The sequence below is a fragment of the Ictidomys tridecemlineatus genome, chromosome 7, assembly GCF_052094955.1.
Source record: "Ictidomys tridecemlineatus isolate mIctTri1 chromosome 7, mIctTri1.hap1, whole genome shotgun sequence".
In the NCBI taxonomy this organism is placed as follows: Eukaryota; Metazoa; Chordata; class Mammalia; order Rodentia; family Sciuridae; genus Ictidomys; species Ictidomys tridecemlineatus.
Genome location: NC_135483.1, coordinates 169,881,235 through 170,007,156, shown reverse-complemented (window position 1 = coordinate 170,007,156; position 125,922 = coordinate 169,881,235). Strand labels below are relative to the sequence as shown.

The following is a 125,922-nucleotide window of genomic DNA, read 5'->3' as shown; positions in this document are numbered from 1 at the left end:
AACAAAAATATCTTTGTTTTAGATGGAAACATTACCAAGAAATGTTTCCAAAACAGAAATGCTTTAAAAAAAAATTGTGTATGGCCACAATAATAGTGTGGCATTGCAAATTTTTAGACCATGTACACATCCCACTACTACCTCCTTACTTCTGGGGTATTGCCATGTTGCCCAGACTGGAGTGCAGTGGCTACTCACAGGCATAAGCCCACTAGTGCCCAGCACATGCTAATCTACTAGTGTCCCTGTTCCTAGGAGGTTACCAAATTGATGCTGAACCTAGTAAGGACACCCAATTGGCTTTGGTATAGCACACTACATCCTTGAACTTCTGGGCTTAAGCGACCCTCAACTTCCCCAGTAGCCACCACACCCAGATCCTTGGAATTTTACTTTCCAGGAATTCTTGGTATTATTTTTAAAGTCTGCCTGTGTTGGAAAAAAAACACCTTTAACATTAGGGAAGATTTTTATCATCACAACTACCCTCCAAAAAAACCCACCAAATTTACCTAACCATGTCATCAGTTGTGTTTTTTTTTGTTTTTAAAGCCCATGTGATTCTGTCAGTAAACATTTGCCAACAAAATCATGGCTTTATTGTGTAAAGACAAATTCTACTATATTAAACATGCATACATCTTTTGCTTTAAATCCTCACAATCTATGAATGAAAACTTTTAAGGATATAGATGGTATTTTTCTTAATAACTTCACTGTAACAGCCATAATATGGTGGTCAATTTTTATAAAACTAAAATCATTAATATAGAAGGTAGATTGATTAGATTCTGATAGTAAACATATTAAGGTAAGACAGCCCACACCTGTACTAGCTAATCTCAGCAACTGGGAAGGTTGGGGCAGGAGGATAGAAAGTTCCAGGCCAGACTCAGCAATTTAGCAAAACCTTGTCTTAAAAATAAAAAATGGCTAGCATGGTAGAGCACACCTGGGTTCAATATCCAGTTTAAAAACAAAAACTGGGGCTGGGACTGTGGCTCAGTGGTAGAGTGCTTGCCTAGCATGGGCAGAACCTGGGTTCGGTCCTCAGCACCACATAAAAATAAAGGCATTGTGTTGTGTCCATCTACACCTAAAAAAATAAATATTTAAAAAAATAAAAACAAAAACTGAGGCAAGTGTAGTCCTATTTCAACTAAAGACCAAACAGCTACTTATGAAATCAAGGCATGATAGAATAAATTAGCTAGTGCTTTACACCAACTAATACATTTTCAGGATCTGGAAGAAATTTTTTCTTAATAACGATGCATTTCTTTTTGACAATAGGTATTGAACCCAGGAGTGCTTTACCACTGAGCTACATACATCCCCAGTTCATTTACTATTATTATTGTTATTTAAATTTTAGGACAGGATCTTGCTAAATTGCCCATGCTGGCTTAGAACTTCAGCCTCCGGAGTTGCTGGGATTATAGGTGTGGTGTATGCTACTGCACCTGGCTCACGGTGCATTTCACTGACAAATATTAACCTTTTTGCATTCTTTAAAACAATTGATAGGTTTAGGCACTACACTTCAGAAAGGTGAAATAAGCTACTAGTTAACTAATGAATGAAAGAGGGCTCCAGTAGCAGGTGACTAAAATTGTTTTTGGCAAAGCACAGTGGTCAGGAACCTAGGATTTCTAGACCCATGGCATTTTAGTAGGCACCTTGGAAACTACAGGGCAGAACCTAGAATTTTATTGAGCCAAGAAATTTCACACTCTGACAAATTAGACAACTATCCTGTCTTAAAAAAAATAAAAGGAAAAAAACAGCATAAAACTTTTTGGAGCTCCTGTGGGAATTAAATGAGAATACATACATAAAGGTATCTAGCAGGGTTGGAATTGTAGCTCAGTTGAAGTAGAGCGCTCACTTAGCACAGAGCTTGATCCTCAGCACCACATAAAAATAAATAAATAAAATTAAGGTATCGTGTCTATCTACAATTAAAACTACTTTTTAAAAAAAGTATCTAGCAAAGTTACCAATGTGAGTCAGCAGGGTGGTGACAGGCAGGTATTTGACTAATTCAAGCTACTAAGGAGGTTGAAGTGGGAGGATCACTTGAGCCCAGGGGTTGGCAACAGAGCAAGACCCCTTTTCAAAAGTTAGCCAAATCTGAGTAGTGAGAATTTTGCTGGAGGAAAAAAAAGTGCTCCTAAATTATGACAGCATTTTTTTTTAAGCACTTTTGCTTCTAAGAATTGAGGGTGCCTGAAATGAGTTAACAACGGAAACAAGTGACCAATATTGCAAATTCAGTGGGATTCTTCTTAGTTGGGCAGCAATCCCCCAAATTTTGACTAGTTGGCTAGGATGATGAAAAAATAATTTATACCCATGTACAAGTCAACCTTTATAAAGAGAAAGCACTGAAATCCTGTGATTATACAAGTACAGTATTAGCCTGATAGACATCATGCAAGCACATGTCTCTTGGGTGACAAAAGGGATTGCATAAAAAGATACAGCCAGCTTAAGGCAAACAAACACATCTGAATTTCTTGAAACACTGAAAACATCATCTATAAAGTTATATCATATATAAGGAAAAACAAGCTTTTAGCAAACATGGTTTTCAAGTTCACTAGAGGTCTAAGTAAAGGGAAATAGTTTCCTTGCAATGACCACTGTGTTTATCTCCAAATGTTAAAAACAAATAAGTAAAGCAAAGTTCACAACTGAGGCTTCAAAGATGTTAAGAACCAGTTAAGTTGGCAGTGACTCTGGAGGCAGAGGCAGGAGGACCTAAAGTTCCAAACCAGTCTCAGCAATTTAGCACGGCCCTGTCTCAAAATAAAAAATAAAAAGGGCTGGGGATGTGGCTCAGTGGTAAAGCACCCTGGTTTCAATCCCCGGTACAATAAACAACTAACTAAATAAATAAACCACTTAATTTTTTTTCCCTATTAAAGAGGGAGGCAAAAACCACAAAAATAATTCGGAATATTCAGGTATTATATTCAAATTTAGATGATAAAGATGGGATTCAGCAAGGCAGAGTGAATACCTGATATGTGCATTAACTGAACTCACCTTAAAGTTATAACAATTTCTGAATTCGGGAGCTCAAAAAATACACATTTTTATATGGAGTCATAAGTTACTTACTACTGATCCAAGGCACTAATACTACAAATTCATTCCCATGAGGTTAGCCAACATGTGTTAGAAAAAATATCTTTTAGTACAAAACTCCATTCCTCATTCCTTGTAGAACATACATAAAGACAGTCTGGTCATTTTCTACCTTTCTTCTCTCTCTCCACAAAAATGGAAAAAATCTCCAGTAAGAGTTCTCTTGGAACAGATGCAAATAGGCAATGCCCTTCTATCACTTTTGCACTACCTCAATATTGTTTATTTTTGATCCTATTTACCTACCATGCTTTGTTCATTAAAAAAAAAAAAAAAACAACTTCATGACATTCCTTGTAATGTATGAAAACTCATTCATACAGACCGGCAACACAGTGAAAGTTCTGAACTAACATTTCAACTTTAACAAAAATAAACAGATTTCTCAATTCTGTGATACAGGATGCAGACAGCAACACATGTAATACAAAGACCTAAACTTTAGGGACTCTAGATAGATAAAAACTAAATGACCACCTATCATTCTTAATAATTTTCCTTAAGAAACCTAAAGCTGTGTTTAAAAATCTATTTCCAGGTTTACAGTATTCTTCCTTCATGGGCAGACCACAACAGAATTAGGATTATTTCCAGAAACATGGTCAGTTATACACTGGGGTTGGATTTAAACCTCCAGTGATGTCTGCTTTTATTTGCACTGTGAAAAATAAATATTATGCCTTTCAGGACAGTCAATAGGTTTTATTTACATTGCTTTGCGAGGAGGAGACAAAAGACATCTCTTTACAATTGTCTTACAGCAATCTCAGTTTAGAATACGTGACACAGACATATGTGTATGTATATATATGAAAACACAAACATTTATATATAGAGTAACAAAAATAAATAGACAAAATAACTATGAAGCCTCTGGAAGTACAGATTTATAAACCGTCCACCAGACACAGAACTTAAACCTGTAATGGACAAAAATCATTACTGACTTAAAAAAAAATACGACTTTCACTAACATGGAAAAAAATTAAGATAGAAAAGAGAAAACAATAATCACCGGAAAACCTGTGGTTGTAAAGATTTCTTCCCATCAGAAGATGCAGAAACATTTTCCCCCCTGGAGCAAATGCACGTTTCTCATGAACCCTCAATTTCTTCCCTGCTTTCTCCCCCAGGCGCTGGTGTCGACGGCCGGTGTGGACTTTTTTCCAGAGGTGAGAAGTAGAAATGTGTACTTTATCGGGGAGCGAGTGCACTTTTCCCCCTGGCCCCCCTTTGCTCTGCCTCCAAGATGGTAGGAAAGTTGTCGTTTCGGAGGGCAGAGGAGCCACTCTGGTGTTATGTCCTCGCAGTGCCTGTAGTGGTGCTGTAGGAGGCTGCTGCCTCTTCTTGTGCAGCCCCGGCAGCCCTGCCTTCTTGGCTGGAGAGTATATTCAGGGATTTCCCCTTAATAATCACCGACCCTGGGAGCACTTTTTACTTTCCAAAATAAAAATATGATCCTCACCCCTCTTGCTTGACAGGGAAAGGCTCTCACTGAAGCCCAGGGGGGAGCAGTAGCAGCGGCAGCCGAGCTTCCTAGTCCATTGCCAGCGCCTCTCACTCTGATCTGTCAGCCCAGCCGAGGGAAAAGGGGGGAAGGAGGAAAAAAAAAAAAAAAAAAAAAAAAAAAGCAGCTGAAAGGTAAGCAGAGGCGGCCCCAGGCCCGGCCCACATCCCCGGGCTCCCGTAGGGCGGCGGGCTGGGCCGCGCAGGCAGGGCGGGCGGCGAGCGCGCTTACGTGAGGCCGGGGATTTGCCGGCCCACGCCAGGCCCGGGGCGGAGAATGAAAGGGTGAGTGGGGCCGGCGCTGGGGTGGCGGGGGCCGGGGGCCTACGGGCCTCAGGGGCGCCCGCCGGCGGCGACCGAAGGCTGGCGGACGGGCGGGCGGGGGTCTGGCCGGGGCGGGAGCCGGCCGGGTGGCGAGGCCTGTGAGGGCCGGGGTGGGGGTGTGCGGCGGGAGGGGGGGGAGCCGGGTAGGCCTCGGGCCGGCGGGCCCCGCGGCAGCCGCGCCCTGCCCCCGCACCCCGGGCCTGCACGCGCCCCCTCGGGTCCCCCGGGGCCTCCAGGCGGGACGGCGGCGCTGCGGGGCGAAATCCGGCGCCGGTCCCGAGGCTCGCCCGCGGGGCGGCAGGCCCGGACTGACGGGACAGGGGCGTCAGGGGCGTCAAGGCCTAGGAGTGGAGAATGGGCGCCGGCCCCCCTTCCCCCTGGGTGTCTCACAGACGCCCCCCGGATTCCGGTAACAGTTGAATTTATTTATCCCCCTCCTTCGCGCTCCGGGCGGCAGGCCGGGGCGGGGCGGGCGGCCTGGCGGGCGTGGGGTGGGGTGGAGGGGCGGTGAGAAGTCAGGTGCAGCCGCGGCCCGGAAAGTTTCCTTTTAGGCCCGAATTGGGGTCTGCCCTCTCTTCGGGGAGCCCTGGACCTACCGCCCGGGACCCCCGGGGGCGTGGGGAGAGCACTCGGCTATTTTGAAACTCTTTGCCAGTTCCTGTCCATTGAAGGTACTCCGCCCCTGCACCCCTGGCCCGCGCCCCACCCCACTCCCAGCGAGCCCCGTCGGGCTGCAAACTCCAGCCTGTTCCCCAAGAGCCCTTAGGCTGGGGGAAAGGCCTTCTCTTCCGGTTTGGAAAAGTTTTCAAGGGATTTTTCTTAGCGTTATTAGTTAGTGACCGTGTTTTTTTAGGGGTGGGAAGGGAGGGAGATTCAGGTGGTGTTTCTTCTGGACAGTCTCTGCCCATCTCCGTATTTAGCCCTTACCCCCCGAACTGGGTTTATTATCAGGTTTACCACCCTTTTCCTTCGTCCCGGACTCCTTTGGGTCCAAAATCCCCTTTTCTGGTCAGCTGCGGCAGAGGGAAATGTGGGGAGCAGCGAGACAGGCAGCGTGAGGGGCAGGACCAGGCAGGATTTCTGGAGCAGCCCCCAGATGCAGGAGCAGCCCTCCTATTTGGTCACTGTCGGGTAAACCAACCCCGGAATAGAACTAAGGGTCCCTGGTTCTCAGGACTCTTGGAAGCTTTCAAGACTGCGGGGAGGAGGGGGAGGTGGGCAGGGCAGCTCCTGAAACAAGGTCTTCCTACAGTTTAAGATCCGTAGTTTATTGATTCTGATAACTGATTGATTTATGCACTATTCTTACATGGCACTCTGGAATCAGAGAAATGCAAGTTTTAAGGAAAACTTGTTACTGCCACATCTTAGAAGGGTCTGTGGAAGAGCCCTCTGGAGTTTTTATTGTTGTTATTTTTTGTTTTTGTTTTTTGTTTAAACGGATTCAATTTAGTCGTCGTGAGTTTCTGAGAGGTTTTTATTTTTTGTTTTTTGAATGTAGTAAACTGAAGTTTCCAATTCTAGATTTCCCACTTTTCAGGGATAGGAAGTTTCCTGTGGCTACTCTTAACCTCCTTCTGGTTGTTCTTTAGAGTTGATGTTGAAATGTTAATGGTTCCTGACACCCTCCTCCCCAGCCCCCAATGTGGGCACGTTTGGAAACGTTATTTTTCCTTTCTGTTTGTCCCCCCCTCCCCCCACCTTTTTTTTTTTTTTTTTTTGTGAGCTTGGGGCAGTGTGTTTTTTGTGTGTGTCTTGCTTGGCAGCAGGTTGGAGATTGCTAGCAGAGGTATTCCACGTTCTGACCACTCAAGCCCTACCAACAGTAAAAAGTAATTTGGAGAGCAATGGATATAACCCATGACTTGCTCAGAGCTGACTTCTGTCAGGCACCTGAGACTCCTTGTGATTCTTACAAGTCTGTCTTTTCCTTTTGTCTGCCTGAAGTAAAACTCATTCTCCACAATGATAGATAACCAACCATTTAGCATTGTGCTTAAGAAAGTCTTGATACTGAAGACTGTATAGGTTTCATACCAAAATGTAAATTAGATTTAATGGTTGTTTTAACTCTGTTGATCAGTTGAAATTTCTTATTAACTTGGACATTTTCATATAAATGTGTTCCAAAAATCATTACGTTTATTATAGTTTGACTTTACTTTTAAAGCATACTGGTGGGGGGAAAAATCCTTCTGTGAAGGAACATTTTTAAAGTTTGAAAGAAATTCTCTTGTTGCCTCACAATTTGATGTTTTTTCATATTCCTAAGCTTTCAAAAACTGTTTGTACAAATACCAAAACTTTGGTACTTTTTCCCACTTGTCCCAAATGCATATTAATTCCCTAATCTAATCACCTCATGGGCTACTTTATTCCTGTAGGAATGGTAGGTTTGACATTTTTAAAAGTTACATTTTATTTGAAATTAATACAGACTTTCAGGGCAAATATTGGATTAGCTTTAAATTGCAAAGGGAATATACCTTTTCACTGGTAAATGTTTTGTTTTAAAAATTGGTGTTTAATTTATATGTATGAAGTAATCAAATTTTCTTTCCTCAGATTTTATAAACCCATTGTCTATTCCATCCCAGATGTTTTTTTCCCCAGCTAATTATGTTTGCTGCTATTTTTAGAAGAATGAAGATTTTAGTTTAGATGGATTTTAAAAGTTCTGAGTACTCAAAACTTAAAATGTCATTTCAGAAAATTGCTGATCCATTCATTTTTACCTGAGATGATCTCCCAGGGCCAGCAGCTCTCACTACCCAGGTTTGGACCAGTGGTTATAGATAACAAAAGGCTATTTATATCTGAATACAGCTAAAGAGCAATATTCCCAGACATGAACCCCCCCAACCCCCATACCTGGTAACTTGTAAAAAGGTAGGATAATAGAGGAGGCTGTCTTGGAAACTAGAATTATCTCCAGAACAGATACTCCTGTGTAAATACAATGGAGTCACATTGAAGTCCACTTAACTTATGCTAATACAGTTGTGTTTGGCAAATAGTCTCCTTCCCACTATATAAGGTGTGAGTTTGTCACAGAGGCCCTGACTATAAAAGTTGATTTTAGACAATGCTCTGGATCTTTTGAGAATCTTGGTTTAAAAAAAAAAAAAAAAAGTTAAAATTTTAGGTTTTTTTTCCCTTTCCTTGCACTTAAGGTGATAAGACTACTTTTTTTTTGGGGGGGGGAGGTGCTGGGGATCAAACCCAGGGCCTTGTGCATACAAGGCAAGCACTCTACCAACTGAGCTAATATGCCCAGCCTGACTACTTGGTTTTTATTCCTTCAAAAAATATGATCTGTTGTTGTTTTGGTACCAGGGACTGAACCCAGGAGTGCACTACCACTCAGCCATATCCCTAGCCCATTTTATTTTTGAGATGGGGCCTCACTAAGTTGCTGAGGTTGGCTTTGAACTTTTGATCCTCTTGTCACTGGGATTACAGGTGTGTGCCACCGCGCCCAGCTTGTGATTTGTTTTTAAGATTGGTTTTGGGGGAAATTTTATTGTATCATGGCATCTTGTAGTCTGACATGTTTGAACTGGGCTTTTGGGTTCTGATCCCAGGTCTTTCACTTGGCAGGTTACATAGTCTTTGGTTTCTTTATCTGAAAATGGAAATAAATTTATTTGACTTAAGCAGTAAGTGAAATAGCCATGTGCTTGGCCCCAGAGTAGTTACTGATGGAAGATTGATCTCCCTAGCCCACTTTACCTTTCTGGTAGCACCATCTAAATACTATTTATTTTATTTGTTTACTTATTTTCTGTAATTAAAAATAATACATTCTTATTCTGTGTTTGGAGAATTACTATTCATCCCACTCAGGGGATAACCATTGTTGTTGTTATTTTTGAGTACTGGGATCACACTCAGGGACGTGTGTGGGCAAGTGCTCTTACCACTGAGCTACATCCGCAGCCCATCTACTGTTAACATTTTAAGTGTGTTTTCTTTGAGTATATGCATGTATATACATCCACGTAAGCATAGGCTGTTAAACGTAACAGTAATTGTGAGGTTTTGTGTTGGTTAGAAGATTGGACTCTAGAGTCACATTGGTCTTGAATCCTAGCTGTGTGAAATTGGGTAATTAAAATTACTATCTCAGTTTCTTCATCCATGAAAGGGGGCAATATAGTGTTTACTTCATAGGGTTGCTGTAAAAAATGAGGATTTACACATCAGTCCTTTAAAGTAGTTCCTAGTGGATAAACTTCATGTAATATTTTCCTCTAAAGATTTTTTATATTCTTGTGTGAATTAGAGTTTTGACTCAATATATGTTAATAATACTAATAAGTATTTGACTACAGAAAGAATATTATAGTTAATTTCTTGGGCCAAGTACATATTCTTGTGCCAGTAAAAAATTGTGCAGTATACACATGGACAGTTCCAGCAGCTTGCAGTCAGCCTAGCCTCTGCTACCCAATTCTTTCTAGTTGGCAAATGTAAAGGAGTGATAAATGTACCCACTGGCAAAGGAGGAGGTAGGTTTGTTTGATTCTTGGCCTCCTGGAAGATTTGAAGTGACCTGCATGGCCTTGAAGGCCTGAGTACTGTTTGGGGCCTTGGTGGGCTCACTTTAAAGAGTGTTGCCTGAAGAGATGACAGGAACTGGTGAAGTCACTGCTGGTTCATTCATCTACCAGATTAGCTTCCTTGTGGTAGCTCTGCCCTTGAGGAGTTTTTAGTCTACTCTGGAAGAAAACTAAGCCAGTATTGAGGAAACCTATTTTTCTCCTCTGGCCTGGGGGCAGGCCTTAAAGTGAGGGCTTTGCAGAGATTTCTTTTCCAAGGGAATGGGAGGAGTTAGGTATTCAAGGAGGTAGGACCTGCTGGTATGAATAAATGCCTAGGGACAAAGGAGCATTCTGTGTTGCAAATTGTGGTTCTGTGTGGCCCTGGAGTAGGGGGAGTGGGGGAGTAAACGGTGAGAGGAGGGGTCAGCCTGGCCAGGACTTCAGGAGTTTGTATGTTACACAAAGAAGTTCAGATTTCTTATAAATTTATAAAGCTAACCCCAAAGGCCTTTGACCAAAGAAGTGATTTACAATCTGGAGGACTCAGGTTGTATAAAGAGTGGCATAGAGGAGAGCATGATTGGAATTAGAACAGTGAGGCAGCTACTGAGAAAAGAGTGAAGCTGGCCAGAATTAAGGTGGCAGAGAGATGGAGAGGAGGTAGCAGAGGCAGGTGCAGAAGGTAAGTGGGTTCCAGAGGTTGGCCACATGTGAACGTGGGCATCATCTTCATAGATGCTGAAAAGGTAAAAGCAGATCAGAAATAGATTGATGTGGTCACTGGTTCTTAAGGAAAGGAAAATGCACTTGGACAGTTTTGTACATTTGGTTGGAAATCTGGGTAGTAACCTCTAGTCTTGGTAGATATGGAGTCAAATGATAATAAAAGCCTATAGGGATGTTTTCTTTGATTTAGACTTTTTATGTTTATGTGTGACTTAATTACTGCAATTTCATTGATGAGGAAGTGGATTTATAAAATTGCTGGGTAACTGTTATCCCTCTTGTATGCATACAAGTTTCAGTGAGCTGCTGACATGAAAATATTGGAAGATTTTATGGAAAAGTTTTAAGTTTTTAATCTTGAAAATTTGGAAGATCTGAAAACATTAGGTCTAATTTTTTTTTTTTTTTTAATTGCAACAACTTGTTGGAACTGGCTTGAGTCAGTGCCTTTGGATGAGCAAACTTCTGTGAAGGCTGTTCCTGGCCCACTCCTGTGGCCCCTGTAGGCATTTCTTCTTGCACCCCTTTAAGATGAGATCAGAAGAACCTTGGGGAACATTGGCCTATAAGTGTGGGGCCCAGAGAAAGGAAGCCACTGACTGAGCAGTCAGGAAGGAGAGATTTTTCAAGAAAGAGAAAGTGGCCAACAGTGTCATGCTGTAGAGAGGTCACATAAGCCAGAGATGGAAAAGTGTATGTGGAATTTAGTAACAAAGAGGCCATTCGGTTCAGATTCTTAGAACAAAAGAACTTTGAAGAGTATAGCTACAACTTAGTTTTTCTTCTTTCTTGTCCCTCTTGTGGGGTTTCTGCAACAATAGTGACTATGACAATAGTAGAACTCAGAAAACATTTGTTGTAAAGGATTATTGACGAGAGCTAATACATGTTTAACCAAATCAAACCCTGCTCATTCTGCTAGTATTTCCCATCACAAAATTATTAGTATGTAAAGACTCTATAGAGGGGCTGTGGTTGTGATTCAGAGGAAGAGCACTCGCCTAGTATGTGTGAGGCACTGGGTTCAATCCTCAGCACCACATAAAAATAAAATGAAGATATTGTGTCTACCTAAAACTAAAGTAAATAAATAAATATTAAAAAGACTCTATAGAGAATATTTTTAATTTTTTGCAGTAGTGAGAATTGAACCAGGACCTGTCCATGCTAGGCAATCTTTCTGTCACTGAGCTACATTCTTAGCCCTTATTATTTTTATTTTTTAATTTTGAGACATAGAAAATATTTTTATATTAGATTTCTAATATGGAATATAGGAAAGAACTCTTGGTGGATTCTGTAAGTCTAGCCCAAATACGGTGGGAGGGCCTGAATTAGTGGAGAATTATACACTACTATTCAGAAAACCACTAGCAGCTGGAGAGGGCATTTTAGTCCTGCAGATTCTAGATTAAAATGATAATACTAATAAGTTTCTACTTACTGCTTCTAATAGTAGTTAACACTAAGTGATTACTATGTACTGGGTACCATGCTAAGCACAGTTTGTGAAGTACCTAATTTAATTCTGAGCAACTGAATGAGGTATATACAATTATAATCTTCCTTTTCAGATGAGAGAATTTACCAGATTTGAGCCCCATCACTGATTCCTACCAGAGCCAATGAGTGATCTCTACTGCTGCATAAACTATCCTTACCTTTCTAATAAATCAGGTAAAGGCTATTGAAATTATTTTAATTTTAAATTCATAATGCAAGCTTATATGTACAATGCAAGAACAGTCTTTGGCACATAGACATCTGGCAAACATTTATTTTTAAGTAATTCTAATTTAAACTTTAATTATACTGATTATTGCTTTAAGTTTTGGGCAGTAGGCAGTTTTCTCACTGATTTCTTTTTTCCTCTTTTAGTCACATGAGCTGGTAGGTTTTCATCATTCCTCAGTCAAATTTTACTCCTTTTCACATTGACATGAGAATGTTCGTTTTTTTTTGTTTGTTTGTTTGTTTTTTTTTTTAAATATAGTTGTCTGTTTAGCTACAGTTACATTTTGTGTTCTGTCAAGTTGAATTGAAACTCAATTTAAAAAGTCTTAACATGAAGGAAAAACCTTAAGACTTTTAAGTATGAGACTCTAAATGTGATTTTAACAATAGCTACTCCTTTGGGGATAAGTAAATAGCCTTTCCATCTTCATTAAATATTTTGGGAAGTTAACATCTCAGGATTTTGATTCATGTTAGTTTGAAAAAAATCGTAAGATATGTTTTTAGGTTAATGCTCCTTAAAAGGTGGTAGAATATAAAATTATAGGTGGCAACTAGAGATAAATGCTGTGGCAGTGAAATGAACATGCTTCTGAAACAGGAGACTCAAAAGAACAATAATGACACACAGGGAGTCCGCATGGCGGTGACCCAGCAGTAGTCCCAAAGAGAATAATGTTCACGTTTTGTCAAATTGTTTTGTGGTTGTTATTGGAAGACTGAAAAAGCCATTGGCTGCTTGTGCTGAAAGCTTATCTTCCTCTCTCCCTGCTAATATCTTTTTCTCTGTATCTGCAAGAAGAAAGAAACTATGAAAATGAACTGTTTTATTTTACAATTAAACTCAATATATAGTATCAAGAAGGATTTTTTGGAGAAAGATTCTTCATCTTAACATATTTACTGTTTCTGAATTCTAGTGTACGTGGATGTATTTGCTGTGGAATATTCTTTCTGAGACCTGAATCTCATCTATTTTCAGTAATAGTCATTTCTGCATTTTGGTAATAGATGAATGTATATGTTGCTGTTGCTTTAAAGTTCTTACTTACCTGCATTTTCTTTTTAAGGGAACATAGGTCTTTTAAATTCTAAGCTAGTTGTCTCCACAGCTGAAGGTGATAGCTGCTAAAGCTGTTAATAAATTTTGTCTGGTTAAGATTTTCTTCCTATTTTAAGTGATTATCATCATGTGTTAAAAGTTAAAGCTGTTTTATCCCTCTTTTTATTTTTTGTTTTTTGCAGTGTTGGAGATCCAACCAGTCTCCCACAGCTAGGCAAGCACTCTACCACTGAGCCCAGAAAATGTGATAGTATTTAAATCTTAGGACCTATACATGTTTGATTATGTGGACCTTATTTATTTTTTGTTTCCTTTGTTTATTATAGTGAGTATCAAGGAGTGAGGTGATTGTGAACTCCAGCTGTGCAGGCTGGACAGTTGACTATTCAAAAGGAAGATACAAAGAATGCTATAAAATGGCCATTTTATCGGACATCAAAAGAAATGAGGAAAAATTAATCACAGCTACATGTAAAAATTAAGGAGAAATTGTTTATAAGATGTTGAAATTAAATATATATATTTTTAAGTTTTTTTTTTTTTTTATTTGGTACTGAGGATTGAACTCAGAGGCACTCAACCCCTGAGCCACATCCCCAGCCCTATTTTGTATTTTATTTAGAGATAGGGTCTCACTGAGTTGCTTAGCGCCTTGCTTTTGCTGAGGCTGGCTTTAAATTCTCCTGTCTCATCCTCCCAGAGCCACTGGGATTACAAGTATGCGCTGCGGTGTCCAGCTTTAAATATGTTTATGAGTGGCATAGAAGTATAGGTAAACTAGGCACAGTGACACTTGCCTGTAATTCCAGTGACTCTGGAGGCTGAGGCAGGAGGATCCCAACTTTTAAGGCCAATCTGGGCAACTTAGCAAGACCCTGTCTCAAAATAAAAAGGGCTGGGGATATAGCTCAGTTGCACAGCATTCTGAGTTTAATTTCCAGTACCAAGAAAAAAAAGGAAGGTTGGGGTGATTAGTGAAAACTTTCACATTTTGTGGGTAAATACTAAAAGAGGGCAGTTGAATGGACTAATGAATTCTTAGAGTTGGAAAGGAGTTGAATAGGTAGACTTTTAATGAGTTTTTACATTTTCAACATTACTTTTTGAATAAATATTGAGTAGCAAATTATATGACATCTATTTGATGAAACATGTTACTTCATACACATTCTGCAATATTAAAAACATTTTATAACTTTTAGTGTATACTGACTTTGTCATGATATCTGACTGGCTCCTAGAAATAATTCTGTAGACAAAAGTACCAATTTAGTAGAGGTTTTTTGATTTTTGTTTTTGGTTCTGGGCATTGAACCCAGGTGTGCTTCATCACAGAGCCACATCCCCAGCCCTTTGTATTATTTATTCACTTATTTTTTACTTTTTTAAAAAAATGTATGAGTTCTAATCAGTTATACATGACAGTAGAAAGGCTTTTCCATTCGTTTTATTTTGAGATAGGATCTTGCTAAGTTGCTAAGGCTACCTCCCAACTTGTGATCCTCCTGCCTCAGCCTCCTGAGTCACTGGAACTACAGGCAGGCACCATTGCTTCTGGCTCAATTTACTGGTTTTTAAGAATTATTTAATGATAAGTGGGTGAATGTTGTGAACTTTGAATACATAATCTGGAATTAAGAATTACTTTTACAAAATCTCTTCATTCAGCATGTACTTATTGAACATCTACTAACTTCTGGGTACCAGGGTAGACCGAGGAATATAATGATGCACAGAAAACTGTTGGTTTTTTTAGGAGTTTATTTTCTAGGACAGAAGTCAACAGGCAAAGTAGGACTTGATGAATGTAGAAACGGGGAAATAGACCTCAGAAGAACATGTAACTAACTCATGTTTCTGGTTGAGCTTTGTGGGGTCTGTCTTCTTAAGGATTATACCAGGGTTGACCATAGGAGGGAGCACTAAGTAGAAGATAAAGAGGGAAGAGGACCATTTATATGGGCAGATGGAACATTCTGTTTATAAGCTTGGTGAGAGTAGAGGAACCTGAGGTGTCTAGAGCTCTGAATAAAGGTTCCCCAATTATCTGCTCCCTTTCTTTCTTTTTTTTTCTTGTAAAAAATGTGTTCTTTTTAGGTATACATGACAGTAGAATGTATTTTGATGTATTATTCATATATGAAGTATACCTTCTTGTGGTTTTACACGATGTGGAGTTTCATTGGTTGTGTAGTCCTATATGAACATAGAAGTTATGTTCGATTCATTCTATTCTATTTTCTTTTCCTATCCTCCCTCCCTTCCCTTTCGGCCTTTAGTCTTTTGGGATTGTCTTATTTCATGTAGCATGATAGTCTCCACTTCCATCCATTTACTGGCAAATGGCATAATTTCATTCTTTTTTATGGCTGAGTAATATTCTGTTGTGTATACATACCACATTTTCTTTATCTGTTGTTGAAGGGCACTAACTATTGGAATTGAGCTGCTATAAACATTGATATGGCCATATATATATATTTTATTTTATTTTATTTTATTTATTTATTTTTTTGCTGGCTTTAAGTCTTCGGGTATGTGCCGAGGAGTGTAGCAACTGGGTCAAGTTTTCCAAGGACTTTCTTTCACTCCCTTTCTTTTTAATGTCTCATTTTATAGATTATGATTTTCTAAGGACAAAAAGTATGTCTTGCATTATGGCATTCACAACTATTGAGAAAATGAAAAACTTTTCCTAAGTGTTTAATAAGTAAATACTTTTCGCCTTTAAAGGGAAAATGACACGAATTTAGCAAGTTCTTTAATTTAAAAAAGAATTCAGAATTATGAGAAAGTTTGTAAGGTTTATGATTTTGATTTTATTATGTTATGTTTTACAATGTAGATACATCTGGTTAATGATGGTACAGTACTTACATCTCTTTTTCCTCTCTAAACCAACCACAAAATAATAGAAATAGAATTAGAGAAAAGAAACTCAAATCTGGAATAACTACCATAAGCTCATAATCAGAATATGTGAAAATTAGATGTCCTTAGGTACAGAGAAAATTAAGACAAGATACTAAGAAAGAATGATTTCCTCTTTAGAATCAGATTGGTGAGGGGAGCAGCTTTCTCCCAAGTAGGTGACACACCCTGAGGGCAATAACTTCTTCCTTGGAATGACAAAGTAGGGCATGTATTGGGCTCCCCAAGTGGCCCAGGAGGTGGGGCAGAATTATAAACTGCAGTCCTACCATTTTTGCAAGTTCAAAATGGATGGAGCATAAAGGCACAAACCCAGAATGCCAGGGTTTCGAGAGGCTAAGGCAGGAGAACTGCAAGTTCCAAGCCAGCACAGGCAATTTAGCAAGACCTTCTCTCAAAAAAAGGGGTGGGGATATAGCTCAGAGGTAGTGTCCCTGGGTTCAATCCCTAGTAATGCTCCTCCCTGTTCCCCCAAAAAAATTGAGGCAGAAATTGTTAGCAAGGAAACTCAACAGCTGCTCATGTTTATCAACTAAAAAGGAATCAAGACTAAAGAATCATCCCTTCCAAATCTATGGCAAGTGGGTACTTATGGGCTTGGGAAAGTAGTCCAGCAAGGAGTTAGAACCTCCAGAGAACAGTGATAAAAATTTTCAAAAAACCAGGGGCTGGGGACGCAACTCAGTGGTAAGAACCTGCTTGGCATGCTTGACTTGCTTGGCCTTCAGTTCCATCCCCAGGACTGGGGGGGAAATTTTTTCAAAAACAGCAGAGTAGGTGAAAATTGTGATCAAGTAGTTCCAGTGGGAGGAGATGGGGTGGAGTAGTGGTGAGGTATGGCTCCTCTGAAATTAGAATTTAAAGATGAGATTTTAAAGTTCAAGAAAAATAATAACAACTGAAAGAGATAAGAGTGAGCAGATGAAACCAGTGTACAGAATAAAGAGAAAAGCATGGTCATTTATACAAATGAATGTTAACTTTGAAAGCAATAGATAATGGAGGCAAGCTTGAGAAATTTAAGAAATCAAAAAAGAAAAAATTAAAGACTTTAGAGACAATGATAGATAAGGAATATAGTACATCTAGCATACCAATAATTGATACCATGTCAACACAATAAATGAAGGAGGCTGGGCATACACTCCTATAAACGTGGCTATTCAAAAGGTTGAGGCAGAATTGTTGAGTTCATCACCAGGCTGGGTAATTTAGTGAGATGCTGTCTTTAAAATAAAAAGTGAAAAGGGATGTGGAAGTAGCTCAGTGTTATAAGTGTTTTGCTAAGCCACATCCCTAGCCCTTTTTATTTTGAGACAGGATCTCACTAAGTGCCCATGGTCTCACTAAATTGCTGAGGTTGGCCTTGAACTTGTGATCCACCTGCCTCAGCCTCCTGAGCTGCTAGGATTACACATGTGCACCACAGTACCTTGTTCAATTAAAATATTTTTAACAATAATTTTCAGCAATAATGCTGATACATACAGTTATCTTTCTGAAATCAAGAAATGACTTCTAATGGAGAAACTATAAATCTTCCAAGAAAACAGCTATATGGTGGAATATGTAATGAATTAAAATTTACAAACAGTACAAAGAAATATAATGAATTGAGATGAAATATCTGTCATATAAGTAAACTGAAGCAAAAGTCAAATCTAATAAAAGAGTATTTAATAGTTGATAAAGCCAGGTGTGGTCCCAGCAAGGCTAGGAGGTCCCAGATTCAAGGCTAGCCCAGGGAATTTAGTGAGATCCTGTCTCAAACTAAAAAAATAGAAAGAGCTGTGGACTGGGATATAGTTTAGTGGTAGAGTGTACTGGGTTCAATCTCCAGTACACCCCCCCACCCCCGCCCCGCAAATAGCTAGGAATAAGGCTGAGGGTGTAGCTCAGTGGTAGAGCATATGTCTAGCATGCATGAGATCCAGGGTTTGATCCCTAGCACTGTAAAAAATAAACAACAGCAACAAAACAGTAAATCATACTTTAGTGAGTATTTTCAGCCTGTGGCTCTGTGATGTCTGTCACATCTGCTCAGCTTATGATAGCCCCCAAAGCAGACATGGACAGTATTTAAGTGAATGAGCATGGCTGTATTCAGTAAAATTTTATTTACAAAAACAGGTAGTGTTTCAAATTTGCCCTCTAAACCATAGGTTTTCTGACTTACCATCTTAAACAGTGAATGAGAAAAGTTGAGAGCAAAGAATGTGCAGAGATTTAACTAGGCAAGCCACATTGAACTCAACACAAAGAGAATTGATTGAGTTACTTTTGTTTTTCTTTTTGCAGACCTAGGATTGAACCCAGGACCTTTATGCATGCCAGGCTCTATCACTGAAGTATATCCCCAGCCCTGCTATTTCTTCCCTCCCTCCCTTCCTCTTTTTTCCCTTTCCCCCCATTCCTTTCTTGGATGTTAAATATACTCTACTCCAATCCTTCCGTTCCTTATTTTTTTGTACTGGAGATTGAACTCAGAGGCACTTTACCATTGAGCCACATCCCCACCCCTTTTAATTTTTTACTAAGTTGTTTTGGGCCTTGCTGAGTCTGGCTTTGGCATCTTCCTGCCTCTGCCTCCAGAGTCGCTGGGATTACAGGTGTGCACCACCATACCCAGCTCACCATTAAAATTTTTAAGACAAAAAGATAAGGAAAAATAGAAGTTAGATTATAGTAGGGCATTTTTGATTCAACTCTTCCAGTCCTTGATAGAACAAGAATAGAGAATAGGTTATGACATAGGATATGACACATGAGGTTAATAACATCATAAATGGTGTAACAAACAACATACCATGAAAACAATTATTTTTTTTCATACACCCTTTAGGCCTCCAAAGAAAATTTAGTTAATATAAGAAGCAAAGATATATGTAGATTATAATCCTATTTCTTTTCTAGAATTTAAACAGAAAAGTACAAAAATTTTCCATTTGAAAAAAAAAAACCTCTTTTTTTAAGAAGAATATTTTTAGTTGTAGATGGACACACCACCTTTATTTTATTTATTTAGTTTTTTTATGTGGTGCTGGGGATCAAACCCAGTGCCTCATGCATGCTAAGCAAGCATTCTACCACTGAGCCACAACCCCAGCCCTGAAAAAGACTAACTCTTGGGTCAAAGGAAAAATAAAAAATTAAACCAAATGGTAGAATGTGCTGATAGTCAAAATTCTGTGTATTAATACCTATGGGACATATAGTTAAAGCTGTACTCAAAGGAAAATTCATAGATGTAAATAGAATAATATTAAGCTGGAAAAGAATGCAAATTCAATCCAAGAAATAGAATAAAATAATTGGAAGAAAGTGGAAGGATGGTATTAGCAGAGATAAAAGCAGAAATTGAGGAAGTAGATAAATGAGAGTGCTAATAACTCTAAGATGTTTTTTATTTTTGGTAGACAGTGTTGATAAAAATATTAAGCAGATAAACTAAAGCTCATCATGAACAAAGGGAGAAAAAACAAATATCACATTGTATGTGAACGTACAGTAGGACATGGATATTTAGAAAATTAAATGTAAAAAGTTTACTCTGCTCAACTGGATACAGATAAATTGAAAACAGAAGAGCACTATTAGGCTCAAGCAACCCAAGGAACATAGATAACTGAAATGCTTTTTACATTCTTAAAGAACAGAAAGAGAGGGATGGAGGTGTAAGCTCAGTGGTAGAGTTCTGCCTAGCTCTCAGGAGGCCCTGGGTTAGATCCCCAACACAACCTGTGTGTACACGCACGTAGAAAAAAGAACAGGAAAATTAAAAAATTGTTTTGTAAATTACTTTTTGCAACATTATATTGATATCAATCTGCCAAAACACACAGAAGAAAACTATACCATTCTCAAAATACAAAAATCTTGCTGGGCATAGAGGCACTTGCTTATAATCCCAGCAATTTTGAAGACTGAGGCCAGAGGATCAAAAGTTTGAGGTCAGTCTCAGCAAACTAGTGAGTCCCTAAGCACCTTAGTGAGAATCTGTCTCAAAATAAAAAGGACTGGGGATGTGGCTCAGTGGTTAGCACCCCTGGGTTCAATCCCTGATTACCAAAAAAAAAGATAAAAAGTAAAAAAAAAAAAAAACCAAATCCTAGATATTGGTGTCATTCAACAGCACATTAAAAGAATAAATAATATATGGTAACCAAGTTGGCTTTTCTTATATTTTTCTTTTTTTTTTTTTTTTAAAGAGAGAGTGAGAGAGAGAGAGAGAGAGAGAGATTTTTAATATTTATTTTTTAGTTCTCGGTGGACACAACATCTTTGTTGGTATGTGGTGCTGAGGATCGAACCCGGGTCGCACGCATGCCAGGCGAGCGCGTTACCGCTTGAGCCACATCCCCAGCCCTCTTATATTTTTCTTATATGGAGGTGTTGAACACCATAATTTTAAAAGTGTAAACAGGAAATAAGATTTCCCTAGGTGATGAAAAAATTGGTTAAATTAACCATCAACTTTTACTAAGTTGCTTTGGGCCTTGCTGAGTCTGGCTTCAGCATCTTCCTGCCTCTGCCTCCAGAGTCGCTGGGATTACAGGTGTGCGCCACCATACCCAGCTCACCATTAAAATTTTTAAGACAAAAAGATAAGGAAAAATAGAAGTTAGATTAGTAGGATATTTTTGATTCAACTCTTCCAAATAAAACAAAAACTAAGAAACTTGACAGTATTGGGGGTCTTAACCCAGGGGTGCTTTACCAATGAATTACATTTCTGGTCCCCATCCCCCCCCCTTTTTTTATACTGGGGATTGAACTTGGGTCACTTAACCTCTGAGCTACATCCCCCTGACTTGCTATTTTTTTTTATTTTGAGAGTACCTTTTTAAATTGCTGAGGGTCTTGATAATTGACAGAGGCTGGTCTCCAACTTGTGAACATCCTGCCTCAGTCTCCCAAATTGCTGGGATTACAGGTATTTTTCAGCGTGCCCAGCTCAAAAACCTATTCTTAGTAAGATAGGAATTGTTGGGCTTAGGGATGTAACTCAGCTGGCAGAGTGCTTGCTGTGCATGCACAAGGCCCTGGGTTCAATCCCCAGCACCAATAAATAAATAAATAAATAATAGGAATTGTGGGTTGCTTTTTAAAAAAATTTTTTTTTAGTTGTAGATGGACACAATATCTTTCTTTATTTTTATGTGGTGCTGAAGATCGGACCCAGAGTCTCACATGTGCGAGACAAGTGCTGAACCACTGAACCACAACCCCAGCCCCTGTGGTTTACTTTTTTTCTTTTCTTTGTTTGGTGCTTGAGATTGACCCAGGGCCTAGCATGTGCTAAGCATACACTTTGCCATGGAACTACAAATATGGAATATGTGTTGTGATGTGATGCAAGTTAGCATTATTTCTAATGAAGCAGTTATTTAAATTTAGGAGTTAACAGTGTTGCTGCCACTGTCGTCATTATTATCATCATCATGATTATTATTTGTTGTACTGGGTATTAAACCCAGTGGTGCTCTATCATTGAGCTACATCCATGACTCTTTTATTTTTTTAGTTTGTGACAGAGTCTCACTGAGTCTCTGCCTCAGCCTCCAGAGTACCTGGGATCACAGGTGTGTGACATTATGCACAGCTTTGCTATTATTGCTTAACATTTTTTCTAGTGGTTCTAGCTAATTGAGTTATGGGAGAATATATGCTTAAAAAACTGGAAAGAAAGATGAAATCCTCAATTTTTAAATTCTTTTTTAAAAATATCTTTATTTTAATTTTTATGTGGTGCTGGGAATCGAACGCCAGGCAGGCGCTCTACCACTGAGCCACATCCCCAGCCCGAAATCCTCAATTTTGATTGCATAGCTAGAAAATTTCATAGTAAAATGTAAGCATTGCCTTTCATATCCCTCCATTCTTGCCCTTAGACTTATGTGATTTGTAAAATATTCTTCTACATACCAACACACAGGTTTGTTTCTTTTTTAAAAATTATTTTTTTAGTTGTAGATGATGCAATATCTTTATTTTGTTTATTTATTTTTATGTGGTGCCGAGGATTGACCCAGGGTCTTATGAGCACCAGACAAGCGCTCTACCAAAGAGCTACAATCCCAGCCCTCTTTCTTTCTTTCTTTTTTTTCTATAAAGGTAATCAAACAGATTCTGTAAATGACTTTTTCAAAAAAAAGTTTTTTATTTGTTTTAATTAGTTATACATGAGAGTAGATTGAAGCAGGAGGCATCACAATACTAGACCTTAAACTATACTACAGAGCCTTAGTAACAAAAATGGTGATATTGGCACCAAAACAGACATGTACACCAGTAGTACAAATAGAAGACAAAGAGACAAACCCACATAAATACAGCTATCGTGCTAGACAGAGGCGCCAAAAACATTTAGTAGAGAAAAACTAGCCTATTCAATAAATAGTGCTGGGAAAATTGGAAATCCACATGTAACAAAATGAAACTAAACCCCTATCTCTCACCCTGCACAAAACTCAAAGTGGATCAAAGACTTAGGCAACAGAAACCCTGTGCCTAATAGAAGAAAAAATAGGCCCAAATCTTCACCATGTTGGCTTAGGATTTGACTTCTTTAACAAGTCTCCTAAAGTGCAAGAAGTAAAATCAAGAATCAATAAATGGGACAGCTTCAAACTAAAAAGCTTCTTCTCAGCAAAGGCAACAATCAATAAGTGAAGAGAGCCAGCAGAATGGGAGAAAATCTTTACCACATGCACCTCAGATAGCGCATTAATCTCCAGGATATATAAAGAACTCAGAAAACACCCCCAAACAAAACAACCCAATCAATAAATGGGCTAAGGAACTGTATATAACTTTTTAAGCTTAATTGTACCTAGGGTATTTTTTCACTGAAGTTCATACACACTTACTTGAACTAATTTGTGAAAGACTTTGCCAGGTAGATGAGTAGTTTAAGAGAGTATAAGAATGAAAAACTGCCTGGGTTGCTTTGACATATTTCCTGTCCTAACTATTCAGACCTTTAGGAAAGCTAAATGAATTTGTAGTCCAACTCTTGCATCCCAATAAGGTGGAAAGGAAAAGCTCTAATTTTTGTTTCATATTGATGTTATTAGATTTACTTAGTAATTTGAGTGATTTGTTAATATTGCATGTTTTTTTAATCTATTAAAGTTATCGAAATGTTTCTTAAGGAGAATACAAATATGCTACCATTATCACTAGTAGGTGAAATTAGTAATATAAGAATTAACATTTATGGGCCGGGGTTGTGGCTCAGTAGAGCACTTGCCTATCATGTGTGAGGCATTGGATTCGATCCCTGGCACCATATAAAAATGAAAACAAATAAAATAAAGGTATTGTGTTCATAAAAAATATTTTTTAAAATGTTTCTTAAAAAAGAATTAACATTTGTGAATAATAACTTAAATTTATCCAGCACTTACCATATGCTAGGCATGATCCTTACTGTTACATGCTTTGTATCATTTGATCCTTAGAACAACAGTGATAACATCTCCTATTATTCCTATTTTACAGATGAGAAAACTGAGATTCAGAGAGGTTAAATGATTTGTTCAAGATAACACAGTAAGTGTTAGATTTGGGGCTCAAGTATTTATGTTTCTTGTCATTTGCTGGTATAAGGAATGTTTCATTCAACCTTTTTTCTTTTGTTTTTATTTTTTTAGCACTAAGGGTTGAAACCAGGGCTTTGCACATGATAAGAACATACACTTTACCACTGAGTTTCACCCTAGCTCCATGTTCAGATTCTGAATGAAAGGGTATTTCCCAAGTGTTCCTGTAGCTGGTATCTTAAGCTGTTCCATCAGTTTTGGGAGGATGGGTTGGACTGCATCAGCTCTCAGAGACACTGACTTTGCAAAATAGGTTTGAGTTTCATTGTTGTGGACTCCTATGGGGTTGTGTAATAGCTACCCTTTTGGGGGCAGAAGGGTATAGGCAAAGGCAAAGGTCTTTTGGGTATAGAAAGGTAGTCAGTATTGTAAAATTCCCTTCCATTTTCTAATGGAATCTCAGAAGGCTTAAGCAATGATTATTATCCTACTTCCAGTAATTAGAAGCACCAGGTGGGGTGGAGTGCTGGATGATATAAGTGTGGTTGGATGACTAGGCTTTGTGTTGAAAAAGCTTAGAGTTTAGATGTTATAGTGTGGTGGAGTATTAGAAGGAAAATAAAATTTTTTAAAAATTTTACTTTTTATTAGAGCATTATAATTATATGTAGTATTTGGATTCCTTTTGACAAGATTATTCCCATCCCTCCTTCCTATTTTATATTTTATTTGCTCTATTTTTATGTTTCATAAACATTTGTTACAAATTGGCAAATATTTTGTTAACATAAGAAAAAAGGTAGAGACTGGCTGTGGCTCCATGGTAGTGTGCTTACCCAGCATGTGAGAGGCACTGGGTTCGATCCTTAGCACCACATAAAAATAAATAAATAAAATAAAGATACTGTGTCTATCTACAACTAAAAATTTAAAAAGAAGAAGAAGAAGAAGAAAGAAAGAAAAAGAAGAGAAAAAAATGTAGAATTTCTGAGAGAGGTTTTAGGTCTATAGTTATTCCATTGGCCCAGTAAAGGGATTTGGTTTTCTAAAAATACAAGTACATAAACACCTGTAAAAAGACCTGTACTGGTGACAGTTCATTTGGTGGAGGAGTTCTGCTTTAAGGTATTTGCAAAACTTAACCTGAGTAAATGTTGTTTAGTTCCATTTTGAGAGATAAGATAGCATATTTTATAATGTCTTTTTTTTTTTTTTCCTATTTGACCACATTAATGAGATGTTGGAGTATAAGGAAGAATCCATTACATTAGGAAGGGTGATAGTGACATATTTTATAACCTGGATGAACTAGCTTTGCTTATTTCTACTTGTTAACTAGGCTTTTGATGTTTTTATAGACAGTTTGCTTCATCTCGATTCAGCAGCGTTCCAAACTGTGGTATCCTTGGGGTTTTCTTAACATTGCTATGGTGCAGAAGATTTAAAATCAGGTATGGCTGTGAGGCCAAAGTTCCTCAGTGAAATTCTCAATTTAAATCTACCTTGTGCTCTCTGATTGATCATTTGGGTTTCTTTTTTTGTGGTGGCCCTTTAGCTGATGTTCACAAGGAATAGAGTCACGTGATGTATGAAGGGAAACATATACACTTCTCTGAGGTTGACAATAAGCCCTTGTGCTCGTATAGCCCCAAACTGTGCAAGCAGCGGCGTCTCAACGGCTACGCTTTCTGTATCAGACACGTTCTGGAGGACAAGACTGCCCCCTTCAAGCAATGTGAATATGTGGCCAAGTACAACAGCCAGCGCTGCACCAACCCCATCCCCAAATCAGAGGATCGTAGGTAAGCAGTCAGTCCTTGATTTCAAGGGTAAGCTTGCCTCCTTGTCTTCTGTCTTCTCTTTTTTCCTTTCTCGCCCTTTAAGTGTGGTGAATTTAAATGTTGAGTTCTGGGGGAATCCAAATAAACTTGGGAATACTTCTTAAAAGATTGAAATTTCTTTTAAACAGAGTAGTAAGTTTGAGGAATTATTTTAAAAATATGTGCAAGTGTTTTCTTTTTTATTCATTTCATAGACTTGTAGAATTTTGTTTTTAAATTATTTGCCCCGAAAATTTCTGCTTGGCTTCTTGGTACTAGTTTACTTGGTTTGTGTCCTTATAAAGTATTCCCGTCTTTTCTACTTAGTTTTATCCATCTGCCTAGAGAAAGAAACTATAGGAAATAACTGTAATAATTTATAATAATTTGGGTGTTTTTAAATATATGCATGAAAGATAGTGAAGGATATGTTAATTAAATATATGTAATTAAATCCTAATTAAGGGTTGGGGTTGTGGCTCAGCGGTAGAGCACTTGCTTAGCTATGTAAGGCCCTGGGTTCTATCCTCAGCACCACATATAAATAAATAAAATAAAGGTATTGTGTCCAACTGCAACTAAAAACTAAATATTTTTTTAAAAAAATTCTAATTAAAAGAGGATTTAAAATAGTATTCAAAATATTTAGAAGATTTACTTCCTAAACAGACTACTAAGTTTTGGCATTGTCTTATATATAATTTTGACTTTTTTTGGTCAAAAAGGGTTCCAAATACATTTTGTTTACCATAATTTAAACACTTTTTGCTTTATGGGTAGGCTAAAGTGTGGAAGTTATTTTGAAAGGAGTTAAGACCCATTGTCTTTCATAGTCTTAAGAAAATTTATGCTTTCAGATATAATCTCTTCTTCATGTATCTTTTTCTTTAGTTCTCCAGAAACCATTCTTATCATTGTGGAACATGACACAGGGATGTATGCTTGTTTTCCCGAAGTTTTAGATAGTTATCTTTAGGTATAAGAGTTGAAACTTTTACTTCCATCTTAGATCATGCGTGCACACCCATACACCCACACACCCTCACACTCTCACCCACAATTGTATACATAAGCAAATGCTACCAGTATACATTAGTTGAAAAAGAGAGACGTGTTTTTTTATGTCATAGTAAATACTGTTTTTTAATTTTTTCGTGTGAAATAATTTGTGTTGGTAGAGATCCAACCAAAATGAGAATATATATAATGTGGTGATTTGGGAGTACCCTACTAGAATTTCTAATGAGCATTAAGGCTTCAAATAACAATACCTGAAAGTTAGAAACAGCTGCTTAGTGAGGCAAGAAATAAAATTTTAATCTCAGATGAGAAAGGGACCTGTATATTAGGCTAAACATATCTATCTAGTGGGTTTTAGCTCACTGAAAATAATAATTTCTTACCCCTGCTCTCTTTTAACAGCCCAATTTCTAAGCTTGGAGTAATTTCTTCAAGCTCCATTGTAAATACATTTCTATAATTTTGTCTTAAATTCAGTTTATCACAATTGCAATTGTCAGCCTTGGATTTCTTCTGGTTTTTTTTTTTTTTTTTTTTTTTGTCCCTATTTGTGCTAAAGCATGTATTATCTTGATAGTTAACAGTAAGCCTGAAGAAAGAGTCCTGAATTTCTTTAAAATTTTAATTCTGAAGTATTTGTCTTCATCTTTGTCTTCAAAGTAATTTCTTCTTTTGAGGAAAGGATAAGGGAAAGAAGTTTTTTGTGTTTCTGTGTTAAGAGAAGCTATGCAAGAAATAACAAGTTATACTTATTTTTTTCAAAATTGTTTTATGACCACATCAATGAAAATTATAGGAATTTTTTTGTTTCAGCACTGGGGATTTTTTTTTTTTAAGCACTGGGGAATTGAACCCAGGGCTTTGTGCATGCTAGGCAAGTACTCTTCCACAGGTACATCTCGCCCTCGGTATTTTTGTTGCTTGTAGGGTTGCCTGAAAATAAATTAAAGTGAAGTCAAAAGAGGTAATGTTATTATTTTTTTTTTTCAGTTGTAGATGCACACAATACCTTTGTTTTGTTTATTTATTTTTTTATGTGGTGCTGAGGATAGAACTCAGTGCCTCACACATGCTAGGAAAGCACACTACCACTGAGCCACAACTCCACCCCAAAAGAGGTGATATTCTTGTTACCTCAATAAATCCAGGTTGAATTCATGTTAATATGTTTAAACCTATATATGTTTAAATATATATATATGTTGATATATATATATATATATTTATTTTTAATAGCTTAATTAAGATGTGATTCACATACCATACAGTTCATTCATTCAAAGGGTACTAGTCAGTAGTTTTTACTACGACACAAGACTACACAGCTATCATCATAATCGAATTTTAGAACATATTTATTATCCCCAAAGAAACCCTGACTCCATTAGCAGTCATTTCCAGGTGGTGGTTCTTTTAGACTGAAAATTTAAATCTATATACTTATTTTAAATGTTGTTCCCATAACTAAGTTACTATAGTCTAGTTATAAAGAATTTTTCCACTTAAAAGAAGCAGAGTTTAAAAAAATATATATATATGTTTATACTTTTATTTTCTTTCTTTATTTTTATGTGGTGCTGAGGATCGAACCCAGGGCTTAGCACATGCTAAGCAAGCAGTCTACTGCTGAGCCACAACCCCAGCCCCAAGAAGCAGAGTTTTTAAGAGTCCAGACTATTTGTTGTGGGTGGTGGTGTTGTCCCAGTATCTAGAATCAAGGGTGCTGAGAGGGAAGGCTGCCTCTGTCAATGAGCCTCATTCTAGTCAGTAGCACAGAGCAGCCTCATTTACCAGCTGGGGTTGTCCACATATAAATGAGCAGAGAAGTTTGATTTCTAAACTAAAAAAACAAAACCCCAAAAAACTACATCATTGTTCCTCCCTAAAAAGCTAATAAGCTTTTGTTAATTATAGAATTGAGTTGAAAACAACAAAAACCATTTACTCTCTTAAATTATAATTATTAGTGCTTATTAATGATGCCAAATTATACAAAATTTGGTATGACATTCTTTAATATTTTTTAGTTGTTGATGAACCTTATTTTATTCATTTATTTACATGTGGTGCTGAGAATCAAACCCAATGCCTCTCACAGGTGAGGCAAGCGCTCTACCATTGAGCCACAACCCCAGCCCCTGGATGACATTCTTATATATACATATAATGTACTAAATCATGTTATTTTCCCTATTTGCTCTTTTACCCCTTCCCGATGGTCCCCTTCTCCTCTGTCCCGCCAATTAAATTTTTTTTTAGGTATATATTTTTTAATTGTAGATGGACTCAGTACCTTTATTTTATTTATTTATTTTTATGTGGTGCTGGGGCTTGAACCCAGTGCCTCACACATGCTAGGCAAGTGCTTTACCACTGAGCTACAGCCCCAAACCCCTATTTAAATTTTTTTTTTTTGGTACCAGGTATTGAACCCAGGGGCACTTAACCACATACCACCCCCCTGCCTTTTTTTTTTTTTTTTTTAAGTATTTTATTTAGAGACAGGGTCTCACTGAATTACTTAGAGCCTTGCTAAGTTGGTAAAGCTGGCTTTGAACTGGGAGTCCTCCTGCCTCAGCCTCCTGAGCCACTGGGATTACAGGCATTTGCCACTGTACCTACCTGTACCCCTTCCCCACTGTTTAAGTTTTACTAAATTGTTTTATTGTTTTTCACTTTTTGGTTAATGTAGTTTTCCTAATATTCCTTTCCTTGCTGGCTACAGCCTTTTTCTTTCTTTCTTTTTTTTTTTTTTTTAATAACGAGGAGTGCATTACCACTGATCCATATCCCCACCTCTTTTCAATTTTTATTTAGAGACAGGATCTCACTAAGTAACTGAGGCTGGCTTTGAACTTGGATCTTCTTGCCTCCTCCCAAATCTCTGGGATTACAGGTGTGCACTACCATGCCTGGCTGCTGGCTACAGCTTTCTGAATCTCTTTTATTTAAGGTATATGTGGTACCTAGCACAAATCTGCTAGTTGGACTTGGAGGTATCATCTGTATTTCAAAAGAATAGGTTCCATTTTCAAATAACTTGAAGATTTCATGCTTGGTCAAAGAGGACAACCTTGGTCAAAGATACACAAGTAGATGCAGTCTCCTGCTAGAACCTCCAAGCAAGCTCTCAGATAACTTGGAGAAACACTGCCAGACGGGTACACATCCGTTTTGGAACTTCTTAGTGCATATTATACAAAATGTTTTGAGAAAAATTTCAGAAGAAACAAGCAACAACAAAATCAATGTCTAATTTTGTTTAAGCCAGCAATTTTCAAATTTTCTTAAGCATGGAATACTGTTTTTATGTATACTAAGTAAATATACTGAGTAAATATTCATAAGTGAAACTGTGTGAATAATGTGAGTTTAGAGGTGAAATATTCTGTTGATTAAAAGCCTCCATGAGTTTTTAGAGTGATTAATTGGTGTATCATGTCTTCTACTTTCTCATTATGTAACAAGACTCTATCCTTTCCTAATATATGTATTTTTAATTTTATGTTTTATTCTTTTAATGTCTTAAAAATGACATTTACATTGCAAAGATAGCCTGCTCATTGTTGAAGATGAATGAGACATGAGCTTTGATTTTAGTTCAAGTCTCAAATATGTCACTTTCCAAATGGAAAATGGTTTGGGCAAGTTCATGAAGCTTAGTTTCCTAATCTGTATGAAGTGCATTATATTCGTGCCTACTGATATTAGAGGAGATAGTCCAAGTTCTTATATTTTTTTTATTGAGAAACTCATTCCACCTACAATTCCATTAACCAGTTTTTTTCTCTTATTTTATTCTGTTCTCATGTTATTCTCTCTCTGTCTCTCTCTGTATAAAGCACACAGTGAACCCTTAAACCCTTCATATTCTTGAGAGTTATGACATAAGCATCTGGATGCTTCTCTATGAATCTCCTAAAGTAAATACTTAAATGGTATTGGAATATATATTTTTGTCCATAAAAGAATTTTAAATGATCCTTCAGACTCTGAATGAAGAACAACAAATCATGTGATAAGCAGTGGTCTAGTTATTATCAGGGCCCTCACTAGATGACTGACTTGCCTCTGTCTGGCCAACTCTGCTCATATTCAGTTTGCATATTTGCCTCAGCAGAATCATGCAGACTTTGAGGAATGCTTGAGAGTTGTGAAAGTTATGTATTAAATCAATGAAGATCAAGAGTTACTATAGTCATGAAATTTTTAACCTATAGGATTCACATTGTATAATATGTAATTTTTATATTCTTCATATGTTTCATGCACATTTTCCCATATACTTTTAAAGGTACTGCAACAGCCACTTGCAGGTACTTGGCTTTATCCCGAAAAAAGAGAGGAAGAAAAAGAATGATCCTATAGATGAGGTGAAAGTCAGGCACCAGATGGATACCATGGCCTTTAGCTTGACAGTGCCCACGCTGGCCTTGAAGATGCCCAATGGACTGGATGGAATGTCCCTCTCTCCACCTGGGGCAAGGGTCCCTCTCCACTACCTGGAAACTGAGTTGGAAGACCCATTTGCTTTCAACGAGGAAGATGATGATCTGAAGAAAGGGGCAACTGTGAGAAAGAAGTTGCAGAGCAAATTGGCCCAGAATCGGCAGCGCCAGAGAGAGACAGAGATTTTAAAAGTTCGACAAGAGCACTTTAGTCCCCCTCCTGCACCTTCCCAGCAGCAGCCTCCGCAGCAGCACTCCCAACTGTCACCTTTATCCACTTTAAAACCTCCAGCGCCGCCGCAGGGTTCTGTCTGCAAGTCACCTCAACCTCAGAACACCAGCCTACCAATGCAGGGAGTGGCCCCCACCACACACACTATAGCACAAGCAAGGCAGTTGTCTCACAAGAGGCCTCTGCCCTTCCTGCCATCCAGTAGGGCTCCCGTCGTGGACCCCCCCAGGACTGACCGGGTCCTTATGAAAGCCACAGCCTTCTCTCCACACTTCTCTTGTATAAGTCAGCTGCAGAGACTGGTGAAACTGTGCACACAAAAACATCAGTTGGATACTGATCTGTTTCCCCACTTAGGTGAGTTTTTGGTTTTACCATATCATATATGTATAGATAAACACATTCTGTCACAGCTACCACATAAATGATAGGGCTAGAATACCTACCTTTACAGAGTGATGCTCTGGATGCTTCTTTTTAAGCTTGAGGAGATGAGTGTTTCTGTGTTGCCCAGGCTGGCCTCAAACTCCTGGGCCCAAGTGCTCCTCTGCCTCAACCTCCCGAGTTGCTGGGATTATCAGAACTCTCTGTGTCTTATTGTAGGATTTTAGAATATCAATAGCATTGCTAATATTTGCCAATAGCAGGGGGAAAAAAAACCACAAAGCTTCATTTAAAAAAAAATTCACAAGACAATACCTGTGTATGGTTGGAAAGTGAGAAAAATACAGATAAAACATCTTTTTCTAATTTAAAGGTTTTTTTGTATTTACTATTAATAGTTGGGTTTATTTGTTTTGTTTTTGATTATTTAAACCTTTTTGAATGTGATATGAACTATTATTCTAACTTCAGGAAAAATTCTTTTGCATGATGTGGGTAGCAGTAAAAATATGAACAAAGGACATGAATAGAAGAACAAATATTAATGGTCAATAAACAAACAAAATTCCCCATTGGAGTCAGGGTAATATAGATTAAAACAATTAATTACCAGATTGACAAAAATTATACTCAATGTTGCTAAGGGTATTGTGTCATACTTTTTTTTTTGGTACCGGGGGTTGAATCCAGGGGCATTTTACCACTGAGCCATATTCCCAGCCCATTTATTTATTTATTTATCTATCTATCTATCTATTTTTATATATATATATATATATTTTTTTTGTTGTTGTTGTTGTTGTTGTTGTTTTTGATAGACCTTTATTTATTTTACATGGTGCTGAGAATCAAACCCAGTGCCTCACACATGCCAGGCAAGTGCTCTACCGCTGAGCCACAACCCCAGCCCTTATTTTTTATTTTGAGACAGGGTCTTGCTAAATTGCTAAATTTCTGAGGCTGGCTTTTAACTTGGAATCCTCCTACCTCAGCCTCCCAAGTCATTGGGATTACAGGCATGTGCCACTGCACCCTGCCTGTATCTCATACTTTGTTGATGAGTAATGTAGAATACCTTTAAAAATATATATTGGGGCTGGGATTGTGGCTCAGCGGTAGAGCGCTTGCCTAGCACAGGCAGGACCCGGGTTTGATCCTCAGCACCACATAAAAATAAAGGCGTTGTGTTGTGTCCATCTACACCTAAAATATAAATATTAAAAAAAATATACACACACAATTATTGATAGCCAACAAATTCCCTTTTGGGACTTGTATTAGTTAGCTTTTCATCACTGTGACCACAGTACCTGACAAAAATTTACAGGAGGAAAAGTTTATTTTGGGGTCAGGGATTCAGAGGTTCAGTTCATGGTCAGCTAACTTTATTGCTCTGGGCCTGAAATGAGGCAGAGCATCATGGCAGAAAGGGCATGGTAGAGGAAAGCTGTCACTACATGGTAGCCAGGAAGCAGAGAGGGAGAGCTAGGGACTAGATACAGTTCCCAAGGGCATGCCCCAGTGACCTACATGCTTAAGCAGTGCCCCATTGGCCTACAGTTACTACCCAGTAATCCATTCAAATCATTATTCCATCAAATGGATTAATCCACTAATGAGGTTATAGCTTTCAAAATCCTGTCTTCACCTCTTAACATTGCTACATTTCCTAACGTGAGCTTTTCAGGGGACAATTCATATTCAGACCATCACTGGTCTCTACTCTATGAATAACATGTCCTATCTAATAATCTGTGTGTGAAAATGGTTTTTTATTACAGCTTTGCTTACAACATTAAAAATCTGTAAATATCTTGAGTAACTGACAGGAAACCTTGATAAATTATTGTACACACAAGTGTTAAATAAGCAGCTATTTAAAAGAATTGAATGAAATGTATATGTTTTGACCAGGATGTGCCCAGGATTTATCAGGTGGAAAAAAAATCAAGAGATGTTCTTTGTTACTCTGTTCATGTGCTTTGTTTATTTTTACAAAAACAAAGGACATCATTATATTTATTGATTAAGTATGTGGATAGATATTTGCTTATTTGGTGTTTGCATAGATAGGAAAAAGTGTAAAAGGATATATGCTTCTGGGCTGTTAACATTGGCTCTTACAGGGAGACTGGAATTGGGCAGGATGTGTTTTATGGGAAAAGGGAGTGGTAGCTTTTCTTGTGTAGCTTATATTGTTTCATATATTGTTAACACTGAGCCAGGGGTGGTGGCACAGGTCTGTAATCCTAGTGGCTCAGGCTGAGGAAGGAGGATCACAAGTTCAAAGCCAGCCTCAGCAACTTAGTGAGACCCTGTCTCAAAATCAAAGTACAAAAAGTGCTGGGATGTGGCTCAATGGTTAAGCACCTCTGGGCTCACTCCCTGGTAACAAACAAACAAATAAAAAACACCAACTTTTCGTATTTAAAAATACTTAACAAAACTCTTAGCTGGGTGTGGTGGCACCCACCTGTAATCTCAACGACGAAAGTTGTTACAGGAGGATGGCAAATTCCAGGCCAGCCTGCCTTAGCAACTTACCAAGGCCTTAAGCAACTTAGCTTGTCTCAAAAAATAAAAAGGGCTGGAGATGTGGCTCAGCGGTAAAGCACTTTCTGGGTTCAAGCCCCAGGACCGCTGCCCCTCCCACATAACACACCAAAAAAAACTTTTAAAATATAGATAAGCCAAAAGAACAAATTAAAATACCTCAAACCCTAATATCCATTGATTAATACTTTCTCAAATGTATAAATTTGTTCCTAGTATACATGCTGATTTATAACTTTTAAAAAATTTTATGTAATTTCAAGTTAATTTTTTATATGAAATAACTTTTCATAGCTGAATTCTATCTTCAATTTTAAGTCATTTCCAGTTTATATCATTATACTCTTGTAGAGCCTTGCCCCAAAATAATTACTGTTACATCTTTAATTTTTTTCTTCAAATAGATTCTTAGAAGTGGAATTTATGTTTTTATAAAAACGTTTTTTGGTGGATTACATATATAGCTTAATGGTACAGTGCATACTTAGCATATATAAGCCCCTAGGATCAATCCCTAGCACCAAAAACAAAGTTTTTGATATGTGTTGCTAAATTTTCCTTGAATTACTTTGTCAGTTTACTCTTCTTTCAGTAGTACATTTGAATTAGTATGTCTACATCTTTATCAGCCTTGGATCTTATTATTTTTGCCTTTGCAAATTTAATAGAAAATCTGCTTTAATTTTCACATCTTAGATCAGTATTTCTCAAGTTTGGGCCTTTAGATGCTTTTACACTTAAAAAATTATTGAGGACAACTGGGCATGGTGGTACACACCTGCAACCCCCATCAACTCAGGAGATTGAGGCAAGAGGCCAGTCTTAGCAACTTAGGGATGCCCTGTCTCAAAAAAAATAAAAAGAACTAGGGATGTAGCTCAGTCCCTGTGGGTTCAAGCCCCAGTAGCTTAAAAATAAATAAATAAGTAAATTGAAGGCACCATAAAACTTTTGTATATGTTATTTCTATTGATACTTACTATGTTAGTTGAAATGGAAAAGTTTAAAAATATTAATGATTCGTTCAAAAATAACAAAATAAATTCGCCATGTAATATGGTGAATAACTTCCAAAACAAAACAAATATAACAAGATAGTGTTATTTTGCATTGTTATGCATATTTTAATGTCTGATTTACTAGAAGGAAGGTGGATTCTCATGCCTGTTTTTATATTTAATATGTCGTGATATATGGTTTTAGGAAAATATGGTCTGACTTTTACGTAGATGGAAAAGTTGGAGTACTTTAATAGCCTTTTTAAAGTAATTGTGGACATTGTCCTTTGATTCTTCCCTGAAATTTGATAAGTGGTAGTTGCAATGTGGAATCTGAAACTGTATACAGGAATTTTTCTTATTGTTACATTAAAATCCTTTGGTTTAGGGCTGGGGCTGTAGTCAGCTTTTGAAACTGGAATTTTAAGTTGGGGGCTATCAATTTTGAATTAACTTAACAAAAAAAATTCAACCTTTTTTTAAAAAAACTGTTTTTTAGTTGTAAATGGACACAATGGACTTTTGTTTAATTTATTTTTTAATGTGGTGCTGAGTATGGAACCCAGTGCCTCACAGGTGGTAGGTTAACACTCTACCATTAAGCTACAACCACAGCCCCCAAATTCAGCCTTTTTATTTTATTTTAATTTAAAGTCATTTACAGCAAAGTTTATTTTAGAGAAATTGTAATGTACTCTTAGAACCAAACATAGTCTTTGTTTATGTCAGCAAAGAGTGCTTAAAGAAAAATTTAGTCTTCTAATTAGCTTTATTAGTTCTGTCTGGTCTGGTCATATCAGTTAGTTAATATTAAAACTAGCGATAACCTAAGATCAAAGGTTTGCTTTATTGGATAGTTAATTTCTCAGCAGGAAAAACACAACTTAGGTCTTGACTTTTTCAGAGGAAGTGTAGGTGTCTTAGTAGAAAATATCATTACTTCTATCAACAAAAGATAGATCATATTCTGTTTTGATTTTGTTTTTGGTACTGGAGATTGAACCGGATACTTAACCTCTGAGCCACATTTTCAGCCCATTTTATTTTGAAATAGGGTCTTGCTAAATTTTTTAAGGTTTGTTAAGTTGCTCACGCTAAACTCCAACTTTAAGTCCTCCTGATTCAGCCTTCATATTCTGTTTTTTTAAAGGTGTCTTAAGTATCACTTTGAAAGACCTTACAGAAGTTGGTGTTAACATCACTTAATTGTTTCTTTTTCTTTTTTTCCCTACAAATTTTGATTCTTGCACTTAGTAGTAAGTACTCACATTTTAAGGTGACCTGACACCATAAAGGGTCATCTTGGAACTAGATTTGAAGTTTCTTTTACTAGTGGCAATATGTAATTTAATTTTAAGCATTTATAATTTGCATTTCAATTATCCATTTCTTAATTTCTCTATTTGGCACATGTAAACTCATTTAAACTATGAAAGAAGTCCATGAAATCCTTTTAAATATAACTGTCTAATGAGAATGCTCTTTTGATTTTTGAGGTTCTCATGTAGGAAGACATAAAATCAAGATGTCTAATAACTTTCATAGTGGCATGAGTATATTGAAATTGCATGATCCCACACACTCTGTTATTCTTTAGGCTATGCAACATCTATTTATCAAGACTTCTTCAGAATATAAACTTTTAAAAGGGGAAAACCTTTATGTCAGAAGCTAATAGTTATCCTGTCATTAAAAATTATAGGATTTAACAAAACAGTTAAGCATCATTGATACCATGTTTCTACATTTTATCTCCTCTAAACTTGTTTTAGCAAATGAAGCACAAAATGTGGCAGCTCTTGTTTAAAGGAATTGAAAGAAGGCCCAAACTTCATTTAATTGAACATTGGTATCCCACCCTTTGCTTTTCCCATGGGAGTGCCCTGCCTAATCCTTGGAACCCTTTCCTTTCCTCCACATGTATTGGGGGAAAGACGGAGTGTGTCTGCCTTTGACAGTTTATTCCAGGGCCTTTCTTTGTTGAAGGTGACTCCATTACCACCTTTTGACTTTTTTCTTGCTAGAACATTACATACATAGGACTTCTTCTCTTAACCCTCTTGAATATGTTTTTTTTATACTGTTTTAGTATAGGATATTTTGATACTTAAAAATTTTACCTTTTATGTGTCCTGAACTCTATATCTTTGCTTCTGTTGTGTCTACTCCATTAGTAAAGAGCCTATTAAAAGTCCATCCTTAATATAGCATAGCCTTTTTGTTATAATGTCATTTTTTCAACACCTGAGCATATATCATATATTTATTATTAATGCCTTTGTAGTGATAGAAATACTGGAGGCATTTGTTCAACACTATGATAATACTTGCTGGTGTTGGCTTATGTATTTTGGATACCTATTTTTTAAATTAAATTTTTAGTCAAAGTAAATTTTTTTCTAACTTGAATATCCTCTGTCTGCCCCAGGGTTGGACTGGTCTGAAGAAAGCGGAGAGGAACTGGAGGACTCAGAACAGGCTTCACCATACCAGGTTGCATGGTCTATCCGAGAAACCCTCAGATACGAAAGACACACGTAAGCCTTCCTTTTTGTTTTTATTTTAATTCTTTAAGCACCATTGTAGCAGATAGATTTTGTACTAATATTTTTCTCTTATTGGATCTAGTTTTGATATAATGGAGGTAAAGTAGTTACCATTTGGAAAGAAATGTACCATATTATTTGAGCAAAGCTAATCTTAAGTTTTCTTGGTGAATTAGTCATAGAATTTAGAATTTGTAATAGAGTTTAGAATTGAAAGGGACCTTGGAGATTTCTTCCTTTTTTTTTTTTTTTTTTAATTGGTACTGGGGATTGAACCCAGGGGAGCTCTACTACTGAGCTATGTCCTTGGTCCTTTTTTATTTTATTTTATTTTTGAGACAGGGTCTGTCTAAGTTGCCAAGGCCAGATTTGAACTTGGGATTTTCCCTCTCAGCTTCCTGACTAGCTAGGATTACAGATGTGCTCCCCCATGACCATCAGTCCTTAGAGATTATCTGAGGCAATTGCTTCATTTTACAGAAGAGGAAAGCAAGCCTAAACAGGTTAAGAGCTTGTCATGTCATTAGGAAGGCTACTTGGAATCCTCCTGTCTTGCTTCTCCACATCTTCTTTTGTTATTTCTCCACAGAAGCTAGAAATAGTGCTTTTTGCTTCATTTGTGTCTTTGCAATTTTAATTCATTCTTTAATATTTCTGCTGTGCTAAAAATTTGTTTAATCTTCTTAGGAGCTTTTTGTACCTACTCTATAAGAAATCTTGTTTTAATATACTTAAACCCTCTTGAGTACATTAGTAAGAAAGCATTTGTGTAAGGTCTGTAGAAGATTAATGCATGTGTTCTTCAGCAATAGATGGTAAGAAAACATTTCAGGTGATTGCTTTAGCAATATAGGGATTTACTTGGTGCCACATCACAGTACCAAGAGAAATCCATGTCCATAGGGCCAGAAGATGACTCACTGACTAGAATAATGATTTAAACAGTTGTAGTTCAAATAGACACCCAACAAGATAGAGACCAGCTCTCTGCCCCAGACTGACTCCTAGATGTTCATAATATCATTTTTTTTTTAAAGAGAGAGTGAGAGAGAGAGGGAGAGTGAGAGAGAATTTTAATATTTATTTTTTAGTATTTGGCGTACACAACATCTTCGTTTGTATGTGGTGCTGAGGATCGAACCCGGGCCGCACGCATGCCAGGCGAGCACGCTACCGCTTGAGCCACATCCCCAGCCCATCATAATATCATTTTATGTACATCTAATTTAGGTTATGGTTCTTGAATTTGTAGGATTAAAAAGGTGGTTTGTTAGTTCACCCAGAGATGATGAGGCTTAGAAAACTGATTATTAGAGACTGATCTATAAACCAAAACTACGTGGGAGGCAAATTATAATCAAAAGCTTATTTGACCATGGAATTAAAGCAAAAAGAGTTGGTTGGATTTTATTAACAGACAGTGTCACTAAGTTACAAGAGCATCATGTGTTCTTTTCTACTCTTGGGATTTACTTCCCAAATTCTTGTCCCTGCTTCACTTACATGCTAGACAGTATTGGAGAATGCTACCACTGTAGCATTCACTCACTCTGACGTTTATTTTATATGTCATTCATGACTGTTACCTTATCGTTATATTCTTTCTTTCAGCCACAGTACAATAGAATCAATTGAGTTTAAGCTTCCCTAGTTACAGACATGTTTCATATCAACTTGACTTGGGATATTTTGGGGTAATTTTACAAACTGCTATGAATTAACATAAATCCTTAGCAGTATGCCTGGCATATGGGAAATAGTAGTTATTCCTAATTTTATTCTACTTCAACACTGGTATTGGGTATATTTGGTATTGACTAGAGTAATGTATATTCCACATCTGCCTTCTGTATCCCCTCATCCTTCCAGTTCTGGGAATTGAACACAGGGTGCTTTGCCACTGAACAACATCTCCAGCCTTTTTTTTTTTTTTTTTAAAGAGAGAGAATTTTTTAATATTTATTTTTCAGTTTTCGGCAGACACAACAGCTTTATTTTATTTTTATGTTGTACTGAGGATTGAACCCAGCGCCCCACGCATGCCAGGCGAGTGCGTTACCTCTTGAGCCACATCCCCAACCCTCCAGCCCTTTTTTAAACTTTGAGACAGGTTCTTACTAAGTTGTCCAGACTGCTCTTGAACTTGAGAGCCTCCTGCATCAGCCTCTTGAAATAGCTGGGATTACAGGCCTCACCTTGCTTCTACCTTCTATTCTTGAATAGTTATCAAAATACTTTTTTTCCCTTCTAAAAAAATTTTTGGACAGGGTCTCACTAGGTTGCTGAGGGTAGTCCCCAGTTGGTGTCCTACTACCTCAGCCTCAGAGTAGCTGAGATTAAAGGCATGTATCACTGTGCCAGTCTAAAATACTTCTTTTGTTATTTTAGGCTTCTGACCATCCTCAGTTTTCTTCATCTCCAAAGCAGTTTACTCTTGGTCATTTTTGCTAACTTGCTTTTTCCACTTTTACTACCATGGTACTCTTCTTTCTTGGTTATTCTTTTCTTTCAGATAATTTATTTTCTTTTTACAGGCAATTATCTTTACTTCCCACCAGCTGTAATTTTCATCTCTTCTTCATTCTTTTCATTCATTCATGTACTCTTCAGTTTATATCTGTTAAGCTCTTTTACTCCAGCTGGGGGCACTGTGTTTTTTCTTTTGTGTGAAACTGAGATCACATTGGTTTATCATCCTTTCTATGCCAACAGCTGCATGTCTGTGTCTGTCTACCTCTTTTCCCTCTCACAAGAAACCCTTTCCTATGTTTTAAATTATCCAAGGAACTTTTTATTCCTTTATTTTTTTTTTTGTTACAACCACCTGTGCTTTGTTGTACCTTGTGTGAGTATAGGTAATTTTCCTTATGTAATCTATCCGTTATATCTTTTAGGAGTTTTTGCCATTTTAAATTTCTAAGTGAATTCTTTTGAGTTTTTGGAAGAAAGACTGACGTCTGATTATCACATTTCTGCCTAAAGAGCCTTTCTCATGAATTATTTGTTAAACCATGATTATACTAAAAGTAATTTTTAGAACAAGGCTCAGTTTTGTTTTGGCAAAGTTTTCTTGGTTATTTTAGTTGTAGATGCACATGCCTCTACGATCTTTCAGACTTTGTTCTCAATATCAGAAATAATTACCTTAAATATATTTATTATTAGTGTAATTTTTTACATTTTTTTTTTTTTGGTACTATCGATAGAGCCCAGGGATATCCCCAGCTGTTTTTATTTTTTATTTTGAGAAAGGGTCTCAACTAAGTTGCTTAGGCTCTCACCAAGTTGCTGGGGCTAGTTTTAAACTTAATCCTTCTGCCTCTGCCTCCCAAGTCACTGAAGTTATTGGCATGTGGCGCTATTCCCAGATCGTAACTGTTGTTAGGAACAGTAGTTACTGCCAGGAGCTGTTCATCTTTGCATTTCCAAAATGGTGTCTTTTCATTAAAAAAAAAAAAAATCTCTATTTAATAAACCGTAATTGGCTTTTCCTTACGGTGAGTACACTTGTCACTTGCATAAGAAATCATGGCTATGTCGTGGTCATGAAGATATTCTCTCATTATCTTCTAAAATCTTGATTGTTCTATTGACAATCCTTCTGGAATCTAATTTTGCATATTTTGTGTATGGTATGAAATGTGGGATTAACAATGTCTTCCTTCCTCCTTTTTTTTTTTTTTTTTAATATTTTGTTGTTATTGTTAGACCTTTATTTAATTTATTTATTTATATGTGGTGCTGAGAATTGAACCCAGTGCCTCACACATGCCAGGCCAGCACTCTACCACTGAGCCACAACCCCAGCCCTTCCTTCCTCCTTTCCTACCAGTTTGTGCATCCAGGCTGAGGATTGACCCTAGAGCCCCCTGGAGGAAGCACATGTTCTGTCACTGAGCTGCCCCCTAGCCTTAATAGTTTGTGTGTGTGTGTGTGTGTGTGTGTGTGTTTTATTTGGAGTGTTTAAACCATTTAAATTCAACTTGATTATTGATACTGGATTTATTTATTTATTTATTTATTGTTTTCTCCTTCTTAAAAATTTATATATGACAGCGGAATGCATTACAAATCTTATTACATATATAGAGCTCAATTTTTCATATCTCTGGTTGTATACATAGTATACTCACACCAATTCATGACCTCACACATGTGCTTTGGATAATAATGATCATCACATTCAACCATCATTAATTACCCCATGCCCCCTCCCTTCCCCTCCCACCCCTCTGCCCTATCTAGAGTTTGTCTATTCTTCCCACCCTCCCCCTCCCTATCCCACTGTGAATCAGCTTCCTTGTGTCAAAGAAAACATTTCAGCATTTGGGTTTTTGGGATTGGCTAACTTAGCATTATCTTCTCTAACTCCATCCATTTACCTGCAAATGCCATGGTTTTATTCTTTTTTATTGCTGTATATATGCATTGTGTATATATGCCACATTTTTTTTTATCCATTTATCTATTGAAGGGCATCTAGGTTGGTTCCACAATTTAGCTATTATGAATTGTGTTGTGCTGCTATAATGAATTGTGAATTGTGTTGTGCTGCTATAAACATTGATATGGCTGTGTCCCTGTAGTATGCTGTTTTTAAGTCCTTTGGGTGTAGACTGAGGAGAAAGATAGCTGGGTCAAATGGTGATTCCATCCTCAGTTTTCTAAGAAACCTCCATACTGCTTTCCATATTGGCTGCACCAATGTGAGTCCCACCAGCAGTGTTGATATTGGATTTAAATCTCATATCTTTTATTTGTTTCTCTTTTGTTCCATCTATTATTTGTTCTTTTCATTGATTTTTTTTATTTTTTATTTTTTTTTTTTATACCAGGCATTGAACCCAGGGACACTTTACCACTGAACCACATCCCCAGCCCTTGTTTATTTTTTTAGAGACAAGAGCTTGTGAGTTGCTTAGGGCCATGCTAAATTTCTGAGGCTGCTTTTGAGCTTAAATCCTCCTGCCTCAGCCTCCCAAGCTGCTGGGATCACAGAGTGTATCACCACACCTGTCTGCACTGACTTTTTTTTTTTTTTTTTATAATTCCATTTTATCTTCTTCCTTGGCTTATTAATTGTACTTCTTTGATGTGTTTTTTTAAAGGCTTATATTGTGCATCTTTAATTACTACAGTCTACCTTCAGGTGTTATAGCTCATGAATAAGAATTATATAATGGTATACTTTAAAAAATGTTTGGGCTGGGGATGTGGCTCAACTGGTAGCGCGCTCGCCTGGAGTGCGTACGGCCCGGGTTCGATTCTCAGCACCACATACCAACAAAGATGGTGTGTCTGCCGAGAACTAAAAAATAAATATTAAAAATAAAATTCTCTCCTCCCTCCCTCCCCCCCTCTAAAAATAAATAAATAAATAAATAAATAAATAAAAATGTTATCATTACTGCATTGTAGTTACACATAATAGTGGGATTCATTTTGCTTATAATTGTATATTTTGATTCTACCCTTTTAAGTTATCTATTCTGAGAATCTCTGCTTTTGATTCAGCAATTTGATTGGTTTAGGCAATTTAAACTTATTTTTTATTTAAAAAACTGTTTTGAGACAAGAGTCACATTAAGTTGTACAGTCTGGCCTTGCACTTGTGGTTTTTTTCCCTGGCCTCCCTAGTATCTGAGATACAGGTATGTCCCACCGTGTCCATATTGGCCATTTAAATTTAATGTGATTATTGATATTAATGTGTTTAATGTTAATTTTTTAGTGCTTGATACAATTCACCAGTGAAAGCATCTGGTCCTGGGCTTTTCTTTGTGGGAAGTTTTTTCTTTACTAATTTCAGTTTCTTATTATAGGTATATTCAGATTAAAATTTTTTGTTGTTGTTCTTTCTTTTCCCCACTATGGTACAGGGCATTGAACCCAGGGCCTCACCCATGGTAGGCAAGTGCTCTACTATTAGGCTACATCCCTAGCCTCAATTTCTAAATTCAGAAGCTTATGGCTCTAGAAATTTGTTCTAAATAATTTTTATTATCTAGGGCCTTACACATGCAAGCACTCCACCACTGAGTTATATATCTACATACAATTTTTTTTCTTCTTTTGAGATGGTTCTCTGTTGCCTAGGCTGGCTTCGAACCCTTGATTCTCCTTTTTTAGCCTCCCTCATAGCTAGAATTACAGGTGTGTAACACACATGTCTAGTCCTTGGAGGGTGAATGTTACTTTTTTGAATTGGCATCTTCTTTTTAAATGTAAGTGATTGGTTGTAGCTACAAGTTTCTTTCAAGTTCATCAATAAGTTATGGTATCAGTGCTTCATTTTTACTTATCTAAAAATATTTTCTTATTTTCTTTGTGATTTGTTTTGACCTGTTGATTATTTAGGACAGAAGTATTCTTAATTTACATGCAGTTTCAAAATTCTCAAATTTTATTGTTATTGAATTTCTCATTTTAAATGTTGCAAAGTATACAACTTAGTGGCACTTAGAATAACCATTGCCATATCTTGTTCCAGAACATGTTCATCAGCCCAAAAGGAAACCTCACACCTTTTTATTGCTACTTCTGGCCTTATTGTACTAAGATCTTCAGCAAAGTGTCGAATAGAAGTAGTGAAGATAGATATGATTGCTTGCCACTTATTTGTTTGTTTGTTTGTTTGTTTATTTGCGCTGGGGAATGAACCCAGGTCTTTGAGCAGTGCCAGGCAGCCCGGGCTCTCTTCCACTGACTTACAAAACCAGCCCTTTAAAAATATATATATATATTTTTTTTTCAAGGTCTTGCTAAGTGTTTGATGATAGCCTTCAGCTTGTGATCTTCCTGACTCAGCCTCCAGAGTAGTTGGGATTACAAGTGTTTGCCACCAGGCTTCATGCCTTATTTTCTTTATTTGGAGCAAAGTATTTATGTATTTTTGACTTAAATTTTTTATTTATAGGATTTCCATTTATTTTCAATCTTGTTTGGCCATTCCTATTTTTCTTTTATATTTCTTTCTTCATAAAATTCATACTTTAAACATCTTATACATAACAGTTTTATATTCATAATTCCAACCTTTGATGCCCTTGTAAATCTCATTTGTTGTTTTTTCTTTTTATCATGCAGGATGGCTTATATCTTCTTTGGCATGATAATTTTTGATTTGGTAGGTCCTGGCCTTATGGATTCTCAGTCAAGTTCAGCCACTTGATCTTGTAGGGATGAGAGTTGATATCAGCATGCACTCTCAAAGAAGCCCATTTCAAACCCTCTTTTCACCTTACCTACAAGTTTAGCTTTAGTTCTGAACTTTTTCTATTTATAATTTCTTCATTTTTTTGATCAAGCACTTCCTTTCAGAGCAACAATGCATCCATAAAGCACCTAGTATATAGGTGCTTTAGAGTGGCAAGTTCCTATTGCCATACTGCCATAAGTGTTCCATTCTTCCATTGTTTCACCTGTTATCTATATGAATGACTCAGATCTTTTTCTCATGTCTGACCATTGTTTTTTCTTAAATTCAAAAACAAGTTCTTTTGAGATAGGTTCTTGCTGTTACATAGGCTTGTCTTGAACCTCTGGGTTCTAGTGATCCGCATGCCAAGTCTCCCAGGTATATCTAACTTTTCTTTTGAGTTTGAACTACCTGTTGGATATTTCTCTTTTTTTTTTTTTTTTTTTTTTTAAAGAGAGAGTGAGAGAGAGAGAGAGAGAATTTTTATTATTTATTTTTTAGTTCTCGGCGGACACAACATCTTTGTTGGTATGTGGTGCTGAGGATCGAACCCGGGCCGCACACATGCCAGGTGGGCGCGCTACCGCTTGAGCCACATCCCCAGCCCTCTCTTTTTTTTTTTTAAAGAGAGAGTGAGAGAGGAGAGAGAGAGAGAGAGAGAGAGAGAGAGAGAGAGAGAGAGAGAGAGAGAATTTTTAATATTTATTTTTTTTTTAGTTCTCGGCAGACACAACATCGTTGTTGGTATGTGGTGCTGAGGATCGAACCCGGGCCACACGCATGCCAGGCGAGCGCGCTACCGCTTGAGCCACATCCCCAGCCCCCTGTTGGATATTTCTCAACAAATATTCTGTTAATACCTTAAATTCAGCATTTCTGCAGTTAAATTCATTATTTTATTTACTATATATTTTTCTTACCAGTTTTCTCTTTTTGATTCCCGTTTTTTTTTTAAATCAGCAATGTTACCATTTTGCTGCTGTTGTCTTAATAAAGTTAATTTTGTTTGGAGAATTTTCTGTCAATTCTTGTGATTATGGATAAGCCCAGAGTCTCAGAATGTCAAGTTTGGAATTTGTTGGTTTGTATTTGGTTTTTACTGATAATGTTTCAATATTAATAATAACTGTACTTATATTGTGACTTTACAGATATAAATTCTTTTCATTTTCTTCACATTTGGAGATAAGCAGGCCAGCTATGTCTCTCATAGATGAGAAAAGTTCACTGAGGGGAAACTGGCCTCTCTCTTCCCAGTTCACTCGCTGCTCTTCTTAGCAACCAGGCTTGCCATATTAATGTCATATTAATGTCAGAGATCTAAGAAATGGTAAGCATCTTGGAGATGCTGGCAATAGTCTGTGGACCTGTGTCAGTATACAAACTGTTTGTTACTGGTGTGTGACAAGATAAGTATGGAAATTATGAGTAAGCTTTTGAAGCTTCTTTATAATCTCATAACATGCCTCAACATCTAGTGCATCTTTCCACAATGAACTGGAGGGGCACTGATTTAGCTCGTCCTTCCTCAAGAAATAGTGTCTTTGAAATAACTGTTGTGTTGAGTGATGATCTACCCAAGCTTTGCCTTCCCTGGAAGACCCTTATCAGCCCTTTCTTTTTTCTTTCTTTTTTACCAATTGCCCTTCCATTCTCTATTATGCAGATTCATAGTCATTAAGTCACCCTTAAGTTTCTTATTCTTCATATCCAGTTGCCAAGTTAATTCTTTTCTGATAATGGCCCTTATGTGTGTTTTTCTTTCCGTTATGTGTCTTGTCTCTTATTTTCATCATTCCCCAGTCTTTGAGGAGTTTGTTGTTGACTCTGAAATTTGTGCTTTTTACCTCAGTGGACTGATGGTGTAGCTTAGTCATAGAGCACTTGCCAAGCATGTGTAAGGCCCTTATCCCCAGCACCCCAGAGTTCCTTTTTTCCTTTTATCTGAAATGGGATTCATTTTCTTCTCCAAATCTGCTCTTGATCCAGTTCCTTATTTCATAAATGGTACCACTATCCTTCCCTAGCCCTAATGGGAACAGCTGTCTTCCTTTCCCAGTTTGTCTTTTCTGCTCACATATTACCACTCACGTTCTCCATGGTGCTGCCCTTATTATCTCTTACCTGGAGTTTGCTAATAGTTTTCTAATTGCTCTCTTCTTTTTCTTCCTCTGATTATTCTGTATCTGCTAGCACTGTAATCTTTCTCATGCACATCTCTATTATATTGATACCCATTTTTTAAAAATCTACATAGATTCTTCATTGTCTGTGAAATAAAGGTTAAACTCTTTCATCTGGCATTTAGATTTATAAAATTTTACCAACCTTCACTTCACAGCACGTCCTATACCTTCGCCAAACCAAGCTCCTTAGTATTACAGTTTTCAGTTGTCTCTGTACCGTGGCTTAAAGTGTTTATCCTTATTGATGAGCCTTTTTTCCTTTTCTCCACATCTTCAACTTCTTCCCTGTCTTCAAGATCCAGCTCTGTTGTTATCTCTTCTTCAGGGCTTTTCCTGCAGGACTCTTTCTTGTGAACTTTTGTAGCACATTATCTATATTTCTCATGGACTTAACTGTTATTTATCTTGTATTAAAGGTGTTTGTAGCACTTACCAGCCCTACCTGAACCCCAAATATAGATCTGCTGAGATTCTGGGGAACAATTTTAAATGAAAGATTCTTGGGCCTGCCCCATGGAGATTCTGGTTTAGTTAATCAGTGTAGGTCTTGGGAATCTGAAGTTTTAAGATGCTCCTAGGATTTTCTAATTTGTTTTCAAATATTTGAATTGTTGATCTGTGTGCCTTGCTGTTTGCATCATCACTTTTAGCTTCTTGAATTATTTAACTTTGGAATGTGTTATCTTGTCTGAATTACATTGCAGGCTCTTCTTCAAAACTTTATTTTCTCTTCTATAGTACTCAACATAATAGACACTCCTAACAGAAGTTTGAAGAATAGCCTGTTACATGTCATTTTGGGGGGGGTGGAGAATAATAGCACTTTAAACAAGAGAAATCAAGCAATGATTTACAGATTAGTAAGATAATATATAGTCTATGGCGTCACATGTATGGCATTTATGTTAAGATAGAAGAGAAATAAAATAACAGGTTAATCTTTAGGTCTTGTGCATTATTCCTAACAATAAATAAAGTGAACAGTTTAACCTTGCTGATGGTAGATAATGTTAACTAATCATAGCATTGTTTCTTATTAAGCCTAGATGTGCTCAGCCTCCTTTCCAAATAATACTTCAGTAGGGATCACCTTTCAATCACATTAGTGTATGATGAGAAAATGTGTGTTTTGTCTCTTGTGTATGAAATGCCATTTAGGATACCTGTAGTTAAAACTGTAGAATTAATGTGATCCCTACAATCAAAGTTTTTTGCACGGTACTATGGATTGAATTTAGTTAAGAGCACTGAGCTACAATCCCAGCCTTTTTTTGTTGTTGTTGCTGGTGATTGAACCTAAGGCCTTGTGCGTGCAAGGCAAGCACTTTACCAACTGCACTATATATCTCCCTAGCTCCCGATTCCTAGCCTTTTTATTCTGAGACAAAGTGACTGGCTAAGTTGACCAAGCTGGCCTCAAACTTGGAATCCTTTTACTTCAACCTCTCAAGTTACTGGGATTGCAGGTGTGCATCAGGATGCCTGGCCTCAGAATTCTTTAAGTACTTAGCAAGAAAAGGTAGTTAAAACCAGAATGTCTTAAAAGGGCAGTTCCTAGGTAATATACTATTGGAATTCACTGCTCTATTTCTGATATGACTGATCTATCTTTTATTGAGTTGTGCTGTCATTTATTCAGTTTTTAGTAAGAAAAGGTAAAGAAGTGGTTTTCTCTGTGAGTCCCTATTCATTTAAAATTCAGAAAGTCCCGGGCATTATGTGTCTAATGATGACATGCTAAGAAGGGTAAGCGTCTTTTAAAGCCCTGGATTGTCTCTGCTGCCTTGTGTTGAGTTGAAATAGTATTTTCAGTTCTATTGAAATCTCATGCTCTAATTTTCTTAACCACTTACTCACTTGCCACCAAGGTTTTAACCCTGTTCATCAGCCCCCCTTCCTTATTCTCATTTCCCCTTTCTAAAATGAGCTTAATGTGTAATTGTTTTTTTACTTCTCTCCTTGCACTTTCCAGGCCAGATGACGATGATGCGGAGAGTAGGAGCTCCAGGGTGACCCAACTTTGCACTTACTTTCAGCAGAAATATAAGCACCTCTGCCGCCTGGAAAGGGCAGAATCTCGTCAAAAGAAATGCCGTCATACATTTAGGAAAGCATTGCTGCAGGCAGCCAGTAAAGAACCGGAATGTACTGGTCAGTTAATACAAGAACTTCGGAGAGCAGCATGCACTAGAACCAGGTTAGAGCCACACAGAGCCACTTGTTCTAAGGAACTTGTCTCAGTTTGTATTTTGTTTTCTGTATTTTTGGAGAGGATGGTTAAGGCACAATGACCATTTAGACCTAAAATATTTGAGACTGCATTTTGGTTTTGTTGTTCCGGAAAAAAGCACCACACAGGTGACAGAATAGTACTGCCATGTACTGATACGATAGTAAAAGCATTACTGAAGTTTTGGCTGGAATTTAATTACAGTTTATTTTTAGAAGGTTGAGAATATTATCTATTTTAGTGCTAAAAAATTTCATGTTATTTGAAAGTAATATAGTTTTTTTAATAACAAAAGAAAAATGTGTTTTATTAAAAGGACATGTTTTTTTTTTGCTTGTATTATTTAAGATGTTTCTTTTCCATGTATTTCATATAACTACCCCACCTAATATGTGTTCAGTTTTCTTTCATTCATTCACTCTTTGTTGTTGTTGCTGTTTATTTATTTATTTGTTTAATAAAATACTTATTTATTTTTATGTGGTGTTGAGGATCCAACCCAGCATCTTGCACATGCTAGGTGAGAGTTCTACCGATGAGCCCCAACCCCAGCCCAAGATGTTTTTTCTTTTCTTTTTTTTTTTTTAAAGAGAGAGTGAGAGAAGGAGAAGGGGAGAGAGAATTTTTTTAATATTTATTTTTTACAAACAAACATCTTTGTTTGTATGTGGTGCTGAGGATCGAACTCGGGCCACACGCATGCCAGGCGACTGCGCTACCGCTTGAGCCATATCCCCAGCCCAGTGTTTATTTTTTTATATGGTGCTGATGATTGAACTCAGTGCCTCACACATTCGAGGCAAGTTACTCTACCACTGAGCTACAACCCCAGCCCTCACTCATTATGTTTTAGTGGTACTGGGAATTGAACCCAGGGGTGCTCCACCATTGAACTATATCCTCAGATCGTTCCTACTTTTTATTTTGAGACAGGATCTCACTAAGTTGCCCAAGTTGGCCTCAAACTTGTGATCCTTCTGTCTTAATCTCCTGAGTATGCTTTGCCCAACATGTTCAACATATTTTATTACATTGCATTTCTTTAGGGGGAAGAAACAGCTCTTCTGTTTGTAATGCAGATGCTTGTTTATTGAGTAAAATTTGGAAAAATACAGAAAAAAGAAAGGGGAAATCTCCATAGCTCCATTGATATAACTGAATAAGCACTGTAAACATTATTCTTCTTTTCCACTCTTATCTTTTTTTTTTCCTTTGTTGGTTTTTTTTTTTTTTTTTTTAAATTGTTACCAGGAATTGAACCCAGGGGTGTTTAACCACTGAGCCACATCCTTTTTTTAATGTTTATTTTGAGACAGGCTCTTGATAAGTTGCTGAGGCTGGTTTTGAACTTGTGGTCCTCCTGCCTCAGCCTCCTGAGCTACTGGAATTATAGACACGTGCCAATGCACCTGGTTGTCATTGTTGTTCAATCCTCTGTACCACATAAAAATAAAAATAAATAAATAAACAAAGGTATTGTCCTGTCTACAACTAAAAATTTATTTTAAAAAAGGATTGTTTTAAAGTCTAGGAGACCTAAGTCTTTATTGAGTTTACTATTTCACACTTCTCAGTGTTACATTTTCAAATGACAACGTTGAGTATATATGTGTAGAAAAAGATTAGGGGTTTGTATATTGAAATGTCTCTAACTGGTGGGTTATTGATAAAGTGAAGAAAAAATATTCTAATTTTTTAATAGTATTTATGAGTTACTTGAATAAATCTCTCATGCTAGACAGTAATTTCCATGAGTGCAGGATGTAGGTCCATTTAGTTCTTGTATCTCCAGAGTTGTTCAAAGAATGAATATTATTGAATATATGAAGGTCTGTTTATTCACTCAGTTTGACAGAGATTGTAAAATAATGATATCAAATGTGTTAGATGGTATATTGCTCTCAAGTGTATAATTTCAAGAAAGTGTAGCTATATGCAGCATAATACAATTTACATATAAATATTATATACATCAAGTCACATTGTTATGATATTGTCAGAGATGTATAAGTTTGCACATTAATAATGATTGGGACAATTTGGTATTTATGTGGAAGACTATTTTATCTATGTCCATCTCCCTCCCTCCTTCCCTCCCTCCCTCCCTTTCTTCCTTCATTCCATCCTTCCTTCTGCTGGAGTTCAAAACCAAGGAACTTGTACTTGCTAGGCAAGTACTCTACCACTGAGCTACACTGTCAGCTTTTTCTATGATTATTAACTGGTTGTTTTCAGAACATTCTCCAAACTGACTTTAGTTATATGGAAGAAAATGATAAATGTCACCAAATAATAAAATAACACACCAAGATGTATTCTATTACTATTTTAAAATTTATTCGATATGATTTCATTATGTCACCCTTGTTTAATGAAAAGTTTATTGCCCATTGCAGTAAATTACTGATGATCATATAGCAGTGTGTCATAGTTATTCTTTGGTTATTGCTTATTACTGGTACATTGTATTTTAGGTTCACAAAAATTAGTTTTAGTTACATGATATTCTCTATTTATTTGATAATTTTGGTATCAAAGTCCTAGTTCCACAGAAGACATTTAGATAAATATTTTAGAAACTGAAACTTTAATGATTGCCTTCTAATATGTATCTTATAAAATATAGTTTGTATATAAGCTGAATAATATTAAGGTGTTAATCTAACAGCTTTTTCATTCTTTTTGGTAAGCAGACTAAGTCACTGAAATAGCCTAAAGTACATAGACCTGTATTTGACTCTGGTGGTGTATAGTCCTACACTGACTAGTGTTGTTGGTGTCTTGTGTTTGTATGGCATTGTTTATGTGGGAGCATGATTATTTATTAGGGATACTATAGAGCATGCAAAAAGGAAACGTGTAGATATTTTTATATTAAAAACATCAAAATGTTTTAGTAATTCTCTTTGCTTTGTTGGGATTATTTGAATAATAAAATATATCTAACATCATTTTAACCTTAATCTATCCATGGGGATATTGAAATTCTGAGTTCAGATTCATTTTAAGAGATGGATAAATTGGAACATGAGGTGATTGAAAAAAATGAAACAGATGATTTCTTTGAAAGTTTAGAAAGAAAATGAACGAAATATGTTGTATAGTAGGGGTAGTAGATAGGTAAATAATTTGTGTGTTCAATGAAAATTATCCCTTCAGTATAGAGAGGAACCTTCTATTTAAATAAAGAGAAAGAGAATTTGGGCTTAGCTGCCAGAAATATTTATTTTAAATTATGTATCTTTTTTACAGGACTAAAGTTAATAATGTAAACACCTTTTGGGGGGCAGTATATAAAACTATTAGGAATAAATGGTTTACTTCTGAAATGACCCTCTTCTTCATCCTTGTAATCTTGATAAATCTTGTAGAACTCTTAATTAAAGCAAGTTCTATGGCAGGGCTTGATTATCTATTTCCATTAACTGTTTCTACAATTATAATAGAAGTATTCTTTTATTTGGACATTATGTAAATTCACAGTTTAGATTCTGTATGACTTTATCTACTTAGTATAGATCATTTTATTGAGATCCTTACAGATACTAGAAACAACGCAGGATTTCTTTGATTTTCATGCCTGATTTGTGAGTCAGTTTATTAAGATTTTCCCTTCATATTCAGGCATGTGTAAAGGCCTAACAATTTGTGATGTTTTGTAGAATTATTATTTTTGGAACCATATGTATACATTGCCGGTTCATAAAATCTAAAAGTAAGTTAAATATATTAAATATTAAATGAAAAAAGTGGAAACAGCATTTAAGTATTGAAACCCGGAGTTACACATAATGCAAAATTTTAAAATTTGTCCAAAATGAGTATGTTTTAGGGCTTGAGAGTAGTTCAGTCACTTCTGCATCTTAGTGTTTCCTTTGCTATATATATTAGAGCAAGTTAATTTTTATTTTTTGCGTTTTGGTATTGAGGATTAAAAGGGGCTTTACCCTGAGCTGCTTCCCCAATCCTTTAAATTAAATTAATTAATTAATTAATTTTTAAATTGCTACCAGGGATTGAACTACTGAGTTACATTCCCACCCCTTTTTATTTTTTATTTTAAGACAAGGTCTCACTAAGTTGCTGAGGCTGGCCTTGAGCTTTCGATCCTCCCACCTCTGCCTCCCAATCCAGTGGGATTATAGGTGTGCACCACTGTGCCTGGCTACGATCAAGGGTTTTTTTTGTTTTGTTTTGTTTTGTATATTTATCATTTAGTAGCATAAGGTGACCACATCCTAGTAATGATAATGATAACAGTGACTAACAACCATCTTCACAACTCACCTGCCAGCTGAGGGGACCTTGTTGTCTCTTCCCTTTCCAAGTGAGGAAGTTGTTTCTTAACAGAGGCTTATTAACTGTCACACAGCTAGTAAGAGGTAGAGATGAAATTGGGAACAGGGTCTGATTCTAGTCTCATGTTCTTCATCACTTTTCTCCATTACTTTTTTGAAAAGTAAAATGTATCAAATATCATTTAAAAAACAAAAACAGGGGCCAGCTGCAGATGGCTATTATCCCAATGGCTCAGGAGGTTGAGGCAGAAGGATTGCAAGTTCAGAGCCAGTTTCAACAGAAGCAAGGTGCTAAGCAACTCAGTGAGACGTTGTCTCTAAATAAAATACAAAATAGGGATGGGGAGGTGGCTTACTGGCCAAGTGCTCCTGAGTTCAATCCCCGGTACCAAAAAACAAAAAGACCATATATTTGAAAACTATTGTGATAAAACTTTTTGCTTTGAATATCAGTAGATTTGGGAAATAACATATTTGGTATTTATAGTACTTGCTTTAACTCATATTTGCAAGTTAATGACTGTGGGTATTATAGATAGTTATAATGTGGATATTACAGAGTACCGACATAATATAGAAAAACTGCCTTAGATTCTTAAGCGTGTGCTTTAAAAACTAATTTTGTATTTTTTCTTCCTCAGTATAAGCCGGACCAAGTTGAGGGAGGTGGAACCAGCAGCATGCAGTGGAACCATGAAGGGGGAGCAGTGCACTAACAAAGCCCTTCCATTCACCAGACATTGTTTCCAACGTATCCTTCTAACTTGATCAAGTGTGCATGGAAAAGTTTTAACTCACTTGGAGCTGTGTACCTTTTTTTCCCCTGGTACGGGGAATCGAACCCAGAGTCTCCTGCATTTTTAGACAAGTGCTCTGCTGCAGATGATTACTGTGCTTCATTTTTAAATCAAGTGAATGACTTTTGAAATAGTAACTATTTAATTTTTGAAATTATTAAGTGACACCTAATTTTCCTAAAATCTTACAATTTTTATTCTGCTTATATTAGTTCAGCCCCCCCCACCCCGCCCCCCCAGCACACACACATTTTATTCTCATGACACTGAGCTGGGAAAGGTAGGAATCACAAGTGCATAAAATTGCACTATTCTTATCTTTTAGACAAAATTGAGATTCAGTTTCTAATTGTCTTAAGTTCAGAATCTGGATCAAAGTCAAGAGGACCAAATAACAACAAAATAAGCCAAACTGATAGGATCTCCTAGTGGCTAACACATAATTATATGTTATTAATAGAATTCTGATCCTACAGGTGGTTCCAGGTAGCTTATAAGGAGTAACTATATAACAATTATTGATGGAAAAATTAAATCAAAGTTTTAGTTTTTAGTCTTCCAAGATAGTTATACAGCTTTACAGTGTGCCTGATGCTATAAGGTTAATTTGCTGTTTTGGAGAATAATTTGAAAGGAAATAAGTTAACATATCACTGACTAGGCAAAAAGGTCTCTTAGGATTATATACTTAAGGAAAAAATTTTCCAAGGAGCTTTAGATTGTAGATAAAAATCTTATTAGCTCTTTTATTAAATATTTAGAACTGAGTAGCTTTTGTGGGCGGGGGGGGGGTACTGAGGAGTGAATCCAGGGGCACTTAACCACTGAGCCACATCCCTTGCCATTTTTTGTTTTCTGTTTAGAGACAGGGTCTCACTGAGTTTCTTAGTGCCTTGCTTTTGCTGAAGCTGGTTTTGAACTCTTGATCTTCCTGCCTCATACTCCCAAGCCAGTGAGCTTATAGGTGTGCGCCCCCACACCCAGCTATTTTTATTCTTGATAAATATCATAAGCAGAAAGTTTTTTCTTTTAAAATAAGTTTATTAAAAAAAATAGTTGTTACAGTGGAAATTTTAGGAGTGAAATGTGTTAAGAAGATGATCCTTCTCCAAATAACAAAGTGGTTCAGAATGGCCATAAAAGAGACTTGCACTAGGAGCTTATTAGCAAAATGGCTTCCTTCTCCTATAAATAATGATGGTCAATCCAACTATTAACATTTTACCATATCAGTATTTGGATTTGTACGTTAGGTTTTTACAGATAATAAAATTCATATTTATTAAACATAAGTAAGGGAAGCAGTGAATTATATAGATATTGAAAAATTAGCGTTTAAGAGTATTTTATTCCTAACTTTAAAAAAACGCAGATATCCTCTTGAACCGCTCTCAGCAGCTCTTCTCCAGTTGTACCGCCAAGTTTGCAGATGGACAGCAATGCTCTGTGCCAGTTTTTGACATTACACACCAGACACCTCTGTGTGAAGAACATGCCAAAAAAATGGTAAACTCATATTTTATTTTCTGTGACATAGCCTTTCAAACTTTTGATGACTATCTACAGTAGAAAATACTTTGTGACCTAGTACAAACTATGTGTATATATAAATCACTGACACAAGTTTTGTAAACAGTATTTTTCACCACCTGAAATTTTCTATTCTCTGACCAAAAGATTTTAAGAATGCTAAACATGACTCATTGAATTAATTTCAGACCCTCATTTTTAGAAACACTGTTTTACAAGATACTTGGTGTGGGTTGAGCATTCCTTAATTCAAAAATGTTAAATTCAAAAGGTTTTAAAATTCAAAGCCTTTTGAGTGCTGGCATGATTTTCAAAAATTTCAGATTTTGGAGTCTTTAAATTTTGGTTTCTGGATTAAGGATGTTTATCAATTAAATTTTATGCATATACTCCAAAGTCTGAAACACTTTTGCTCCTTAAGTTTTTGGATAAGTGATATTAAATCTGCAGCTAGTTAGATGAATTCATTTTGTTTATTATCTACCTCTATTCTATACCTCTCTTTTTTTTTAATATATACAAATATATTTTTAGGTGTAGATGGACACAATACCTTTATTTTATTTATTTGTTTTTATGTGGTGCTAAGAATCGAACCCAGTGCCTCACAAGTGCTAGGCAAGCGTTTTTCCACTGAGTTATAACCCCACTATACCTCTCTTTTCTTTAAGATATATTTTCTTAACATAGCAGATTTCCCAAACTCTTTCTTTGCCTGTTTTTCTTTAGGTTTTTGCTTTCTCATATACAGTTCTGTAAATGTCTTGAATATTTGCTAAGATTTTGACCAAATGCCAAGACTTTGTATAATTTGGTTTAATTTAGTTATTGCTTTGGTTAATGCTAGTCCCAGTTGATTCAGAATAATTTTGAGAACAGATAAGTTTGAATTTATGGAATTTTTTGAATTGTACATTAAAGTTCATTTTTTGCCTGGGGATGTAGCTCAGTGGTAGTGCACTTGCCTGTAAAGTGCAAGGCCATGGGTTTGATTCCCCAACAACACAGAAACAAAACAAAAAAAGTTCACTGATGTTATTTTCACCCATCAGATAATTACTTCACGAGATTATGCTAGGTTACCTTATGTACCAAAAAGTTGTCTGTCTGTAAGCACTTTCTGTTTTCATGGACATGTGGCCTGTGACCCTGTCTTTGCCACTAACTAAATGCATAACTAGGGACTGATGATTGAACCTTTCTGTACCTTGGGTTCCCTGATTGTAATTTACTGGCCTCATCAAGAACCTTATTTGTTTTGGGGTTCTTTTATGGATTGTATGTTTTGAAAATTTTAGATACTAACCTATATACATAAATGTTGGATTTTTTCCCCCTTTTTAATTAAAAATATTTAAAATTTGGGTATTTTTGTTTGTGTCTTCAGGCTACATCATGGGTAAAGAATAATTTCTGTATGCTTTTGGAACGACTTTTGTGGACTTTCATTGATGATTTTGCAGACTTTTGGTAACAGGAGCCCTGCAACTTTCAAACCACTGAAGAAGTTGCCAGCTTGAATTTTAAAGTTGTTTGATTCTAGAGTACTTAGATAGATAGATAGATAGATAGTTGGTTGGTTGTATATGGACAGCATGCCTTAATTTTATGTTTATTTTTATGTGGTGTTGAGGATCAAACCCAATGCCTCACATGTGCTAGGCACGCATTCTACCCATTTTACTGCTGGGCTACAACCCCAGCCCCTGTAGAAGCTTTTTTTTTTTTTTTTTTTTTAAGGTACAGGGGATTGAACTCAGGAGCACTTGGCCACTGAGCCACATCCCCAGCCCTATTTTAGAGACAGGGCCTCGCTGAGTTGCTTAGGACCTCACTAGGTTGCTGCAGCTAGTTTTGAACTCTAGATCCTCCTGCCTTAGCTTCCCAAATTGCTAGGGTTACAGGCGTGTGCCACCTTTTTATTGTCCTTTCCAGCATTAATTTGCCTTACATTATTTTGTTCATTGTCTGTATTCTCCTATAATTGCGAAAACTTCACAAGAGCAGAAACATTTTTGTTCATTGCATTTTCTTATGTGGGAATGTTGAATAAATTAATGGTTAGGCACATGGCTGGGAAGGGTGAAGATTCTGAAGTAAATTCAACCACTGAGGTGAAACAACCATTGGCAGGAGAAGCTTAGACCATAAGAGGTACAGATTGGTAGGCAGAAAAGATGTTCCAACAGGTTGGTCACACCTCAGTTGGTAAGTTAGCAAGTGCTTGGCCTGGCATACAAAAAGATACGGAAAGTTGCAAGTGAATAGTATTCCAGTACTCACTAAAGCTAGGCAAATGAATCATTGGCATTGGGAAATCCTCTGCCAAGTGGGGGCTCTAGCTCTCTGAAAGAACTAATTGGGAATGGCCAATAGTAAGAGCAAAACAAGATGTCTATCTTGAGTAGTTCTATGAGCATGATCAGTAAGGTCACAGTGTGTGTAGGCTAGGACAGTAGGTCAGGAGGCAGCAACCTGTACCAGGTGGATATTGGTAACTCACAAGTCAGACTTGTTAAATCTGGGGCTGGAGCTCTCTGACTTGATCTTACCTAAGATCTGTGCTCACATTGAAGATCTGCTGCTTAAAGTAGACACTGAGCTGAGTGCTGGTTGTTGGTAGTCACTCACTTTTATTAAATAGTGATCATCATAGAAGTAGACTTCAAGTGTTGGGCTCAAAAGAACCACAAGCCTAGGAAATACCTCTTTCAGAAAAAGGAAATTGTTTTTGTGACATAAAGAGTTTAATAATTTTTTTTGTCAAATATTTGGTATCAATAATCTTTTAGACTTCTTGAATTTATGCTTTAATTTTTATTTTTCCTGTTTTGAATGTTTTTAATGCTAGTGATAGTTATTCATCTTCAAATCTATTATCTATAAACTTTCTATATTCAGTTGTGGATTATTACTGAATTTGTAGAATCAAAGATGACATCAGTTATAAAAACTACTGTACTCAGAAAATATGTTGCCAATGATTCAATATTTTTATTTCACTTAGAATTTTTGTTTTAGACTTACTAAAAGAGCCTTTAAAAAACCTATTTAGATATGGATTTTTATGTTATATATCATTCCTCGTCTTAGCTATATTATTTGATGTTTGAAAGTCAGTATTTTGTTATTATGTATCATCATCCACTTTGTGGTTATTTCCCTTTCTCACTTAGAGTTGTAGTAAGTTAAGTTCTTCAGTAGTGAATATTTGCTTCTCTAACAATTTTATACTCTCCTATTCTTTGTGTCTTTCTGCATACACAAAATTTTTTTCTCCACAAGTTATACTAGCAGTGCATGTACTAATTCAAGTAATGCCAGCACAAAGAAGTATAACCGCTGTTGAGTATATAAAGGCAGGACCAACTGTAACGAACATTACCTGGTTGGCATATCATGTAAGATACCAACATTTACACTTTTCTATTACAGAGAGATTAAAATGTGCATTTTGAATTGATAAAATGTGATGTTAGTTTTGGTGACTGTAAGAAAGTACCAAAGATAAAGTAGCTTGTAATCAATATTTATTTCTCAGTTCTGGATGGTGCAGGCATGGTTGGGTTCTGGTCAGGTTCTTTTTTGGATTGTACCCTGCCAACCTCATTGTTGCTTTCTGAGGTCTCACATATTAAGGCCCTAATTCCATACATGGGGGCTCCACCTTCATGATTGAAATCCCACCTCCTAAAACCATCACATTGGGGGATTAGGATTCAACATCAGTTTGGGGATGAAACAGACTTTTAGTCTGTATCAGATGGTGGGCAGATGATAGAGTTGATGTTATTGACTGAAGAAAGCTAGTTATATCATCACTCTCTCTTTTGTCCTTGTAGGCTCTTACCCCCTTGCTTACTTACTTAATTTCAGCAGTTTTATGTACCTTTGTCCTCAGTGTCCATTCTCTCTGTCTCCCTGCCTGTGTAAATTATTTTAAAGGTCTTGACTGAGTCATTGATTTCCAGGTCTGTGTCTTCATCCCCTTTATTCCTGTGTGCCGGTAGTTTTCCCATAGCTCTCTAGACATCTATGTATCTCACCACATCAGGGGAGCTGTCATCCTATCTAGGGGCTGGAGGTGTAACTCAGAAGAGCTTAAGGCCCTGGGTTCTTATCCCCAGTAATGGGGGAAGAAAAAACCAAAACGCTGCAATGCCTGTTAAATAAAAGTTTAAAATCTTTAACAGGAAATTCAAAGAAATATGTACTCTGATTCCAAAATTCTTACAGCTTGCTTTTGTGTTTCATCTATGATCATACCTGGTTATTTACTGTACTTTTTCTCTTGTTTGTGCTATTTCCTTTAGGCAAGAATGATCTTTTCTATTATCCCACAATTTAAAATCTACTTACCTTTTAATCTCACAAACCAAAAATAATTAATTTTTCTTTTTTATACCTGTGGGAGGTGTTTACCTTATCATTATTTAATGTTCTCTGTACTGTATTTATGTAGATTTTTATCTGTGTTTTCACATACAAGAGTAAGTTCACATAAAACACAAAATTTTTCTTATGTTATAGTTCTTCCCATAATGTCTTTAAATGTGGGATGAACTATGTATATATGTTGAATTGATATGAATTGAATAATTACATAGGTATAAGTTTGTTTTAGGCATTATATAGAATATTAAGAACTTCAGGCTTTTTGAAGATGATTGTTAAAGTTTTTCCAGATAGTCTCAATTGTTTAAATACTAAATTTGTTTTAACTGCCACCTGGGAATATCACAAATTTTACATGATATTGCCATACGTGTATACATTATATGATGTTTGAATCAGGTTAAACTATCTTTATGGTAACACTTCCAGAGTCATTATTCTAGTTTTTTGAGCTGCACAGAATATTATTGTTATCTGTAGTCACCCTACTGTAGAGTAGCACACCAAGAGAGAGGGTGAGGTAGGGTTAATCAGTGAGTAGTCCTCAGTTTAAAAAAATATATATATATTTTTTTGTTTATTCCAAAGGATAATTTCTTGAGAGGAGATAACTCCCGTAAAGTTCAGCACCAGCAGCAGAGGAAACCCAGGAAAAAAACCAAGCCTCCTGCACTTACCAAAAAACATAAGAAGAAGAGAAGGCGTGGACCTCGTCGACCCCAAAAGCCCATCCCCCCAGCAGTCCCCCAAGGGAACCTCAGCATGCCCACCAGCGTCTCACTGCCAGTGGAGGCCTCTCAGATCCGGTGAGTAGTGGTCAGGACTTATTTTTCCTATTTCCTGAATGTTCTCAGAACATTTGTCTGTGTGAGTATCAGAATGTCGGCACTAAACTACAGAGCCATCCAGTGTGTCAGTCTGTACTTCTGTTTAGTCAAGTGCTCTACCATTGAGCTACGGCCCCGGCCCCAGCCTCAGCTTAGCCATTTTGAGGAATATATTTTACTAATTCTGGCTGAGTTTGGAGTGCACATTTTATCAGTATCTAAGCTTTAGATTATAGCAAAGAGAACAGATGCTGAAATTGCAAATTTAATTATACACTCAGAAATTGTTTTTTGGTCTTTTTTTTTTTTTGGAACTGGAGATTGAACCCAGGACTCAGAATGTGAAGTAAACACTTTTCCACTGAGCTACATTCCAGCCCAATACTCAGATTTTTTTTAAACAGAAATTCCATATACATAAGAAATATTTCATCAGAATTACGACATATTACTAATTTTGGGCATTTTGACAGGATGAGCTTCTGTTTCATTTTATTACATTTCAGTTTTACCTGTTTCTCTTTTGTGGTACTGTGGGTTAAACACAATGGCTCATGCTTGCTTGGCAGGCACTCTACCATGCAGTTACATCCCTAGCTCTTGTTTGTAAAATTTTATTTTTCATAGGTCTTGCTAAGTTGCCTAAGCTGACGCTGAACTTGCAATCCTCCTTACTCAGCTTCATGATTGGCTAGAATTATAGGTATGGGTCACCATGCCCAGCGTTTTACTTCATTTTTAAAATTATTACTCTGACCAAATTTGAAATTCTACTACAAAATATTAAGACATACTTGATACTCAATTGTGATCCATTCTACTAATCTGAAGTAAAAATATAGCTAGTAATAATTCTCTTATCTCAATTATGGGTAAAGATTAAAGAAATATGTGACGGTATATGGCAAGGTATATCTTTTTGCAGTGTATCTGCTTTGATTTCCTTCTCACAAAGTAAGGAAGGAGACAGTTTATATTAGAATTTCCCATGTTTGCATTGAATATATATGTATTAAAAAAAAAGTGTAGACGTTAGCATCTTCTTATGTGGGATAAACTTGAATTGTTGATTGGTATGGAGGTGAAGAGGGAGTGCTGGCACCAAATGCCCTGTCTTCCCAGGAGCCCATCCACGCCCGAGCTGAGTGCTGATGAGTTGCCGGATGACATTGCCAACGAGATCACCGACATTCCACATGATTTGGAATTGAACCAGGAGGACTTTTCAGACGTCCTGCCACGGTTACCTGATGACTTACAAGATTTTGATTTTTTTGAAGGTATGGTCAGTGTTTTAATTAAAGAAACTAACTTAAAAAAATGAGTTTGTAAGAAGAGAAATAGTTTTGAGATGTGTCTGAAATTTTCCTCAAGTAAAATATTTTTTCACTCTATAGACAGAAAATATAACACTGCCAAAGTTTTCACTCCTTTTCAGAAGTGGAGAGTAGGTAATTTTGTTTAACCATATTTTAGGTTTAGTAGATTTATATTGATAGCTAGATTTATAACTTTGTTTCTTTAAAATGAGTAATTTTACTTAATTTTTTGAACACAGACATTTAAATCACAAGTTTATTGAAGTCTTTTAGAACTTTCCCTGTTTTAATATCCCACCTTGTAATTCAATTAAAGTGAACTTTTCTAAAACAAAGTTTGCTTAATCCCATCAACTCCCCAGTGCTTTCAGGGGAAAACTTTTATGCTATTAAGATATTTTTTTCCCACTAAAAATTGAATATTTTCATGGTGATAAATCAAGTTCCTAACAATAGATTTTTTAAATTGATAGTGAAATCAAGTGTGTCCATGTGCTTCCATTTAATGAAAATCAATTAGAAATGAAAAAAGAATGAGGGGGAAGGATTAGGTAAACACCCCCAAAATGAACTGAGTGTTTAGTGTTGTGCTGAAATGTATGCATGAGCTTCTGTGTTCTGGTCTTATGTCTTCCCTCAAACTGGAAGAAGCTGGGCATAGACAAGGCAAGGAACAGTAGCTCTATGCAGCCTGTGTTTTCTATCATAATATAATAAATATAATTTTAGATAAAAACATGTACAACCAAATGGTTATAAAATTTTTAAATCGGTAACACTTAGAGTTCCTGAGAATTGAACATCTGATAAGATAGCCTTTGAGATTCAAGTTCTCGGGCAGCTGACCTTTCAGACCCATCCTGCAGATTAATAGTTTACTTTTTCCTTCCAGTGCAGTTCCTAGAAGCTTCCCTTTTCAAGAAGGACGTTCTTTGAATAATTTAAATGTATGAATGCTGTGGTATAGATGAGACCTACTTATTCTCAATGCCTTTTGTTGACTCAGGAAAGAACGGAGACCTCCTCCCGACGACCGAAGAGGCTGAGGAGCTTGAACGGGCCCTGCAGGCCGTAACTTCTCTCGAGTGCCTGAGTACCATTGGGGTACTTACCCAGTCAGACGGTGTACCAGTCCAGGAGTTGTCAGATAGAGGAATAGGGGTGTTCTCCACAGGTACTGGAGCTTCAGGAATCCAGTCCTTGAGCCGAGAAGTAAACACGGATCTAGGGGAGCTATTGAATGGGCGAATAGTACATGATAATTTTTCTAGTCTAGAGCTGGACGAGAACCTACTCCGTTCTGCTACCTTGTCTAACCCACCTACACCCCTGGCAGGGCAGATCCAGGGGCAGTTCTCTGCCCCAGCCAACGTTGGCCTTACTTCTGCCACTCTGATCAGCCAGAGTGCACTTGGGGAGAGAGCCTTCCCAGGACAGTTTCATGGACTTCATGATGGCAGCCATGCCTCCCAGAGGCCACATCCTGCCCAGCTGCTGAGCAAGGCAGACGACCTAATCACCTCACGACAGCAATACAGCAGTGATCATTCACACTCCTCGCCCCATGGAAGCCATTATGATAGTGAGCACGTGCCGTCTCCCTACAGTGACCATATCACCTCTCCCCACACGACATCTTACTCTGGTGATAATATGGCAGCTACCTTTTCAGCAGAGATGCCCATCATGGCGCAGCACTTGCTCCCAACCCAACTTGAGGTGCCACTTGGAGGAGTGGTAAACCCTAGAACTCACTGGGGTAATCTCCCTGTCAACCTTGGAGATCCCTCTCCATTTAGCAACCTTCTCGGCGCAGATGGACATCTTCTTTCCACTTCCCTATCCACGCCACCCACCACTTCGAACTCAGAGACCACACAGCCTGCCTTCGCCACCGTGACCCCCAGCAGCTCCAGTGTGCTTCCGGGGTTACCGCAGACCAGCTTCAGTGGCATGGGGCCTTCTGCTGAACTAATGGCCTCCACCTCTCCCAAGCAGCAACTCCCTCAGTTCAGCGCAGCCTTCGGCCACCAGCTGAGTTCTCACAGTGGCATTCCTAAGGACCTGCAGCCCAGCCACAGCTCTATAGCCCCTCCTACAGGCTTCACAGTAACAGGTGCCACAGCTACAAGTACCAATAATGCATCTTCTCCCTTTCCCTCCCCTAACTGAGCGTGTCTGTGTGTTTGCAGGCAGGTGGGGAACCCGGTGTTTTCTATCTTTGTTTCCTCTTTAGCACCCCTTCCCCCTTTTCCAAAAGAAGACTTAAAAATAGCAGATGGGAATTAGAGGGGCACCCCCTTCCCAGCTCAACAGGTGGCCAGGCAGTGGACCTTGCTGCAGTGTTCACATGTGCTCCTTAGCACTGGTGCTCATTCCCTCCTGGCAGGTCCACTCGGCCCCTGTGATTTCCTTGGTGGTTCAGCACATTGACTGGATAGGATTGGTTTTTAGCAGCAAGTCCTAGAAGTGGAAGATACCTCAGATTACCAGTGCCCTTTACTATTTCCTAGTATTCAGATCAGTGCTTTCCATTCTATAGCCAGGTTTTTACATAGGTGGTTCTAGATAGAATGATCCTATTAAGTGAGTTCCTGTGTAGGAGATAACTGGTGGTGTATAGAGGCAGGTTAAGGCTCTGACTCAGCAACAGCTGCCAGACACCACCCAGAGGCCAGGATGCCATTCCTAATTGTGATCATGGTTAACTAAAAAGAAAAAAAAAATGTTTTTTGACCACCTGTGAGTGTGTGTGCACCCATGTGTGTGTTTTGTGCAGTGCAGGAAGTAGCTGTCCCATTGGGTTGTTAATTTTTTTTTTTTAACCCCCGTAATGAGTATAAGGCTTTTTTCTCCTTTGTACATCTCACATCCTAGTAAGGTTGGTCATTCTGTCCCACTGAGTTAACTGAAGTTTCTTGAATAGGGAGGGGGGTGATCTGCCCATGTGAATAGCACAACCCTTTTCTGCTAAATGTTAGCCCATAAAGAAGTGAGACACCAAAAGCTGAATTCACATTAGTGATGGGGGCAGGGCGGGGGCGGGTGTCAAACAAGACTTGCCTGGAGTGACTGTGGGGTTGCTGAGGCCATTTTGCCTTTTCAGACCTGCACTTGTTTTTAACCCCTCACTCATGGGACACTTTTGCAAGATGTCATTGAAGAAAATATCTTGATGTGAAAAAGCAGGATAGGTCAGATAGATTTGAAAGATGAAATCTGTGAACTTCTTGATCCATCTTTTGCTTTTGACTTTTTCATGTTTACAGTAGTGATTCTTTGGTAAGATTTGTAAAATGTTGAAGACACTTGTAGAATCAGTGTACCAGTTGTGAAGTGATGTGTAATAACTGAAGGATACACATTTTAAAATTTCTTTCAAAGCAGAACATGGAGATCAGACATACATTTTACCTGCATTTGGTACTTTTAAAATAATTTTAAGAATCTAGGTTTAAGTAAATTTGGTAAAAGTTTTGGGAAATTCTTTTTAAGTATCAGGATTTTAGGGTAAAAAAATCATGTTGGATAGTTTAGTACGTTGGTGACTATGAAATAAATATGTGAGATTTCTTCTTGCCTGCCTTCCCTGCCCTCTGCCCCAGAGAAGGGTGGAGCTAGATTTTAAAGCATCTCTACTCCAATTTTGCTGAGAAGTTTCACTGTTCCTTAAGATACATTGGCTATTTATACCTGAGTCCAGCCTAATTTACATATATATTTTTTAAAAGATGAGCAGAGAGAACATATCTATTAGTGAAGTGGTACAATAATTCATTTATCAGGGAATATTTGATCTTAATTCCTTTCTAATAGGTAAAAGTTTGGACATATTTTCCTATTTCCTATATGTATTCTCTTTATGCCATGCTAGTTCTAACCAGGCCCTTCTTTTGGAAGCTTTTCTTTCTCTGCTTTTTAAAGGAATGATGATGATCAGCAAGCATTATGCAGATACCACGTGCCTGGGATTATGGAGGGGAAATGTCACGTGACTGTATGGAATCATGATATGCCCTATTTTGTATTTATTGAAGTTTCTTTGGGGGCCAAAAATATGTATGTAATATATTCACTTTTTTTTTAAATCATGTTAATTGATTGGAAGATTTATTTTTAATAGCTTTGCCTTTTTTGAAGATTGAAAAATTTCTAAATTATAAGTTATGTTTCAAAGCAAAATTATATTTGGTATCACCATAAATTTCTATTCTGAGTGGTGAGAACACATAATTTGCATATTTCTCACCTGTGAACCTGTGTCAGTAAGCTTTTTTACTTTAGTGCACTGTAATGAAATATTAGTAGTTACCTCTGCTCAAGTCTCATTTAATTTGCTGTGCTATTTTCACATCCCATTGTCATCATCATTAGGTAACACTGAATTCCCATCAATTTCATTTTGTCTCTATTGTGTACTATCTAAAGGTTGTAGCGCAGTAGCATATGGACTTTTTATTAGCCCTTCTTGACAGCAAAGGGCAGGTCATGGGTAGGTAATTTGAACTATTTCTGGCTATTTGTCCCTCGTATTAGCTGCTTAAAAATCTTCAGTTATCAAAACTGAGTTTGCAGTAAGTTGCACATTTTATTGTTTGCAATTTTCTGTTTTATGTGCATTTAAAAGCCCTTCTCTGCTTTCTAGTTGGGAGGCATGAAAATGATCAGGAATGTTGCCAGTTACAGCTTCACACCAAAAACATTGAGGAAATTCACTTTAGATGCCCACCATGATAGCTGAGGAAAGGGCACTTTTAGAAAGTACCAGTGTAGGGTTGAATAATTAGCAAAAACAACTTTTCCTCTTTTCATCTACTTCAAAACAAATATCCAAGCTTGCAATTTGCTTTGCTGTTTCTTGTGAAGAGAGAAGAACATCTATAAGCCCAGAAATATCCATTATGTTTTGTTCTAGTTTTCAGAGCAGTTCTAGTCCTATTATTATTAGTAGGCTTGCTATTAATATGCAAAAAAAAGAAATGAAGTGTCTTTTAAAATTGGTGTCTTTTAAAATAACATTTGTGTTATCATAAGGCAATACTGGAATCAAAAACAAGTTTTATATAAGGTCCTATTTAGGTAGAAACTAGCTTTTATTCTAGTATTCAACGTATGAGATATGGTGGCAGAAGATTCACTCTGTTTCTGCAGTTCTTTGGGACCATTTATAAAGGCCAGTTAGCTTGTGTTACTGTGATTTAATTTTCAAAGTTGCTGCAGTTAATGGATGTGTTCTGTGCTCTGAGGATCTGATACTTATGACTGTGATCTATAGCATCTGAAGAAAAGACGGGCTTTCTCTCCTTTAACTGTTAATATTATTTTAATAAAAGTACTTAAGACGTTGTTTTTTCCTGTGTAAAAATGGCTTAGCAATGTTCATATCTCTGTAGGTTATGTAGCTAGTCAACAATTCAGGACAGTGAATAGCAATTATACTTTACCCACCAAGTGACAGACTATGCAATGGAAAATTTTTCTAATTATTGTCACATAGCTTACACAGCAAAGGATTATTTTCTCTAGTAAACCTACCGTGTGTAATATGCCTACTTTATAAATGACTTCCTGAGCAATTTCATGTTGGCAGGCAGTGTGTGCTGTGTCTAGTGTCCCTCTATGAGAAGATTATAATGTAATGAGAAGCAAATAGGTAGGTATGGAGATAAAGTTGGAAAGTGACTTTTTATTTTATTTTCATTAAAATTGGTGTTATTGTCTTTAGTGGCTTGAGATTAAAGAAAGCTAATACTTTATCTTTGCCAAATACTATTTATAAGATTTATTTCTTAAAGAAGCCCAATCTCTCAGCTGAAGTTAGAGATCACCATTTTCTTGACTAACACTAAAACTTTTCCTTATCAGGTCTTGTCTTCAAAACATGATTACAATCCACAGTGGCAAAGGCAGTTTTGGGATCAGGAAGGAAACTGTGTCCAAGCTACACACAGGTGCCCCTGTCCATCCCAGGTTCATCCTATATGGAAGAAGTTACATTTCCATTGACCTATAGCATGGAATTTTTATAAATTGGCATTAGAATTTGAGCACACAGGCCTAAATCCCTTTCTGTTGGTTTGCTGATCCTGTCTGGGATCCCTTCTGTGCCCTACACCATGGGAGGCTAGTGATGGTTGATCAGCTTCATCAGCAATATCTGTATGAGGTTATTCCTTCTTTTAAAAAATTTAGTTCAAAATGTTGTGGATTGGTATCTCAAAAAGATGAGGATATTAACACTAAACTAATTATTTAATCGTTTTAAAATTCATTAAAAATTTTTACGTGTCTAGTTTTCAGTTTCTTCATCCTTTCTTTTAAAATTCTATTAAATTCTGTTCTTAATCTGTCATATAGAGAATGACTGAATAGCGTGGTCTGCTAAATGGTCAACAGAACTCTCCAGCTTAATGAGGCAATTTAGAGGATTTCTTGGAAAAAAATTTATCATACTTCATTTGTATCTGTTTTATCACCAAAACCTACATTGTTCTAAAGATTTTTTTTCCTGACAGAAAGTATATTTCTAGGGGGATATATACATATATACCCATATGTATGTGTATACATGTATATACACATGGTGTATGCAGATATACACATGTGTATATATTAATTCAAGAATAAACATCTAGGACTGGGGTTGTAGCTCAGTGGTAGAATGTTTACCTTGCAAGTATGAGGCACTGGGTTCGGTCCTCAGCACCACATAAAAATAAATAAATTATAAAGAATAACAAATAGGCAAATATCGTGTCCGTCTACAATTAAATTTAATTTTCCCCCTCAATAAATTGAAAATGACTGAATCTTCACTAATGTTCTATACAAAAGTGAAACAATTTGATGATTTCTTAGTATCTTGGCCTTTATAAGCTTTCCTATATCATATTATAGAGTGAGCCAAAATCATATTTCGTAAATTAAAGTAAAATTTTAAATACCTGTGAAGAACATGTATTGATAATCTGCTAAGCATTTTCCATTGACCAGTGGTTAGAATGGAAAATATAAGCATATATGAATAGTTGTGTCTCTTTGATAACCAGCATTAATTAAAGCTGCAATGTGGTTTAAACTTAGGAAGCCTTTTTTTCACTCCAATTGTTTTTTGTTAACTTTTCTCTCTGTGCTTTGATACAGGATTAAGAAAAGATGTGTCATTTCAGACAGAGAGCAAATTTGGTATGACTTTCTTTACTCAGAGTTCCTGAATATCAGGAGTGTCTGGGTAGTTTGAAGAGCAGAGTTTTGGGTGATCTAAAGCTTAGTGTGACACAGTCCCATTAGAGAAAAATATGAATTCCTAGTAAGCAGTATTGGGCAGCACAGCTTTCCTTCTTCCCTTCTGCCTGCTTGCCTCTGCCCATCCCCGATACTAAAGTATGCACGTGCACACATACTCTGTACTGATCTTGGCCGAAGAGTAATAGAATCCTCTTCTTTCACTTTTTTTTTTTTTTGTTGTTGTTGTTTTTGTTTGTTTGTTTTTCTTAAGCTGGGGACCACTGAAGTAAGCTCTATATGCACCCAAAGTTCCCCATGGAAAAGTTTTCAACACGCAGTGCAGAAGGCTCCAATGCAGCTAAATGTCACGCCTTTGCTTTTACTTGGGGAATAGACTGATTTGCCCTGAAATGACTCCAACCTGCATCGTTAAGGTACAGTTGGCTCCAACGGATTAGTGTTGAAATGAAGAAAAGCTTGACACTTGCTGACATTGTTTCATCTGTTTGGAAGGGTTGAATCAGTTCCTCTCAACAGTGGCAGTTCTTTTCACTGTATAGTATTGAGTATGTCTCAGGGATTCCTTGTGGAAATTAGGGCAGTTTTTAAAAATAAGAAAACAATTTTAAAAGAAACTAAAGGTGACTCATCATTGAAGAGAGCGCAAGAAAGAGAAAACATTTGGTTTAGTAGCCCACGGTGTCTCGCCTAGGACTTCTTTCCTTTCTACTTCAGGCTCTCATCTCAGCTTCAGCATACAGAATCCTTTCCCATCATGCACAGCTTTAAAACTTTTATTTAAAAATTTCCTTCCCCCATGAGCTTTCAGAATACTTATTGTAGATTTTAAGAGAAAAGGTATATTAATTTATGCTATTAACATCACCTCATAAATTATAAGTTTTATACTAAAGCTGTATTGAGTGTAATGAATTATGTTGCCTATGTGTTTAATAGCTAAAAAAAATTATATATGAGCTTTTTTTTTTTCTTTTGACAAACTAGTAAGCACCTTTTTACACTGGATTTCTGCCGTGTCAAGGTGTATAGCTATCCTTTGCTACCTTGCAGATATATAAAATAAAAAGGATATCCTGGGGCCTCAAAATGTAGAACACCTTTAGACCATTTATTATTATTCATAGAACTGTTGAGAATCATGTTCTTTAGTAAATGATCTGTGGTTTACACTTAAGATGGCTAGAAGCTTAGTTACAGGGTAAATAGAAATACATAGATCAAGTAAAACTCCAACTACTGTAGCTGGAATTTGTAAACTAAGTTTTTAAGACCTCTTTTATTTCCTATGGATTTATTCTTTAATTTACAGTTTATTCTGTAAGTTGGGAAGTAAAATAGAGAAAATAAGTCTAGATGTTCTCAGTGTCTTATTCAGGAACTTTTTTATCCCTCCTCACTAAGGAATTCCCACTGTGACTTAAAAATAGAATTAAATTACTTGTGTGCATGTATATGTTTTTACACACATGCAAAAATATTCATTGAGGCACGTGTGTGAGAGAGATGAATGTGTGCTAATGTACAAATAGAGAAAGGTAACCGAATGTATTGTAGAAATATGATTTATTTAGTTGAGGATGTTAAGAGTTAACTTTCTCATTGTCTCTGTTGTATAAATATACCAAATTCTTCATTATGTTATATTATGTTAAAAGGCAAGCTCTGATATCATGTACGTTTTATTTTAACTTTTGGATTAACTTATGTTTTTTTAAGTGACATGAGAAACAGCAGATTCTAAGACCAGCCTCTCATTTTTTAACATAAAAGCAAGAGAGGGAGAGACAGATAGACAGACAGACCCAGACAGGATCTGTGTTTATCTATTGGGGTAATGGGACCAGAGATCTGTTGAACCTCTTTTATGTTACTAATAGTTTTCTTAATATTCTGAGTAATAAAATATTATTGATCATTGACGTTAAAAATTAAGGCCTTTTATAAAGAATTTTTTTTTGAAGGGGAGTTGTTGGGATCATTTCACCGTGCATATTTCAAAGCTGGGGTGATTTCAGTTATTTCCAAAGCATTTTTTAAAAAATTATTCAGTTGTACCATTAATTAGGAAGTTAGAGAGCCCCATCTTTTTGCTGTAGGAAAAATTATGCTACCCTTGACTTTTACCTGATTGGTGTGGAATTAAAAAACATTCCTTTGAGTTTTAGTTATCATTTTGCTATACACTCTTTACTGGAGTATCTGGTGATATAGAATAGTCAAAATTAGAGTTATTAAGTGTCCCAGTCATATTTACTTTTAATATTAAAAAACCATGTGCTTTGAGATATGTCAAAACAACTTCTGATACTGCATCCGTATTTGTAGTCCTCCTTGAAGCTTCATTGACTTCCTCTTGGATACAGTTAAGACCTAGGAAAGCTTTATATGTTGTTCTTTTACAGTTGTATCGTTATTTTTGTAGCATCTCCCAGTTCCATTCGCTCTTGCTTTTGGATTTTAATCTGCATTTCTTGTACATATGCATGCAAATGAAAGAAGGGAGTTTGTATTGGTGCCATTTCTCCCTTCAGTTGCTGGTTAATGGAATTTGCTAGAATAAATTCCCCCTGATTGAAGGGTAAAGACAGACCCTTTTGTGTATATCTGTACAGAGATGTGTATATGGGATGTGGTGGCACTTTGCTGAATGTGAATTTGCCTTGTCAATGGAAAGACTGAAAAGTATTATGTTTATTTATACATTTGTATAAATCTATATATACACGTATGTATATGTGTGTGTATAGATAAAGCTATATACATATATTTCCCTAAAAAAAAAAAAGTGTGTGTATAATAGGTAACAGCCTTTGTTAAGCAGGATTATATATCTACAGAAAATTCTGGATTATTCTGTAAGCCAGAGGAGGTAACCTTCTAGAGTACATCATCTGAGCATACTAAAATGCAAGTCCTTTGGATTGTAGTCTTACTTAAGGCTGTCAGAAATGATGTCTAACTATTTTTACTCACAGTTCCACTCTCTTTATCGTCCCTACCTTCTGCTAGTTAATCTCTCATGAGTGAAAAGCAAAATCACACATCATTTTTTTTCCTCTATAATTATGTCCTTTCAAGCTAGAAGCATTTGACTTAAACATATTTCATTAACTTCTCAGTTGTTTCTTTTAAAGATATTTATTTCTGAATTTTGCCAGAAGATAGAAGTATTTTCTACAGTACTCTTGAGAATTGGTAGTCATCTTTGTCTCAAAAACAGGAAAAAAAAAAAAAAAAAAAAAGGCAACATTCAAACAAAACTAATTTAGAAAGTTTTACCTAGATAATTTCTGGTTATTTAACTTACTTTGAAAAAAACACATAAGTATTTTGATTTACTGTCAGCAAATAGTTTGATTTACTTTGTGATTGAATTATAAATTTACCATTTGCATTTTAAAGGAAAGCATACAAAATCACATGTAAGCCTCTTGAATTCTGTAACTCACTTTACTCATGTTGAAACTGCTTTAATTAATTCTGCCATATTTCCTTTTGACTTATCTCACAGTGTGACATTCTGTTTTAACTTTGCTGCAGCTCTCTAGAAAACTCGCATCCCTATATATTGTGCCTTTAAATCTCTTATGCACACACAGACAAAAGTGTATATATACATGTTGGAGCATGTGTACATACACTTTGTTAAAACTCACACAGTATGTGGGAGTGGACGTATAGATATTCAAAGGCAATGAAATGTTGCTCTCTAGATATATATGTATATAAATAGTGTTGATATAACTGTATATACACATGTATATGTATGAGTTTTAAATGGCAATCTTTTACATTTAGCAAAATGCTGCCCCTACTGGAATATTGTCGCTGCAATGGCAGTTGTATGTATGATTTAAAATACATTATCAAAAATTATTTAAAGAACATTTAAAAGTCTCATCTAAAGACATCCACACATTATTTATTTATCTTCCTTTTCCTTGTATTGTTATGTTTGTTTAACTGAAAGGGAGACCGTTTTAAAAAATGCCATCTATCCCATGAAAGACAAGATTCACTTGAAGAACTTTGTGCATTTTTTCCTCTCTGAGATGGAGATGTACCCCACAGCACAGCCTGTTTGTTTCAGTTATAAAACAATCCTAATATTTCCACCAGTTTGCCTCTTCCTTTCATTAATAAATGATGATCATTGAGATCATTTTGCCTGGAGGGAAGTTAACTACTCTCTCACTGCAGGGAAATATATCACCTAGTTGTTATTCTGCCTTGTTCAAAATTCAACTTTGAAAGAAGACAGCTCTCTCTCGGGAACCTGTCTTAAGCACATTTTGCATTTATTTAGTTAAAGGTCTTCCCAATCATTTTCTTAAAAAAAAAAAAAAAACCAAAAAGCCGAAGAACTCCAAGTTGCATGTGTTTGTCATTTAATTTTTATTCCCCACAGCTTCAGGTAGTTTTCATTAGTAGATCAGCTTGACACACTGAATGCAAGAACATAAAGGAAAAAAAATTAGCTGTTGAATATTATTTTATTTCCTGATGAGTTGGTAGCAGATTACATCTCAAGAATATATATAGAGAGGAAGGTAGATGGACAGTCCTAAACTGTAAGATGTTAGAGGGGGTAAAAATGGAGTATGGGAACCCCGGAAGACTAAATGGAGAGGTTGGGGTTGGAATGATTTTACAGAGTATCTTAGCTGGAACTTGATATCAGAAGCAGCCTTTAACAAAAAGCCTCTTGGCACTAACTACAGTACTGAAGCCGAAGTTGAAACCAAGTTGCAGTGGGAAATCAAAGGTGAGGTGGCTGATTAGAAACCAGTGAATGACAGGTTGGACAGTTTTAAAATCTCTTCTAACAAAGTAACTGCACGGTAGCAAGGACTAGCAGTTCTCTAAGCTCTTCTTTTTCAGTGTTCTCATTCACCTTGGCACACAAGTATGTTTAATATGCCATACATTAAAAATATGTAGAAAACAAAACAAAAAAAGCTGCTTAAAGGGAATTTACGAACCAAGAATCTTCTCCTCTGTGTTTGAGTTAATGGTGTGGCTACAAGCTTGGTCATATGCACAAAAACTGGGAGCCACTCATTTCTGCAGACCGCAGAAGGAAGACAGGAGGTGGTAGGTTTTGGTGGGGCCTGTGTGGGTTAGAAAGGCATGTCTGTGGCATAGAGGGTAGTGTTGCTGGCAGAGAACACATTTTGGGAGATGATGGGTTTGGGGTTTGTAATTTCCCTTTAAACAAGAAGAGATGGCTCACATTTTCCATATATATCTCAATGAATGTACTGTATTACTGTTTTAAAAATTTGATGAAATAATAATGGATTGGTCTCCTTTTGTTATCTGGTCCTTGTTTAATTTGTTTAAGGGTTTTTGTATACAAAAGTTTACATTTTTATGTATATTTTTCTTGTGTAAAAACTGATGTAATATGTGTATAAAACACTGTATGTATTATCTGTATATAGTGTGACAAAATGATTTTTCTTTCTTTCTTTTGGATGTATTAATAAATCTTGCTGTGAAGTACCCTTGGTTTTAGTATAATTTTCTTAGCCTGGATGTTGATGAAGCTACTAATCTAAGGAAGGTTTTTTTTTTTTTTAAATTCCCCTTTGTTATTAAATGTAGTATTTTTCAATTCTTAAGTTTTAGCAGCAACTCTTGGGAGATATATTCATGGTCTTTAGGGTCAGACTGACGGTGATTTCAAATAGTAATAGCTGTCGATAAATTAAATTTTATCCAAGGTGATTTATAATTATGGTATCCAACCTTGAAGTTCAACCAGAAGTTGCATTTGAAATTGTTATCTGCTGTAATGGAGGTCTTACAAACCAGTTTCTATTTAACTTCCTCAGAAGCCCCTTATCTCTTTATGAACACAAAAATTTCATGCTATGTAACCAAAGTTAAAAAAAAAAAAAACCAGGGGCTGTGGGTGTGGCGCAGTAGTAGAGTGCTTGCCTAGCATGTTCAAGGCCCTGGGTTGATTCCCCAACATTGCAAAACAAAAAAACACTTTTTTTTTTTGCTGTACTGGGGAGTGAACCTGGGAGAACTTTACCATTGAGTACATCCCCAGCCTATTTATTCACTTTAAAACTTATTTGTTTACTTTCACAGTGCTGGGATTGAACCCAGGGCCTTTAGCATGCATGGCAGATGTTCTACCACTGAGCTGCATCCTCAGCCTGGATTTTTTGTTTTGAGACAGGGACTAATTGAGTTGCCCAGGCTGGCCTGGAATTTGCTATTGACCTCAGCCTCCCAAATAAATGGTATTACAGGCTTGCACCACTGTGACCCCTGAAATACTCATTTCTTTAAAGCATTGCCAAGGGCCTGCCTTATTTCACTGTGGAATTGAATTGGTTATTTTTTTTTTTGTAGATTGGAATTTTTTATTTCCTATACTATCTTATTTGCTGAGGGAAGATTTAGTGTAAACTGTTTTGCAGTACACATAAAGGTTAGAACAAAATTCCCAAATTAATAACCACCTAACCAAATGCTCCATTTATTGAGTTGCACTATTTGTGTTTGGGGGTTGATAGGTATGGGTGTGGCATTTGGATATGTTTTCATTTTCTTTGGTCTCTAATCCAGGCATGTTTGAGATGGATTCTAAAATCTTACTTCCCTTCCATTAAAGAAATGAACTTTTTTTTTTTTTCTTGTGTGAGCCTGGGGATCAAACTGTGGCCTTGGCTCACACTAGAAAAGTGTTCTACAGCATTGAGCTACATCCCCTACCTAAGAAATGAACATTTTGAGACTAGAAGCATATCTCCACAGTTATAGTAAAACAGCTAACATTAACAAAAGTGTGTCCATCCATTTCTCTTTTGGAACTGACAAGGTCTGGAGAATTATGCTCAAAATTGATCTGTTTGTATCTTCAATTATATGGTAGTTGATTTTAAATAATTTCTGTTATTTTGTACTTAAGGATGCTTTTCTAAATATTCATGCAAACTCTTGATATTTAGCTAAATTCTTGTTTTTAAAAAAAATAGGCTTGCCTCCTATGGCTACTATCAGTACAATTTTTTTTTTTTTTTTTTTTGTGGACCTCAGGATTGAACACAGGTTTGTTCTACCACCAAGGTACATCCAGCTCTTATTTTTTATTTTGAGACAGGGTTTCCCTAAGTTTCCCAGCCTGGCCACAAACTTGCCATTCTGCTGGGATTACAGGTAGGTGCCACAGCACCCAGTTTGACACAACATCTTTAAAGGTGTGATTTTGAGATTCCATGGATTGCCATGTAATGGCAAAAATTAGAGAATATATTTTTATTAATGTATTCTTTAGCTCATCTCTACCTCTTTGATCTTCCCTTTGCTTCATTTAGATGAACAATAATTCTTTCAAGGGCTGGGGATGTAGCTCAATGGTACAACACTTAAATCAGCATGCATAGGGCTCTGGGTTCAGTCCCCCATACTGCCAAAAAAGAAAAGCACGTGTTGTTTAAAATCCTTATTTGCATTAATTTGTACCTCAGCAATATGTGGTTCTGAACACTAAAGTGATATTTTGTCCCTTTCATGGTACTGTTCTGAAAAATTCCTTGTTAACATGATGTGACAATAGTTATTTTCCTTCTTTTAAAATCCCTGTGATGGAGAGGGATGCCTAATGTTGGCACTCTGAAATTTCTGTCAGTAGTATGCTATTGCTATTTCTAGTCCATTTTCCCAATCTTCTGTCTTTCCGGTCTTACATTTTAAACACTTTATATTTTTGAGCATTTGTGTTGGGAACAGTGAGACACATGGGAATGAGTCACAGTTGGAGTCTACATACAAAGACTTTGCTATGCAGTGGGAGAGAAAAGATGCATTAAAGACCATAAGCGGCAGAACTAGTTAGTGCTCAGAGGAATGACAGTGCTGCCCCTGTCGGGAGGTGGCTGCCAACCAAGAGACTGGGGAAAATTTCTGGAGAAGTGTTGGAACGGAGCATTCGAAGTTGGACTTTCGGAAATGGAGAACAGGATCCGCAAGCAGAGGACAGCATAAGCAGTCAGGATACCTCGGGACTGTGGGGAGAAGAGAATGGGAGAGAGCCCGCAGAGCTCGTGGGGGGCCAGGAGGGGCCATCCTGTGATTCAGGATGACTGACCTGGCATCACGATTTAGGAAGCTGAGTTCCCATTGCATTGGGACAAGTTAGGATAGGTAAATGAGGAAGTCAAACGTATTTAGTAAAAATGGAAAGGAAAGGAGACTTCAAAAGGACTTGAAAATAGACTGATATTAGATGTCGGGGGGGGGGGAGGGAGAGGAGATATTAGAAGAATTTTCATCCCTGGATTTCTGGAAGAATGGCAGTTTTAGCGACAGAGGTGGGCAGCAGTAACTCCAGGCAGTGCGTTGCAGCTATACAAAGTTTGGGTTGGCAGCAGGACCCACGTGCAGATGGCCAACTTGAGGGCTCTTAAGAAAGACCCAATGGGCTGGAATTGTGGCTCAGCGGAGCACTTGCCTAGCATGTGTGAGGCACTGGGTTGGATTCTCAGCACCGCACATAAATAAATGAATAAAATAAAGGTCCATCAATGTCTAAAAAATATTAAAAAAAAAAAAAAAAAAACTCAAGCTGAAGAGACAGAGGGGGAGTTACCGGCATAGAATGAATGGAACCTTGAAGTTGGCTGTAAATAATCAAGGAAGAAAGATAAGGACAGCTGTTTGGAGAGCCACTCTGTTATCCATTTTTATTTTATTTTGTTTTTAACAGGACTTAAAAGAGAGCTCAAATGATTTGTTCAGTCTTCCAGCTAGTAGACTGTACATCTGCTGTTCAGAGTGTACTGTTTCCCTGGCCTACCAGCACTCCCCTAGGAAGGATGACATTGAGGAAATCTACCCCTCCCCCAACCCTTGCCTAGGGAGGACCTAGGGAGCACTGCCTGCTCCCCACTCTCCATCGCCATGACCTCCTGCTTGACACCTCTAGACTGTGCTCCAGCACCCACATCCTTAACTCCTGAAACCCTAACCCTAAGCACAGCATGCCCGCTCCATGGGTGCACATTAAATATTACTGAATGGAGGGCGTACCCTGAAGAAGTGGGTGAATAGAAGGAGGGCAGAGTTGAAGAGACAGAGATCTGGTGACAGGTAGAATAGTAGGAGCTGGTGAAGGCTCTGTACTCCGGGGAAAGACTTCCTTGGTTCTCCACTTGATTCTGTTATTCGTAAGTTGTGTGATCCTAGGCAAGCCATTTCACTTTCTCTGATGTGTTGTCCTCATCTGCAAAACACATTGGGAGTGCTTCATGACACAAGCACATGAAAAGCACTTACAACAGCACATGGTAAATTTTAGTTTTTTTTTTTTTTTTTATAATGAGGGAAAAATTGATGACGAATAACATCAAGTAAATGTAAGTAAATATCTGAGGAAGTGACCAAGGGGACAGAGGTTAGCAGTACAGGAGGGAGCTTGGGCAAGAAGTTACTGATTTTTGAAATCCAAGAGGTTATAGGGTAGCCGTTACATGGACTTATTTTACCCAATCAAGTTCCAAAATGTTTTAGGATGTATTCAGTTCCTGAAATTCTGTTAACTTATATATAAAATTTCCTTTGCTATATATTTTCTAAAAATTCTCCTACCTTTTTCTTACAAAATACAAAGCATCATATAATGGAACAAAATCTATCAACAGGGAACCACCATTTGACTCAGCTATCCCACTCCTTGGTTTATATTCAAAGGACTTAAAATCAGCATACTACGATGACACAGCCACATCAATGTTTATAGCAGCTCAATTCATAGTAGGTAAACTATGGAACCAACCTAGGTGCCCTTCAACAGATGAATGAACAAAGAAAATGTGACAAAGTAAATATATACCATGGAATATTTACTCAGCTTTAAAGAAAAATGAAATAATGGCATTTGTAGGTAAATGGATGGAACTAGAGAACATCATGCCAAGTGAAATAAGCCAGTCTCAGAAAATCAAAGGCCACATGTTTTCTCTGAAAAGCAGATGCTGATCCATAGTGGGGTTGGGGGGAGAATGAAGGAACTTTGGATTGTGCAGAGGGGAGTGAGAAGAGAGTTGGGATTGTGGGGATGGGAAGGATGGTATATATATATATATATATATATATACACCCTATATATATGTATGATTACACTACTATTGTGACTCAGCACCAGGCACAGCCAGAGGGATGAGAAGTTGTGCTCCATTTGTGTACACTGTGTCAAAATGCCTTCTAGGGCTGGGGCTGTGACTCAGTGGTGGAGTGCTTGCCTAGCACAAATGAGGCACTGGATTAGATCCCCAGCACCACATAAAAAACAAAACAAAACAAAATAAACACACAAAATAAAGCTATTGTGTCCATCTACAACTAAGAATATTTTTAAAAAATGCATTCTACTGTCACATAACTAATTAGAACAAAGAAAGAAAAAAAGAGAGAGAAAGAGAAAAATCTATCATTGGATCCTGATTTGAAGAATATCTTTTGGGTTAAAAATTACATAAGATGAATTCTAGATAGGGAAGAGGGGTGGGAGGGAAAGGGAGGGGGCAGGGGATTAGCAAGGGTGGTGGAATATGATGGACATCGCTATTCAAAGTATATGTATGAAGACTCAAATTGGGTGTCAACATACTTTATATACAAAGATATGAAAAATTGTGCTCTATATGTGTAATAAGAATTGTAATGCATTCTGCTGTCGTGTATGTAAAAAATTAAATCAATAAAAAAATTACATAAGAAAATAAAATTTAGCAGGAGATCCTCTATCAAAAGCTGCACTTATTTCCAGGTGCGGTGGCACACGTCTTTAATCCCAGAGGCTCGGAAGGTTGAGACAGGAGGATTGCGAGTTCAAAGCCATCCTCAACAAAAGTGAGGCACTTAGCAACTCAGTAGATACAAAGTAATAAAATACAAAATAGGCCTGGGAATGTGGCTCAGTGGTCAGGTGCCCCTGAGTGCAATTCCCGGCCCTACCTCTCCCTCAAAAAAAAAAAAAAAAAAAAAAAAGATGCGCACACCTCTAGTTCCAATGACTCAGGAGGCTGAGGCAGGAGGAATGCAAGTTTGAGGCCAGCCTCAGCAATTTAGTGACACCATGTCTCAAATAAAAAAGGGACTGGGAATGTACTCAGTGGTAAAGCATCCCTGGGCGGTTCAATCCCCAGTACCAAAAAATAAAATAAAATAAAATAAATTCATGGGGCTGGGGTTGTGGCTCAGTGGTAGAGCACTTGCCTAGCGTGTATGAAGCACTGGGCTGGATCCCTGGCACCGCATAAAAATAAACAAATAAAGGTACTGTGTCCATCTACAACTAAAAAAATTAAAAAATAAAATAAAATCTTATTGCTTAAGATAATGGCCTAAAGCATATAATGGAACCTGAATAAACTGTCACTCACTACAATGCTAGCAAAAGCCAAATAGTACATCCGACTCCCTTGGGTGGGAGAAGACAAGGAACCTTCAAATATATCTTGAGATACTCAAAATGGGTGACCTTGTCTAAAACACTCATTTGTCAGTTTATGCTTGATTCTCAGCATTTCATTTATCTGTGACCTGTTTCCCCTCAAAAGTCTACTCAGAATATTAGTTAAGAATGTGCCTCAATAGGACAGACAGCAGAATACATCAGACACTAGAAAAGCAATATGTCAATCAATGGAAGGGTAACTGATGTGATACAGCAATCTGTATACGGGGTAAAGTTGGGAGTTCATAACCCACTTGAATCAAACTGTGAAAGATGATGTATTAAGAACTGTGTAATGTTTTGAACGACCAACAATAAAAAAAAAAAAAAAAAGAATGTGCCTCCAAGCCAGGTGAGGTGGCTCATGCATATAGTCCCAGCTACTCAAGAGACTGAGGCGGGTGGATCACAAGTTTGAGGCCAATCTCAGCATCTGAGTGAGACCCTGCCTCAAAGTAAGATGAAGGGGGCTAGGGATGTGGCTTAGTAGTAAAATTCGTGTTTACCAAGTACAAGGGCATGGATCGGGTCCCCAGTGCTGCAAAAAAAAAAAAAAAAAAAAAAAAATGCATCCAGTGTCTTTTTTTGTTTTTAATTTTATGTACTGCTGGAATAACACTGCCCAAATCGTGTTTGAATTTTGATATAAAAGTATAACATGTTTGCAGCTATTACCTACATTTATCTCTCAAAATAATACGAAGCTTGGAGCTCTAATTTACTTGTGTTATTATCATTTGTTTCTCTTATCATATTCTTGCTTAATTAACAGGCTAACTTTAGAAAATAAACTTATTGCTGAAAAATTGATAGTAAATTTGATTTATATGAATTAGTCATGCTTTCTTATTGTCATAAGTTACCAAATTCGAGATGCTTTCTTTGGGGAAATATTTTTTTCTAAGACCAAATAAATAATGTTCCCAGAAAATGCAACAAAATATTAAAATCATGTATTCTTTTTTTAATGTTTATTTTTTAGTTTTAGGTGGACACAATATCTTTATTTTACATTTATGTGGTGCTAAGGATCGAACCCAGGGCCTCATGCATGCCAGGCAAGCGCTCTACCCCTGAGCCACAACCCCAGCCCTAAAATTGTGTATTCTTAGATATCTGATCAAATGATGTTTAAAATAAGTTGCTAAGAACAGAAGCTATTCTGGGTACTATTAAGCTAGTCTGTTAGGGAAAAAAATGATTCTTAAAGGCAGAATTTTATTGTTGGAACAGCAGAAATCTCAGTCTTGCTTTGGGACAATTTTTAACTGGTGTGATATTTGTAAACCCAAACATTGATAAATAAACAGCCTTCTAGAATAGCACTGGGCAGAAGTTCAAATTGTTTCAGCACACCAGAGGGTTTGGGAGAATAACCTTATCTTTCTGGGCCTTGGTTTCCTCATCTGTAATTAAGAGAATTTGGCAGATCCATCATTGCTAAACTTTGCTCTGTGAACATGCTCAAGGCAGGTGGGATTAGGATGTGGTGGGGTTCGACAATCTGTGAGGCTCCACATGCCCTTTTTCCTTTTAATGGGCTTTGTTTCCACCATGAGTTATGAAGCTAAAGATTTAAAATGTCTGGGTGCAACAGTAGTGCATCTGACTCCAGGTCAGAAGATGGTGTGTTCAAATGAAAAATGACTAAAAATCAGGGGCTTCCACAGTGGTGCATGCCTATAATCCTAGCGGTTTGGGAGGCTGAGGCAGGAGGATCACGGAGTTCAAAGCTAACCTCAGCCAAAGTGAGGTGCTAAGCAACTCAGTGAGACCCCATCTCTAATTAAATACAAAACAGGGCTGGGGATGTGGCTCAGTGGTCAGATGCCCCTGAGTTCAATCCTGGGTGCCCACCCCCCACCCAAAACAAACAAAAAAAAGAGAGACTGAGAATCAAAAGTTGTAAAATCTCCACGTTTCCTTCCAATTTCAGAAGTCTAATTCTAACTTTTGTTTTTGTTTTGAAAATAGTATTCATATTTTGAAATATAGACTGCTAAGTAAACAGCTGTTTTGGATCCACTGTTTTTTTTTTTTTTTTTCTCCTCCTAAATCATACTTTCTCCTCTTCTTAGTTTTGTAGCATCTTAGGGATCAGGATGATCAGAATTCTAACAAGGTATGTTAGGGAGTGCCAAGCTGTAACAGATACTTTCCAAATGCACATTTAAGTAAGGTAACAGTTTTGTTGGTTTGTTTGTTTAGTTCAGTCAGTTTATTTATTTATTATTTATTCATTCATTCATTCATTCTAATTTGTTACATATGACTGCAGAATGCATTACATTTCATTTTACACATATAGAACACAATTTTCCTATCTCTGGTTGTACACAAAATATTGTCTGGAATGTAACAGTTTTTAACTGTACTTTTAAACTTTGTTAGCGTCTCAAATTTCTTTGTTTTGAAAAGCTTACACCCCCTGCTTGCAGTTTTGTTGGTCTCAGGCAGTGTTTCCCTGTCTGTGTGTTAGGACGCTCTGGCCTCTGTTAGGTGCTATGGGCTTTTCGTCAGCCCCTAGGCTGTGGCAGATTCCTGCCTCCCTGAACCAATACTCCCTATATGACCTCTTTCCTTTGTCGACTAGTGACTCAGCCTCCTGATCAGAGACTGGTTTCTACATGTCATTCCTTCCTGTCTTACATAATATTTTCCAAGAGACCCTTGGAGTCCACCATGGTGTAGGGGCATAGCTACCCCATGACACCCTAGTGACCTGGATAAATCCCCACTTAGGTTCACAGGCAAGGCTTAACTGAACTGATCTGTCTTGGCAGAATGTCCTGTGATTGTCCCAGAACACAGTAGCCTGTGAGGAGATGCTGTCAGGCCATTTCCCACTCCCTGCACATCCAGGGCTCTCAACCACTGAACCACATCCCCAGCTCTATTTTGTAGTTTATTTAGAGACAGAGTCTCACTGAGTTTCTTAATGCCTCTCCATTGCTGAGGCTGGTTTTAAACTCACAATCCTCCTGTCTCAGCCTCCTGAGCTGCTGGGATTACAGGCGTGTGCCATAGTACCCAGAAGAAACACTTTTTACTTATCTGAAATCTATAAATTCTAGCTGTGTGTGTACCGTCTGTATTTGGAGAACACATTTGGAGAACTGGTCAGCCAGTTTTTCAGTGCTTCCTGACTTTTTTGTGGTACTGGAGATTGAACCCAGGGCCTCATGCATACAAAGCAAGTGCTCTACTACTGAGCCACCTCCCCAGCCCTTTTTTTTTATCTGAGACAGGATCTCACTAAGTTGCAGAAGCTGGCCTGCCTCAGCCTCTCGAGTAGCTGGAATTACAGGCTATGACACACTCCTGGCTTCTTGGTGACTTCTGATGAGTTCTGAGGCCCTGTTCTACCTTTAGAATCCAGTCGAGGTTCGAAAACTGTTCAGCTGCAGCGAGGCCTTGGCTCCTCAGCTAGAGTGTCCTATCATCCTCCTTGTCATGGGCCCCTCTCAGCATTACACTGTGGAGCAATGGCCAGGAGGAGTTGGCACGTTGCTCATTTTTCTTTTGCTGCCTATATAAGTAATAAACTGAATCTAACGGGGCTTGTTTCTCCATTGGCCAAATCTGCCAGCTTTGCTTGACATGTGCCAATTACATCTGTTCCTACCATTTGCCTAATTCTTTTCCTAGTATGCTGTAGAAAAGTCGAGAACCAACTAGAATGGAGAACGCGTTCCCAGAAGGTACTTACAGGCACCTTCTCTGGGCAGCCATTCCTGTCTATTGGATCTTACTCATCATTTCTGTGCAGTGTTTTCTTTGGAGCAAACTTACAATCTAGTCACTGGTTGCCATCAGGAAAATGTTCAGATCAGTTTGAGAACCATTAAGAATGTTTGTGGACTAATAGCCTTGGAGCCTATGTTCATTAATTATTCAAGGACTAATTATCTGCTGTTTATTATCCGAGCTCCTAGGTCTCCAACTCCTCCTCTGGCTGCTTGTCTTCTGGAGGTTTCATGCTGTGTAAGCACATGTACCTCAGGGAGTAGGGAGGGAAGACCCCCACTGCGGTCAGTTCACAAGCTGAAACTCAAGAATGTAGAGGAGGAGGCTTTTTAAGGGACCGGTGGCCCTTAGTTATTCTAGCAGTGCGGATGCTGCCTCTACTACTACTTCTTAGTTTTTAAATTTTACTTATTTATTTTTGGTACCAGGACTTGAATACAGGGGCGCTTAACTACTGAGCCGCATCCCCAGCCCTTTTTGAAAAATTTTATTTAGAGACAAGACAACTCTTGCGGAGATGCTTAGGAGTTCACTAAACTGCTGAGGCTGGCTTTGAACTTTCAATCTTCCTGCCTCAGCCTCCTGAGCTGGCGGGATTACAGGTGTTCACCACTGTGCCCAGCTTATCATTACTTTTTAAAATAGTGTACAATCTTCCTTCCTTCCTTCTTTCCTTCCTTCCTTCCTTCCTCCTTCCTTCCTTCCTTCCTTCCTTCCTTCCTTCCTTCCTTCCTTCCTTCCTTCCTTCCTTCCTTCCTTCCTTCCTTCCTTCCTTCCTTCCTTCCTTCCTTCCTTCCTTCCTTCCTTCCTTCCTTCCTTCCTTCCTTCCTTGTCTCAGTACTGGGGATTGAACCCAGACCCTGGTACATGTACACAATATTTTTAAACAAATTTATCACTATATTGAAGTGTAGAATATCAGAGTTGGAAAGATAATTTATTTTTTATTTCTTCCCGGGCTCTGGGGACTGAACCCAGGGCCTGAGAGTTGATAGGCAAGTGCTCTATCACTGACTGCACCCCGAGTCCTGGAACCATCCTTCACAGGTGAAGTCCCCCGCCTCACCTACCCTGTCTTTCAAGTAGACCATCCCATTTTTGCATATCTCTATTAAGAACATTTTTTTTTTTTTTTGGTACTGGGAAATGAACTCAGGGACACTCAACCACTGAACGACATACTCAGTTCTATTTTTTAGTTTATTTAGAGACAGAGTCTCACTGAGTTTCTTAGTGCCTCTCCATTGCTGAGGCTGGTTTTGAACTCACAATCCTCCTGTCTCAGCCTCCTGAACTGCTGGGATTACAGGTGTGCGCTACCGTACCTAGAAGAAACACTTTACTTGGCTGAAATCTATAAATTCTAGCCATGTGTGTACCGTCTGCATTTGGAAAACACACATTAAATATAAGTTCTCTTCCCCTACAATAAAGACCTGGGTTCTGCCGCTAACTTGTTTGGAGACACTGTTTAACAAGTCTCTCAACTTCCTTGGGCTTTTATTTCTTTCTCTATAAAAGGAAGAAGTTGAATGACAGTATGTAAAGTAACTTCTAGAGGCTCTGGGTTCAATCCCTAGTCTTGAAAAAAAGAACAGTAAAAATGTTATCTGATCATGAGTGAGTTCTTATGATGGGTTTATTGCCCTTATAAAAGAGGCCCATGGGTGCTTGCTTACCCTTTCCACCACATAAGTACCATCTGTGAACCAAAAAATGAGTTGTCACCAGACACTGAATATGCCAGCCTCTCTTTTCCTTCTTTTCTTCTTTCTTTTCATTATAGTGGGGATTGAAACCAGGAACCCTCTACCACTGAGCTATCATCCAGTTCTTTATGATTTTTCATTTTGAGACAGGATCTTGCTAAATTATGGATCTTGCTAAATTATGCTAAATTATACTAATTTATGGATCTTGCTAAATTAACTGTGATTCTCCTCCCTCAGTCTCTGGAGCAACTGGGATCACAGGCTTATACCACCACACCTGTCTGCAAGCCTTTTGATCTTGGACTTCCCATTCTCCAGAATTGTGAGAAGTAAATTTCTGTACCTAAGTTATCCAGGTTATAGAATTTGTTACAGCAGCCTGCATGGTCTGAGACATACTGTACTGCTCCAGTAATTCTCCCTTCTCTTCTATATCATGTTTCTTTACCTAAAGGATCATTTCCATGCACATGCAAGCATACCATTATGCTTCACATTTTTAAAAACAAATATAAAACTTTCCATTGATTCTTCTCCTCTAGCTCTTACCCCAGTTTTCTTCTCTTTAGAGCCAAGCCCCTTGAAAGAATTGTTTGTATTTTCTGTCGCTGTTTCCTCACCTCCTGTTCTCTCTTGACTCCCTCCTATGAGGCTTTCACTTCCTACTGCTGCTCTGGGACTTGACAAGGTCACCTACACCTCTCTGTGGCTAAGTCTCAAGGTCAGCCCTTGGACCTCACTCTAGCAGCAGCACTCCTTGAACTGCATCTTGAATTGCTCCTCACTTCTCTTTTATGATGACAGATTCTCTTAGTCTTTTCTTCCATCTCACCAGCAGCTTCTTGGTTCCTCTCTCTGGAGCTTCCCTTGCTCCCCAACATGTAACACTGAATGCTTCAGTGCTCAGACTTTGTGGCTCTTCCTTCCCCATTCACAGCCTTGTGGCCTTCACCCGTGGATGGCTCTAAGAACCATTGGTAGCTCCTGACTTACATCTCTATCCAGTATTTTGACTCTTGTCTTCACACACATGTATCTGTCTTCTTGACATCTTCACTTGGTTATCCAAGAGGTTTTCAATTAAATGTTCTAAGCCAAGCTTCAGCCTCATGCCTGATGACTGCACAGTCTTCCCTGTCTCAGTGAACACCAGTATGACCATTGTACCATCATCCTAATTCTCTGGTCTAAAATCTTAGTGTTTATCCGTTAGTCATCTCCTTCTTTCATACCCCATGTCTAGTTCATCAGCTCTACTCTCATCAGATACTCTGAACACTAACGACTGGTTGATTCTGATTAACCACCTCCACTGGGTCCCACAGTGGTCCAAGCCACTGTCATCTCTCACTTGGATTACCACAGTGGCTGCTTGGTCACTTTGCTTTTGCCCCTACCCCAGCTCAGTCCATCCTCAGCACAGTAGTCAGTGATTCTGTTAAAACTAAGTCAGGCCCTGTGAGTCCTCTCCTCAGGAGCAAGCATGATCTTCCTGACATCCAGTGCTACAGGACATCTGGGCTTTGTTTCTTCTCTGAACTTTCCTCTTTCCCCTGCACTGACTCCATTCCAGCCTTGCTGGTCTCTGTGATATTTCTTAAATATGGGCCATGCTCCTGCTTTGGCATCTTTTACTTATTCTCCCTTGCTTTGGTACGCTCTTTCCTATGACAACTGGATATGGATTGCAATTCCCAGTGAAGCTTTCCCTGATGATTTTATCTAAAACTCCAAACTTTCTCAATACTTGCTGCCCTTTTTCTCCTTATCACTTGTCATTGCTAATATGCTCTACATTTTACATTTACATATTGGTGCTGGGTTTGAACCCAGGGCTTTGAGCATAATGAGCCAGTGCTCTACCAAGGAGCTACATCTCCAACTGCTTATTTATTTATTTCTTTTTAAAATATATATTTATTTTTTAGCTGTAGTTGGACACAATACCTTTATTTTATTTATTTATATGTGGTGCTGAGGATCGGACCCAGGGCCTCACATGTGCCGGGCGAGCACTCTATCGCTGAGCCACAACCCCAGCCCTATTTCTTTCTTTTTAAAAAACATATTTCCGTAGTTGTAGATGGACAGCCTGCCTTTATTTAATTTATTTATTTTTATGTAGTTCTAAGGATCCAACCCAGTGCCTCACACATGCTACGTAAATGCTTTGCCACAGCTGCAGCCCCAGCCCTTATTTCTTTTTAAATGTCTATTTCCTCTTGGGAATCTAAGTTCCAGGAGAGCAGGGATTTTGTCTGCATTGTTCACTGCTGTCTTCCCAGTACCTACAACAGTGCCTGGCATGTAATAAGGGCTCATTCACTTAATGAATAAATAAATGAATAATGAATGGATGACTTCTCATCATTTCTTATCTGTTATGGACACTGGTTACACTTTACATGGATTTATAAAAATTTATTTAACTATATTATACAAGTACCACTTGTTCTTATAGAAGGATTAGAAAATGTAGTTAAGCAAAAGACAAAATACCTATAATGCCTTTTACCCATATTCAATCTCTGTGCCATTTTAGTCTATATTCTTCTAGAGTTTTCTCTTTGCATTGCTCTATTTACAAATTTAAAAAATGGGATTCATACATACATGAATTTATATATAGCCTAACTTTTTAACAATGTAACATGGTGACAATATTTCATTGTCAATAAATCTCTCCACCATACATACAGATATATAGATATAGATAGATATAGATATATACATATATAATTTTTTTTTTTTTTGGTACCAGGGATTGAACCCAGGGGCTTTAACTTCTGAGCCACATCCCCAGCACACACCCTCTCCCTTGAGAGAGGGTATCACTGAGTTGCTTAGGGCTTCTATAAGTTGCTGAGGCTGGCTTTGAACTCATGAACCTCCTGCCTCAGCCTCCCTAGTTTCTAGGATTACAGGTGTGTGCCACTATACCTGACTGATTTTTTCTCAGTACTGGAACACTGGAGATTGAACCCAGTGGCATTCTACCACTGAGCTATATCTCCAGCCCTTTTTATTTTTTTATTTTGAGACCAGGTCTCATTATGTTGCCAGGGCTGGCCTTGAACTTCAGCTCCTCCTTTCTCAGCCCCTTGAGTCACAGAATTACAGGTATGCCCAGCTTGGCTTCACTTTTGATACTAAATTCAGGCCACAGAAATAGTGAGTTTGGCTGTGAACTGAGGGTCTGGAGTATGGAACTGAAATGCACCATATTGGTAAAATATAGGCCAGGTTTCAAATCTTACTATGAAAAAAAATTGTAAAATACCTCATGAATAAATTTTTACATTGATTTCATATTGAAATAATATTTAGAACTATTGGATTAAATTTTTAAAATTTAGATTAATTTTACCCATTTATTTTTACTTTTTAAACTTAAAATTATAAGTGCTGCTTGCATTTTTGCCTTGCTTGATGTTTCTGTGTATAAGTGCTGTGCTGGAACTTTGTGATTTTTTTTTTTTTTTTCCTAGTGGTGAGATTGAACCCAGGTTCTTTGCTTGCACTCTACCCCTGAGCTACAGCCCAGACCTTTTTCAGTTTTATTTGGGGGCAGGGTCTTGCTAAGTTGCCTGGGCTGGCCTTGAACTTGGACTCTTCTTGTGTATCTAGGATTATAGGCATGAGCAACGTGTGTTCTCTGAGCCTACAGCTGAAGCAGCCTTTCCTGAAACACAGAATCTCACTGTTTCAGATTCGGATTTGAGTTTGCGAAGGCCTCAGTAGAGGACTTCCTGGAGATTTAGCCATTCCAGCTGGTAACAAGAACACGTTCTATCATGGCCACTGCCCAGAGGCATGCTAAACAAAACGTAAAGGGTTTTCAAAATGTTGAAACTTTTTTCCCCCCTATCTCCCACTACTGTTTGCTTTGAGTTGAACTTTCAGAAGGAGGCTGGGGTCCCAGAGCATTGAGCACGTTGGGTTGGGCAGTGGGAGCTGGGGAGAAAAGGGTAAGTCACAGGAGACAGGGAAGCTTCGAGGAAGAAGACAAAGTCCTTGTTTGTGCACTCCAGTTAATGGTTAACTTTATGTGGAAAAGGAAGCCGTTGAAACTGTGGACTTTAGCTTCTGGCTCTTCTCAACAATCATGTGAACTTGGTTTAATTGCCCTCCTGTCTTGGAGAATTGCAGACGTTAGGAATAGATTGGGCTCTGTATACCCAAGCCTCACCAACTAGGGGATCAGTCACACAGAGAAAGATCTAGACTTTTCATTGGTGGTCTGATTTTCCTCCCCTTTCTCTGGATAAGTAGATAAGTCATTAGCTGCATAGAACGGCAGTAAAATATCCCACCTATAAATTATAGATTCATGTTTTGGAAATAGTAATGAATAAATGACTCAAGTAGAATGTTTAACAGCTTTATTGAGCTATATTTTGCATGCTGTAAAATTCATCCACTTTAAGTGCACAATTTGAGTAGAATTTTTATTATAACCAAGTAGAAAAGTAATGATGCTTTCTCAGTCCTCTCATATTAGATTGAAATTGTGGATGTTTAACTGTTTCCTGGCCTACAATGTGATTGAGCCTTAACTTAAAAGGCTGTTTTTCAACATTCTTTCAGAACAGAAAAATATTTACCCAGAGAATTTTTCAGCTAAAGAGATGTCATTCCATATTTCCTATCTCCCTTTAGAGTAATTTATAGCAGAAGATACGTTACACAAATCTAGATTTGATCATTCTATTTTTTCAACTGACTCTTCATACTATAATTCATTTTACACTCAGAAAATGGATTTTTCACCGAATAAACAAACCTAATCAACCTTTTCTGACAAAGATATTTGTCAATATTTAAAAAAAATTTGAGACCTGAAGGAGAAGTAAACATAGTATTTTACTGTGTATAAAAATTATAACTTTTATAAGGAAAATATACAGGCAATAAATACCAGAAATGCAAATGGAGAAATGAATGATAAACATAAGGAAGCAGACTCATGCTTGGACATGCCCAACAAGCATTTCAAACTGAAAATGAAATGTGACTAACACTTTTTAAAATCTCCTATGCTTGATTTCTTCGTAACATAACGGAGAAATACACACTGATGGATGCAAACACTCATTTAATTTATCTCTGTGTATGTATTCTCTTCTGGGTTAGATAGAAATGCCTTGTTCTGCCCTTATTTCTTGACAGGACTTTTAGTCTCACTTTCATAAGCTACAAGGCAGCAGAAAAACTCAAAGGAAGGTCAGTGATGTTGAGCCTCCTCTGATTCAATGTCTGCCGGATATTTGGTCAGCATGCCCGAAGTACTGTGAAGTTCTGAATCCCCTTAGACTTCCTGTCACTGTCAGGATGTCACTGTTGGTCTCCTGCCCTTCTTCTTCTTTTGTTCTTCCTGTACTAGGGACTGAATCCAAGGGCACTCTATGATTGAGCTACTTTCCCAGTCCTTTTCATTTTTAATTTTGAGACAGGGTCTCACTAAGTTGCTGTGGCTGGCCTCAAATATGTGATCTTCCTACCTTAGCCTCCTGAGCTACTGGGATTACAAGTGTGCACCACTGTGCCTGGCTTCACCTGCCCTTTCTGATCCATCACTCATTGTTCCTTTCTTACTCCTTATTCTTGCAAAGTAAGTTTGGGCAGATCTGCAGACCACAGACCAGTACCTGTGTCAGGTATGCAGATTAGGTGAACCACACAGGTGTACACCAAATTAAGGGAGTACTAAGCAAGTGCTAAGGAAGGAGTACTGAAAGAACTTTTTGACTCAAGCGTGCAGTATGTAGGAAAAAAATTAAAAAGCTTTAAAAATAGTTATCAGAAATAGTTTTTTTTTTTTTTTCAAGAAAGTAGCTGAAAGAACACTCCAAAATCTTTGGGCGGGAGAACCCCTAATATGTGTAAATCTGGCCTCAGCGGAGGAGCTCTGGAACTGGGGGCCGCAGGACTGCTCATTTTCACTCAGGTCAAATGTTCTATTCCTTCTAGAACTGCTCTCTCCTTCGGAGAACTGCCTTGAAGGAAGAATTGTTGCTTTATAAATGTCTCACGGTTCACTCTTTGGAGCTAATCTTGGGCAGAAGAGGAGGAAACCGCAGAGGACCATTGCCCACAGAGAATTCGCAGATTCTGAAGATTCGCCTTTCATAGATCCTCAAGATTAGGTTCGATTCCTCATCAGTCCAGCTGAGGGGACTTCTTACTACTGCATGTTGACTGGTCTGAGCCACAGAGATTTACACTGTGGCTCTGGTGAACCTTGCCCCCAGAGTCCCTTCTGGGCTTCCCTGCCATTGAACTCACTAAGGGTTTGTGGAATTCCTGCTCAAAGCTTTCCCAGGCCATTCGTACCCAATAGGGCAGATCTTGCTGCGTCTTTAGCCTTAATGGCTGTATCATGCATCCAAATAGGAGGCTTTCCCCTTGGTTTTTGAAAAGAATACACATTTTCAATAAAACATTATTCTCTTCAGGTGTAACCCAGGAAGAGCTACATCACTCCACTTTGACCATTGCAAATGGAAGATTCTGTTTAGAAGTAACTCTCCATTTTCTTTTCTTTGAACACTCCTTTACTTTCTCTCCTCCCTGCCTCTTCCCCACCATTGCTTCACTAGTAGTCACCGACACCTGCAGACACACATGTAGAGACACACATGTGCGTGTGCATGCTTGTTTTGGAAGTATGCATGTGCTTGCCATCTCACCTTTGGCTTTGGCACACAAAGGCGGGAGATCTGAGAAGGAGGTGGGATCCTCTCTGGAGACCCTGCACCTGTTCTTACCTTGACATATGCGAATGTCCACCTGTGGTGCCCCACAGGGCACAGCTTGACTTCTGGGTTCTTTCATATGCCTGGAGGATGTTTTGATTATTAATAGAAAGAATCTGATTATTGATAGAAAGAACTCGTGGCTGGTAGGAAGAGCCGGGGAAGGTTCGGTTTCTCATTTCAGGTTTATTTGGGGCAGGTTGGTGTTTTCCTTTAATTGGTAATAAATTTTCATTTTATCACTTGAAGCCACCATTTAGTTCTAACCCATTTGAATTTCATGACGGCAGTTAGACAGCTCTAAGGGTTTTCTTCAATTTCTATTCTCGGTTTCTCTCTGGACCAAGGTGCTTTGAATCTCATCGACTTCTCCTGCTGTTCTTCAGGTGTCAGGGCCTCCTTGTGTTTCAACTTTCCTCATCAGTTTGAAAATACTCTCGGGTAGAATGTCTCATCCCCAGATTCCTGACCCTTTTCTTTGTGCCTTCCCGGCTTTCTTTCCTCTTCCCTCCATAGCCTGAGTAATTTCTCTTTCCCCACCTGCTCCTTCCAACTTGACTTTGGAGTCTGGGAGTTTGAGAATCTTTTTTTTTTTTTTTTTTGGTGCCAAGGATTGAACTCAAAGGCACTTAACCACTGAGCCACACCCCAAGCCCTTTTTAAACTTTTGAGACAGGATCTCACTAGGTTGCTCACAGCCTTGCTACGTTGCTGAGGCTGGCTTTGAACCTGCGATCCTCCTGCCTCAGCCTCCCAAGCCGCTGGGATTACAGGCATGAGCCACCACACCAGGCTAGTGTGAGATTCTTCACAGACTAATCAAGGCCTTATGCAAGATTTTTATCCTCAACTCTCTTTCTAATATATAATGCAATGTATGTATATGTATATACAAACACACATTCATATAAATGAATATTTTATCTATTCGTGTGTGTGTGTGTGTGTGTGTGTGAGTGAATCTATCTCTAGCTTCTCTGAAGAAAAACCCAAACAAACCTCTATTAAGGCAAATTTTGGGCTAAGCTGGACAGTGGCTGTCCCCCTTAGGCAACATGCTGTTCCCAGCCCATGTCATTATTTTGGTTTTCAATTACTGGTTTATCTGAGTAATCCTGATGACTCTTGGAGCCTGGCTGTTCCTGACTCTGCTGCCCTGCAGTCTTGAATTTCTGAGTGTAGAATGAGCAGGCCCGGAGATGGGAGCCACCCCACTGAGGAGCACCACATTTGTCAAGCCTCATTCTCCCCAACTTGTCTCTTTCTGTCTTGGACCTTTCCTGCCACTGCACCTTCTCCTTGTTCTGTTCATTCTCAGTTCTTTGGCAGAGAAGTCACTCTTCCCAAGGCCCCGTGTCAGCGATGCCTCCCACCCACCTTGGGGCCTTCTTCGGTTCTTCCATAGCACTCAGGATAAGGCCCTTGGGTTGGTGGCTCTATTGCACACTGAGCTCAGTTCTTCACGCACCTGCCTTTCCTGGTTTCTCCAAGGCAGGGGCCCCCTCTAAATCACCATAAGGGTCCATCCTCCTTCTTCCTGTCTAGTCATCCATCCCAGAACAGGCTTTCTGGCATCCATCTAAGGGCCGGGTAGATGTTGGTTGAATTGAATTGAACTCTTTAAGGAAAATTCAATTTTCTATTTTCATCTTACCTCCTGAGAAGCCAATGTACAAAGAAGAGTGCTTGTTCAAGGTCACAGAGCTCCACGAGAAGAGAAGCATGTCAAACCCGACTTGCCAACTCATTGCTCTCACAATACTTGGCACATCTTAGGAGTTCAATAAACAGCGAATGCAAGAAACAATGAATGAGGTATTTACAGCTAAGGTGGGAACCCAGTCTCCTCCTCATCCCTCCTCTAACAAGAATGATGTACATGAAGTCAAATGGGATTCTTCTTCATTGTATGTGAATTGGCGTTCTTGAGAACGTCCTTGCTGTTCCCACCAAATAATTAGGGTGGTGCGTTCTGTACTCAAAGAAAGGTGGTTTATTCTCATTCCTGGTCATGGAACCTTCTTGTATGATTCAGATCCAGCATTTTTCTGTGTCTGGCCCATCCCACGTGGAGGGATGGAAAGAGGTGGATAAAAATCTCTGGTAATGAAGTAGTAGATAGTTGTGTCTTTTCCAGACAGTGTGATACGGAAATCTGCAACCTTTGCTTCTTAGACCTCTATTCAGAGAAATCATCGTATCCATCTTGTCTAATTCAACCGTGCTCTCCAAAAATGAGCACAGTTTGTATTCAAATGCTATTCAAAGAGAAAGGTTCGCACACACTGGTGAATGGCAGGTACCCATGGTCTGTTTTTACCTGTAGTTCCACCTCACAATTGGATGGTAAGTAAACATGAGAGAGAAATATTGAAGTTGAAATTATTAGGCAAAAGAGAGAATCATCATTATAAAAATTATTTTAATGTCCTCCTTTTCCATAAATGGAGCTTCCAATTTAGTGTATACCATATGGCAGGTTGGCCTTGGCTAACCAGGTATTTTTCATGTCTTTAGATAGTTCCAGGAGGATTTTACTTCCTGTACTGGATTGGATTGTGCCCTAATAAATTCATCCCACTGAATTGTTGTGTTGTAGTTCTAAACCAAAGTGCCTCAGGATGTGATCTTATTTGGAAATAAGGGCAATGAGATGCAATTAAGACGAGGTCATTCAGGAGTAGGGTGTGCCTCTAGTCCAGTGTGATTGATAACTTTATAGAAGGGGGAAATTTGGACATAGGATAGACATGCACACTGGGAGGTGTTAAAGAAAAAAAAAAACTACTCAATGCCACTTGCTTAAATATCAAAGTATGCTACAGAAGACTTTCCAGGGAGGACCATCACAATAGATTTAGGGACCAACTGCAATGGGGTCTCACAGTGGGAGAAAGAAATTGGGCTCAACTCAAAATATAGAATGGACAAGTGGAAATTTTAGCCAGAGATCAGAGTGGGGAAGAGGATGGATAGTTACTAGGGGGAAACATTAGGGGCAGGGGAGATTCTGGCTAAACTGATCTGATAGATTTTCTGGTGAAGACAGGCCAGGGTGATCACATGACCACCTGGGGGATGGCGGAGGTTGAGAAACTTAGTCAGATATTGAAGATAATCAGATTTTGTGGGAGTTTTTGCTGACCTAATTGAGCAGGGTTTGTGCTAAAACTGGGTTTTACAAGGAAGGACACAGATAGGCTCAGGAGAAAACTCCAGGATTGAAAAAAGTTGGTACAAGCAGCGAATCTTTCTCAGAGAACACCAGGAAGATGAAACAGAGCAAGGAATGGCAACGTGCCGGCCACTACCAGGAGCCAGGTGAGGGTGTGGGACAGACCCCGGCTCGCGGCCAACAGAGTGAATGGACTCTGCTGGCACCTTGATCTTGGCCTCCAGAACTGTGAAATAGTAAATTTCTGTCGGTGGTACTTTGTTATGGCATCCCTAGAAAACGAACATGTTTCCCTTTTCACCTTCTATCTCAGACAGACTAGCTTGCAACTTTGAGGTGCTGACCCCAAACCTGACAGGTGGTTTCACGAGGGAAAGAAAATTCTCTTTTCTCCGTTTCCAGTTTGGTTTTCTTTGCCGGCAGCAGGTCAGGTTAGGTTGTGGGCACTTGAGCTGGACTTAAGAAAAAAGTTTGGTTTATTTATTTATTTTATAGTTATTAACATATTAATTGTACAAGTTAGTAAGACTCAGCATTGCTCACGGCTATCCACCCTTCTTCTTGTCCCCCTCTTTTCTTCTAACTCCCTTAATAGTCCTCATCTACTTTCAGGTCTTTCCTTCTTTTATTCTGTGATGCTGGGATTGAACTGGAGGCCTTGTGTATGCTTGGTAAGTGCTCCACACCAACCCACCTCACAGCCCGCACCAGCTTGCTTGCTTGCTTCCTTCCTTCCTTTCTTTCTCCCCCACATACCTCTATATCCCCCATATATGAGGGAAAACATGCAACTTACCTTTCTGTTTTTAGCTAGTTTAACATGATGGTTCTCCAGTTCCATCCATTTTCCTGTAAACGACATGATTCCATTCTTCTTTATGGCCACATAATACTCCATTGTGTATACATGCCACATTTTCTTTCTTTGTTCATCGGTTGATAGGCACCTCCACTGATTCCCTATCTTGATCATTGCGAATACTGACTCAATAAACAGAGATATATGAGTATCTCTTTTGTATGTCCACTTATTTTCTTTGGTTGTATACCCAGGAGTGGGATTGATGGATTACATGGTAGTTCTAGTTTTAGTTTTTTGAGAAAACTCCATATTGTTTTCCATAGTGACTGTACCAATTTACAATCTCACCAACAGTGTAGAAGGGCTTCTTTTTCTCCACATCCTCATCAGTGTTTGTTATTATTATTATTTTTGGTAATAGCCATTTTGACTGAGGTGAGATGTAAACTCATTGTAGTTTTGATTTGCATTTCCCTGATGGCTAAAGGTAGTATTTCTTTATGTATTCATTGGTGATTTGTATTTCTTCTTCTGAGAAGTGTCTATCCAGATCATTTGCCCATTTCTGGCTGGATTACCTGTTCTTTTGTTCTTTATATTCTGGATATTAATCCTTGGTCAGGAGAATAGTTGGTAGAATAGTTCTGTGATTGTTCTTCACTCTCTTGATTATTTCCTTTGCTGTGCAAAAACATTCTCAATTGATGTAATCCATTTGACTATTCTTGTTTCTGTTTCCGGTGCTTTTGGAGTCCTGTCCAGGAACTCTTTGCTTGTTCCAGTATCCTGATGTACGTACCCTGTGTTTTCCTCTAGTAGTTTCAGAATTTTAGGTCTTTCTTTTAGGCCTTTGATGCACTTGAGTTGATTTTTTGTACAGGGTGAGAGATAGGGGTTTAATTTCATCTTCTGCATGTGGATATCAATTTTTCCCAGCACCATTTATTGAAGATGCTACCCTTTCTCTAATGTATATTTTTGGCACTTTTGTCAAAAATCAGTTGGCTAAAAATGTATGGATTCACTTCTGTTCTATCCTGTTCCCTTGCTCCAGGTGTCTGTTTTAATGTCAATACCATGCTGTTTTTGTTACTACAACTACCTGAGTCTTGGCACCATCTAGTTATTTGCCTTCTGTCTGCTTGGATTGCCCTATCTATGTAAACTAGGGATACTGAAGTCCCCACTCCATAAGGTCATTGTGTGACTTAGTTGAAATAAATCATAAAGCACTTAAAGTGGGCTTAGCATATTCTAAGTGCTCATTAAATGTTAGCTGCTATTCTTCTACTACAGGTGTTTTCAGTGGGATCGCTTTACATGTTTCTCCCCTAGTCTTCCTGTTAATTTTTTTTAAGATAGAGAGAGAGAGAGAGAGAGAGAGAGAGAGAGAGAGAGAGAGAGAGAGAGAGAGAGAGAGAGAGAGAGAGAGAGAGAGAGAATTTTTTTTTAATATTTATTTTTTAGTTATGGGCGGACACAACATCTTTGTTTGTATGTGGTGCTGAGGATCAAACCCAGGCCATACGCATGCCAGGCGAGCGCACTACCACTTGAGCCACATCCCCAGCCCTTCCTGTTACTTTTGAACCTTTCCTTTTGGGCCTCTGTGTGCATAATCCTTCATGTAACCCATCTGTTGAGTGAACTTGGGAGACAAGTGATATAGTTTATCTAAAATAAGGGTCCTTAAAAATCTGGTTGTCCAATTGGCAGCTTCTGCATCAGCACCACCTGACAACTTAAAATTCAGACACTGAGCTGGGCACAAGGCACTGCAGGGGGCCCAGGCACCTGTGTTTTCACCTGGTGAGAACCACTGATACAGGGTGCTGATCCTATTTCTTTAACCAATGCCTTCCCCAGATGTGCTTTCCTTTATTCCTGCATCCCATTTCTCCAGGGCTGCCAGATTGCATCTTCTCACAAAATAGAAGGCAGGGAGGTGGGTGAGGGGGAGGGGAGGTACACTGTTCATACCTCTGTGTCAGTGCTGCCCCATTGGGTCTGAAAAAAGAATACCTTTCTTTCTCTTCAGAGACTGCAGAATAAGCCTCTCTTTCTTTCTTTCCTACTATGGAGGTATCTCCCATTCGGTTCCAGAACCAAGTCTCAGTCTGTCCAGTGCCTGAAATAGGGCTGCTGTCAGGTAAACCCTCAGTAACACTTACTGACACAAGGAAGGAATGGCAATTCATGGAGCATGACCAGGTAACTTGGGACAAACGCCATCTACTGAGGCAAGTGAGGATGGCTGTGGGATTTACATCACTGTCTTCAGTTGGTGCAGAGTCAAGGTAGGGGGAGTCTTGGCTCCTCTCTCTCTGCCTGGTGACACATCCCAATGCCCTCTCCCTGGTCCTCAGTGGTACCGAATCCAGGTTTGGAAGCTCATCTCATGGAAAAACTAAGGCCCCAGGGACAAGGGTTGGGGAGAAAGAAAGGCTTTATTCAGTGTCCCAAGAAAGGAGAAGTGGGAGCTGTTCTCAAATCAACTCCTGAATTCCAGGGAGTTAGGGATTACAGATGTATGGAACTGGAGTAACGAGGGAAAGGCATTGGCTGATGAAGAGGAGGAATATTCAAATCCTTTCTGGGAATAGATGAAAAATCTTCTAGGAGCTCGGGGACCACCTCTTTTTGCTCTTTTCATGGTCTGGAGTTTCTGCCATGCTGCTGATAGCGGGGAGGAGCGTGGCTACGCAAGTCTAGGTCGAGTTAACCCTGCACTGTAATTCTGCACAAAACATTTCTCACACATTCAGCATGTCTACATGCAGAGCCGAATAGAAATCTAAGCCCAAAGTTAAGGAAGCAGAAGAGACAGACACAATGTGAAGGCAGAGAAACCAAGGCTCTTCATCCCATAGCGGTCTCCCGTCGGACATCTGCAGGCCCAAGTGACGACTCAGGGTTTTCAGCAAAAGCAGCCTTCAAGTCCCCGGAAAGTAACCTAGGCAACCGTTATCAGCATAACCCACACATCCGAGGTGTCATCTACAGCAAGCTTAGTGGGAGGCTAATAATGTATTGTCCAGCTGTGTGGCCTCCAAAATTGGTGATTTCTAAGTCAACCAAGGGCAAGTGAAACGAGAGGGCTAACTGAGATTCTTCCTTGGTGACAGTAGCATTCTTTTCCTTTGGGTGTGAGGTCCCTTAGGGTCTTGGCCTGCCTCGTTGGCCTGTGACTTTTTTTTTTTTTCCTTCACATTATGTCCTGCTCTGTTTTTACCTTAAATCCCATGGGGTCTTTTCCCAGTCTGCGTCTTGGTTCCATCCTGAAGTGGGTGGCTACACTGGTATGTCAGGGAGTATGACAGAGAGCTTTGGGAATTCAGCATGGGGTCAGCAGGCTGGGCTCTCCACTCTGCCTTCACCTTCTGGGCCTGGCTGAAGAACCTCGCCTGTTACCTAGCTCCATGTCTTCCTCCCTGGGTGTGGTGGCACATTGCCATCCAGTGACTGGAGAGGCTGAGGCAGGAAGATTGCAAGTTCAAGGCCGACCTTGGGCAACATAGCAAGATCCTGTCTCAAAATAAAAAGTAAGAAGGACTGGGGCTGTAGCTCAGTGGTAGAGCACCCTGAGTTCAGTCCCCAGTACTGAGAAAAAAGAAAAAAAGGTAAAAAGAGAGAGAGAATCATGAAAACCTAACAAACTATAATTTCAATAGCCATCCACTCCACATCTGTTGACTTTACTGTACACAAACAATGACAAAACCTAACGGAACACCTTGCCCTAGCATACTACCAGATCTTTTTGCTGTGATATCTTGATTGCAGGCAACATCCATTCATTCCAACAAAGGTCATGCCGATAACTTGAACTTGCTGTGCAATTCCCTTAATACCAGGGAACTGACGCTTCTTTATTTTTAGCACTGGACATCACTTGTCAAATTGTTTTTCTCACTAGCTTTGTATATAGATTTTATTTCCCTACCATCTCCAACTTCCGGTGGGAAAGAAGACTTCAAGGAAAAGCATATAGGGCGGAACATGGTTTCTTATGAGATCACATCTGTGCCTGCCCAGGAGAGGTGGCGCTCGGCGGCGGTGTGTGTTGATCTCACTTGGGAAGGGTGCACGGGGGTTCTTGCAAATGGACCTGTCTGTAAATGGTCTCCACTCCTGCCTACAGCACATCCCATCAGCCGAGTATTTATGGCTAATAGAGCTTTACTGCAGCCAAAGCAGAGGACAGCATTTCTCTGTGTCTCATTTGAATAATTGAGTCACAGGTTCTAGCACATGGCTTGTCAACCTCAGACTATTAACATTCTGGATCATTCTTTACTGGTGTGTGTCGGTGACGGGTGGGAAAGCTGCTCTGAGCGTTGTAGGAATTGGAGCCGTGTGCCTGGCCTCTGCCCACTTGATTCCTATGGCGTCTCACCCTCTAGTCCCCAGTTAAAACACAAAAATGTTTCCAAACATAGTTAACTATCTCTGAGGGCAGTAGGCGAAGGGGGAAATGGTGGCAAAGTCTCTCTGCGCAACACCATTCTGATACAAGGAACCTTCAATTCCAGCCGTCTCCTGGCCTTCAGAAGCCCTCTGTGCCAGCTCCTTGGTGGTGGCGGTGGTGGGCATCAGGGAATGGTGAACGAACATTTTCAGTGTGTCTCACTTTAACTTTTCCTTGGTTGAGTTTACTGGCTGCTGCTTGCTCGCAGCCAGATTCTACTTTCTGGGAGATTGTCAAGCATCTCTCTCACCCCTCTGCTGGCAGAGTGGCCTCAGAGCTGTGGGTGGAGAAGGGAACTGGATCTAGAATGGACTGAAAGGTACAAGGACCAGTCACCACATCACCTGGGGAGCATGTTGCAGGTGCAGATCTGTGTCCCCCAGGTCTGGCCAGCCGGGATGAGCACCTGCTTCAAGCTCTGGGGCAGTGCGGAGCCCTACGTGGCCACACATATATACACCTGGTAGAAAATAGCCCAGTGCAGAAAGACGACTATTTAAACTTCATATCCATTGTGTGTTTATCACATATTGGCTAACTAAGAAAGTTTAAAAAAAAATCACTTTCTGATTTTTTTTATAGTTTTATATTTTGAATTATATAAGGGGTGGGAACTATAATATTTCTAGTGGATCACTTCTGATTCTCTAGAAAGGTCTTGAATTTGAGTGGGTGAGGCCTGGGGTTTTGCATTTTAAGTAACTTCCCAGGTATTTCTTACACATACCAATGTTTTGGGGTTATCACTGAATATAAAGGGTCGTAAATATGTTCTCTATTTTTATTGGGAAACTTTGCATTAAAATATATTATATTTTTATTGTAGAAAATTTGGAAAATGTGAAAAAAGAAGGAGGCAGAATCTTACTGCCTGACACTGCCACATCTTCTTAAACATCTCTTTCCAGCCGGACACGGTGGCAGGAGAATTGAGAGTGAAAACCCAGCCTCAGCAAAAGTGAGGCGTTAAGCAACCAGTGAGACCCTGTCTGTAAATAAAATACAAAATAGGGCTGGGGACATGGCTCAGTGGTCAAATGCTCCTGAGTTTGATCCCTGGTACACTCCCAAAAAACAAAACAAAAAAATCTCTTTCCTTCTAATATGTTTCTTTTCCTTTAAAAATGTATTTTAAAAAATAAAAACCACACATACACATATGGTTGAAAGATTCATGAATACCAAAAGCCTTATAAAGAAAAGTATTCGTCTTCTTCCTGTTCATTCTGCTTCCCAGAAGCTCTGGTTTAGAATATTATGGTTGTTTTATCTGTATTAAGCTTGTAACATTATTATACATTTTGTTATCTATTTTGGACATGTCTCTCTGCTTTTTCATTGTGATTGAAGATTTAGCTTATTTATTTATTTTTACTGGTGATTGGACCCAGGGGTGCTAAATCACTGAGCTACATCCCCAGCCCTTTTTATTTTTTATTTTGAGACAGGCTCTTGCTAAGTTGCTTAGGGTCTCCCTAAGTTACTGAGGTTGGCTTTGAACTTGCGATCCTCCTGCCTTAGCCTCTTGAGCCTTTGGGATTGTAAGTATCATTGTACCCAGCAGTTTAGCTCCTTTTTTTTTTTACCACTCTTCCCCACCTTATCTTTCTCTTTCTGATCTTTTCACCATGGGGGTTAAGTGATAGTCATAAGTTCTTAGTACTAGGTCAAATTGTACAATGTTTTGCTTTTTCTGAAGTTAATAACTTTGTGAATTTTAAAATTTTTGTCATTTTCTATGGACCTACCAGTTGTGAAAGTTGTCAGAATCAGCATAGAGAGCTCACTGAGCATGTGCAAGGCCCTGGGTTCAATCTCCAGTCACCAGTCCTGAAGGAAGGAAAAAGAAAACAGTAACAATAAAACGAGTTGTCAGAATCAAAATGAGGTCACTATGTTAAACTCTGACAAAAAAAAATAATGAAGCCAAAGTTATGAAGGAGGGAATCTCATATACGTAAACTTGATAAAAAGAACTATCACAAAGACTCTGCCAGGGCCACAGCTTTGCACCGAAAAGACTTCTGCAGGAATATCTGCTCAACTGCCAGTTCAACCTTGGATTTACGCCACCCTTGCTATTAATCCTTATAGCCAAGGGTTATCATTCTAAACAACTTCTGTAATCTTCCATATTTTGCCTTTAAAAACTTCCCACTGCACCAAATGCCTTGAATATGCACACAGTTTACTAAGGAAGCCATACTCCCATTGCAATATCCATTCTTGAATAAATTTGCTTTGGAAAAAAAAATCTGTTTTTTAGTTTGACCTACCATTCAAAAAGACTTTTCTCTTTTAAATACTTCAACAGCTCTTTTCAATAAGATCTGTTGTAATGGCTTGTAATATTTGTAATGCCTTCCAAATATTCAAGAAAAATCACACAACCCATTGGTCCTTTGCTGCCCTTGAGATACCCTGCCCCCACACTTTGAGTTCCGTATCTGTTGGGGTTCAGGGTTCTCCAGCTTGGTGTATGCCCATCTTCCTGAATTTATTCTCACTGCTCATCTATATTCCATTTTTTCTTCTTCTTTTGCAGGGCTGGGGAGCAAACCTAGGACCTTGTGCATGCTAGGCAAGAACTCTAGTCCACCCTATTTGTTCTTGTCTGCCCAGATCCTTCTAATCTACTACCTTCTAATTTTTGTCACATGGATGCTATGTATCTCTCTGAGAATGTTAATTAACATTTGTGGAGTTTTATTTTGTTCCTTGCATTGATTACTTCCCCTCCTATTTTTGCTGATTTTCTTAGTCACCAAATACTTTAGTGTGCCAAGCATTATTCTTAATGTTGGGGATACATGTGGTGCTAAACAAGATAAAGTTCCCTGCACTTAAAAATATTATATTCTAGCAAGGGAGGATAGTAAATGAATGATTTTATTATGGATATGAGTAAAAATAAAACAGAATGAGTGCTATTTTTTGCAGGGGGAAGTTATCAGGGATTGAACTCAGGGGCTTGGCCACTGAGCCACATCCCCAGCTTTATTTTGTATTTTATTTAGAGACAGGTTCTCACTGAGTTGCTTAGGGCTGAGGCTGAGGCTGAGGCTGGCTTTGAACTCATAATCCTCCTGTCTCCGCTGCTGGGATTTCAGGCATGCGCCACTGCACCGGGTGAGTGTACTGATTTTTGTAAGGTGTGCAGGAAGATATCTCTGTCTAGAGTTGTCTTGAGAATTTGTCTGGAGGTTCTAGCAGGAGAGTGTAGCTACTAGGATACCTTTCACCAAAGAATGGTTTTCCTCTATGGGGAAGGCCATCCCCTAGGATGGAGCATGCAGCTTTAGGAAGGATGCATATGGAGCAGTGAGGGAGGAAGAGGACCCTTGCCTAGCCAGCCAGATCAACAGAATCAACCCTGGTGATCCACGGCGTGACCGAGTAACAGATGTCGCAGCCAGATCATCCTCACATCCCTGTGTTTTCTTTATTCCCCTGCCTACTCCTTGAGCTGGGATGATTCAAAGGCTATGATTAGCTAGGTCTGTGGACGAGAGCACCTGTACGTAGCTGCTTCACATGGGTTAGGCTTCCTTACAGGGCAGCTGGCATTCAAGAATGTTCTGAGCACAAGTTTTCCAAGAACAAGGAAGAACTGTAGGATTTCTATGGGTTAGAGGGAAGTTATTAAGGCTGACTCAGATTCAACTGGGGGAGGAAATGGACTACATTTTGGGGGCAGGTACTGGTGATTGAACTAGGGGTTCTTTACACTGAACTGCACACCCAGCTCTTTTTATGTTTTTAGTTTAAGACAGGTCTCACTAGGTTGCTGAGGCTGGCCTCAAAATCGAAATCATCCTGCCTCAGTCTTCCAAGTTGCTGGGAATATAGGCATGCCCCACTCTGCCTGGACTACATTTTTTGATGGAATAGTATCAAAGTCACATTGCAGAAAACACGAATGGGTGAAAGTATTTTGGCTATCTTTGGAAAACACCATTTGTCTCAGTTTGTAACTTTCTTCATTTTGTTATGCTGGTATTTTTCATCTGCTTTGTCTTCAAACATTGTTTGAAGTTGAGTGCCTTTGGCTGTTCCTTCTCTCGTTCTTTTTGGTTCTTAGGAGTTAATACCCTTTTATTATTCTTTCACAGCCTCCTTAGGTTTGAGGAGGAGAAGGGAATAAGTGTGTGCCATCCTTGGCTATATTTGTGGGGTAGTTCAGATGAATGGTCTTGGATAATCTACAGTGCAAGGTTGTCGAAAATTGGGTATTGGAACAATAACAGAGCTTAGAAACACCTGCAGTAAAATATTGTTTTCTCTCTACCCTTTTTGGTTTTGGTTTATATATGAAGAAATTAAGACACAAGAAGTTACAAAAATCACCCAGCTAGCTGTAGAACAGAGAATGCATTTGCACTTAAACTTGTGTTTTATAAATTCTTTGGATTATACATTTAAAAATCCATCAACCAACAATTTTTTTTTAAATCCCAAGAATAAGAACAACAACAAAAACTATTGGGGGGAAAAAGCCAATCTACTCAGAGGTCAAAGAAATTTGGGAGCTGCTGAGTTAAGCAGTTAAGCTACTTTCTGTACTTCAGGTCTTAAATATGCTGAAGTGCAGTTTGACTCTCCAAGGAAGGAGAAATGAAAGATGTGCTTGCAAAGCAAGGGGGGTTTGATTTTCCAAACTCCCATGGCCACTTTTGCATGGTGACTCATATAGACTGTAATTATTTAAATATGTTCGCAAGTGGCTCTCAGAGTGACCTGGTCATGCTTCCCTTCTTCATCTTGTAATGGTTTCACCAACAGAGAGAGATCTGATGCATAGCATGGAGGGGTGTCCAGTTTTTTTTTTAAGTGATCAAAGAGGTTTGCATATTTAATACCTGCTGTTTTTATGTACTTCTGTTTGGTAACCAGACAGGCTCATTTAAGTAAGCAATTTAAGAGCCTTTCATTCATGCCTGTGAGGCTTAATGAAGAAGACTCTTCAAAACTGGTTTATTTTTTTCAGGATTTCTACTTTCACTGCTCATGGACAAAACTGTTTTGTTAATGGTTACTGGACTCTAACCTGTGACTCATCTATGTTTTCCACCTTTGGACTGATCATTCAGGATAATTTCACTTTTGGCCACCAGATGGCAGGGCACTGCCACACTTCTATCCTTGGACTTGGTCTGAGGTAGGCTGTGCACTGAAAGCCAGAAGAGTAGCTATCAAGTGGGCCTTTGGGATGCAGTTGTGTTTTTTGAAAACTGTGACATTAGTTTTTTTTCTATCTTGTTTTAATGATTTCTGGATGTAGTTCTGACTATGTTGATACTTAGGATAGTATAATTGAGCCACCAACAAGACTTATATAGAAAATGCTTCTTTAAAAAATTTTTTAAGATTTGTTTTAATTAGTTATACATGACAGTAGAAGGCACTTTGACGCATCATGTATAATGGAGTATATCTTCTCATTCTTCTGGTTATACTTGATGTAGAATTCTTTTTTTTAATATTTATTTTTTAGTTGTAGTTGGTCACAATACCTTCATTTTTTTAATGTGGTGATGAGGATCGAACCCAGGGCTTCACATGTTCTAGGCAAGCGTTCTACCACTGAGCCACAACCCCAGCCCCTAGAATTATTTTTTAAAATAACTTATTAGCAGCTGCTATTTAGTTGCTGGTTATTTCAGGGTCTGTTTTCTGATTGCATAGTAAGGACTTTTTAATTGAAAGAATAAAGTGAACGTGTTTGTCAAATTTTAAAGCTCCTTCAATCCCGAATGCTCATTTGGATACTATGCTAAGTTCTGAAGCACCAGAAAACCCTGTACTTCTTTTATTTGGATCTCGAGAACAAGGGTATTACTAAGGATCTGTATGAATGGGCGATATTTTCAGGTTTTCTGTTTTTTGGTGAGGGGCTAGTGGGGATTGAACTCAGGGGCACCTGATCACTGAGCCACAACCCAGCCCTATTTTGTATTTTATTTAGAGACAGGGTCTCACTGAGCGGCTTAGTGCCTTGATTTTGCTGAGGCTGGCTTTAACTTGCAATCCTCCTGTCTCAGCCTCCCATGCCACTGGGATTATGGGCAGGTACCACTGCACCTGGCTAGTTTCAGCCTTTCTAATCAAGACAAGATTATCTTTGTCAAATGAGATGAGTCTGAAGATGCAAGCAAGATTCATGGGAGCTGCCCTGAGGAAAGGGAGAGGTGCTGGCACAGGGAACGGAGTCTTCTCCTGAGGAGGCAGGGAATTCCACAGAGGCCTAGAACCCTTTAAAACAAGAAAAGTCAAATAATACATCTGCACTGGGTTTGCAAGACATTCACCCGAAACTCATTCTTGAGGACTGGAAATAGAAGGATGAGGGAAATGGAAAGGAAACCTCATTTCCTTTCCTTACTACGCCTTGTTCCCAGCACAGAGGGTTCTGTCCTCTTTCTCTCTCCACCCACATCTGGAGAGTCTGGTATACTCTCCTGCATGAAGTGCTCTGTCATGCCTCTGGATGGCGGAGGGTGAGATGAGTGGCTGCTGGCCATCTCATGCCAGATCCTGTCTAACAGCCCACGAAGAGGAATCAACACGTAAGAACCCCTGGCCTAACCTCCCAGAGGCAGTCCATCAGGAATGCAGATTCTGGGAAAAAAACAGGACAGCCAGAGAGTGCACACTGCCATGGGTCTATGTGGCCAGAAGTGGTGGCTCCCTGCCAGGATGGTGCCCAACTTGCCCTTGGCTACTTCTCTTCAGCTTACTCAATTCAATTCACCAGGAAGGCTCTGGAACCTGGTGCATCCTCCTTCTGGGAGTCTTGAAGTTTCCATTACTCCCAGGGCAATGAAGAAGTCACCTCCCATGTCCAGGGCTGCCCGGGAGTGTGTTCTCAACAGGAAGGCAGCAGTCAGGGGCCAAGGGCTCATGGGGGGGGTCTCATTTAGTCTGAGCTTTGAATTAGACATTGGAAGGATGGATGAGGTGCCCTCTCCCGATAATTCTAAGTTTCTGCTGTGTTTTGAGACCCTTGAGTTGTCAAGGCCACGAAAGTGAAAAGCGTTAGGATTATTTATTGTCACAATTGCCATCTGTCTGGTTCTGTGCTGACACCCAAGGTCCCTCATCCATCTCTATGAGCATCAAACAGATTACCACTGCTTAAGAAAAGAACTGCTCTCATGAAAGATTCATAAAAAGACACAACTCCTGGGGACCACCTCCTTGGTATCTAATACCATCGAGGGGACTGACAAAGCAAGGTGTCCTGGAGCATGTGGGGGTGAGGCTGAACTTGAGCGTACTTCCTCTGAAAGGTGGGCCTTTTCTTTTCAGAAGGGATTGTCTTGGAGGAGACGTGCCAGCTTTGTCTTCTGACACCTTGTCTCGTCCTGCGAGGCACATGGGTTCTGCTTCTCCCAACATCAGAGAATGTTTTAAAGCCTGGTTGAAAAGAATCATAATAAAAATCTATAAGCACCAGGCTTTTATGTATCTCACTCTTATTGAATTCCTTTTAGTAGAAAAGCAGCCTATTTTGTGGCGTTCAGGACAATGTCCATCCACTGATAGAATAACTGAGTGACAGCTGAGGGGCTGCGGCAGATAAGGGAGAGAACCGGCCTCGCTGGGTGGAGGTGGAGGTGTTATTGCTTTCTGATTTCCTTTTTTGCGTTTGTGTTTTTCTATAGGTTGGAGTGGTTTTCTGATATAACTGAAGGGTATCTACTAACATTTATCTTTTTTATTTTTCCCATCCCTTCAGGTTAATAATCAAATGAATAGCAAAAAAAAAATGAATATATATAACCAAGTGAATATATCACATGGAGGCAGATTTGTTCGGCTGCTTTTGGGTAAAACCTTTATATTTCCTTATAGTTTTCCTCAGACACACAAACAGGGGATCAAATTGCAAATGCCGGTTAGCTCGTAACGTGTATGAGGTTTTATTGGCTGTCCTATCTCACAGGAGATTTTATACCAGACTTGGAGTTGCTCATCCTGCTCTTCTCCAGGGCTTTCTCCACGAGGGCTGTCACGGTGCTGGGAGGTGCTCTCCTGCTCTACACGGCGTTGGTGACCAGTTAGGCAGCCTCTGCTTGTGCTGTCTGAGTCACTGTGTAGGTCTATGTACAGTGTCCATTCAGGCCGGCAGGGCTGTGTGCCTCATCCCACCACAGAGGAACAGGAGCAAGGGATGGGGTAGCTGGGGTGGGCCAGGAGCACTGCACATGTCCACAGGACCCTGGTGTGTCCCCCGAAGTTCCCAACCCTGATGATGGTATTTTATCTTCTTTTGCACGTCTGGCCTCCTGCCTGTGAGTTCTCCCAGGCTGGGCTAGTCTGTCTGTTTGGGGCAGTGGCTCCCCCTAAAATGTAGTTTGTCATCTGAGAGGAAGTGGGTCATCCCAGCAGCTGGCAGATGAGAAGAATGTAGAGTCAACTTGCCAGACAGTGATTCTGGACCTGTTTTCAGCCTGATTTGAGTGGCCCATTTTATAGATGGAGAAAAAGAATCAGGGCTTTCCTGGAGGTCATAGAATTTACATTTTTTTTTTTATACCAGGGATTCAACATAGGGTGCTTAACCACTGAGCCATATCCTCAGCCCTTTTTATTATATTTTAAAATTTGGAGACAGAGTCTGGTTAGGTTGCTGACGCTAGCCTTGAACTTGTGATATGCCTGCCTTAGTCTCCCAAGTGGCTGGTGTTATAGCTATATACCACTGCACTCTGCATTTTTTTTTTTTTAAATACTGAGTCTAGAGCCCAGGGGCGTCTTATCACTGAGCTGCCTCCCCAGTCCTATTTAATTATTTATTTATAGTTTGAGACAGAGTCTGGCTCCTGAGGGGCTCACTGAATGGCTGAGGCTGGCCTCAAGTTCATGATCCTCCTGTCTCAGCCTCTGGAGTGGCCGGGATTTCAGGGGTGCACCATGATGCTGGCTCAGTTTATGCCTCTTTTAAACAGAGCCTGGGCTTGCCTCAGCAGTCACACATGAGGGGGCTCTGGAAAGTATGATGGTGTGCGTCTTCCCCAGCCACAGAGCTTTAAGTCCTTGGCTGCTCTCAGGCAAGAGTTTGCCTGTTTGTGCCTGGGGCCCTTCTGGGGCTGACCTCTGGCTCCTCTGCTGAAAGGGCGGGCTGATCACGGTCATGACCAGGGGTCTTTCACCTCTCTTTCTCCTTCCCTGCACTGGTGCCTGTGGTCTTTCACCCCTCAGCCAGAGGGCACGATAGCAATGTGAAGGTGCTCAGCTTCGGGGTCCTGGACTCCATTCCTCACTCTCAGTATGATGTGTGTCAAAGAGTCTCTCTGGGATCTCCCTAAATTTGATATTTTGGTACAACCTGTTTCTACTGCTGAAAAAAAATACACGTCTTCTACATTAGTTCATTATCCTTTAGGGAGTTGCGTGTTCTCAATTATCCTGACAACTCAGAAGCTCACAGCCCTAGATTTTCTGTTTAAGTCTCCATTTAGATTCAAAAAAAAAAAAAAAAATCCTTCAGCATGTCGGTACAATGGCTCCTTTGTCTTTCTCCTTCCCTGCACCTTGTAACTTTTTAGGATGCAGTGTTGTCTTTCCCACCAGAACTAGAATTTGTTCAAATAGGCCACACTGGATTCTTCACTTTGCCTAAGACGACCTCCAGCCCTCTTCAGTGAAAGACGATACAGTGAATGGCACAGAGAGACCAAGGCCAAGGAATGTGACTTTCTGACTCTTTAAGTCTTGATTTAATTGAAGGCTGTAGACTTCAAATCTTGCACCCCCCAGGATGAAAAAAAAAAATATTGCTTATAATACTCTTTAACTAGGGCCAAAATACTACTTAACATTAAATATGGTATTAACACTCTCTGGACGACAAAACAGGCAAGAGTCTTACACACATTTCCTAACGCCCTCAGAGAGGAGGTGGAAGCTTCTCCAGAGAGGGGAGTTTATCCAAGGTCATCTGATAAGGGCAGCCTTATCTAGTGGCTGCAGTGTATTACCAGGAAGGTCCTGCATGTGAATTGGCCTTGGCCAAAGGGAAGTCAGCAAACATATGTGACACAACCAAAGACTTAAAAAGGGCTTGCTCTTTCTGGCTCCCGGCCGCCATCTTGAGAACAAGACTGGGCCAGAGGGGAGCGACATAGGCCACATAGCTGAGCTGTCCCCATTTAGCAAGTCTAAATGAGCTGAGCCCCAGTTAGACCCCAAATGCATAAGTGAATCCAGATGAGATCTGTGAACCTTGTAGGTGTGTGGGAATTAAGTGTTTGTTGTGGTTTATCTCTGAAATTTTGTGGCTGGTTGTTTTGTAGCAGGTGGTCCTATCATGGGATGAATGCTTATGGCCCTCCCTCATATTCATATTTAAAATCCTAACCCCCAAAGTGATGGTATTTGGAAGTGAGGCCTTGGAGGTTATCTTGGTTGGTCAAGGTCAAGTGGGTGAGCCCTGGTCTGATGGGATTAGTGCCTTTAGATGGAGAGATTTGGGAGAACTCACTTTCTTCAACATCAGTGGAGGCCATGCGAGTAGTCAGGGATAAACTGATTGTCTACAAGTAAGGAAGATAGACCCTCATCAGAAACCACCATGCTGACAAGCTGATCTTGGACTTCATGGATTAAGCCCACCATCTGTGGTATTTTGGTATAGCAGCCTGAGCAGACTGACCTAGGTCACAATAGAGAACTCATGTCGTCGCTGGGTGAAAAAGGTCCCAGACAACTCACTTGAGTTTTGTGCTTTTTCCACATTTTATGTATCTCCTTTAACCCTTTTTATGAATGCACGTATGAAAGTTGGCAAATTCTCTCTTCTTCTTCCAGGTTCTTCATTTGGTTCCCTTATACCAGGGAAATCATAACCAAGAGATTATCAATTGTGAGCTTTTATGAGGTACTGTTTCAGAGCCCTGAAGTGGCATCTAGAAGTCTTCAGTCATTGCCCCAAACCTGAAGGCCTAAATACTCCATCTTGCCTTTCAGATTAGAATCCTTTTCACCTGCCATCACCTTGGATTATAGGAACAACAGGTCTCATACATGACCATCTTGTGAGGAGTCAAAACTACCCCTTACCCAACTTTCTTATTGCTAACCAGGCCCAACCTGACCATCTTGAGATAATGATCATTCAGACCGTGGCCTGGCCAAGATCACCAGTGTGCAAGCCCCTGACCCTTGCCATATGACCCCAAGGCTGTTATTAGTTCCTCAGAGAGACAAATTGTCAGTCCCAGGGCTGCTGCTTTTCTCCCCACTGTGGCCGCACTAAAAATAAATTCCTTTCCTGTTTTCACACGGTTTGTCTCCTCAGCTGACCTTTTGGAATGGTGGCTGGATCTGGTTCACTGGGACCTGCAGAGTTAAGCCTCTGGCCTGGGACTCCAGTTCTGCCTCATCCTTGTTCCTGGGCTCCTGCCTGAGGCTGACTTGATCACACCAGCCTGACGCTTGTGTGCTGGGTCCCCTGCTTTCTGATGACTGCTCTTATTGCCAGGTGAAACACATGCTCCCAAACTTCTTTACCTCTCACTTTCAACTCAGGACCATTCCCCTCTCCCCCTTTTCTTTGCCCATTAAAAATGAGCTTGATAGAAAGGGAGGAGAGTGTGATGTAGTCACAGTCCAGGTTGAGCATCTCATAATGGGAAATACTTGGGACTAGAGGGGCTTTGGGTTTTGGATTTTTTTTTTCAGTTTTGGGAAAATTTGCATATATTTTACTAGTTGTGCATCCTAGTCCAAACATTTCAAATCCTGAATGCAACAAAGTGTTACTATTTTGTGTTCAAAAACTTTGAGATTTGGGGCATTTCAGAATTTGGATTTTTGTATTTTCTGACCTATTTCTCTAGTAGGTAGACACACTTTTTTTTTTGAGCAATTTTATTTAAAAAGGACTAAAACTAATGCTGGAAAATGGAAATAATTTGATAGAAACTGGTTGAGATGATCGGAACAAAGGACTTCCTGAGTAGCTAACTTTAAATTTCAGGCATTGGGCTGGAGATGTAGGTTATGGGTAGAGCGCTTGCCTAGCAGTGCAGAACCCTGGGTTTGATTCCAGCACCTCAGAAACAAACAATAAAAACTTTAGTCACTGAATTATTTTTCGTGTTATAGGCTTAGGATTCATAAAAAGGAATAAGAGGATATGGTCCCTGAATTCTGACAAAGAGATTCACCTTATTGATCAAAAAATACTAACCTTATTTATAACCAATTTGAAAAAAAAATTAAGTTCCATCTTGTACTATTAAAATTATGCATATAGGGCTGGGGATGTAGTTCAGTGATAGAAAATTTGCCTAGCGTAGGTGAGGCCCTGAGTTTTATCCACAGCACAACAACAACAACAACAAAAAAACGATTACGCCTATAAATGTGTACAATTAGAGAATTGTGTAATTACATTTGTTTCATGATTCAATGTATTTTAAGTGATGATTTCTAAAAAAGTATATATATTTTAAAATATTAAAATGTGGTAAGTGGAATTGAAGAGTAAGGGAATTAAATAGTACACTCACGGTGTCAAAGGCTACTTGAGATTTTGTACTCGGGGTGTAGCTGGAAGGCCAGGGTGACCAATTCCAGAATACCAGAAAGGAAAAGTGGAAGGTGGAAAGCTTGTTATTATTATCTGTGGAATGTATTTCTGTCACCGCTTCCCCAAAAGAAGTGAAAATGGTTTATTTCATTTCCTCTTTGGATTTTGCAGAAATGGTGAACCCAAAGAAACAAGTGGTTGAAAATAAAGGTGAGGTTTGGATGCCGTAAAGGGCATTTGGGTGCCTTTGGCACACGTGGGTGATCCTGAGCCATTCTGTGCTATTCAGATTCTCAGATCAAAGAGCTTTCATCTACCCCAGTCCTTTAATCGCCTCCACCTCCCACCACGAAGGGGAAGGGGTGGGACCTTCCCTGAGACAGGGTGGGAAGGGGTCTCCTGGAAGCAACAGAAAAATGTCAACAGAAAACCCTTTCATGCATTCAGCCCACTTGAGTAAGAACTGCTGGGCTCCACCGTGGATGAACCTGACCTTAGACTCGGGAGCAGAGCAGCAGCTGTCCAAGCAGGAGCATCTAAGCCTGCCCGTGAAATTTGTGCATCTCCTCAAACATAAGAAACAATACCACGATTTAGTCACACAGGGAATCCATTAGGCTTGGCAATTTAATTTCTACTTCCTTGAGATCTTTTCTGGGGGGGTTGGGGGCAGGGGTGTCCTCCTACTTGGCGTAATAGATCTGATTAGATTCCCCAGGGATTCCTGACTTCTTCTTTGGGCGATTTGAAGAATGTGATTTTTTTTTTTTTTTTTAAATGTCAGTCTTGTCTGAAAGAAAATAGGTTATGAGCTTTGATCACTTCTCATTTCAGATTAACACTGCCATGCTCGAGGTTGGAGATCTGTCAAATGGGGCAGCAGAAAATATGGTTATCTCCGAACAGGGAAAGTGCAGATTAACAAATTTCATATTCAATAATACTTATTGAGCGTTTGCTTTGCTAAACCGAAAATTCTCCATTCCGAGTCAGTGAGTGTTCAAAGCTTCACAGAATAAATCTGTATTAAATGAAAAATAAATCAATTGTCACGGTCGTATAGCCCAGAAAATTTGCAGCCCGAGTAAGACAGAGAAAAGTGACCCCCACCTTCCTCTTTCCCTCTTGCCCCCCACCCCACCCCCATCACTTCACACCTATCAGCAAATCTCCTGGCTACAGGAAAGTCATTCTGCCCAGGATTATGTGGGTTTATATGAAAACGGGTGGTAGGAGCTCCTGCTTAGCTTTGTTCTATTAGGAGGGCTTCTGATTCTGGGTGCTAGCATGGGAGGCTGTTTCCTCTCTAGCCACTGCCTGAGCTGCCTTTCTTGCCCAAATCTCAGCCAAATACTTAGAAACACAGGGCAATCAAACAGTAGTCTTTATTTTTTCAAGTGCTTTAAGTAATTCCATTTAAAGCTTAAAAGAAGAGGTCTCAGGGAATTCTTGACAGCACCAATCTCATCCGCATTTCAAAGGGGAAAAAAAGATGATTTCCTATTCTACTGTTGGGGGGTGGCATTCTATTTTAATACCAAAACAAAAGACAAAACAAACAAAAAGAAAAAAAAACCATCTGTCTTACTGAAGAACTGAAGGATTTTGCTAGCAAGGGTCACAAGGTGTGGGAAGTAGGACATTGGCTTAAGGGCTGGACAGGCTGCCTATGACCAAGAATGACACCACAGGGAAATACAGGTTTGTTTTTTTTTTTTCAGTTTTCCCAGTGGAACTTTAGGAATTTTGCTCTCGGAGTGCCCTGCTAGCTCTACAGTTATGTAAGTGGCACTGTTTCTATATTCAATAGCTAAATGGTAGCTCATTCTGTCAGGAAGTTGGTGCTAGTTTTAGTCTGTTTTCTGTTGCTATAAGACAATACCCCAAACTGGATAACTTATAAAGAACAGATGTTTATGTTGCTCATGGTTCTGGAGATTGGGAAGTCTGAGGGCATGGAGCAGTTTCAGGTGAGGGCTTTTGCATAGTCAGAACATGGCAGAAAAGAGGAAGAACAAGTGGGTGCATGTGGAAGAGACAAAAATAGATGACAACCTGCTCTCTTAGTAATTAATCCAGGCAAGAAAGGCCTTAATTCTTCTTAAGGATTTCAACATGAATTCTGGAGGGGATAAATCATACTCAAACCAGAGCAGAGCCAGTTCAAATTTCTGTTGGGGAGCTGAGTTCTGCACAGGCCTCAAAGCCCCAATACTTTCTTTATGGATCTCTTCTAAAGGGGTATCTGGAAGGATGTTCCAATATCACAGAATTTGAGGGTTTTCCCCTCTGAGTCTTAGCTCTTTCCTTTTGAAATTCATGGATCCTACAATACTTCATTAACTTGAGTCATAGGATACTCTTTGGACTAGAAAAATTGGGCCTGAGAATATTAATTATCTATCTATCTATCTATTATCTATCTATCTATCTATCTATCTGTCTGTCTGTCTGTCTGTCTGTCTGTCTGTCTGTCTTTGTGGTGCTGGAGATGGAACCCTGTGCCTCGTGGATGCTAGGCAAGTGCTCTATCCACTGAGCCACATCCCTAGCCCTTAATTCTCATCTTGCCATCATGACTTGTGTTTCAGTCAACTTTTTCATTGTTGTGACCAAAATGTTACAAGAATAATTAGAGGAGGGAAAGTTTATTTTGGGGCTCACGGTTTCAGAGGTCTTAGTTCATCAAAGGCTGGCTCCATTCCTTGGGGCTCGAGGTGAGGCAGAACATCATGGCGGAGTGTGTGGTGAAGGAAAGTAGCACAAGGCACTCACCGGAAGGAGGGGATGGGACAGGGAGCTGGGAAGGGCTAAGCTTACTTTTCACAAAATATACACCCCAAAGGTATGCCCTGGTCGCAACCTACCTGTCTATAGTCACAACAAGTTAATCCCAACAGGGGATTGACTCACTGATTAGGTTAAAGCTCTCATAACCTAATCATTTTACCTCTAAACTTTTCTGCATTGTCTTACACATGAGCTTTTGATGGACACCCAATATTGAAAGCGTTAACACTTTATTCTTTAAACCAAATCAGTAGGGAAATAAGAATTGTTTCAACACATTGAGGGGAGTTTTGGGGAAAATATTAGTTTCTTTTTTCTCTTGTTTCCGATGGTGGCCCCAGCAAGACAAGCTAATATAGTAATGTGACTTGCTGGTGGCACCCTCATCCAAAGAGAGACACATAAGCTCCAGAACTCACCTCTGAGAGACACAATTTTTGTTAAATTACTATTTGGCATTAACAGGTCCAGCAGAAACTCTAGTAGTTAGTTAGTCATACATAAAAGCTGGTTGAAGTGGGAAGAACATGAAAAGAGCTACATACATGCCATAAACATAGGCTGTAACTTAAAACATGTACCATATTTCATGGATGATAAGATGTGCATTTAAAAAATATTGACAAGAACATCTCTAAAACTGACCTTGTTTTGTAATCACTGTCTGCCAGGCAAAATTCAAGATGCAGTTGTCACTGCCAGCGTGGGCATTTTAATTTGCTCTCTTGGTGACAGGACTGGGAAACTGTCAAGACTCACTCCCCCCCACCCACCCAGGGCTGTGGCTCAAACCCAGGGTCTCACATATGGTAGGCAAGTGCTCTACCACTGAGCTATATCCCTTGCCCCTAAATCCTCCATGTTTTAAGCCACAAACCATTAAAGGATTCTTTGTGGAAGGAGTGTGGGTCCTGGCTGTTTTTAGAAAACTTGACACCTTCCAGTACGATCAAGAAAAAGGCAGCATCAAAACTTGCTGAAAGAGTGTCAGGGGCAGGGGACACTTGGACACAGTTGTGGCACTCCCTCGAGACACGCCTCCTCCTCATCACTCTTGATGATGCAGAGAATGTGGGGTTAAAAGTTGCAGCCTTCCATGATCTAGAGGGAAAATCATGCATGAATTGGACTCCACAAGTCAAAGAGTTTTAGAAATACGTTAACCTATGATATGTGGTGTGTGAGTGAGTGTGTGTGTGTGTGTGTGTGTGTGTGTATTTGGACTGATAAATAACAAAATCAATGCTGTTGGGCTGGGGACATAGTTCAGTTGGTGGAGTGCTTACCTCGCATGCACAAGGCCCTGGGTTCAATCCCCAGCACCTCAAAACAACAACAACAACAAACCAAAACCAAAACCAAAAAACCCCAAATCAACGCTGTCTACATCTAAAATAGTTTTTTCAAGAATTATAAAATAAAAATTCCAAGTGGTAAGGAAGCTTTGATTATAGTTTTGGCAGCATTTTTCTTTCTTAGTGGTATGCATAAAATAATGCGCATCTTACAATCAGTGGTATTTTGGATTTGATGAAATGCAGTAAGCATTTTTTTTCTGTAATCCTTTGATATATGAATAATTTTCTTTGAAAATTATTGATTTTACTGGAAGGGTACCATTTCCCATTGTCTTTTTGCATCTTCTATAATAATTTGCAGTTGCAATTTCTTTAAAGTGGAGTAAGACGTAAAGATGGCAAAGAAAGGTGGATCTCAGAAATATTTAGGAGGTTACCCGACTCATCTATTGGATGGGTATATGGGGAAAAAGAAGGAAGGAAACTTGGATTCCTTCTTGGATTCCCAGGTTTCTGGTGGCATGAGTTGAATAAAATTATAATGCTAGGGCCAAATCCTAGCTGCTATCATGAAATACCATGCACCATGGACTGCATGGCTTATAAACAACAGAAATTTATTTCTCACAGTTCTGAAGATGCTGGAAGACTTGGTGTCTGGTGGGGCCTTCTCACTGTGTCCTCCCGTCATGGAAGGGGCGAGGGATCTGTTTCATAGGGACACTAATTCATTCCTCATGACCTAACAGCTCCTAAAGGCCTCACCTCCAAATGCTAGCACCTTGGGGGTTCAGGATTTCAACATGTAAATTTTGAGGGGACAGAAACATTTGGTCCATTGCACACCTGTTTTTGTAAACGAATTTTTATTGGAATGAGCCACACATTCATTTATGTATCATCTATCACTGCCTTTGCACTATAACAGCAGAGACAAGGACTGGTGACAGAGACCATATGGCCCCAAAGCCTAAAATATTCTCTGGCCTTCTACAGAAAGAGTTTGCCAACCCTTGGAGTGGGAGAATGCTACTGTCCCTGGGTTAGTATAAAGAACATGACAGGAAGAGCAGATTTATAGGGAAAGAGGAGGAGTTTGCCCTATTGGCTTTCTCTTATGGATGGCGTTTGTTTAATGAGAAGTTTTGAATTCAGGAGAACAAAGAATGGAGCCCGCAAAGATGTTTTCAGGGGGCCTGCAGAGGATGTTGACACAGAGTCCTTGGTTCTGGTAGCTTAAGACAGAGAGCAGCTCATATTCCAGGAGCTTCATCGTCAGCCCCATGAGGCATAAAATGTACTGAAAACGTATCTGGAGGGCTTCCACCAGGAGCTCTGAAGACAGAAGCGACACAGATTTGTGCAGATGTGGAGACCGGGAACTTGGTTTTACTGCCATCAGTGATGGGGGGTGATTCTGTGTGAACAGCAGGCTGAGCGGAGCTCTCCAATTTAACGTTATCTTGATGACAGTGATGTCAACTCCTGGAAGACAAAAATCTGGGGGAAAAAAAGGGAAAATTTGAAAGGAAACAACCTGAGAAAACAATTTGTAAGGAGCAGGATGCTCCGCTTCAGGGACTCTTTTGCTTAGGGTCCCTCCAGTGAGGTTGAAGGAGTGGATTTTATGCATCACAAAAGGTCAGTCATTTCTGGGCTCCAGAAGGATTAGAGAGTTGTCTGATGACGTCAGCCTCTCCCCTGCCTGCTGGCCGTGGCTTCATTATGACAGAAAACCCGGGATGTCTGGAGGAAGAGCAGACAGATGGGGTGTGTGTGTGTGTGGGGGGGGGGGGGTGCGGTCAGAACCGCTGCGTTTTAATCTCAGTTTGCAAATTGTGTGGAATGTCCGGGGAGGAGAGGCCATTGGAAAACTAAATAAACTGGCAATTGAAATTCATTAGGGCAACTTGAGTGAGTTCTGATCAAACAGAGTAGAATTACCTGCATTGTGAAAAATCAAAGAACACGGGGAAAAAAGAAAACACAGATGAGATAAAGAGATCAACATTAGCCCTCTTCTGGCAAGACTTGCTAGGATATTAATAATCTGCTTGAGCTTTTGATTTTTGCGACTGTCTCCAAAATGAACAATCTGTTCGCTGTGGGATGAGGATCTGCCGAACCGAGTTCACCAATTCACCCCAGATAAGGGGCTCCGCGAACCGGCAGGAAGGAGACTCTCAGGCTCTGTGCTGCGGGATGCATCCTGATCTGACAGGGAGGGTCTGGATGCACATGGTAGTTTCTTAAACCCTTTGCAGGTTTGGGATTAAGAAGAAGGTGCTTGGGAGAGACTTGGTACCACGACTGCCCTGTTTCCACATGGACAAAGGGGAACCTAGCAGCTATCAGCTGGATCTCAAGGACAGTTGCAAATATTTGAAATGGGAAGGAGACAGGAAGAAAATGAAGCACTTAAGCCAGCCATCTTTGTTAGACTCACAGGCAGCTGTGATCCCTCTTCAAGGTGACCTTTGGTCACAGCTTTATGGACGGGTGGAGAAATTTCGGGGCATCAGGAAGCCCCTATGCCTGTGTACGCATGGCAGGTTGGCGGGCAATTACCGAGCTAGGGGAAAGGGATTACATTATTAATATATGAATTATTAATTATTATAATTGCATTTGTCATTTATTGAGCACCAGCCATGAACTAGAAGCTGAGCAGACCTTAAGAGTCCCTGCCCAGTGGGGGGTGACTGAGGTAATTACATTTGGAATAGCTGCAATCACAGGCCCACAGTATAACTTGTGGCATATACTAAATGCACAGTGTATTCATGTATTCTTACTCTCTATAGAGCCATTTATCCTCATATGATTTTTCTAATTTGTTTATGTAAAGATGGAGGATGAGTCATTTGTCAAGATAAAAAATGCAACATCAGGTTATTTTAATTAGTATTTATTATATGCTTCTACCAGCAATAAGAAGCCAGATGAGAAAATGCATTTTTGGCAAAACATACACAATCCTTTTTTTTTTTTTTTTTTTTTTTTTACCCCTGGTTGGCCATCTCTCGAATGAGTACTGAGGGACAGAAGGGATTCATGCAAGGGTGAGTTTTCCACCCCATTGAAAGCCACTTTGGGCTCACCTCGTGTGTGTCCCATTTGCATGGTATAGCAGCACATCTTACCAGTGAATATTGAATTCTTAATATGTAGGGTTCTAAAATGTTAAGTCTGGAAGTGATTTTAGAAATCATCTTGTCCAACCTTCTCATTTTGCAGATTTGGAAACGGAGGCTTGAGATGTCATACATCTGTCCGAGGCGATGTTTAGAGCAGAGCTCAGACTACAACTGGGTAGGGTCTATCCTCAGATCAAGGACCCCACTACTAGAGCACGTTTACTCTCTTTGGAGAAGGAACTAGCATAGCATTGGACCTATGAATTCCAGAGGAGAAAAGCCAAGTTCAAGTCGTGCAGTGTCAGGGGCTGTCCGGAACAGAAACGATGCACACATGTTTAAGTCTTGACTAAAGAGGACTGGTATTGCACCCATTGCAAAGCTAGTGGACTTTACCTCTGGCAGTGGTCGTCACCCGATGGGGTTGAATTACACCCAGCTGTTTGTTATCATTCTACCCCTTTGCCCTTTTTTAGAATGTTCCATGGATTAGCTTCCCCCAGAAATAAAAGCCAAGCCTCAGAAGGTTCCCCCTCTCTCTCACCAGCCTCGCGTGTTTTTTTCTTGCCTGCCTTTGTGGGAGTTTGAGGCCAGGAGCTGGGGAAGCCATCCTGACGCCCAGAAATAGGTATTTCCATGTCTGTGTGGTCATTCCGTATCACCCCAAATTCACTCGAGTGACCTCAGTAGCCAACTCTGGACAGGGGCTACAAGCAGGTCAATAAGTGTTTTCTACACAGGCCCTTCTCAGTGTTACCCCCCCCTCCTTCACTCTGCACCTGGGAAAAGCCTCCATCAAAAACATCATTCATTGCATCTGATGATTCTTTACTAGTGGGAGAATACCTCCAAACCCTTAGTCAAGGGCCTTATCTTCCTTTCCTACCGTCAGTCTGGGGAAGGACATGCAGGCATTTATGAGAGGATGGTCAGGACCACTGGTCATCAGGGTTCCATCGTGTGGCTTTATCTGGACTGCAAAGTGGGCAAAGTTCCCAAAGTTTCAGGGAGGAACATGGAAATGAGCCATATTTTGGTCTGAACCTCTGCACATCATTCTGAGCACTGCAAGCTGGATACCTCACAGGGTGTCTTTGTCCTCCAGGTGTGGGTGGAACCTGCCTTTGTGCTTTACCTACTCACCCTCCTAAAGGAGGCTTGGCTGCCCGTTGGCTGGCATGGAAGGACTGAAAAATGATACTCTTCAACCAAAGGATGTCATTTAAAATTTTTTTCAGCAACATAGACATTATGTGTTCCCATAAGTCATTATAAGCTCTCTGCTGGGGGTGGTGGACAGCTTCCTGGGTAAACATTTACCTATGTTCTCTTCCTAAAGGCCAGAGTGGGGCATTTTTAATTAAACATATACAACCTTTAGTAAATGAGATATTTATTTACAATGAAAGTCATGATGTGGGGATTCTACCTATACCAGGCCTTTACCGTCTTTTTCTATGTGTTTCTGAGACTATTCTGCATGTTTCTAGATTCTCCATCTTCCAGGTAAAGAATATTCCCAGAATCTCTGCATCAAACTGCTCATGTAATCAGGAAATGTTTATGTTAGAGGTTTAGATTCAAACTCAAGCCTCCGATTTCTTTGCAATTACTATTTTTTTTCCTTTTCTCCCAAAAAAGACTTTAAAAATCTTAGCTTGCCAGAATACCAGACACAAGTCTGCCATTTGGAAAATCTGCTTCTGAACCTGCATTGTGACCAGTGCCAGAGAGACTCTCCGCACACACTTGTATAAATGACCACATTCCCATCCACTTTGTAAATGCTTTGGCATTCAGAATGCATATACATTTTATTGAATTTCCCTGTATTATGGCTTTTCCACTGGGAGATTAAGAGGCTAATTCAGAGCCATGTGATTACAGGAAGATGTGTGAGGAAAGCAACAGGGATACTATTCTATAAGGTCCACTGGGCCCAAACAAGGAATCCATATGTTTCCATTTCCCTAATAGGCAGGGAAAATAAAAAACAAAGGGGCCTAGAGACACACACCTGCATAAGCAGCAGAGCAGAAGTAACCTATAAACACATGAAAAGCAGCTCTCCAACAATTCCATCTGCATTTTATTGAAAGGAACCTTTGAAAAGGAAAAAGGGAAGGTACAATTTACAGGAACCGTGGTATAAATCCTGCCACAGTGCCAATTGCTAAAAGCACTGGAGCCTGGGAAGGAGGGAGAAATCCATTCATTCATTGCCCTTAGAAAATAGGCATCCAGGCCAGCCGCATGCCTCATGCGCCCCATGGGATTTACACCTCTGACTGACTGATTGCATGAATCACCTTGGATTGATTGCTTCTATATCGAATGTTCCTTTATAGCGTATATGCTTTCTCATTGCAACTCAGCTCAATTCCATTCTGCTGAGCCTCTTTGGGACACTTTGCATGAGAGATGTGGGAGGAGGTGATGTTGTGTTTGTTGGTTTCTCTGGTACATTTCAGGACTGATTTACTCTTAAGCTGGGTGCTGAGGGAAATTCCATCATTCCCACCTCAAGTGAATCCTAAGTCAAGCAGCCCCTTCCCCATTTCCATAAAGGACCCTGCATTTTTCTCTTTTCCATCTTATCCCTTTTTAAAATCCCTTATGGGCATATAGATTTTTTTTTCTTTTCTTTCCTCTCCCTTTACCCTTTTTTTATGGGAAAATAATTTTGTCCATCCAATGTTATTTCTTAGCAAGGCTGGTGTTAATGGTGGGCTCGAGGCAGCTGAGTTTCAACGGGTTTTTTTCCCCCCTTATCTCCTTTGCTTAGCTTTTCTTGAGACACTGGGTTTTTTTTTTTTTTTTTTTCTAGGATTGCCCAGCCATTTAAGGGTGTGTATGTGTATTAAATCACACTTGCAGTCGTTTTGCTTGTTGTGGTCCTCATTCCCAGGGAACGTGCTCAGCCCACAGAATACCTCTTTGGAAAACCCTTCAGATCATCTGAACTGACCACAGTGGATTGAAGACTTAAAAGTGACAAGGGCTTGCAAATGCTCCAGGGTCTCCTATCAAATACACCGGTAGCCCAGCTGCGCTCCCAGGAAGGTGTTGGTGCTAATTATGTACACTAGATGGCGCTCCAAGCTCGCGCTCTGGTGGGAGCCTTCCCCGGGCAGCTTTGGGAAGCGGAGCCGGGAAGGCGCCCAGCCCCCAGCCTCTACTAACGGGAGCCCCACCGCCATCCAGGGCTAAGTGTCTCACCAGCTAGCTGGTTTCCACAGCTTTTTCTCAGACTCTTGCTCATGTGGACCTGCCAGGGGACCCTTCAGGCTCGTGGAGGGCAGTGCTCCGGGGTCACTGGGATTACAGGTGTGCGCCACCGCAGCCTGCTTGGCACGGAAGATTTTAACAAACGTTCGCCTTGCCTGCCGACCTGAAGCACGTGTCTGCAGTTGATCCACACGCCAGTGGGGAACACGTCCCCTCCTCCCCAATTACTTATTTGACCACTGTGAAGCAGTTAAGGGTTTCCAGGAATGAATGCATCCACAGCCTGCTCTGCGGCAGGCAGCCACCATGGGAGGATGAGACAAGAGCTGGCCCACACTCCAAGGCTAGGATCTGAGCCAACTGTCTGAACCAAGAGACTGGGATCGTCTCAACCTCTCTGAACCTCAGTTTCCCTCTCTGTGAAATGGGCGTCTAATGAGTCTGTGAAGAAGAAATCCAACCCCAAGTCCTTGACCACCCCCGCTTCAGTATTTTCATAGCATCACTTTATTCTGGGTTTTCTTCATTTTCTCAGGCTTTTAAAAAGTCCCCTTGGTGGGTTTTCCCCCTTCTCTACTTTTTTCCTTAAATGTCTGTGTTTCCTGGGTTCTAGCCACTGATGCTTTTGCTGTGGTTGTTTAAATGATCCCCTGTGCTTTCCCTGGCAGCACCAACTCCCAGGAGAAGGCTTCCCCTTTTGATTCCCAGGTCCCTGGCTCCATATCCAGGCAGTGTCCAGGACTCCAGATCCAGGGGTCAGCACCCTGTGTGCACTTTTCCACACAGACCTCTTAGAATCGGATTAATTGCCATTTCCTTCCCTAAACCCCTGCTCCTGAATTTCCTGTGTCACCAAGGCATCATTTGCTACCAGGCTTCCAAGGCAGACCCTGGGAATCATCCTGGCCTCCTCCTCTTCTTCACTCCCCGTAGCCAGTGGGCCTCCAAGAGCTGTTGTTTTCCTGGCTATAAGTGTCCCTATCTACCTCCCTACAGCCACCAGGGGTGCCCTGCCTTCTACCTGCTTCCCCTGCCTCCAGCTTCCCACTCCTACCCCACTCTGCCCCTTCTCCAGCTGCAGTCAGAAAGACCTTGCTAGAATGTGGATGTGATGTTGTCACTCCTCTACTTCAAGTCCTGCTGTGATTTTCTTTTTTTTATTGTTGGTCGTTCAAAACATTACATAGTTCTTAATATATCATATTTCACAGTTTGATTCAAGTGGGTTATGAACTCCCAATT

At 39.1% G+C, this 125,922-nt stretch overlaps 1 protein-coding gene across 13 annotated transcripts; it reads left to right on the top strand.

Moving 5' to 3' along the window:
* Window positions 1-4,522: 4,522 nt before the first annotated feature.
* Ino80d (INO80 complex subunit D) lies at window positions 4,523-75,059 on the top strand. Of its 13 annotated transcripts, XM_078017892.1 has the most exons (15): window positions 5,286-5,392; window positions 7,693-7,758; window positions 11,828-11,930; window positions 21,506-21,563; window positions 23,485-23,535; window positions 24,884-24,976; window positions 25,081-25,327; window positions 30,660-31,402; window positions 37,409-37,517; window positions 48,883-49,107; window positions 54,080-54,189; window positions 55,608-55,741; window positions 60,749-60,966; window positions 62,110-62,267; window positions 63,313-75,059. In XM_078017892.1, the coding sequence occupies exons 7-15, from the start codon at window positions 25,110-25,112 to the stop codon at window positions 64,476-64,478; spliced, it is 3,081 nt and encodes a 1,026-aa protein (XP_077874018.1). In that variant the 5' UTR covers window positions 5,286-5,392; window positions 7,693-7,758; window positions 11,828-11,930; window positions 21,506-21,563; window positions 23,485-23,535; window positions 24,884-24,976; window positions 25,081-25,109; the 3' UTR covers window positions 64,479-75,059. The 13 variants fall into 13 exon arrangements, with proteins under 13 accessions (XP_077874019.1, XP_077874014.1, XP_077874017.1 ...); XM_078017893.1 differs by lacking the exons at window positions 5,286-5,392; window positions 7,693-7,758; window positions 21,506-21,563 and adding exons at window positions 4,523-4,794; window positions 15,670-15,760; XM_078017891.1 differs by lacking the exons at window positions 5,286-5,392; window positions 7,693-7,758; window positions 21,506-21,563 and adding exons at window positions 4,528-4,944; window positions 15,670-15,760.
* The last annotated feature ends 50,863 nt before the right edge of the window (window positions 75,060-125,922 follow it).

Bases quoted from the DNA above. Each gene is read 5' to 3' on its own strand.
- Ino80d (XM_078017888.1), top strand. From the start codon at position 25,110: ATGTATGAAGGGAAACATATACACTTCTCTGAGGTTGACAATAAGCCC. The intron at 31,403-37,408 runs GTGAGTTTTTGG...TGTCTGCCCCAG, and splicing joins TGATCTGTTTCCCCACTTAG to GGTTGGACTGGTCTGAAGAA. The intron at 37,518-48,882 runs GTAAGCCTTCCT...TGCACTTTCCAG, and splicing joins CTCAGATACGAAAGACACAC to GCCAGATGACGATGATGCGG.